We start from the raw sequence: 131,706 nt of genomic DNA, 5'->3' as shown, positions 1-131,706 counted from the left end.
TGATCGACCTCGACCTTGAAGTCCTTCTGTTCACCGACTTTGGGACGTTGTCAAACGACAAACATACAACACTTGAACTAAACACGCTATTAATACGGGGCGCCGTTATCGAGGCGTCACTGCGGTACCGCGACTGGGGGGCCTTATCGTGATTGTTCGCCCATCCTTTATCGGACGAACACAACTCAACTACCTACTTACATACCTCTTCGGCTTGTGTTTGTGCAAGATCGACGACTTGGTAACAGCACAAACACTATGGCTTTCCATCAACCTACTCGGCGGCCTTCGCAGCAGCGTACTGCCTGCCCTGTGCAAGAGGAGGATCGCGACATTCCTCAACTTCACATTCAAGATCCTGCTGCTACCGATGCCTCCCACTCGTGGGTACTCTTCGAACCAGCCGATGACACGACGACAGCTTCTTCCTACCTCAGCGAAGAGGAAGAGTCGCTTCCCACACCGGGTCGATCAAGACTCAGTGACATTGGCAGCCTCAACACGTTCCTACATTCGGCCCGCGACACAGAATCCCGGCAGTCGGGAGTCCTGTCTAGTGCCATCGACGAAGAGTCAGTCGAGGACGATGCTGAACTCGACAGCCTCGACAGCCATCTCCCCGAGTTCAGGACGGTTCCAAGCCTTTACACACATTCTGCCGGTGCTGCTGGGGCGCAAAGTGTCCCCGTACTCCCTACACATGACGGCCTTGGCTCGTTCAGGCTAGACAACCCTGAGGTCCAGGAGCAGCTCTATGCGTTTGAGAGATTCAACCCCAGACATGTGCGAAGGCGTCGCGAGAGCCTTGAGCTAGCCCAGCTTGAGATGGAAATAGAGGAGGAACAGGAGACACACAAGATGCAGAGAATCGAAGCTTGGCGACTGGAGCAGAGTCGCATCTTGTTAGAAGAAATTAGTAGGGAGACCAGACGGCGACGGCAGTCCATGGTCTCAGTCAGGCCAACGGTGACGACAGAAGAAAAGAAGGCAGAGGATGTTGCAAGCTTAAGTGCTATCGGAAATGAAGACGATGCTGACAGCATGGACTGGCACTACGAGTCGACTGACACCCAGGACAATGAGCGGGGCCTGCTCGCCAGGATCACCCACAAGGTTCTCAACGACCTGGGCATCGACGAGAGGTTACTCTCAATCTTGCTTGGAGAGCAACTGCCGTCAGACGATGACTTGTCAACTACTCCCAAGACGGGCGCGGATTTATCCAACACACCCACACAACAATCCAATGACTCATCTTGGCAACTGCGGGCGTTGGATCGTGTCGCAAAAGAGCTTGGACTGATGGTCAATCAGCTTTCGCCGCATAGCCACCCTGGTGCCTTCTCGACTTACACTCGCATGCAGCAAATGCCCATTCCTTACGCAGGCCTGCCAGCTATACCAGAGTCGAGCGCTGATGCGGCAATGGCTCCCGTGGCACGAGAAGCATCGACCAAGATGCCCGAATTCCAGCCAACAATGGTTCAACACGCGCGCCCCATCAATATCCCCGCTACCCGGCCCCAGTTGGATCCTACCGTGCTTTTGACTAGGGATGAGTCAACCCCATTGCCTGCTACTTTTACCCAAGAGGAATGGGAACAAGACTTGGACGTCAACCTCGTCTTCAGGTACTTGCGATCCCGCTTCAGCTCGCGGTCGACGCCTTCATCTACTTTAACAACCGGTACTTCCCACCTTGCCACTTCAAGCACGCCAGACACAGCAGCTAAGGCCGCGCGGGTGCGCCAGCATCACCCGCTCGTCTCCCGGGCCCGACAGGTAGAGCGGAGGACCTTCAAGGCGACGACACCATCTAGCCCCGCCGCCATGAGACACGCCTCCAGCTGTGCGAGCCAAAGTACACGACGATCGGCGAGACGGAGCAGCGTTTCATCAAGGCACTATTGGGATATTGGAGGTTCTATCGGAACGGGATCAGTCATCGCTTCGGTGGGCCCGATGGGCAGCTGGGGCGAAGTCTGAGTAAATAAGGGCATCAACAATAGCTGGGAAGAGTCATTCATCTCATTTCTACTCTCTGCGGCCGGCTGCCACCGGCCATAAACGGGCGTCTGTTTACAATAGATGTATTACTATTCGGGTCAGCGGGAGTTATTGAGAACTGTCGCTTGTTTGACGGATATTGGGCACAGCATTAGCATATCATATCATGACGAGTAAGGGACTTAGAGCTACTAAGCATCTACAGATCATATAAACACTATTGAGTTTGCGTAATTGAAACGTCTTGGCTATTCATCTCAAATTGGTTACTTGCGTGATACCACTGGAGATTAATGGACTTTGTTATCTGATGATATTATCAGTGAATGATGCGTACACTGAGATATGGCCCCAGAATTGACGCTTGCCTGAAACGGTGAGAAAGACGTACCGGGAAAGGAACGAACCAGTCGTCCGGAACTCTGGCCGGTGGACCGGCTAGGCGGCGGCATATGTGGATCCTTGGCCCCGAGCGGGACGGGTCGAGTGACACAATCAAACTTGGCAACTAAGCCAACGAGTAACCTACCAGCCGTGCCAGCCTAGGTAGTCTACTGTCTGAGGCAGACGGAAGATGAAAGTGAGCTTGGGACAAACCATTCGCAATTCACAAAACTTGTCTCGACTCTTCGAAACGAACGATCGACAATGGATTATATCCCTCGAGGCTCGTCACAGTCTCCACCTTTAACCAGTCAGCGATGCAGCTGGACGCCATGCTGTGACTCGCATTTCCCAACGCCATGTTCACAGTTTCCTCTGCTGCGGTACTCCGTACACCTTACCATGTAATATGGAGAAAGGACTCATACTCAGTTGCAGCCAACGACGCACGGCGAGGCTTGACTCTGAGATTTGCACAACCTGACGACCTGGATCTTTTGGACAAGGCTGGCGGGCGATTCCTCACAGGCTGCTTTGCCTGAAAGCCAGTCATTTGATCGGGGCGCCTCGCGTACAGGGCGGGATCGCCGTGCGGGACCCCAGACTGACGCCTCACGGGTTTGCGAATGGATAGCATCATTGAGCGTCAGCCTAGCGTGTGCTTGTGTACTTGGTCTTTCTGGGGCATCAAACGAGTAACACCGGGGTCTTGGAAATCCAGGGTACGCAATACTCCGTACTGTCTGTCCCATCCATCTGTGTTGCTCATGTCCATTACGTTCCTCTATATCTGTCAGGTTTTATCAAGTGTCGCAATCAATTGCACGGAGAACGCGTGCTGCACCTCCTTCTTTGCTGTTTTTTTGCCGCCGTTCCCCAGACTTTGATCTCTGCTGAAATGTTTGGAAAAAAAGGAAGTTTTAGTGTATGGTCGATCCAGTCGCGTGCGTCAAATGAACGATAATGGCTCGGATTCTGTCCTTCCATCTCTGGAATGGAACGGCCATCGTAATCGTTGCTTCTTTGACCTACCCCTCCACAATGGCATACCCCTTGCTCTAAGTGCTCGTCGTGGTCCCCACGCTGTTTGGAACTAAGAAGCAGGACTAGGGGCTGATCTCAAGGTCACGAGAAGAGAAACGACTCCTGGTCGATGGTATCAGAAACGCTGTGAAGATTGGAGTCGCGACTCTCAAAGATACAAAGATCCCCGGTCATGCAGAGTTGCGGTGGGAAAGAGGCTGGCGTGGGAAAGTACCTACTCCGTACTGCGGTATGGGAGGGACAGGAGAGGGGGGGCCGAGTCACTCGAAGTTGGCGTTAAACCAATGGGATGTTTCCGCTGGATGCCAATCGGGGCTCCGAGGACGTGGAGCTTGCAAGGATACGCGGGCGGGGCCACACGCCGAACACTTAAACCCATGACAGGCAAGCAAGACGAAGACGCGTTTCTGGCCTTCGACATCCAATCACTCCTAATCCTTGCACCTTTCTTTTTTCTGCTGTCTCTTCCCCCTGCTTCTTAGTCTGCTGGCCTGCTCTCGCGCCTGCTGTGGGCATCCATTGCCTCCCAGGCAAGTTCTCATGGTGCCATGGAAGCCTGCAACAGGCCTGGCCGGTTAAGAAACTGCGCGGCAGAAGCGCCCAAGCAGCACGGTAGCTTTCCAGGCTCGCTAAGGTAGCTCCAGACTTGCACCAAAGCCCATCACATCACTTACTTTATCGAGAGAGTTGAGAGGCGTCCACTGAGTTATTGTGTAGTGTACGACATGGCGCGCAGCGTGGGATATCCATATGCAAGCGAAATCCTACAACATCAGGCACACCAACACACACACACACATACCTACAATACTTAGTCCGTTAGTCTTATGCCGCATCACAGCTTGAATTGCCGCCATCTCAACGCAATTCACACCGCAGCTTATACGAACACACAAAGCGTTTACCTGATTCCAATAGAGATCAAACGGCAGCCTTAGGACAGCAGTCGAGATATCAGAGACCCTTGCAACCTTTTTCGAGTCATTCCTGCCAACTTGCATAAGCCCACTCGCTTCGCTAATACACTGTGACCTCGAGAAAACGGTACCGTCCAGTAAACCTGAGCGAAGCTTGCCGTGCTGCATTGAACTTGTTTCTCTTCTCCACCTTTTCGCATGCCTCGTTCCTAATTACCCGTCTCCCTCGTTCCCGGTTACTTGTCGCGCATTTCCCTTCCAGCGCTATCTCAGGTTCCCACCTCCTACGCCTCGATTAGCCCATCCGCCCATCAACCAGCGCCCAGGTTCCTCGGTCGTGCTTGTGCTGCCCAATCCAGTAACCGCCTCACTTTCTATCAACAACATCTCCCCCACCACTCAATCGTTCGCCAGTCTCGTCCGCCTGCTGCATCACTTGATCCGCGCAATTCTTCACCAAACCGGCGCATGCAGATATAAATAAGACGAAGCTTCTCGCGAATCCGACTTTTCCTTCCCGACTTGTTATACATATATTCCGTCACGGGTGCGTGTTGCGGCCTGAGGGTTTCCCCAGTCGGCTTGCGAGTGCCAGCTTCAATCCAGGACATAGCTCCCATTATTGGACAGAGGATAGAGGGCTAACTACCACAGCAGCTGCAATGTTCTAGGTCTCTCGGATTGCGACCCAGCTGGGCCCTGGTTTGGGCCGCGCAGGCATTTCCTTCGTCTCGTTTCAATCAACTTCCTCCATCACACCGATACCGACCTACAATACCAACATCGTCGACCTCTCATCCCAGCTCACCGGGACCCAAGCTCCCGCGCCATCCCATCGCCGTCCGAACATCTCTCCGGCCTCCCCGATGAGCATTGCTGCCGCCAATGGCAACAACACCCTTTGACCCCCCTCTGCCGGGCTCCTCATTCTTCGATATCTACAACGATGGCGCTGCCCAGCGCAACACTGTCCAACTTCCTGGAGGAGCATGTAACTACGTGGATTTAACACCTGGCGCCAACGGAGCGAAGTGCGGATGCCGTCGATTCTGGAGTCGCTTCGCCGCCGGGAAGGCGTATACGGATAGCCTGGGATCTGATAACTCCGTCTGGTGCATGTGTTCGCATCACGCCTGCTTCCACGATGATGGACGCGCCGCGAGCGAGGCTCCAGCACCCGCGCCCGTGTCTGCGCCCACCCCCACCCCCATCACCCACGTTCCTCGCCAGGAGAATGAGAGACCAAGGATGTCCAGGGAACCACTTAGCCCGGTACAATTGCCAGATATGTCGTTTCGTATGCCCGCCGGATATCCCCCGACAATGGACTTCATGAACCTGGATACTGCCATGGCTATATCTCCGAGCAAGCCCGAGGAACCCAGGCCGCCCCGTAATATGGACCATGTTAGCCAGCGCCCGGAGTCTACTTTACAAGATACGTTAAGCTGGGGCGATTTTATCCAGTCCCAGCCCGGAAATGGTTCTACTTCGTTACCACCAATACCAGTCCAATGCCTAATGCAGTCTCAGCCCAGCTCGACAACATCTTCCAGCCAGGCTCGTTATCTTCGTCCGTTCTCTGGGAAAGGTCTCCAAACACTTAGTGGTGTTGCTACTTCTAATGTGCAATCTCTACGGAAGGACAGACTCCAGGATGTCATCACTTCTGCCCCACAGGATCAACTTACCAAGGACGACGACGCCAGCGCTATGGTTATCCACAGTGATCATGGTGCAGACACTCCGAGGGCTCTGTCTCCCTGCGTTCGAAAGGACGATGCTGTCTTTGCTGGACCTTCCCGCGATACGTTTCGCCATTTATCGGATACAGTTCAAGGCCACGAGCACCGTCTCGAGAGACTCGAAAATGTTTCATTTTCCGCTGCCGGGCACGATGAGTGTCATGAGAAGCATGATGCCACGGATCTCCGAGTGACTGACCTTGAAGTTCGCTTCGAGGAAGTTGAAAAGCTCATTCATGATAACGGCAGTGTTGTAGGTCGCCTCGCCGATCGACAGACGTTTGACGAATCTACCAACAGCGTTGTTTCTGTCGCTACGAGTACGACTACTGCGCGAGCCGGCCATTCCGGCGAAATCTTTAGCCAGATTCAGACGCTGCAGTCTCAGATCCTCCAGCTTCAGTCACAGCTTCCCACGCTCACTCGGCCATGGGAAATTGAAGTCGTGTATCTGCCTTTTCCACTGAGGAGGGTCTGGGTGGAGCTGCAGGATTTCAAATCCGATGGTCCTTCGAGCTTGGATGAATGGACTCAGATGCCCAACACCATGAGCTCTCACACACTTAGAGCACAGTCACCTTTCTGCGCAGAATGGGCAGATCCTGGAAATGACTACGCGTGGTTGATGGCAAAGGCCTGTAGTCCTACCAGTATCATCAATAGCCGACTCAAAAGCCGCGGCCTAGTGCGCACCATTTCTGTCAGAGGGTCAGACGCACGAAGCGTCCAGGCAGCGATTCATACTGCGTTCGGCATCACCTTCACCGAACTTTCTGGCAGTACTCGTTTAGCCTCACGTCGGCGCAGCCTCGACAATAAGACAAGTCGCTTTTTAGGCCTGCAGCAACCATGGGTACCGCTCCGCAAGATCCACAAAGACTCCCGCCTCCGGTTCTTGACGCCAGCAGAGATGGTTACGCCTGCCCTTTGGGACGTGTCGTTTCTCAACTCTGTAATCATGCGATCCTCTGAGCCGCGGCTGTTCATCACGCAGCCCGAGGCCTATCTCCAAGATCTGCCGTCATATGAGAGTGGTTGGAGTTGGCAACGCCTTCGCGAAATGAGCCGTTTCTACCCCGATTCTCAGGCTACTCAGGAGGTCCCCGAAGCCGACGCGAAAGAGGATCACTGGACATGGAATGATCACCTTGACGAAACCGCGAGCGCGCCATCTTCTATGAGTATGCGTCAAGCTGGTCAGCGAGTTTCGGCATCTCCTTCGCTACATCATATTGCGATTCAGTCTTCGATGCGATCATCCAGTCCCATGGCAGCCCGTGGCCAAACCCCTGTGAGGGACGGAAGGATCACAAAGCCACCGTACATTCGCACCGCCTCGCTGCCTCCCTCAGTCTCGGCCAACATGTCGCCGTCGCAGATCAAGCGCCGTGTATCATCATTTGGCCAGAGGGCAGCTGTTCCAGTCCGACCCAACCCTCCCAACATTTCGACTGCTTACAAGCGGCGCCGCACGACTCGTTCGCCGAGCCGCCCTCTCAACACCCCTCGATGGACAGTGTCGCCAAGCCCGATGCCCGGTGTCATTCCCTCCGATGAGCGTCACCCGTCAACCCGTGGCATCACGCCCCATTACTATGCGACCCCGTACAGTAACGCACCGCTGGGCGAGACCCGTCCGCGGGGTACGGGCGTCGTGGTGGATGATACTCCCGCCGACGATGACGAAAATCTTGATCCGGATTACGGAAGCACCAACCCTTACGATGATGACGACGACAGCGACTACAGCATCGAGATGGTAGCTCACGTGCCACCGGATCGGGAAGGTGACTCATCGTTCTCGCGGCAGGTTCATCTGCCTGAGGATGAGCCTTGGCCCGGCATCGAGGACCAAGAGCACATGTCCGACGGCGAGAATATTGACCCGCTCTTCTCGCCGACGGCCGAGGACGACGTTCACTCGGAGGTGAGCAGCCAGCCGTCCGAGTATCCCAGCACGCAGCGTGGCTGGCAAGTGCCTGGCGCCGATGACGGCGTAGGCTTTCGTATCCACGAAGACGCCGATCGGATGCTGCATGGCTGAAACTAGGCGTTATCTGATGCTACCATGTTTCCATATACGTTGCTATTTGTTTTATTTTGACGAAGATGACGCAGCGAGTTTGGGAGTTCAAGGCTGTTTTTATACAAACAGCGTATGTGTGTGGTGTGTCTATTATTCGGCGTTTACAAGGCAGCTTTGTCTATGGCATGGCGTTCAGATGGCGCTAGGTTGCATGCTTCTTTTGTCCCCCTGTCGTCTGATGACCTATGAGGGCTTGATATGTAGTGAAGGTCGGCGACGGAAGGTGGCTCATCAGATTGGGTTGTCAGGTAGAAAAGATGGGAAAAGCGTCGTGTATTGTGCCATCAAGGACGTGGTTGTCGCCATGCCTAGCGAGCTGGGATAGCTCGCAATCTACACTTTTCTTGTTATTGTACAGCTAGAATAGCAATAACTCCAATACTACAACTATATCATATCACATCAGAATCTCCTAGCCGGGATGAAGAAGCATGGTAGAAAGCCTCAATCTAGAGAGCTGAGAGTGGGTTTAACAATGTTCAATGACTACTACTACGACTACTTGTATATATGTATGCCTTGTAACCCATGCTCTCGTCGCTCTCGAGCCCAGAAGCCCTTTGAAAGGTATCCCTAGTAGTGTATATATATTTAGTTGGAACCAAACGCCATGCCTTTTTCGTCAAGTCAATCAGTCAGTGAGTCCGTCCAGTCACCCCTTTTTGTTTGGTTCATATTCACTGTCTCAATCTCTACTGCTTTCCTGCCACCGCCACTTCTCTACCAGTAACGTCCTTTTCTTTTTCTATATTTATGAGAGAGTTTCACTGCAGCAAAAGCGCTTCCGTGTTGAGCACGCCAAAGAGGTTCTCAATCTCTCTCTGCACGTATTCGAGCTCCTGCGCGACCTGGGCCGTGACCAAGGTGTACGCGTACAACAGAGCAAAGTCCTTCTCTTCCAACACCACGCCATTCTTGGTAATCTGGTTGTTGTTGTTGCTGCTATTGCTGTTGTTATTGCTGCCGACATTGCCATTCCCATTGCCGTTCTCCTCCTGCCGCTGCTCCTCAAAGTCATTCCCAACTATGGGGGAAGGAGGCTGGTGCTCCTTGCGGAACTGGTAAATCTTGCCCAGCAGCCGGTCCTTGTTGCCCACCACTGACGGGATCGCATCGGTGAGCGGGTATTCTAACATCATGGAGCTTGCGAGCACCTGGAACACGTGGCAGATGCGGTCGCAAAGCTGTGCGCGCTCTGGTGCCGTGTACTCGAGCAGAGCTCGTTCGCCGGCGGACAGCTGCCCCCTTCTGGAGGTCACGAGCCGCATGGCGTGAAACCCGTCGAGAATCTTGCTGGTAGACTGCATGATGCGGCCATAGGCGGCATCAGGGAAGGGGCCACGGAGTTCGAACTCGCTCTTTGCGGAATTACGCAAGGCTTCGAGCTTGAAGGCTGTTATCTATGTCAGCGATATCCTTTATTCTGGAGTCAAGGGAGTATAGGTCTCTTACCATAGCGTTGCAGTGCTTGCTCTTCTCCGGCTTTCATGTACGACCTCGTGTTGTCGCTTCGGAGCAGAATAGCCAGCGGTCCTCTCTTCCAGATGAGACCAAGCTGGAGATATAGTACTGATAAACCTTCCTTGAACTTCTTCCTGCCCGAGATGGGCCAGATTGCCCGGCAAACAAAGATACCCCATAGGATACCCAGAGACACCGCAACGAATCTGTGGTAGACAATTTCAAACATCAAAGGGTTGGAACCACCCTCATCGTCATCGTCATCATCCACCTTTTGTGACAACGAATAGGCGTAGAGAACAGTGACGTTCCAGGCTAGAAGCGTAATCCTACCGAAGGGGGCATTGTTCTTGACGAGCATCATGTAGAAACTGAAGAAGCTGACCATCCAACCCAGGAACGCGAGAACGACCCCGTTTCCTTGACTGATGGCCCACGCCGTCAAAGAAAAGGTAGCTCCGGCAATGGTGCCAATGAACCTTGCGGTGCCCGTAGTGTTGGCTGCTCCCACAGTCATAGACGCGACAATCATGAAAGATAGCAAGCCCCACTCGCCTCGCCAGTGCTGATACGTCGGTCTCGTTGCCGGAATGAAAGCACATGCTGCCCAGAGCATCGCTCCAAAGCCTACTTTGACACCAAATCGGACTGCCAAAATCATTAGCTGAGCCTAAGCGCTATCTGTGTACTAATCACTTACTGTCATCGCGAGCCAAAACTCTCAACCCCTTGAGAAGCTGCTGCGAGAAAAATCTCATAATCATACTCGCGTTGGGAGCAGCATCCCAGCTAAAAGTATCTCTGCGCTTTATCATCGTATCGGGAATGCCCCTGGGAAGAGCCGATTTCCTGATGGCACGAACAGGCTGCTCAGGAGGCTCCATAGGTTGATGTAACAGACGCTCAGTATCCAGGTTGCTAGGGTCGGATTCCTTGGGCTGAGCGGGCGAGGAGAAGTACTTCCAAACCTTCAACCAGTTCCAGCTGCGGGAGCCCATCTCACGATTATACTTGAGATCTTCCAAGGCTGTCAGGTATGCATCAATATCCTCTGCCACATGCTGCAGACTGAAACTGAAATGTCCGCAGGCGGCCGCAACTTCCTCAATGTCTGCTTGAATCTTCTCTGACCTCGCTCGACCCAGCTCGATACTAGTGTAGAGCTCTTGCAGGGCATGAGTTCTCGCGTTGCTGTACAGCGCCATCGCGTCCTGTAAGCTATGCTTAAAGTGAGGATTAACTGTGATCTTGGAGTCTGCCCCTTTTGCAAAAGCTTGCTCTCTGAGGATCTCCGAAAGAGTGTACGCCAGAGACTTCATCGAGGGGCCCAGCAGCGCTATGAAAAGCTCAAAGATCTCTGACGGTGAGCGGAAAGTAGGAAGTGGTGCTGGAGGACCGTCTGGGGTTGCCTCGGGGCTTGGGTGGCTATCCAGATCATCGTCGTACTCGTCATCTTCCTCGATCGATGCTAGTGTTGCGAACCGATCCCGAGCACCCTTGAGGTATTGGGACATGGCGCGAGACAGCGTTGGTGAGAACACCGTGCTTCCGGGAGACAGCTGTCCGCCCATGGGATCTTGTGGCATCTCCTTGAGCAAGGCAAACTGCGTGTTCGCCGCACTTCTCAAACCTCCTATGGCTTGCGAGAGTGATTCCAACGACTTGACGAGATTCTTTTCCAGGTTGTAGATTTTCTCCCGTCCAAGAACCCAGTGTTCCAACTTCGACTCCCTAAGATTCTTCGTCATCTTCCCATACGTCGTTTTGTACAGTCTCGCAACCTGACCAAAGTCTCCCGACATAATCTCGTTCTCAGACCCGTTCAGAAAGCCACGAGTGATCATAGAGAGCATGTCTGCAAGTGATACGGCAGCCGAGTTCATCGAGGAACGCAAAAGGGCCCGTGCCGACACCCTCCAGACAAAGAAGTTGACCGTTGCCGTGATTGTAATGCCGATAGCCAACATCTTAAGTACTTGCACAATCTTGGCTTCGGAAAAATGCCCTTCGTGGATTGCTTCCTCTCTAGTGACCACGGCAATGATGGCAATCGAAGAAAGGGTACATCCCACGTTGACCAAGGGATTGTTCAGCCTTTGCTTCACCCACCCGATAAAACCCATGCCGCCGCCGATGCAGAACGTCAAGATGAGAACGTGAGACAGGGGAATGAGCCCAAGCTGCCCTCCTACCACAACAGAAAAGGCCATGGCGAGGCAGGATATGATCTCGGCATACAGGACGGCGATGGTAGCAATGGCTACGGCCTCGACCATGGAACCCCACGTGCGACTGGCGTGGAAATAGACCGTCAAAGTCGCGACGACGTGCTTCCCGTCAGGCTTGCCCAAGAAAGCCGAGATGGGCGAGAGGAACGTCGCCATACTAGCCAACAGATATGCCAAGGTACACTTCAGCACGCCCTTACCCGCCGGAGACATGAGCCAGTCCCAGAGGTGCAGGGCACTGGTCTTGATATTATGCTTGACCACATTGAGAGACTCGCCCGTCGACTCAGCGGCCAAGAGGGATCGGTATCCGTTTACTTCGGGTGGGGGTATCTCGATGCTCGATCCGCGGAGAGAGAACTGGCGGCGGCTGCGTTCGCCGGTGCCTGGGACGATGAAGGTGCCATTTCGGAGCTTCTAGAATCACACCGCGCGGTCAGCTATGAGTTGCGCAACACCAGCCTGCAAGCTTCAACCAAGAGGGACGATGGGCCGATTCAACTCACGCTCCGTTTCGAGGGCCGCCTAGGTGGCCATTGGTTGTTATTCGACGAGCTCATCACGGTTGGGTGTTGCGCATCACCCAAATGTCAGCCGTGTTGGAGCAGTCGGTCTAGTTGCGCTCAACAATGGAGCTCGCAGAAGCTTGTCTAACAAAGGTTCTTTTTCTAGGTTGGAGCAATAGGGATGAACTTGTGGTGCCCTCTGTATGTTTTGTTGTACGTAAGAAAAAACGATAGATAATAGCTGTCAGACACAGACAGACCTACTGCCAACTGCAAAGGCGTCTAAACAAAATTCCCAACGACCGAGCATCCGCGACACACTGGCACTGGTCTAAATTGCTGCAGGTTGGGCGTCGCCACATGGAAAGCTTCTCCCACCAGCAGTACACCAGACCTCTCTTGCCTCGCAGAAGATTCGCGCCGACCATTCACATCCCTAGACCCATGTCATCTGCCCGGCTGGGATCCGGAATTGTGCAACATTTCAGTCAGTCAGCCGGCACTGTGTTCCCACTCCCTGATTCCCCATCCAGCCCAGTGTGGGGTTTTGCGCAATCGCCGCCTACCTATCTCACACTAGTTAAGCCCGCAAGACGCATTCCCGACTCGCTGTCATCGATCTGGTGCGGGTGTGTGTACGTACTCTTCCGTCTTAGTTGAGGGCAAAACGACTCATCGCTACAACTCCTCGATAGAAGGTATCGCAACCACAGTAAACTCAATCTCAAAGTCGGGAAATCCTAACCGTCGTCTTGCAGTTGGTATCAGGTTTCGGCAACACCAGATCTTCTCCCATGAAGAAATTCATCTCCAGAATGGTTACACACGCTCCCCGGCAATTCGCCCCATTGAAGCCAGGCGCTGCAGCAAACTCAACTGCACCTCGACTCCAAGGCATTGTGTTCGATGTTGATGGAACATTATGGTATGTTCTCAGACGTCTTATTACTTGTGGTCTTCGAATTTTCCTCATTTGGTATTTTATTCAAACTCGACTTTGGCGTTTCCGCTAGAGCAGAACTGCTTCAGCCTCAGCGGGTGGTTGTCCCGATAAGAGTCCATGAGTAGGCCAAAAAGATGCTTTACATTTGAAATCCTACAAATTCATTAGATACTCTTACAAGCCGCATCTACTTCCTCAGGAACTTTGCTGACTATCACCAAGTGAACCTCAAACGTACATGTTTGGCGAGATGCGTCAAGCCCTCGGCATCACGAAGAAAGTAGACATTCTCGACCACGTCTACTCTCTCCCCACGAAGGAGGAGCAGGAGACAGCAATGGAGTCCATACGCCACATCGAGCGTACGGCCATGGCCTCTCAGGTTGCCCAGCCGGGCCTCGTGGAGCTCATGTCCTATCTCGACAGCCGCGGCGTCCGCAAGGGCATCTGCACCCGCAACTTCGACGCTCCCGTCGCACACCTTCTCGGAAAGTTCCTCGAGGGGTCACTGTTTGAGCCCATTGTCACCCGCGACTTTCGTCCGCCAAAGCCAGATCCCGCCGGGATCCTGCATATTGCACGAAACTGGGGTCTTGTCAAAGAAGGAAACAACTTGGCTGACGCCAAGGACACGACCGTCGGCGACGGCAGTGAGTTGATCATGGTTGGAGACTCGATTGATGACATGACGGCTGGGCGAAGAGCTGGCGCGGCGACAGTGCTTCTTGCCAACGATGTCAATGCGCATCTGGTCGACCACGAGCACACTGACTTGGTGATCCGTCGATTAGACGAGCTGATTCCTATCCTCGAGGAGGGTTTTAGCAGCAGGGAACCAGTATCATCAACATAAAAGAGACGCAGGAGTAGAGACTAGGCGGCAGCTTGTCTACTGTCACTTTCATGTCTATTTAGAAAAAGTTCAAGAGAGTATAAGACACCATGGTCTAGACAGGCAGGACGATTGCTCAATCATTCGTCTCTCTGTCTCATTGGCACATCAGCCACTGTTGAACCCATCCTCCAAGTTTGCTAGATACATGGTACCCTATGTGAAAGGCCTTTTGTGTCGAAATATCCCTCCTGTCTTGATTGCGATCGATGACGAATGCTCTGTGCAGGCTTTCTAGAAAGACTCAACTAACAGGCCTTCCTAGGGTGCGTGACGCCCTGAGATTCCCGAAGTCTGCAGAAGAACGACATCCATACCTGCGCCGAGTGATGCTGATGAAAAGAGGGTAAGAAGATTCCTTACGACCGAGTCGACACATCTCGCCGCTGGGACTTGATATACGAGGTTTTGCCCCAGCTTTGCTACGCGTCTAGATGAAGGGGTCTTCTAAGCCAGCGACGTTGTCATCGCGACGCGTCCTGCGGTTTCTGTTATCGGGCATGTCCATCTTCTGAGACGAGTAGATCGGAGCTGATGCGATGGCCCGTTGAACCCGTTCGTCAGATGCTGGTCGGAAAGCCATCTGCGTAGAGATATTGCAAGTTCTTGGTCCCTGGCTGAAAGATGGATGTGGCTGTTGTAGCGAAATGGCGCGAGTTGATGCTCTATTATGCAGCGGATGAGCTTGGCGGGGTTGCGGCCCAACGCTATGCGAATAGTCGAAGCCCTCCTGCGACTAGTTGGAGGTGCCGTTGTACACATCACTTGCGTAACTTCTGGGCGCCGGAGGCATGCCAAAGGTAGCTTGTCTCCGGTTCTCTCTTCTCGGATCATCAGGTGTGCCCTTCCGAGGAGGGGCCGGGGGTAGAGGCCCGCCAGGGGCCGGGCGAACAGGCAGGCTAAACGACGCAGCATTGGCGCTCACCGGACCAGCACTGTTTGGATACTCGCCAACCTTGGGTATCGAGTTGGTGGTAACAATCCTCTGTCCCATCCCAGGATGGCCACCCGGCTGTCTACTGCTCATTGTGTTGAGTCCATTCCTAGTGGGAGAGCGGTTGGAGTGACTGGCGGGTTCTCTCGGAGAGATAATGCCAGCGCCGGCGATAGGAATTTCTCCTGAAGTAGGCGTGTCTAGGGATCGGTCGTTTCCAGAACCGCCGTGATATGTTGGGGAATCATTGGAGTTGAGCAGATCGCGTGTTGCTGGAGAAAGCTGGGGCGCCAAGTGAGACTTGCGATTGTCCCTCTCCATCATACCAACCGCCCATTCTCTTAGGTCTACTGGTGTTCTCTTTGCAGCTTGGACGAACGGATCACGGTCCTGATGGGGAAATATGTAAGCGGCACGGTTGATTCATGTTGGGGGGATACACTTACAAAGAGCTCCTGAGGGGTAGGCCGCTCGTCGGGAACCTTGGACAGACACTTTTGAATCATGTCTTCCAAAATCGAAGGGAAGGCATCGCTCTTGGGTAGCCTAGGCGCGGGCTCGTGGACGATTTGCTGCAAAAGATCCAGAATACCGGCGGGTGCGCACTCGCCGTCCGAGAGTTGCTCGCTTGCGTTGAAAGGAAACTTTCCAATGGCCATCTCCATGATGGTCAGACCGAAACTCCACACATCTGACTTGACCGTGTACTTCTCGCCCTGGATTCGCTCGGGTGCCATGTACGTTGAAGTTCCCACAAACGTATCAGCAACAGAGTTAATGAGCTCTCCAGACACGCCAAAATCGCAAAGCTTGATGCTTCCCCTAGAATTTACCAAAATATTGGACGGCTTGATGTCTCTGTGCATGATATGGTGCTTCGAGTAGAGGTAGGTCAAGCCTCCCAAGGTAGCCACGGCAATCTTTCCGAGGACATCCACTCGAACAGGTCCAAAGACCTTGGATACCCGATCCAAAGCACTGCGAGACACGTTAGCCACGGTAGTTGAGGTATACTAGACACTCGCTTACCCAACGTCCATGTACTCCATACACATAATGACGTCGTTGTGGTCGTTGAGAAAGGCTCCGTAAAAGTTGACAATATACTCGGACGAGCAGCCGTGCATAATCTGAAGTTCACGCACAATGCGCTTGCGCATTTCTTTCTTGGCTTCCACGTGGATGACCTGATGTTGGTGAGTACTTGGCCTTCTAAACGGGACAATAGTGATGACCAACTTTTCGTGCCATGACAGTTCCGGTAAGAACATGCTTGACTTTGCTGACGGTGCCTCCGTTTCCTGAACCGAGCTCCTTCAGAATCTCTAGGTCCTCTGGTCGCAGATCCAGCTTGTACTCGATGCCAATCTCCAACTGTGCCGACTGATCACCGCCATCCTTATCGCGGTGACTGCTGGTCTCGGCGGTCGGTGGAGGCTTGGGCGCAGCAGGTGTCAAGGCCAGGCCTTTGACGTTCTTGCGCTTCATAGAGCGAGGCGCGAAGGGGTCAGCCATTTTGGGCTAACAGGTCTCTCGGTTACAGACTCGTAATGCGGAAAACCGAAAGTGAAGCTGGGATACGCCAGCAGTTACAACGACGAACAGGTGTATGTCATGCCCTGTTGACGCTGTAGTAGATTGCCACACCCTCCAATGTGTGTGGTCTCCTGCGCTGCTACTAAAGCTGTGCTTTGCCGTCTCGGATCGTCGGGAATTGTGATTCGCGTGTTGGGTAGTGTTCGTACACGGCTTGGACAGGGTCGAATCGCTAGTGCCGAAGACAGATGACAGAAACCACCGGTCTCGTGTAATCAAATACCAAAGACTGGCCTGTCACTGTAGAGGAATCGCGCAATCGGGGTTGCCTCGGGAAACAGGAGGAGAAAAGGCGAGCTGCTGCGAAGGTTCGTTGATGCTCGGCGGGCAAAGGTTGAGTTTAATATCGCTTTGGCGGAAGAAGCGATGGACGATATCCGAGGTCGACGACTGCGTGTAAGAAAGGAGAAGGAGGAAGAGGGGCGTAGACGACTCGAAATTTATTGGTGTGATTGTTCTCGATGGCGTCCCCGTTTCGGCCAAGGTGGGGTTGGAAGGTAAGGTAGGGAGGCGACTCCGAGAAATGGCGAGGGGGGAGGGGTAAACGAGCAAGAAATAGGCAACGTGCTCCGTGTCGCTGGATAGGAGTAAATGAGAGGGCCTCGTAGAAGTAAATGAGGTTGCTCTCGATAGGTAAACGGGCGGAACGTGGGTCGCGGGTCAGGATGGTTAAAAAGAGGATGACGGGGAGGGGATGAATGGGTGGGTGGAAGAGAAAGTAAAGCAGTAGAATAACGGACCAGTTTCGAGCGCTTGGAGAACAAGACGCAGGTGCAGTAATCGACGTGAGAGGTGAAGAGCAAGTGGTGTCAGATCAAACAAAGGTTCGTTCTGCCACACAAACATCCAAAGCAGAACAGACCTGAGGTGCCCGGGTGCGATGGAGTGGTAGACCCCCAGCTACCTTAGAGCGCAGTGGTGCACCCAGTGGAGGGGGAAAGGTACCTTACCTCCACTTACCCGTGGAAGGAGGACGTCCTGGGAGGTGGCAGGAACAGCCCACAAGAATCACGGTCCAGTCCGGTCCCGTCCAGTCTAGTGTCGAGACGCGGGTCTCCAGCACACCCCAAGTCGACAAATGAGGGCTCAGAAATGGTTTCGGATCACACAGCGCGGCTGTATCTGTTTAAGACCTGAACCTGGGCCAACCGGGGGCGGCATCCCCTCCAGGTTCTAATCCGCGCTCCAGTAGCGAGAGCGACGGTTACTCGTCCGTAAGTCTTCCAGGCCTTTCCCACCTTGGTCTCGGTCCGTTCAGGGCAGGTTTGGTCACTTGTGTCGTTTCTACTGCTTTCCTTGCTGGCCAGCCGACGCTACGCTACATCGTTTCTGCCTCCTTCTCGAGTTGAGACTGGACGTCTCTTTGGCTTCTTGGTTCGTCAGCTTCTTGGTTTCCTAGTGTTGCAGTTCGCGGTTTCCTTTCTCTGCGACAATGGCGGATACGATACAAAAGCGCCCCACCAACATCCACGGTACTGTATCCGAATAAAGCGACGGACACTTCTCCTTACCACTATCTACACTAGTAAAGCCAAGTACCCAAAGTTCCCAACGTGCCTTAGCTAAGGTCAGATGCAGAGTGGCTGGGGTCAGCGACGGAGAACAACAAGAGGACCCAAACGGGCCACAGCCCAGCACTAGCCCGGGCCAGTGTTTTAGAGACGTCGAGACCCAGCTCCGGAGTACGGGATAGAGGTGACTTGACGCACGTTTTAGAGCTACAGTAGCAGCCAAACGTCTGAATCCTCTAGGGGACCTTGCAGTTCCGTGGAGCCATCGACAACCCTGGGTTGGCGACTGAGGGGTCTCTGGACTGGTCCGTCCAGGGAAGGACCTCCTATTTTACCTCACCTCAACGTAAGATATCGGATCCGTGATTCTTCTTCTCCAGCACAGACTCGATCCACCTCACTCTGTGTAGTGTACTCCGTATACGAACCGGGGACCGACGGCTAACCTTTTCTCTACTTAGGCTGCAGCTTCCCATCAATATAGCAGGCTGTCAGGGAGCAAGCCAAACAGACAAGTTCGACTACGACTTGAGAAGAACTGAATACCTTTACTCTCTGGCCTGCCGCTGTACCCGCCTGCATTTTTGACACCGTTGGTCTCAAACCATTGCCACAACATGGCAGAGACAGCGGAGAAGAAAAGAAAAAAAATAAGCAGTACGGGAGTGCAGATCTACACGCCAATCAAAGACAACTGCCCTTTCTCTCATCTAAATTTATCTGCTCCCATTCGTTCCTACAAGCATCCGTACCATCCTTCAGTGATCGTCTTCGATTCCTCCCTTCGCCCTTTATGAAGCAGTCAAGTCCAATTGCGTCGCCGTCTCCTTCACCCTTTCAACCGGTCAGTCAAGTTCATGACAGGGGCTAGGAGTCGTCTGGGCACTTCATATAAGCCGGTGGGCTGCCCTGCTGGGTGTAATGAGGCAACTCGAGCCAACGATGGTGAGGCATTGAAGAAATTCCACTTCGTTCTGTACCAGGGCCTTGAGTCGCAAAACGGTCTGGTGTCTCAGTGTCTTGCCGCCCGCCCTCATTGCCCCTCCCACACCAACCAACAAGCCTCAATTGTCTGTGTGTCTGGTCTGTTCTGCTTCCCGACAGGCTCCTGATGGCTGCCCAAGCGCGGGAATGTGCCATGAAATGCTGCATGACGGGTTCATGGCTTGCTAGTTTGTCGTTGGCTGCAAAATGCGCTTCCCTGCGGCGCCAACGTATGTGTCATGTTGACAGACAAAGATGAAAACTCTTGAAAGGATCCTCCCTCTCGATTTTCTGTTTATGCTGCTGGTGTCAACTGTGAACTCGAAACAGTATCATGGATGTCCTATCGCATAGGGTTGACAGATTCTTTGCACTCCCTCTGCCTCCGCACAATTAGCAAGTCACTGGAGTTTGCTGCGTTCGTGAGGCAACAGCTGGAACGAGTAGGAACACGCTGACTATAGGCAACCCAAAGGCCGGTTAGCTAAACGCTCACAGACCACTACAGGTTGCTGTTTACCCCTAGTATCGATCATTGCAAGAAGCTTCCCGTTGTTCAGGTGAGCTACATGAGCTGGCCGCCGTCCCAAGAAATAGTCACTGAAGCTTCATGATTCTCTGAAGCATGCTCGAGTTGACGCAGTGACCCTTCTCAATGAGACCATATCGGGTACATAGAGTCATGGGCGACGACTTGGAATAGCGGGATGTGGATAAATCAGCCCAGGATAGCTAGTCTTCGGAAATCTGGGATTCACATCAGCGAGCAGGGGACGCAGAATCACTTTGCACGTGGTATCAGAGGTGGCGTAGGTACCTTACGTAGTAAGGTAGGTACGGAATACCTTACCTCACAGGAATATCTTTCGGATAAACCGATAAGATAGACGGTTCTATTCGGAAGTCGGAATAACTATCACCAGCCACAGTGGGTCTTCCGGGTCCGAGGCTGAAGGTCGGGTCAGCGAACGAGGCGCGCTGGGAGAGCCATTGAAGGTCCAAGCTTTCAATTATTCCAAGTGCAGGCGTGCTGGAGAGGCAACTGAAAATTGCCTGGTCAAGGACGCCTTCCTTCAATTCTTGCCCACGTTCTTTCCTCCAAATTTGAGCGAACCCATCTCGACATCGATTCATTAGTCCGGGCACGAAACTTCTTTTTTTTTAATCAAAATCTTGAGCCTAGTCGAGCTCTCTCAGCGATCGCAACGCGCCTACCAGGTACCATCCACCGACAAGGGCGTCACTTTCACCACGCGCTGCGATTTCGATAATAGGCAACCTCAAGATGAGCGCCTCAATGCGTGACTTTGTCGACGGCGAGGCCGAGCTCGATGATGAGGATGAGGAGTCTGTAGATGAGGATGCCGATCCTAGATCTGCGCGCAGAAGAAATGCGGCCCCTGAAGACTCCTCGGAAGAGGAAGAAGACGATGAAGATGAGGAGGAAGCGCGCAAAGTAGGTGATGACCATTCAAATTACATTGACGACTGACTAACTATTTCTCCCACTCAGATTCGCGAGGGATTCATTGTCGACGAAGATGAGGAAGAGGAAGAAGGCGAGGACGAAGATGCTCACGAGCGAAAGCGAAAGCGAGAGCATCGCGACAGAGAAGAAGAAGAGCGGCTGGACGAGGATGACTTGGAACTTATCGGGGAGCAAATTGAGCGCAGAGCACCAACACAGGTACGATGCCCCATGGACTATCGTTACCGGCTGTACTAACGTATCTGTAGCCTAAATTCAAACGTCTCAAACGAGGACATCGGGACGAGGATGAACGTGGCCCCGAGCGACGTGGCTTAGAGGACATGTTCTCCGATGACGACGAGGAAGTCAACGACCAAAAACCCTACGGCCGATCGAACTACCGCCCCCAGGCCGACGAGTTCGAAGACTTCATCGAGGAAGATTACCCGGAGGATGAGGACGAACGAGCGCGTCAGCAGGAAGATGCCGAAGTCGCCCGGCCCCGCGACAGAGGAGTTGGAGGTGTCGTCGACACTTCCGGCCTCGACAAAGACGCCCTGGAGGACATGGAGGCAATCTTCGGTAATGGCGAGGATTACGACTGGGCCCTCCAAATGGAAGAAGAGCAAGAAGACCGCGAACGCGAAGAGCAGGTTATTGAGCTCAAGGACGTGTTTGAGCCTTCACAGTTGAAGGAGAAGCTCTTGACCGACGAGGACAACCAGATCCGATTCACGGATGAGCCTGAAAGATTCCAGCTGGACCGAAAGCCCTTCAAGCACTTGCAAATTAGCGCTGAGCAGTTCAAGGAAGAGGCCCGGTGGATTGCGGGTTTGATGTGGCCCAAAAAACTGCTCCAATCTGAACTACACGGACCCTTCACCAAGGCGATCGGCAAGGTCCTCGAGTTCTTTGTCGTTGACGACGTTGAGGTTCCCTACGTCTTTCAGCATCGCAAGGATTACTTGATCCATGCCAAGAAGACCAAAAATCCCGACCATCGCGACGACCCAGACGCCCCCGAATGGATTGTCAGCGCAGACAAGCTTCTTACTCAGGACGACTTGTGGCGGATTTTGGAGCTTGATATCAAGTTCCGTTCACTGATCGAAAAGCGGAACGCTCTGGAAAAGACGCTCGAGAATCTCAAATCTGCTGCTAGCATCAAGGACGATGTACTCGAGGATATGATTCCCCAAGCTGCGACCATGGAAGAATTGCAAGATTTGCAGGACTACCTCCACTTCCAGTACACGAACGAGCTCAAGGACCTGTCTTTCATGAACGGCAATAGCAATCAGATGAAGCGCCCAGGCTCCAAATCAAATCTTGTCGACAGAGTCAGGAGGAGCAAGGCTATCGGTTTTGTCCGTGCCTACGGCATCACTCCGGATCGGTTCGCTCAAAACACTCTTCGCGAGGGCAACAAGGTTTGGGCCGACGACGACAGTCAGCTTCCCGACGACCTCGCCGACTCCCTTACGGATGAAGAATTCCAAACTGGTGATACTGTGATGTACGCTGCTCGCCAGATGTACGCAGAGGAGCTGTTTGTCAACCCTCGTATGCGGAAGCACTTCAGAGTCAACTTCTACCAGATGGGCGAAATCAGCTGTCGCCGGACAGAGAAGGGCTTGAAGAAGATTGACGAGTCACATCCATTCTACGAGGTCAAGTATCTCATCAACCAGACAATCGCCGACGTTGCTCGCCAGCCAGATCTCTACCTCAAGATGATGAAGGCAGAGGAAGAAGGTCTCATCGAGGTTAAGCTGACGTTGGAGAACGACGAGGGCTTCAAGCGCTCATTGCGTCAAGAGTTCATTTCAGACAACTACAGTGAACTCGCGGATCGATGGAACGATGAACGTCAGAAGGTACTTGATCTCATTGTTCCCCGACTTTCCAAGATCATTGCCAAGGGCGTCAAGGAGTCTCTCCGGACTGCATGCCAAGAAGAAGTTCTCAAAGCCTGCCGCGAAGAATACTCAAAGAGGCTCGATCAAGCACCATATAAGCCCAAGGGTATGATTCTTGGCACACTGCCCCGAATCATCACTCTGTCCAACGGAATGGCCGATCCAGCTCGCGACCCTACACTTTGGGCGTCCGTTGAGGAAGATGGCCGGGTCATTGAGCAGGGAAAACTGGGCAATTTAGCTCGTGACGAGCGAGCTCGCGAAGAATTCGTCGAGATCGTCAACAGGCGTCGCCCGGATGCCATCGGTATTAGCGGATGGTCTGCAGATACTCAGAAGCTAGTGAGAGACTTGGAAAGTCTAATCAGCGAGAAGGGCTTGATGGGGCCTGAGTTTGATGACCCTGAGCTTGGGGAGTACCGCACTGAGCCTCTCGAAGTCATCGTGGTCAATGACGAGGTGGCTCGTCTCTACAAGGACAGCCCCCGAGCAGTCGCTGAGCACCCTACTCTCAGTTCCCTTACAAGGTATTGCATCGCTTTGGCGCACTACATGCAAAACCCTCTCAAGGAGTATGCGGCTCTTGGCAAAGACATTGCATCGTTAGCTTTCCATCCTTGTCAAAACCTGCTACCCCAAGAGAAGCTACTCAAACACCTTGAGTCAGCGATGGTTGACATGGTTAACCTGTGCGGTGTCAACATCAACGAGGCTGTGGGCGATTCTTACACAGCGAACCTCCTACCCTATGTGGCCGGTCTTGGCCCCCGAAAGGCTACAAGCGTCATCAAAGCCATCAACGCGAACGGAGGAGCTGTCGGCAGCAGAGATGAGCTGGTTGGTGACCCCGACAGTGGCAAGCTGCCAGTCGTGGGCCCAAGAGTCTGGAACAATTGTGCCAGTTTCCTCTTCATCGACTACGATGCGACCAACCCCGCCTCAGACCCCCTTGACAACACCCGCGTTCACCCGGAAGACTACGAGCTGGGTCGCAAGATGGCAGCCGACGCCCTTGAACTTGATGAAGAGGACGTCAAAGCGGAGACGGATCACAATGGACCTGGTGCTATTGTTCGAAAACTCTTCAAGGAAGACGAACAAGAGAAGGTTAATGAGCTTATCCTCGAGGAGTATGCAGAACAACTTGAGCGCAATTACAGCCAGCGGAAGCGCGCTACGCTCGAGACAATTCGGGCTGAGCTTCAAGCCCCCTACGAAGAGTTGCGCAGAAACTTCTCAAGCCTTGGTCCGAACGAGATTTTCACAATGTTCACCGGCGAGACCAAGGACACACTCGCCCAGGGCATGATCATCCCCGTCAACATCCGGGTGGTGAAAGATGACTTCGCCATAGTGAAGCTTGACTGCGGCATAGAGGGCCGTATCGAGTCGCACGATGGCCCCGACGGTGTCCGTGTCAGAGGTCTTCTCACAACCGGACAGACGGTGCAAGCCAAGGTTCTTGAGGTAAACTACAAGGACTTCTTGGCCAAGCTCTCTGCAAGAGAAGCCGAAGTCAAGCGCCCGTACAAGCGCCAATTGTACCACGGCCATGGACAGTGGGACGAGAGACTGGAGGCAGCCGATAAGGAAGAACTCCGCGAAAAGGACAAGACCACCGGACGCACTCAAAGAGTCATCAAACACCCGCTTTTCAAGCCGTTCAATGGATTGGAAGCTGAGCAATGGCTTGGTACCCAAGCCGCCGGAGAGGTCATCATTCGACCTTCCTCAAAAGGTAACGACCATCTGGCTATCACCTGGAAGGTCGCCGATGGTGTTTTCCAACATGTCGACGTGCTTGAGCTCCAAAAAGAGACGGAGTTTTCCGTCGGCAAGCTTCTCAAGGTTGGTGGCAAGTTCACCTACAAGGATCTGGATGAGTTGATCCATGAACATATCGAGGCTATGTCTCGCAAGGTGGACGAGATGATGCAGCATGAGAAGTTTGAGAAGCGGTCCAAGACGGATCTCGGTATGTGCCTCCGTAATTTACTCCCAAGATGAGCAACAACTGACCATGCAATATAGAGAAATGGCTCACCACATACATCGATGCCAATCCCAACCGGTCCGCTTATGCGTTCTGTATCGATCCCAAGCATCCCGGCTACTTCTGGCTTTGCTTCAAGGCGAGTCGTGGATCTCGTGTCAACTCGTGGCCTGTTCGTGTTATTCCGGGCGGCTTCGAGCTACTTAAGCAGAGCTACCCTGACATGAGAGCGCTGTGCAACGGCTTCAAGATCCGTTACCAGACCGAAATCACCAAGATGCAGAAGGGCGGTGGTAGATAGGGTCCAGCTGCTCGTAGCACAAGGCCTTCCGCCCCTGTGACTACTAGAGACTACATCACAGCTAGCTCGTCGCTTGGAGGCTGCTACTGAGAGCGGGATGACAAGAATGGACGACACTTGATAATGACGAAGAAGAAAAAGACTACTTCAAACGTGTGGGCGGTTGGACAGAGGCCGGATCCCAGTGAAGTAGTGCGTGGAATTTTCTTATTTGGGAACTCCTCGGTTCCCTAGAATCGGCTTTTGGGGGGTTTCACGGAAGCGAACGGGGGTAACACGCATCATCGTCATTCATGTAGATTAGTAAAAAGGCCCTTGAAGGTCAAAAAGCCAGTAGACAAAAATTGGAATTTCCCAACGACAACAGTCATCACTCAGCTCAATCATGGGACTCTCTCACATGCTTAACATAGGGTACCTACGTCAAGTTCTTCAGAGACCACTCATGGGTGAGATCTCGGTGCACGTCACGAAGCTCGATGCCTTTGAATGGAGAGTTACAAAGCAGCCGGGCAGCTAACTAGGTTTTATACGTCTCTAAGTCTAAGTTGATGTGCCGATCATGTACAAGTATTAACAAAAGGAAGGAGAATGACTGTGATCGATCTCTTTGTACCAAATTACACGTATCTCAACATACATTAAACATTGTTCTAACATCTACACCCATCAACATCGTCAAAAGGAACTAAAGCTTTGTAGTCATTTACAGAGCCAAGGCGGCGACGGCACCGATGGCCATTAGCAGAAAGCTGGCACCCGCTTGGACGGCCGCGTTGACGACGACGGCCGGTTTGGTCGGGTAGCTGGCGCTAGAGTAGCTAGTTGTTGATGCACCGGGGGCCGTTCCCACGGGCTTGGAGGCAGTGAGGGTGGTTGGCTTGGTCACCGGGACGGTGGCGTTGAAGCCAGGAGGAGGCTTGGGGATAGTGCCGTTGCCGTTGCCGGAGCCGGAGCCGTAGTTGTTTCCACCGGGGGCGCTGGGCTTGGGAGGGGTACCAGACGTGGAGACCGAGGAGAGGGTCTTGGTCAGGCCGGGGGCGGAGTTAGGGCCCGATGGGGCCGTGGGGACGACCTTTGTCACGATGGGTACCGAGGTGCCGGCGGAGGGCACCGACGTCGTGACGATCTTGGTGGTGACGCTTCCCACGGGGCAGTTTGTAACGGAGGGCGGGCACTTGGTGATAGTGTAGACGGTAGTGAAGGTGGTGGTTGAGACGCCAGGGGCAGGACCAGGGCCAGGGTTGGGCTTGTCGTTGCCCTTGACTGGCTCGGTGGGCTTGGGAGCAGGGACAGACGAGACGGGGCAGACGGTGGTGTACAGAGCGATAGTCTGCGTCGTGACCTTGCCGAGGTGGGCTGGGCAGTCAGTGACGGTAGGTGGGCATGCGGTGATTGTAGACACCTTGGTGGTGTAAACTGTCGAGGTCGTGAGCTCGACGGGAGGAGTTGTTGTCGAAGCCGCCTGGGTCTGTTTGCTGGTGACGACAGTCTTGGTGCTGATGGCGTCGCTCTCGGTGCAGACATCCTCGTCAGTCATGCTGTTGGACTTGATGGAGATCGAACCGGACGCGCTGGCGGTGACTGGCTTGGTGCCGGTCGCACTTGTGGTAATTGGGCCAGTGGGAGTGATGGAGGCGGAGGCAGACTTGGAGCCGGAGCCAGAAGCAGATACTGAAGCCGAGACTGAGATAGAACCAGATGCAGAGGCTGATCCAGAAAGAGTTCCAGAGGCGGTCTTGGAGTCAGAGGCGGATGCAGTGCTAGAGGCAGACGCGGTTCCAGAAGCAGAGGTAGTGCCAGAGACAGAGGCAGTGCCAGAGACAGAGGCAGTGCCAGAGACAGAGGCAGTGCCAGAGACAGAGGCAGTGCCAGAGACAGAGGTGCTGACAGACGTGTCCTTTGCCGTGACCGAGCCGCTAGCAGAAGCAGAGATGGAGGCGCTCGTCGAGGATGAGGCGGAAGCAGAGGCGGACGCCGAGGCAGATGCCGATGTGGAGATGGTAGTCGATGTGACCGCAGACGATGTCGAAGTGGAAGACGTCGAGGCGGATGATGTGGAGGCGGATGATGTCGAAGCAGACGACGTTGTGGCAGACGTCGAGGTCGAGGTTGAGACGGAAGTCGAGGTAGAGGTAGACGAAGAGGACGCGGAAGTCGTCACGGCCTTGCTGCCCTCCTTGAACACACGAATGTCCTTGATCTTGAAGTAGGTGTCCTTGTAGGCGCTGGGATTCGCCGCGACATACGACGAGCAGACAGCGTGGCCAGTGGACGCGGCGCACTGGTCCTTCCAGATGTACTCATTGCCGGCGAGAACGCCGCAGAAGTCAATGTTCAGAACAAGTCTCTGATCGGCAAAATGGCTGTTGATGTTGCACTTGTCATTGGCGATGAGCATGGAGGGAGTTCCCCAGGAGGAGGTATCGGGCGAGTCTGAGCCAATGTTCTTGGGAGCTGCGGAATGGGTCCAGGCTAGATGTCTTGTTAAAATTATCCGTTGTGTGTACATTCACATTGTAACCGAAGGCGTGGAAAGGTCCTTACCAAAGAACTTGATGTAGTCGTCTGTCCACTCAACGGCATCTATGTTCAGGAATTAGTTGAGGCCATCCTATGACTGATATGCTGGCTTCACTTACAGATACCACCATCGGAAGAGCCCCAAGGATCAGCAGAGGTGGCTGTAGTAGTACAGCCCTCGTTGGTGTATTGGCCAGGAGCCTGTTGATCACAGTTGGCTGTGTTGACCTTGGCCGTCTGCCCGGTCTCACTGATGATACACTGGCCCTGTTCGGATGTGAGGTAAGTGTGGGCAGCAGGCTTGTTGGCAGCCTATCGTAGTTGTTCAGCAAAGCAATTAGGATGCAAACATGCAGACGATAACCTTACCGCGTTGTTCCAGCCTTCGAAGAAGTCAAGCTCGCCCTTCTTAGGCCACGGAGAACCGTAGGACCAGCTTCGATGATGTTAGTATGGGAAGACCCGGGTATTCACTCTTGGACAGAGAACTTACAAAGCAGGCCAGGCACCGCAGACAGGCTTAGGAAGATGAGAAAAGCGGGCGACCATGAGAGACTTGTTGTAAATTGCCTTGCTCTCGAGTCTCACACTTGAACGACCAACACCGGGGAACTCGGTGATGTTGTGGGCATCAGGGCCCACGTAGACCTCGCCGTCGGCATTGTTGATGAGACCTAACTTCTGGGCGTCCACACGGGTGCGATAGTTGATGTAGCCCGAAGTGAGATCGACGTCATTATAGTCTCCCGTGCCATACTTGCTTTCGAAAAAGTCAAACTTGTCGAAGAAGTTCGTGGAGTCGTAGGTGTCATCGAGGACGAACTGCTTAGCGACAGCGTCACCAGCCAAGGCCAGGGCAGCCGTGCCTAGGGTAAAGAGTGAAGGTGCCATTATGGCTGTATTATAATTATCCAAAGAGAGACTTGATTAGGCTGTTTAGAGAGTAACGAATGACTTGACGTGAGATACGTCGTTGGACGAGCAAGAGTGCTCTAGGAGGTGCTGGACGACACGGCTGTTGGCGGATGTGGTGCGTTGAGGTGGACGGGACGAAGCCCATTCTAGGTGGACGAGGTGCCGCTTAAGATGTCCTGCCATCCCATTGAATGCTCGAGCATCTGTCCCGTGCCGCTGGTACGCGGGCCACTTACACGGCCAGAGGCACAGCGGCATCGCGGGCCAGACGTCCTTGAAGGGCTAAGCGAGGTTCTCGTCCTGGAAATATCCTCCTTTAGGGCCCGCTGAACAGAGTCTAAGGTGGCCTGTCTGGCCGTGTTGTACCATTCGCCATTGCAGTCTGTGTGTCTCGGAAGGGTAAGGAGGTTTGCAAAGGAAATCGTTTTCGTATGCACGACTCCCATGATGGCTACCGGAGCCAAGCATCGTGAGGTCCGGGCACCAGCCGGAGAGTCTACCTTGACTACGCCAAATCAGGTGCGGGAAAGGGGCACAGGAAATTACAGAAACGGCAAAGATTGACAGTGATTGGGGGGATCCCACGATGGGTGCCACGGGGGCGTCGAGCGATGCGGCTATGGTATTAGTCTCTTGACTTATGTCGGCCGATGGACTAACTCAAAGGGGATGTTGGTTGGCGACTATTGTTACTTCGAGGAGCGAGGTGCGGCTGGACTTGGTGGCTTTTGCGGCTAATTGGGCTATACGCCGCTCTTTCGGTTTGCACACTCTGTGGGTGGGAATAAGCTGCAGGTACGCACGCACACGATCCTGAGAGAAAACAAGGGTTCCTCCAATTCCCAAAGTACCGTGCATTTTGCTCATAAGAGTAGACTGCGGTGCCGTATGAATCCGCAGCTCCCTACCAGAGACCCTGAGTCGTTTTCTCAATCTTGCGCGGTTCCCGCATGTCATGAATCCTTTAGCTGGCAATCGCGGCCCATCGCGTCAAAGTCCGTGTGACGAGCGGCAGGATTTTGTTCCCCACGCTAGAGACTTCAGGCGAAGATGGAAATGCCATCCTCAACTACGATGCTATTCTCGGGTGTAGCTGAAGACGATAAGCATCGGTGCGTGAGTATGGCAATGCTTGGCAGGGTCTCAGCGCTCAGAAGTGGGTATGTGGGAGACATCACCACCATGGGAAAAGGGCTCAGAGTGACCCCATGATGGATTCGTGGGTGTTGTGGGGCTTCTCTTCCTACTTTGACCTATGCCGAATCGGATACAAACGCCGAGGCAGTAAGCATCATTTAAGCCCTTGTTGAGGTGAGTTCGGCGACGATAGCCGTAAACCCGCATCGTGCCAGGATCTTTTCATGAATTAGACGTCGATGTGCGGCACAGAGTAGGCAGATACGCATAAAATGGATCTTTTGTAAGTCGCCGGGGAGCGTTGTGAGAGAGCGGTGGATAATGTACATATTGGAACCGTGGAACTTTGGTGACCCCCCGTGCCCCCGAAGAAATAACTTTCCTTGTCTACTTCACCTATTCGTCACGATTCATGAGAACCAGCCATGTGGTAGCCCAACACTGGCGCGTCGAGTACTCTTTCACTAGAACTAGTTGAGTAGTATGATACCCCGGCTCTAGCGCTAAATTATCATGGCGGGACTGGAACCAAGACGAGGTGGGAAATAGTAGAGGGGCATAGGGGCAGCAGGTGAAATACAATCAACACCTGAATAGGAGTAGTGTCGAAGAGAACATTGACGCCACGCACTGCACAGAGGAGCGTTTGATTAAACAGTAGGCATCCACTGGTCCAGAACCTGAAAACACGGCGTTGCTCAATCCAGGATTGCGGGAATTGTGATGGGAGAGAAGGCCATGACTGGGAGACGTCGACTTGCCACTCACGTGGCTTTGTATTTGTTCTACCGAGAACGCTGAGCGGCGTGGCGGTCGCGAAAATCAGACCAGTCCGTGATTATCTGCGCCGCGGCGGTTCTATTTTGCGACTCGACTCGGCACAGGTTTCCTCATTCCACCCACTCAACCTCCGTCACTCCCGGGCAAAAGGGCGTGGAGGTGTACGGCAAGTCTCTTCGGCAAAAGACCTCCTATTCCCGCGAACGCGGTTCTATGACCCGCACAGCAGGTCTTTTGCTGCCATGAGAGCCTGTCTGCCTGCTCTCCAAATCTGGTGGTCTAGCGTTGCGTAAGTCTTTGTTTTTCCAAGAGTTATCGTTAATCGAAAAAGAAGACCGCCCCAATCGAAATGTCAGACAAAGTTGAGAAGATATATATAACGCGGTGTTTGTCGGCACTGCACCACTGACTCTGGGACAAGCCCTTCGCCTCCAGGTGCTTCGCTGGCCCCGCGTGCGTCATCATGTAAAGGGGAGTACACTGAGAAAGAGGAGAGACCACTTACACTGAATTTGATGTTGTTTAATGGGTATCTTGTTTGATGTGTTGGAAACTTCCTCTGTAAATTCATGTTTCCGGCCTGAATTTGCCACGCTTCTCCTTCATGGCATCGACCTTCTTCTTGTCCTCGTCGAATCTCTTCAGCATAGCGGCTTGTTCTGCCTTGCGACGCTCGCGCAATTGGAAGCGGTAGAAGTCCGTAGTCTCGTCCTTCTTCTTCGAGGCCCTGTCGATCATCTTCTGTCGGGCTTCTTCGGCCTCGTTCTTGTTGGCCGGAGCAACACGTCCACCGCGGACAACTGTAACAAAGCCGTCCTCGTCTGGCTCGTTGCGCAACCTCTTGGCCATCTCCGCCGCTTCCTTCTCCTTGCGGTTGAAAACGTTGAAGAAGGCGTGGACTGACTTCTGCGTTGCCGCCTTGTCACAGCGCGACAGCTGAATGTGTGCAGATACCCATTCGGATCCAAGCTCGGGCTCATCCTCGGAAACACCTTGTCCCCAGACGGGAAACTTTGTCGTCTTGTTCGCTTTCTTGATAGCCTTGAGCACGAGCTCGACGCTCTTTTCATCGGCGAAGAGAGCAATGGCGCTGCTACCGCTTTTCCGCAATCTTCTCGTCCAAGTTTCGGGCAGTCGCGCGATTTCTTCCTCCCGGGCTCTCTCCTCTGCTTCCTGTTCGCCGCGCTTGCGCTTCTTGCCTAGACCCATAATCTTCGCAGCATTGACTGGGTCGACAGCTGCGACATTCTTCCGATCATCCTCGAACGCAATGCTTTCGAAGCGGCCTGGACCGACCAGAGCGGAGAAAACTTGGCGAAAATGAGCTTCAGTGCTGTCCACGGGGACGTTCTTGAGGAAGAGACTTCGATCATCGATCTCGGTTGGGATCCTGGGCGCATTTCGTCGAACGCGGATCTCGTGAAGAGCGGTGATGGGGCACGATGGAAGTGCTGGGAGCTTCACTGGCAAGAGAACAAAGCCATCCCCCTGGGACTCGGCGGTTGACATGTTGGCGGGAACTCGGCTCAACGCAAAGGAATGTTGTCGTCCTATGGAAGTAAAGATTGAGCGGCCAGAATTCTCGCCGGATGGAAGCCAGCCTAAGAAAAAAGTTAAGGTGGGTCTTTTATCCTTATCAGAAACCACTTTCATTGGCCTGGCTCGACTAGATGGTCCGTGTCTTACAATCCACCACTCTTATCGTCGGTGAGGGTGATCTACACCGAAGTCGGTGAGGTTGGCGGATCTCCCTCCGTCTAGTTATTTAGCTTAAGGTAGGCAAGTCTTTGAAGTCCTTCCTGTGTCATTCTCAGAGTAATTGAAGTACGGTGGCACAAAACGCTCTGGCTTTAAAACTGTCTAGTTTTGAAATCAAATATGATGTGCCATCAACGTGAACCCGAATATATTGGAGTAATCTAGCAACGAGCGGGTTAAGACTGGTGTCCTATTAAATCTCAATAGCTATCCGACCCATACCACGACTCACGCAACTCAGCATTGACTCAAGTTTGTCGTCGCTAGATAGAGCTGTGCCTCTGTGATCAACTCGACCGCTCTTAAGTGCAACTTTGCAAGTTCCACAGTTGCCGACTTCGCAGCTACTTTCCACATCGCCCCCGATCTCCCGCTTGAGTACTTCCAGCAGCGTCTCTTCCTCGCCTACCTTCAGGACCTTTCCGCCTCGGTTCAAAACTTCTGCCTCGAATGGATCTCCCGATGTGTCGGCGGAGAAGGCTTCGTAATGTACGTCGCCCTCATCGAGACCACACTTCTCTGCGGCTATCCTTACAGCCTCGGTCATTCGCGTAGGTCCGCAAACGTAGACGTGGCTGTTCCACTTGAGCGTCTTCATGATGTCGCCGATATCCATCCTCTCGCCTTTGTTACGGTCATAAAATCGAACACTGCTCCCCAAGGCATCCAAGCGGGAACGGAATGGTATGTCGTCGTCTGAGCGAACAGCGTAGTGCATCTCAAAATTGTAGTGGACTTCGTGGTATGCCTCGGCAAGGACCAAAAAGGCGGTTATACCGATACCGCCCACGATGAAGACGTGATTGCTTGAGGCACTGGCAACTTGTACGTCGGTTGTCATTCGCCCAACCTGAAGGACATCGCCTACAGCCATAGAGTTGTGGAGGTAGAGGGATCCTCCACGGCCCTTATCCTCGAGAGCAATGCCGAGCTCGAACTTGTTGCGGTCCCCAGAAACGACGGAGTAAGACCGAAGGAGGCCATTCGGCAGCTTGAGCTTTGCGTGAGCCCCTTCGTTGAGATATTCTGGGTTCTCGATCGGGTTGACGGCTTCGAGAACAAACGATGAGATTCTCGGGGTTTGTCTTGTCTTTTCGATAATCTTAAAGTCTCTCCACTGGTCCCCCTTTTCCCTCTTGACTTGAGCTTTAGCCTTGGCTACTCGTCGCTGGAATGCGCCACGGCTTTCTTTGCCCATATCTTCAATTGATGCAAGCTCCTCATTCATAGCCGCATCAGTCTGGTTCCGGTGCAGGTACTCTTGAATCCTCTCGATGGTCCACTTAGGCCATTTACGCTCGACGAGCCTAATCTCGTCGCCAGCCTTGACTGTTCCTTCTTTTAAAACACGATAATACCAGCCAGTCCTGCTAGACTTGAAAGTCGTAGGCGCAAAGTTCTTCAACTGAAAACGATGGTTGAGCTTGTAACATGGTTGTCGTGGCAGACTGACTTGAAGCACGACTTCGTCACCAACGGCGACAACATCGCCAATGCATACATTGCGCTCATTCATGTGTCTGGTGACAAAGTTTTCGCCAAAAGCTCCCGGTCGGAATCTGTCCGCTGCAATTGGATGCTCTACCTTCCAACCAGAATAGTGAGAGGAGCAATCTAGACTAAACTTTCAGAACTGCGTCATGATGGCAGAATGCCTAAACCAGCATCACAGTGTACTCACAACCGTGTATCGCCTTATCCGGTCCACCATGGAAAGTTGGATCATGCTCGTCCGCATCGAGTCCGAGATATGATACGTGAATGGGGCCATGCCTCAAATCCTTGTCGATTCCGGACGTGACCTCTAGTCCGGGCATCTTCTTCATCACGCTGGTGCGAACTTCCAGCAGAGTGTCGCTGGTGAAGGGTGACCAAAGGTCGACTTCTTCGGTGAGACCCATAGTCGGCGGGTTTCTGAGAAAACTAGGGCTGATTCGTGCGTGTTGAAAAGGGCAAAAGCATGAAAGAGAAAAGTCGGAAACCAGGATGGAAGATCCTACCCAGCTAAGTCTCATTTGGCATGCTACTGTTTTTATGCTCTCCAATGGCCGTGCGGAATATCACCCCGCACAGTAGCAAGCTCTCCAATTGCAGAGTATCGAACAGTGAAGAGGAGGCAAATGTGTTTTGAACATTTTGGGACAGGGGTTATCTACCTCCCACTACGATATAACCAGCAGTGGACATAAAAGTGAACGGAAGGTAATATGCGTGTCCGCAGAATTGTGGAAGGCTCTTGAAACAAGCTCGTCAAGCCTAACCGTCATAAAGACGAAGCGGGAGTTCAGGAGCCAAAGTGTGTACTTCCCGTTTGACGTATCAAAGCAAACAATCCATTGAGCTGTTTGAAGATGACATAACTAAACATGCTTACCATATCATGCATGAAGTGGACCGAGGACTAAAAATGCCCTAATAAGCCTGAATATCTACCAAGGCAATGGCACCAAAGTACCAAAACACCCAAGTCAAGTCGTAAGCGCTAAGGTAGTCAGATAACGGGGTTCACCGGACAAATTCCCGGTGTGGAATACCCACATCTCCGGCCCCAGGAAGCGCAGGGGGGCAACGTAGTACACAGAATGCTAAAGATATTGGCCGAGGTACCGTCCATGTCGACCTCATCGAACTTTAAGGCTGTCAGTCTGTCGGAGATTCGGAGAAGCACCGGCCATGTCTCTACCAGCGGGTCAGGAAATTCTCATTGCGAATTGCTACACATGACCAAAATCTCTTCTGATGATCTGAGTAACTTGATGTAAAATACTTATGCATGGGCTGTTACCTATGTAGAGACTCGATCTTCGTTTACTGTTCTCCAAAGTTGTGACGCGTGACATTTGCAGTAACACATGCACCCCGTCGGGTTTCCAACCAACTTCAGGATCGAGATGATCTCACAAAGAGAGAGAGAGAGAGAGAGGGGCAAGGGTGTGTGATACGCTTGGGGCTTGGTCTGGTCGCCCTCTCTTGTTCTCTCAGTCTTTAAGAGGATAACGTTCAACGAAGAAGACAGGATGGTCTCAAAACGAAGGATATTGGTGTTCCGCGAGGCTAGTGTCTTCCACACAGACGCTGGAAGACTCGGAACATCCAGCCATCACATCGAATTCTTAAGCCTTCAGTCATAAAATCGAGGGGCCGGCGCGGTCGAGCCCAAGTCAGCACCCAAATCTTGGGCATCAACAGAGACCTGGTATCATGCCGCCCATGGCTTTCAAGCCTTTTCCGGATTTTGCACTTCTGTTGCGTGAAAACCCGTCACAGGGAGGGCACAAGCTACCCGACAGTGGAACGTGACCAGTGCCGTAGGAGCTGGCGCTAACACCCTATGATGCGAGACCTCACTGGAATGAGGCATCACTTAGTGACGCCAATTGGTGTCACAATGCCCGGCGAATAAGGCATGGACACATTGTTCGAGCCGACCGTAGTCCAACAATTGTGCCCGCTATTGGCTTGTCAGCTATGTTGAAGCTCTCGAGGCTCGGATGTTGTAGGAAGCAGATCGTGATGTAGGCTCACCACATCTGACATAGTTGCGCCAGTTGATGAGCCCGATTGATGTTCAAATCGAATCGGCCAAGCCATGCTAGCCTCATATTCACTGAACTTAGCAAATTGGGACTCAAGTTTGACGATGAGCAGGATTCCATTCGACACATACTTACGGATAACGGGCGTAAATTGTGATTAGTTTGGAAACTTCTCATGCGGCCGAAGTCGACCTAGTGGGACTGTTTGGCAAGGCGATGGTCCTTGAATGATGATGAACAAGGCACGCCAATAGAAAAGTAGCGTAGTCAGACATTCCACTAAGAATAAGAACATGCTGATGATCCTAAGAGCAAAACTTACGTCAGGGGTGTACACAGATGACGGAAACTGCTAGACCCAAGGTCACTAGGATGATACCTCGTGAGACGGTGACGATGCATCCAGGGAATGCTGAGAGAAAATTTGGCCTTGTGTTGGCCAAGAGCCGCAGAGCCGCAGAGTCGCATTATTAGTAGTCCATCCGTTGGAACAGTTTCGTCTCCGTTAATATGAACAGGCATGGCACCGTAGTTAGGAAAAGGAAGTCTGACCGAAAGGTGTTGACCACCTTCATCTGTAGTGAGGCTCCGGATGGGGCAATAGGTGGATGGGACCAATCATATAGCTAGCGAGGTTCAATTCGAGTTGGCTACTTGCAGGGATCAGGGGGCTTCGGGAACACAAGCTACCTCTTTCGGTGCCTACGTATTAGCGCATCTTCGATCCTTGCCAGACATCTCAGCCGGAACAGAGCCGCATTTCTCATAGTTAGCGGGGCTGCAAGACGAGCGATGGGGTATTCCTGCCTTTGCTGATTGCTCGTCAAACGGCCAGGCAAGCAGACTCAGGTGCTCCCGTGCAGCCTTGTCATACACCGCGTTGGTCCCCCTCCTCCGGAAGCCCAAACACTCTAGGTTGCTGAGCCATTTACATGCTCCAAAACCACCAGACAATGTTCAATGGCCTTTGTCTTAAGCAGACCATCTCGTACTACAGACCGAAGCCTTTGAAAGACACGCTCTGCCGGTCACTGACGCAGGCTGCGGTCGATGTCGCCCCCAGTACAGGCTCAAGAAAGGAATGCTTTGACTTACGATACTAGTGTCGGAAATGAAAGGGGCAGTGTTCCAGTTTCTCGGCGACTCGAGGCTACGGTCTGGAACCGGAGTTTTCTACCTGAGGTAGATGAGGCTCAAGTGATCTACCACCTTCATCCGGTGTCGGGATGAGGGGTGCACAAGGCTCTACCGCCACCTTAAAAGGGGCTACAGTCGTCTGTCTTGAAGGAGAATTCGACCTGCATGCGAAGCGGCCGCCTCGTCAATCAGCTGCCTTAAGGTACATGTGACTTCTAGTTTCCTGCGAAGGAAGTTCCGAACCCCGGCCACCCCTCCTTCGAGCTACATACAACCTTCACAGCGTTTCCAACGTCTTTTCAGCACTTGATCCTTCATCCTATTTTAGCTCTTCAACCGAATGGTCGAGGGACGGGTTCATGGCAGCCGTCAACTTTGCGAGGATGCAAAGGCTGCCTATCGAGATCATGACTTATATCGCAAATTCTTTAAATCTACATGACATATTCAACTTAAGCCTCGCTTGCAAGCAGTTCAGGTATCTCGTGGACAATGATGATATTTGCCGGGCCGCATTGGAGGTGAGCATCGCCTCAACAACAATAACCACTCTTAGGCCGCGCTGACTTGGTGGCTTAGACTCATGCGCCGTACTCAGCTGATTTCCAAGCTGCCCGCTCCTCTAAGCATTATGCTCGCTGCCTGCGGCGACTGGTCAAGCTTCGGAACGCTATCGCCACTGCCAAGCCATACACCACAGCTCTGGTCGCTCATGCAGTTGACTTCATCTACTGCAATGGCACGCTTTGTTATACGGAAAGTTATGAGGTGCTGCGTCTCCTCAACTTGCATGCCTCATCGGACTCAGAGGACATCATCGATACTCGAATGCTGCTTCAGTCTGTTCCGGGGGCGAATCTCGCCAACAACAAGTACAAGTTCCGTCCAATTCACTTCGCCCATGGAGTATTATCTTGTCTTTACAGTCCACCCAAGACCGAAGGTCGAAGTCGCCTCGTTGTCATCGACGTGGAGAATAGGACGCTTCTAACAGCTCAACGTCTCGAATCCACTTCCAAGCTATTTGTGCGCAATAACCAAGAATACCTCTACTACGGCACCCACTCGGTGACTGGGGATGATGGCTTCAAACGATGGGTCCTACGACGATTTGATTTACGGACCAAGCAGTGGATACCTGGTCACTTGGATCTCGAAGACCTAGCTGGTTCAGACATCGGAGCTACCGTTTGTTTCGAAATCATTGATGACTATTTTTATGGCTTGTCTAGCCTGAACAGTTTTGAAGTATACGAGACGGATTCGCTATCATATTATTACGGGTTTCGGTTGCCTGTGGGCAGTACTCAGCCCGGAGACATGCAGCTGGCGTCGAAAGAATCTATGCTGAGACGAGATCACAAAGACGGGCCGATAGATGATCGATGGAGTACTTTGCAGCTCGCGAAAGACTTGGTCACGGGAAACATCATCGTGTCAGAATGTCGAAGGGAATGGCTCGTCAACGAGTCTTCCAGCGCGAGGACGGCCTACACAAAGGAGGTCATTTTTGCGGCCCTTCCCGTTGACCCTGGTGACAGAGATACCGAAGCTGACACACACCAAACCGCATATATATCAACCCCACGCTGCTCATCTACTAAGCTAGTCTCCTCGGAGAAGCAAGGGTACACAACCTACGTTCACAGGGGCGATGACGGCTCAACATCGCCAACTATAACATTAAGTCAATGCTTTATACGTTCATATAATCAGTCTTGCGAGACATTTATCGACCTGGTAAACGATCCTGTCGCTACCGAATCGATGACGCAAAGACCGCAAATACGTTCAATTTCTCGTTCCCCCCAAAGCGGAACCGGCCGGGTTCCGAAAGAGTCACCAGCTGACAATTCTGCTCAGGTCTCCCACCAGACCCATGGGCCTAACGAGATCTCATCGTGGCCACCAGAGGTCGACGTGAGCCAACGAAATGTGCACCTTGACGCACTGGATAATATTCTCTGCCCCCAAGGCCAGAGTCCATTCGGTAGCATCTCGGGGGTCATGGATGAGCGCTCTTTGGTATACGCCATTGGGCAAAGGGGGCCTCAGACCAGACGCCCTTTGGTCTTCATCTGTTTTGACCCTTCCATTAAGCTTACCGGACTCGCTCGGTGGCCTGGCGGCCCAACAAGACCATCTTGCACCCACAAAACGACAGAAGGCGACGATGCGAGGGATTCGGGGCCCTATCCTACGCCGCAGTCCCTTCCGGTGTCTGCTCCTGATTCGAGAAACTCTTCCTTCAGTGAGGGGTCCATTCCTGACCCGTCACAAACATCTGCCAACGTGCAGACGGGCATCGGCAGGCCAGACGCGCCATCCTGGATAAGAAGAGCCTCGGCCGCATATCTGCAAACCATCCATGCCCTTGGGAAACCAGTTGGTTTCAACTTTGCGTTTCGCAAGGATCACTTGGTCCCGTGCCGGTGTTGCTGATGAGAGCCTGCCGCTGGCAGCTCTATCAAACGTTCTAGACGTCTTACTGGCATCCCTCACCGGCAACATCTCATGTTGGTACTTTTTCAATAGGGTTACCAAGATGACGATCCCATGCAAAATTTTGTATTTCGATCCATCCAAAGACGCGAAAAGTTGGGGGACGGAGGTCTTCGGCTGGCGACAACTGCACCTACGCCCTCTTCTATCGTTAGTTACTGCAGGCAGCCCGCTCGAGGTTCACAGTAGCGTCCGCCTGGATTCTTTGCTTTTGTATTTGGACAGGGGGATGGATGTCGGTTGCCTTGTTTTCTGCTCTAAAAAGCCCTTGCTCACCCCGCTCAGGAAGGGCGGATGTGGTTCGCACGATGGGGACTCTAGTGTAGAGTTGCCTACGGAGTACCCCGGTTCCTACCAAGGGCCATAAGCGAGCTAGCCCGACCCCCGTTCTGAAATTTATCTTCATTAATTACTCCGTATCTTACATTCGTTACTTCGAGTTGTATCAGTTAACTAGTGAGACAGGTGAGAAGCCGGCCCTTGACGTGTAGGATTGGAGTAGAAGCTGATCTCCCGTTGGACAATACTACAGCGGGAGCTGATATCCCTTCTGGGATCTCACTCCTCATGTGTCCCTCTCCCGAAAGTTTTGTGTACAGGAAAGAGACAGCTAGCCTGCCTTCGCAATTATTTCCCGCCGATTGCCGATACAAAGACGGGGTTGTTTGTCACTACATACAGACCAATTGGGGGCAGAACCCGTGTATGGTCTGCCCGCCTCGTCCAAGGAGCCTCCCCCCATCGTCCCACGTTGAAGCTGCACTTTGACAAACCAAAGTACGGGTGGATAGAATCGAGCTGCATGTCACCAGGCCCGAGACTGCGTAATGACCAGCCGAAGACGCAATGGTACCCTCGGAGTCAGGGGTCAACGGGCTTAGGTCCTGGACTCCCGGGGAAAGAAAGAGGTCACGCTGGCGGCCTATAGATGCATACGTAAATACAATTCTACCAGACCTCAACAACCTGCATATATCCCAGTGCTTTTTATGCACCTTGCCAATTCCGATAGGGCTCGTGTCTGTCACGTTCAAATTACAGTACAAAGGGCGGCACCCTGGACCATGGCTGAGCTGTTCAACCTTCAAAGACTTGCTGCTTTCACTTCCGCCTGCCGGCACCATACATGAAGCCATATGCAGGCTGAGCCGAACATGTTTATCGAAACTCAAAGAAAAGGGGGTGAAGTGCCAAGAGAGGAGAGAGCCTCATTTTCGGATCTCCCCCGCCCTCCGTACTTCTGATACGAGACAATTGGAAATCATACAAACCAGTAAAAAGCAAATGGACAGCTCTCTCGTGTGGAATCACGCAATACTTACAGCACGTCGATGATGCTTTGCAGAATCAAGAAAGTTCTTGTAATTCTTGACAACACAACAATTGCAGAATCGTTTGAAAAAAGGCTAGTAGGAATGGGATCAGAAGGTCCTCTTTTGCCATGCCGCCGCTCCGACGCCGGTCTCTCTACACCGAAAACCTCCGGGAATAAAAGTGAGGCGACCAACAGACTCGTGTCACATGGACACTTCTCCAAGGGTAAAAGCAGAGCAACGTCTCTCCTCAGCCCTTCTCCCACCCCTCCTCCCTTCCCCTACATCCAAGTTTCCCTCACTTTCTCTCCCTTTGCCTTCGCTCCTCTCCCAACATTTTCCGACTCGAAATGATGGGGCAGTCCCTTCTGCGTACGCCGAAGATTCCAAATGCAAGTATTTCGCGCTTCCCTTTCGATGCCCTAGCAGTTGTTCATTAGTGTGCCTCTGCGGCACAGTGTATTTGGGTGAAGATCACGGGTGTCGATCGTTATTGGTGGGGATGTGAGTCTCTATTATTCGCTCTCACTCAATTCAACTTCACGTAGTTCCCTGCACAGAGGAAGTCAGTGTTTGTCTCTATTTGGTTTGTGCTGACGGGCGACAAAGACTCACCTGGGAATTGCCCAGTCTTTCCATTCAATCTACCTTGCCACCATTCATTCTCGTTCTTTGTTCTGCTGATGATCTCAATGACATCGCCAGTCCTGAAGCTCAGGTCGCCCTCAGCTTGTGCAGCGTAGTCATACAAGGCGGTGACGTGCTCAGCTGCCGGCGCTCCGCTGAGTCGGCTGGGTTTGGGCTTGGGCGGAGGAGGCTTTGACTTTGCTGCCGCGATAGCGGCGAGTCCTCCGCCAGAAGTTCCGTTCGTGGGCGGAGGAGAGTATGGAGGCGGCGGGTTCGAGTCGGCGGCTTCTCCTTGCTTGGTGTAACCGCCGTACTTTGTGGGCGCTGCTGAGGTTGTTGAGGCAGCTGAAGAGGAAGAAGGTCCAGCGGTAAGCAGGTGTTGAGGCTTGCCCTCGATTGCAGGACGGCCGCCGTACTTCGCTGGGCGTCTCTGACCAGTCGTCTTGAACTTCACGATGGATAGCTTCTCCGCCTGCTCTTGAATATCACCTCGCTTCTTGTGGAATGCCTCAAGCACGTCGAGCGTTAAGTCGAAGTAGCCGATGTCGCAGTGTTGCATCTTCTCGTGCAACGTGTAGAAGATGTTGAGTTGCATGTAGTAGAAGGATTGGAAGAGGGGCTGGATGAATTGTTGCTCGAGCGCAAATAGGCGCGGCAGTTCCTCCTTGAGAAGATCATTGAAGTAGTTGAACTCCTGAGTCGCCTGCTCCACGTCGTTCTCCGCTTTCCACAGAGCCTTTTCGTCCTTGGCATTCCGGTCCTTCTTGTCTTGCAGCTTCTTCAGGGTTTGTCTGTGTCTGTCGTAATCGAGCTTCTTGTGTTCGCGCTTCGCTGCTGACTTGCGAATGACCTTGACGACATCGAGGAGTTCGTTGGCTGGGCGAATAACCCTACTTTCTATCATCTCCAACTCTGGCGCAAGAGTCTCCTGCAAATCCTTGACGACGGCCTCGTATTCTTCGCAGGCACGGATACCCTCGGGGTTGCCGCGAACCTCTAAACTGTCAGGATCCGACATGCGACCGGAAATGGGCTTGTAGATCTCGGTCATGGCCTTGCTGAATTCGATCTGATGGCTGAGCATGCCGTTGATGGCGTCGAAGTATTTCTTGGACTCATCGTGCAATCGCTTCGTCTCGGTTTCCAGCTCTTGAAATCTGCGCTCAGAATCGATGTAGACGGCATCCTTTGTGTGCTCGCCGATATTGAAGCGAGACTTGAATTGCTGGGGCGCCTGTTCGTCGTGGAGAAAAGGAGATGAATAGTCAGCCAAATTTTGTGTTCCGTCTTCACGTCACCACGCGGAAGGCACGGGAGGACCCCTCATTAAGTGGACACACGTACCCGAATGACGCTTTTCTGGAAGCCCCGGAAGCTCATGGCGGGGTGCTTTTGTGGTGGTGATGTATCGAATTAGGTATTTGATAAGTTCGTGCCAATAAAGGGCAGAGAAGGTGGTATCGTAGGCTGAACGTTTTGACGAGGGTCTTCGCTGCTTGAAAGTTGAGGGTATTCGACGTCCGACCTTATGAGGTGTGGGCTCTCGCAACCTGATTGTCGCTGGTGACGACGTAGGCGTGGCTGTGTCAGTCAGCTTCTGCGCAGTGTCGCTTGGCTGTGGCGCATGAGGTGCCGAAGGACAGGAGCTAAGGCGCTACTATACAGAAGCTAAGGTACCTAAAGTAGGTGCCTGGCGGGGTCAACGGGAAGAACGGAGCACTGCGACGTGAGAAACAGATGTTTCGCGGTGATGACGATGCGGTTTGTGGATGGGAAAAAGAATTTCAGAAAAGGGTTGGAGGGAACGAAGGGGATGGGCTTGAGGATATTCGGAGCTTCGGTTTGGGAAATTGAACAATGCAAAAGGCAGAAAGGCAAGTGGAATACAGTTGCTCGGTCGCGGCGAAAGCGGTGGAAGAGCAGGGCGACTCCGAGAGCCCGTCTCTGCAAAGATCCTCGTCCCCAGTCGCCTGGCCGCATTCAGCATTTCAGCAAAGACCCAATTCACTTTGTCCAAGTCCTGGGAGGCCTGCCCGTTTACGTTTTGTTTAGCTAATCATCCTTGAGCAAGGGCACGTTAGGTAAGGCACTCTATGGCGTGGGAAGGTTGTGTCCAGGAAGGGACCATCCCTTTGCAAGCTTCGGCTTCCCTGCCGCGCCCGCCTGTGCTTGACCTTACGAGGCGCGGCCCAATCTTGGGCTTCTGCTTTTTTCGGGGGTATCGGTCCTGACAGGTGCCGCAGCCGAAACCGCCTCCCAAAAAGGACTGCAGCTAAATGAGGAACGTCATCAACCGCCAGATCTGGCCAATCACGGCCCGTGTGTTTATCCCCGACCCCGAGGCGGTCTCCGATGCAATTTGTCACGAAAAAAACTATCCCCATAGTTAGTAGGGTAGCTTCTCCTCCTTCTAGAATTTCCCTTTTCCTTTTTCTTCTCCTTGAAGCTCGCGTCCCTTTTCTTCCCTACGCCATCAACACCAAACACATCATGGCTAGCATCACATCATCCGCCCTCAGGCAGGCTGGTCGCCTCTGCCGCTACACCCAGGTGCCGGGTGTCCCCTCACGAGGCATTTCTTCATTATCAAGGGTGGCGGTTGCGCCAACCCACAGATTATCTCAGCAGCGCAGATACGTCTCGGAAACGAAACGTGATAATGCGCAGGTCAACATCGAAACGGCCATCAAGCTTGACAAGAAGGACTTTATCGATGTTGTTCCTCAGTCTCCCGATGCCTCAAATGTCATGGTTAGCCCCATGGCTGAGGTTCTGAAGCAAGTCACTACGATGGAGGAAGGTCAGCGGCCCATCTACCTTGACATGCAAGCCACAACTCCAGTCGACCCTCGTGTCCTCGATGCCATGCTACCGTTCATGACTGGTATCTACGGAAACCCGCATTCGAGAACACACGCATACGGATGGGAAAGTGAGGAAGCGGTTGAGGAGGCCCGAGGGCACATAGCGAAGCTTATCGGTGCGGATCCCAAGGAAATTATCTTCACGAGCGGCGCCACCGAGAGCAACAACATGAGCATCAAGGGAGTCGCAAGGTTCTTTGGCAGATCTGGAAAGAAGAAGCACATTGTCACTTCGCAGACGGAGCACAAGTGCGTTCTCGACAGCTGCCGACATCTACAAGATGAGGGCTTCGAAGTCACATACCTCCCGGTCAAGAACTCTGGCTTGATTGACATGGAAGAGCTAGCTGCAGCAATTCGTCCGGACACTGCTATTGTTAGCATTATGTCCGTGAACAACGAAATCGGAGTTATCCAGCCACTGGAGGCAATTGGAAAGCTTTGCCGCGAGAAGAAGACATTCTTCCACACCGACGCTGCACAGGCTGTCGGAAAGATCCCCATGGACGTCAACAAGATGAACATCGACTTGATGTCCATCTCCTCACACAAGATCTACGGCCCCAAGGGCATTGGAGCTTGCTACGTTCGCCGCCGGCCCAGAGTCAGACTTGACCCTATTATCAGCGGAGGCGGGCAGGAGAGAGGATTGCGAAGCGGTACTCTCGCACCGCCACTGATTGCTGGCTTTGGCGAGGCGTGCCGCATCGCCTATGAGGAAATGGAGGTACGTGAAAGATTTCATTTCTTGCCCTTTCCCTAGCCTATCTACGTGATGATTCGCTCCTACATGCATGGCTTTCTGAATGTCCCGTGACAAGGACGTCCATGTTGAAAAATAGCAACCTGTCTGACCCTACACCGATCAATGTGCTCTCTTTATGGAATCTTGCGATGGTACACAGTAGCTAACAGATTTATCAGTATGACTCGAAGCGTATCAAGTTCTTGTCCGACCGACTCCTCAACGGCTTGTTGTCGCTGGAACACACCACCCAGAACGGCGACCCTGAGCACTTCTACCCTGGATGCGTCAACGTTTCGTTTGCCTACGTTGAGGGCGAGTCTCTCTTGATGGCCCTGAAGGATATTGCGCTGTCTTCCGGCAGTGCCTGCACCTCTGCTTCCCTGGAGCCCAGCTACGTTCTTCGTGCTTTGGGTAACAGCGACGAGAGTGCGCACAGCAGTATCAGATTTGGTATTGGTCGTTTCACCACCGAGCAGGAGATTGACTACGTTCTCAAGGCAGTCAAGGAGAGAGTCGACTTCCTGCGCGAGCTGAGCCCGCTTTGGGAGTTGGTGCAGGAGGGTGTTGACCTCAATACTATCCAGTGGAGCCAGCATTAAGGGCAGTCAGTATGCCCGACATGATGCGCACCTGCGTATCAACACCTGCACTTTTCAGTATTCGACGCTTGCGAGCTCGTTGAGGACTACGCAGGAAGACACCCGAGTCTTTCCAACCCGGAGTAGCTTGTATTAAAACCCACATTTGAGATACCTTAACAGCCAGCCTTTCGTTTTTGCTCAGGGACATTGGAGTTGGGATCGGGGAACACGGAGAGTTGAGATACTGGTTGGACAGACCAGGCGCTGGCAAGAGCCGGCACGGCGGCAATCGGCTGTTTCCATGAAGAATTTGGCCTGTATACTATGGTTGTGAGCGACCTCATCGAAAAAACTTCTCCCAGCATGAATGAAAACAGAGAAGCTTCGAGCTATGAACAAATAAGCAAAGCAGACCTCCATGTGCTAGCCAACCGTATCTCCTGCAAATGACAATCTGAAATCACAGACTATGCTTAAGTCTTGACATGGTTCCTCAGGTGCCATGGGCCGGTCTCTTTAGGAACATCACAGGTATCAAGGGCGTGTTGTCTGAAATCATCAACCAGTGCAAGCAAGCTTGGTAGGGCAAGCGTAATGTCACCGGTTGTCCGGCTTCTTCAGCGGGCTAAGGCAAGGATGAATTTGCCGTACACGACCTGCAGTACGAATGCGATCTTGATACCCTACTTGCCTACCCACGCTGGCATCGACTAGTAGGTAGGCAGGCAGGCAGGCGTTTTCGCTGCGGCATGGTCATGTCTGACAGCCTGCAAGTTGGGGGGATAGCTCTTGCCAAGGCGGGCGGAAGATGTGCATCATCAACCATTCCTCAAATGGCAATGTGTCGGAGAGGGAAGGTCCAGACTGGTCCTCATTACGTCTGTTGTGGGCTCACATGGCCTACCTTAGGCCGTATGCAAGACGTCTCATCTTTCCAGACGAAAAGCGCGAAGCCTGAAGGTGCGTTGGGAACTTGGGGGGATAGGGGCGATGCCGCGACGATGGCGTGGTCGTTAGTTCGGAAGGCGTGAAGTCGCAAAATGACATCATGGAAGGTGCGCAGGGTACGAAGCTGCCCCTCCATCCCGCGTTTGTCCTCCACAATGACCCAAAGTGGCCCCCTCCTCTGCTCTTGCAACCACAAGAACCATCTCAAAAATGACATCACACCTTCAGCTCCGTCTGGCAAATACCATCGCGGTTGCCAGAACAATGGCGATTCACATGCTCCCTGCCTGAGGGAAGTGGAGGAGTCTGGACGTGGTTCTCCCATTCATAAATACCATCCATCCTCCTCAACAGTAACACTCCATTTCCTCTACTTCAACAACTCACGTCATTCATCAAACGCAACCTACAAGAAACTTCACATTATTCCCTCGATCAAACTCATCAGAGCAAACAAATCACACAACCTTCATTATGTCTGCCAACAACGATAACACTTCCACCCTCAAGTCGTACGTCGACTCTGCCTCTGGCGCTGCCCAGAACCTCCTCGGCTCTCTGACCGGCAGCACTGCCGACCAGAACAAGGGAGAGGCCAAGCAGGATAAGGCACAGGTCGAGCACGATGCTTCTCACGCTACCGCTAAGGTTCCCGGCTTCACTGCTACCGCTGGTGGTGTGACCAAGGACGACCCCGATCGTGCTGGCGGCTCCTGGAACCAGACCGTCGGCTCTGCTAAGGAGACTGTTGGTGGTCTCGTCGGCTCCGAGGTAAGCTTACCGACAAATTCCGCTCCCTTCTTAACAGGCGTTCAGTAAGCTGATAGCATGAGTACAGAATTTGAAGCAGCAAGGTCGTGAACAGAACCTCGAGGGTCAGCAGCAGGAGGCTAAGGGCCAGCTCAACGACTATACTTCTGGCATCGGCAACCGTGTCCAAGGCACTATTGGTGGTGCCGTCGCTGGTCTCACCGGTGACAAGGCTGGTCAGGCACACTACGAGGGTCTCCACGACACGGGCAAGACTCAGCAGCGCGGTGCCGAGCACGATATTCAGAAGCAGGCCGAGGCTAAGCAGCACTAAATCCCCTCGCCAACTTGGTGAGGGTGACGGTTGGCAGGATTGAGGACACAGACGAAATTTGATACCCCTTGCACGAAAATGCATATCCCCAAGTAGTCCTGCAGGTAGAGATGAATTGACTCAACAACCTCACTTGATTGTACCCTTTGAACGTGACAATGTGTGGCTTCCAAACCTAACCCAGGCGTGACTTCCCTCGTGGGTATGTAGAACCCGGGATATAGATTGGGAAAGTGGATCTGGGGATGCTGAAATGTCCTCCACTTGTTCCATATCTCCTGCTAGAAATAAGGTAGATTCCATCTTGTCCGATAGTGCCGCAGTTGCACAGCTTACTGATGGCAATCTCGGGGGGCAGGTTGGAGAAAACGCTCGCTCTCACATCAGGTCTCAACGCCATAGTTATTTGGCTTGTCCTCGCGAAATCATCTTGCCGTACCTTATTCTGGCAGCGTCAAGTAGTGAACATGAGCGCCCAGTTCTTATGGCGGCTTGGCTACTTTAGCACCCATCATGCACCTACCGGCGATCCAGAGAGTTAATTTTCCCCCGCTGACCTGAAGTGCAGCACAAACGCAGCGCAAGTGCAAGGGTTAAAAGCGAGTAGGCCACTAAGATGCAAGTGTCCAGCCTCTTACATGGCTGGTGCGTGGAGCCAAACAGAACCCGCAGGTTGCAGTTGTTCGGATGGCACATTATGGCGCTTCCAAACTATGTAAGGTACCTGACTGAAATCAAGGTACTGGAGACAAGCGAACAAACCTGCAGCTGCACACTTTGATTACGCCAGTGGTAATTATGCCTTCTATGCCATCCATCCTCTCTTCATCACTATTTTGGCTAGGCAAATCGCACCAGCACAAGCAGACATGCCCTTCCGCCCTCGCCTCGTCCGAGTCGTCTCATCTTGTCTCGCTCGCTGACCGCCAGACAACCCCTCATCATGGAACTTACCCCTCGCCTATCGCCCACCGCCGTCCGCAATGCTGGGTTCCAGGTTCTAGGTTCTAGCCCTTCCCGTCGCGTCTTCGACCGCCAGAAGTGCTAATCTAATGTGCCCGAGTATTTCTCCCCTTCTTGTCGCCAGTCGGTGGACTTTGCCTACGATATGCAGCACAGTGGATACGCACAAATCCCACCAAACGAAGCCCCGAAGATGAGGGCTGCGATGATGGGTGCTACTGCTGGTCACAAGCTCAGCCCTCGGTGATAGGCCCCCCTTCTCTCTCTTGACTTCCAAGTTCCCACCGTCTAGGGCAGAAGAAGAACACCGGCCCCATCGGATCGGTTCTCGAGCCACGTTCAGGCCACAGTGAAGCCATGCTGGATACAGAAGTTCACCCTCGTCTGTCCAGTGACAGGTGACGCTCCAATATGCAGCTGCAGGGGAGACCACCAACCATGGAAGCGTCGCATCCCACGGTCGACGAACGGGACCCGTCAGGAGCGACCTCGGTGCCATTTATTGGCTCATGCCGCCCAGTGGCTGCACCTCACGAGCAGAAAGATGCAAGGGAGGCCGCATCCAAGAGGGGCAGGAAAAGGCAAGGAAGAGGAGGCATTATTTGATTGCGCTGCATCTGGAACCCGACTTACAGACCCTAACGTCGTACTGGCGCGCACAGCACTGCGCGGAGCGGAACGACCAACTCCTGCCGTCAACGGTCATGACGGGAGTACAGTAATAATACCACCGCGAAGCCCTCCATGCCCTCCTTGCCCTCCCCCCTCCGATTTTGTGTACACACTTCCGTCGTCATCAACGTTGCCTCCTTCTTTCCTTCACATATCGACTGTGCCGTCTCTTTACTTCGAACACTACCTTTGTCCGTCGCGGATCCTGTACCTGTGTAGGCCTACGCATACTTATTGACCAACAACTCTTCCGTCGCATCATGGTGCGATAGTTTCTCGCCAGTTGACCCGCCACTTACACTCTTCTCTTACGTGCTTCGCTCTCCGCCATGGCCGAGACCGAGGTGCGCCAGTGGACGTTCGTCCTAATCCTGACCGCGCTCCTCCTTTCCCTCGTCGTACTCTCCCAGATCCTGACAACATATATCACTGCCTATCGTGTTGCTCCCAACGAGATCACATCTTTTATCGATGCCGTCGACTTTTCGGTCGAGGAGAACGAGAGCTACGACCGGGATGTTGCCAAGGTCCAGCGCCTTGAAGATAAGCTCCGCCTAGGTCGACTATTGCGCGAGATCCAGAAGGGCGGCGACGACCTGCGTGAAGAGATCAACTTGCTACTTCTCTCCGAAGATACCACTTCTCTACGCCTGAGCGCCCGTCTTCTCTGGGCGAGCAAGCGCCGCGATCTCGAGGAGCGTGTGCGCCGGCTGGATCTCGTGAGGATGCGCTTCCTCGTAGTATACATGGGTGTGGTCGCGGACCGGGCGAACGTCACAGCAGAACGTCAAGTGCCCGTCGCAACACCAACGACACCGCAAAGAGACCCAGAAAAGACCCCTGTTTCTCCCTTCACGCCCCCCATGACCAACTTGAACGCCCACTTGACGCGCGCCTTGACGGAGGAGATTCGAGAGCGGCCGCCGCTGCGAAGGCTAACTACCCAAGCTATCGGCCATCGCGAGATTACGCAACCCGGGCACAAGCTGGGGTGGGCGGGTGTGGTTCAGGAACTGCAAAAGAGTCCCCGGATGCACAAGCGACGCTCCTCCATTGAAAGATCCATCGAACAAGAGTTGGCTGATTCCAAGCTCACAATTTGATACGACGATGGATTCGGGGAGTGTGGCTTGCGGCAGACGTGGGAGAGCGTCGAGACTCTATAGACGGCACCTACATATACGCGAACTACGACGAAGAACGATTTACCGGCTTACGACTACAGATTACATGGCACTAACGACGTATGAACACTTGCATATGCATATTGAACAGACGACATATTATCTGGTGGCACTCAGCTTGAGGCCTCGGAAAAGCATCTTGGGGAGGGCCTCGCTGGCAGACCATCTGTCAGCTCTCCCACGCCCGCATAATTTTTTCACTGCGGACACGAACTTTATGAAGAAAACGGAGGGGTCACAGGCGCAAGGCGGACACGAAGGCTCACGGGAGACTCATGGCAGGTTCACAGAGAGGATTGGGGGTGAAGGTAGTTTTTACTTTTTTGGACCGTTTATCGGGAGGATTTACACATCACTTCACTTAGATGAGATACCCCTTTTTTCACAGCATCATTAGCCACATGGCATATTTACACTACACTTGATCAGTTAGTCTTTTCATTTTCCAATCCAATACAAGACCCCCTGGCTTAAGCATACCATTTTGATCCTGTCCCGTGCGTACTTCGGCTTAGTGGGAAGGCAGAGCCACGTCGTCAGGCCCAGTGCTGTTCCTCTCACCGACTGCTTGAATGTCAGAATCGATTCGACTTGAAGACGTGGAAGGTTTCATCTTACCATCGAGAGCCACCAGGAATCTGCTCACACAGTTATAGCACGCAACCTGGATTCATTCGTTAGCTTCTCTCACTTGTCACCCCAAACTCCTTCTCATCCCCATTCCACGGGGGAAAGAAGAACAACTCACCGTCGTCGTAATTTCCACCACCTCCCTCTCGTTAAACAGCTCCTTGAGCTTGGCAAACGTCTCGTCCTTGACCCTGACGTTCCTCGTCATCTCGTCCGAGTAGACGAGCACAGCCCACTGCTTCTCGCTGAGGTACAGCGCGGGGCGGCTCGCCAGCTCGAGCGGGGTCTCGGTCTTGATGGCGTCCATGCCCTCCTGGGAGACACCGGCGGCGACGGCGAGGGGCGCGTGATGGCCCCACTCGTACCAGGCCTTGTTAACGACGGCGACGCGGGAGATTGCCAGCTCGCGGAGGTCGGCGGGGATGGTGGTCTGGGTGCGGACGGCGCCGAGGAAGGAGTTCCAGCCGTCGGCGACGGGGGGCGCGTGCAGGAGGGTCAGGTCCAGGGCCTGAAGGGGGGCGGGGCGCGCGGCGGGCTTGGATACGGGAGACGATGGCTGCGTCTTCGGGGGTTGTGGTTTGGGGAGGGTTGGGGACGTAGGGGAGACGCATTTTGGATGGTATTCGGGGGTTTGTGAAGGGGGAGGAGGAGGAGGAGGGGTTTCTTGGTAGTGATGCTGTTACTTTGGGGGGTATGACTGCTATCTTTTTGGGTTTAAAAAGGTTGAGGAACCTTGAGAATGAGCTCATGTACCTCGATGTGATGGTTTAGATTGGCGAGGTGATATCTTCAAAGTCAGAAAAGTGAGGTTTATGAAATGCCTTCTTTTATTTCATCCGAGGGGTTTACGCGGGGTTGCGTATAAGTCCCGTCTCCACATCCCGAAAATCGGGCGGGCCGAGAGAGCGTTCTTTCCCCCTCTTGCCAAATTTCTGGGTCTTCCGGTTGAATGCTGTCCCGGCGCGATGCCGGTGTCGCTTGGGACACCCGACTGTAACCTGGAAGTCACTCAAGGAACGGTCGGGCAATTCGGTAGGGCACTCTCGGGTACGGATACTTCCTTAGAGTGTCGGTAACAGGTGGGAAACCTTTTTTTTCAGTGGAGAGCCGTCTCGTTTGCTTCCTTGGGGATTGGGGATGACTTGCATGGGGAAAATATGGAGTTGAGTCTCTACCTTACGCATGGAGAGGTTTGATTTATCAGTGTTGTGTACCTGTGTCAATTAGAAGAATCAAGCACTAGATGCTATGAACCCGGTGTTTTTTATCATTGCCGACCGAATTGCCAAGTCTACACTAGACTACAGAATTAGCAAGAGCAAGATACATCTAGAGCTTCTCAAAACTTGGGGGTGACCCGTCCTTCTTCCGTCCCTGCGGATGCCTTCTTGCGAGCACTTGGTCTTCATGAAGTTCGGGATAAGTAGGCTCTTCAGGACTCTGACTTTGAGTCGCTGACGCTCTCAGCAATGATGCTGCTAAGGTAAGGTACCTTAGGGAAGGTAAGCACTGTCCGATCTATCGCATGACGTACTGGACCTGCTCCTTCCCTCTATGGGTCTCTGAGGATTGGCTTTAATTTGCTGTTCTGAGGGGAATTCCATGAAGGACTTTGCAAAGAACTACGGGCAGTTCAAGATGCGGGCCGGGGAGGAAGCTTTGACGTCAACCTACCAGTTGCATCGCAATTACCAACTTACCACTGTCAACAACTAAATAGGTCGCCAAAGCTCCAACTCCTTCAGCACATTTCGCGCTAGCTCGCCGCCTGGACACTGAACAGGCCCAACTCACCTGCTCCGTACCCCCGCCAGCTTCTCCACGCTACCTTACCTCACCTTACTCCACCAACAATCGCGCCGCGACCCCCAGCAACTTGCAGCCAACTGACGTGACTGCCTAAGAACCTTAGGTGGGAAGAAAGTGAAAGCGCGAGGCGGGTCACGTGCAGAGCTCCTACCTCTCCCAATTTACGCGGTGGATTTTTCGGATCTCGCGTCGCCAGCAGCAACCTGGAACCTTTCGTTCTTCAACCCCTTCTCTGCCACCAAATCCGTCACTCACTACGCAGCGACGATGGCGGAGATCAAGATCGACAACAAGGCCTTCCATGAGCGCACTTCGCGCCTCGCCAGCGCCTGGAAGAATGACTTGCGATCCAAGGATGGCAACATCTTCCACGGCGCCTCGTCCATCGTCGTGATGATGGGCAAGGTGGAGGAGGTCCCCGAGCTGCACAAGAACAACGCCATGCACGTTAGTCGCCTCCCTTCCAATCCGCGACGACACGGACATTTCCATTGTGTTTGCCATCATCACCATGTACGGATCGAGAGCTGACTTTTTTTTTTTTGCGCAAATAGTTTTGGCTTCTTGGCTACGAATTTCCGACGACGATGATGCTGCTCACGACCGAGAAGATCTACATCCTCACGACTGCGAAGAAAGGTGAGGAGTTTTCGCCATCACTGCGTTGCACACGCAGCGAGTGTTAGCTAACTCAATCTCAGCGAAACATCTGGAACAGTTGAAGAATGGCCGATTCCCTCTCGAGGTCCTCGTTCGAGGCAAGGACGCCGCTGAGAACGAGAAGCTTTTTGTCAAGCTCGCTGAAGTCATCAAATCTTCGGGCGTAAGTCATTGCTACGCGCGACCAACATCGAACATCACTAACACAATCGTGTCGCAGAGCAAAGTTGGCACTATTGCCAAGGACACCTCCAAGGGTCCCTTCATCGAAGAGTGGAAGAAGGTTTTTGCCGATCAATGCAAAGACATCGAAGAGGTCGACGTTTCCCAAGCCCTGTCACAGCACGCCTTCTCCGTGAAGGACGAAACCGAGCTCCGAGCCATGCGAACCGCTTCCAAGGCCTGCGTCGCCTTGATGACCCCCTTTTTCCTCGAAGAAATGTCGGACATTCTTGATAAGGAGAAGAAGGTCAAGCACAGCGCACTGGCAGACAAGGTCGACAAGAAGCTTGACGATAACAAGTTCTGGAAGACGGTCGAGCTTCCAAACAAGACCAAACTTCCCGCAGACTTGGACCCCGCACAGCTGGACTGGGTTTTGGGCCCTCTTGTGCAGAGCGGTGGGAAATACGACTTGAAGATGAACTCCGAGAGCAACGACGACATTTTGCACCCCGGCACTATTGTTGCTGCTATGGGCTTGCGCTACAAGTCGTACTGCTCGGCCATCGCGCGTACCTATCTTGTAGATCCCAACAAGTCGCAAGAGAGCAACTACAAGCTTCTTTTCAACATCCACAATATGATTCTCAAAGAGGTACGCGATGGCGTCGTTATCAAGGAGGTCTACAACAAGGCTTTGAGCATGATCAAGGCCAAGAAACCCGATTTGGAGAAACACTTCTTGAAAAACGTTGGTTGGGGTGTTGGTTTGGAGAATAGAGACCCGACCTTGATTCTTAACGCCAAGAACTCCCGAGCTCTGAAGGATGGCATGACTCTCGTCATCACAACCGGCTTCAGCGATATTGAGAACCCTCAACCTCAAGACAAGAACAGCAAGATCTACTCCTTGGTCATCACCGACACGATCCGTGTGACATCGAGCGAGGCAGTCGTTTTCACCGGAGATACTCCTATCGACGCGGATTCAAATTCCTTCTTCTTCAAAGACGAGGAGGAGGCCCAGCCTACGCCCAAGAAGGAGAAGAAGGATTCCCGAGTTGGTGCTGTTGCTACTAAAAACATCACTTCTACGAGGTTGAGATCCGAGCGGACGACCACTGTCGATGACGATGCGGATAAAAGACGCCGGGAACATCAGAAGGACTTAGCTTCAAAGAAGCAGAAGGAGGGCCTTGCGCGCTTCTCCGAGTCTACTAGTGGGCAGAACGGCAAGGAGGTGAAGAAGTTCAAGCGCTTTGACTCATATAAGCGCGACAACCAATTCCCTCCCAAGGTTCGCGAACTGCAGATCGTGGTTGATGCGAGAAATGACACAGTGGTGCTTCCCGTCATGGGTCGCCCTGTGCCGTTCCACATCAACACGATCAAGAATGCCAGCAAGAGTGATGAGGGTGACTGGTCGTTCCTCAGAATCAATCTTCTCTCACCTGGTCAGGGTGTCGGTCGCAAAGACGACCAGCCTTTCGAGGATGCGTCAGCCCATTTCGTAAGAAGTCTGACCTTCCGGTCGACGGATGGCGACCGCTACCAAGAAATCGCTACCCAGATTTCCAATATGAAGCGGGATGTGAACAAGAAAGAGCAGGAGAAGAAGGAGCTGGAGGATGTTGTCGAGCAGGACAAGCTCGTCGAAATAAGAAGTAAGCTAGCCCCTTCCTTGATCACCCCGAGAAGCCTACTGACGAATTATACTAGATCGCCGTCCTGCTGTGCTCGACAACGTCTTCATTCGCCCTGCCATGGAAGGAAAGCGAGTTCCTGGTAAGGTGGAGATCCACCAGAATGGTATTCGATACCAGTCGCCGCTTAGCACGCAGCAACGTGTCGACATTTTGTTCTCAAACGTTCGCCACCTATTCTTCCAGCCTTGCCAGCACGAGTTGATCGTCATCATCCACATTCACCTGAAAGACCCAATCATGGTTGCCAACAAGAAGAAGACCAAGGATGTACAGTTTTACCGCGAGGCGACTGATATCCAGTTCGACGAGACAGGCAACCGTAAGAGAAAATACCGTTACGGTGACGAGGACGAGTTCGAGCAGGAGCAGGAGGAGCGTCGTCGCCGTGCCGAGCTTGACCGGCTGTTCCAAGGCTTTGCCCAGAAGATTGCTGAGGCTGGCAAAAACGAGAACATCGAAGTTGATGTCCCCATCAGGGATCTAGGCTTCCACGGTGTGCCATTCCGAAGCAACGTCTTCATCCAACCCACCACGGAGTGCCTGATCCAGGTTGTCGAGCCGCCTTTCATGGTCATCACATTGGACGATATAGAAGTGGCTCATTTGGAACGTGTGCAGTTCGGTCTGAAGAACTTCGATCTGGTGTTCGTCTTCAAAGATTTCACGAGGGCGCCTTACCACGTCAACACTATTCCAGTAGAGTTCCTCGACCACGTCAAGGAGTTCTTGGACTCTTCAGATATTGCATACTCTGAGGGTCCCCTCAACCTGAACTGGCCGACAATTATGAAGACGGTCACTGCCGACACGCACCAGTTCTTCATCGATGGTGGTTGGTCCTTCTTGCAGGCAGAATCCGACGACGAGGGCGAGGAATCTGAGCCTGAGAGTAACTTTGAGATCGAGTCCGACGAGCTTGACGAGGCTTCCGAATCGAGCGAGGAAGACTCCGACTTTGGCTCCAACGTCTCTGACGAGGAGGATGACGCCGAGATGAGTGATGAAGACGAGGGTGAGGACTGGGACGAACTCGAGGCAAAGGCCAAGAAGCGTGATCGTGAGGACGCCCGTGGCGGTGACGATGACGACCGCGGCCGCAAGAAGAGGAAGCACTGAGCATTTTGACTCATTGAGGGCACCATTTGATGAGAAATGGCGAATCGCAGGTACACACGGAAGCAGCGTTTTCCATGCGTGCATTGTTTTTGGTATCAATTGTATTATCAAATTTGTTGTGTAGGCGTCTAGGGTGGAGAGTATGGGGAGGATCTTGGTGAACGCGGGCCGCCTCTTGCGGCCTTCAGGGCGATGGAACAGATAGCTTTCTTATTAATCCACGATGATTCCCGAATGGATATGCTCAGTCTTGTTGGTACCATGTGATTGCATCATGAAAGCGGGCGAGGGCACTCGATAGTCTCCTTGACACTGCTTGTCAATCTCCAGCAACGACGGAGTGTTTTAGACGGAACGGAGTTAATCATGCCTTGAAAAAATAATTTGATGGTCTACCTGACCCTTAATCCTCGAACTCCATATCCCCTCGGTAGGCTAAGGAACGTTTTTGGTTTCTGCTGGTTTCCTACCTCGTCCTCGTTTTTTGAGGAGGGCTGAAAAAAGATCATCATGCAGGGGGGAAACCCAGAAAGTTTATGAAAAGAGAAAGCAGAACAAACAATGCGCGTCGTTGACCAGCCGGTAAAGATTACCATAAACAAAAGTCCCCCTTCCTGATACCTCTCCTCGGCAGCCTGAGACGCTGTGAAGGGCGGAGTTTCCCTCGTTCAGTCGGGGCCCCTGTTACTCGTACAATTTCATGTCATTCCGTGCAAAAAAGCCGCGATGCTGGCCTTCCAAATCAATGCTGCGTCAGCTTGCCCAACGTCACAGATGCGACAGGGGGGAAACGATGCGTTGGCCCCCGACTGACGATGCCGTCACACTGTATGCCAATCTTGTCGATGTCACAGAAGGTTCGGTTGAGTCAGATGCTGCACGCGCACGAAGAGGCCGCAGCGACTCATCGCGGGCCTTCTAGGCTTCGCCGGGTCGTACTTCGCGACCTGAAGCCATCGCCGAGCTAGGACCGGCACCCGGCTTGGAGCCAGGGGCATTGTTCCAGGAGAGGTAGGTGTGGTCACCAAGCTTTCTACGTGGGATATCAGTATCAATATTTTCAAGGGGTTTGGAACAGAAGTAGAAGTGTGGCTTCCTTACCTCGGCTTGATAAGATGAGTGACAGTGAAGATCACACCTAAAAGGATGCACATGCCGCCAACTACTATGTAGGCGATACCCAGGAAAGGGTTTCTGCCACCCATGATCGTTCGTGTGGTGATGACGATGGACTTGCTTCCCTTGTACTCAGTGGTTGGGAAATCTGCGTCTGGGTTAGTACTGAACAGTGAGTCGCGTTATTGAATAAATACTTACTATCGGTGATGTTGACCTCGTATGTGCCGGCCTTCATCGTCTCGTCGTCGTTGCGCTGGTAGAGCTTGCTGAAAGTTGGTAATCCAGCAGTCCTCATCCAAACCTGGAAGGCCTGCCACTCGGCGATGTTGGGTGGAGGGTGCTCAGTAGTGTAGTTGGGATACCGGACTCTCCAGTTTGGCGGCGGCACGACATCAGCTGGGTCGTACTTGGTTTCTCCATAAAGATCAGCGTCGGACGCCCAGGCGATACCCGAGTTGTTCTTCATCGGGTATATCGAGTCCTCCTGAAGCATGCGGGGCGAAGTGAACGTATCATTGAACATGGAGTTCGCAATCAGACCTGTCGCTGTGTAAGTATGTGATCTAATGAACCAGTGGACTGCGTAAAGACTTACCACACGGGTAGTACGGCTTCAGGGCATCCGAATCCCACTCAAGGGGCTCACAGGAAGAGCTGTTCACGTTGCTGGCGGACTCGGCATTTCCCTTAAGCTGCTTGTCGTAGAAGGAAGCGACATAACGTCTGTGGTTCTGGTAGAAGTTCGTCAGGTGGTAGTAGAACAGGACGGGCGGTCCCATATCCTCAGGGATTCTGAATTGAATTCTGCACTGCTTCGCCTCGTATGTAATCGGTCCGTCGGTGACATCGACAGTTGTCACAGCCCACTCGGCATTCTTCGTCTGGTCGTCGCTCTTAAACGCAGTGCTGATATACTTCGAGTCCATTTCACCAAGAGTCGAGGTCGCTTCGGTGAGGCAGTTTGTGTAGTCGATGCGAATTTCCTTGACCTTTGAAACGCGCGTTTTAGTAGTGGCCTTTTCGGTGTATTGAGACTATGTTTACCTTCGCACTCGCATAGAGCAAGAGTCCACCGATCGGAGCAAATATGATTCCGATCGTGAAGAAGAGAGGGAGGACAGTCTTGGGCGTCAAAATTGGCCTGTAGAAGTTAGCCACCGAGATTCCCTTGCGACTAGTTGTCTCTAAAGAGATATTGCCAAACTTACTGCCATGCCTTCAAACGTTGTTGTCTGAATGCCGTGTCTGTTCAGAAACATGTATCAGTATCACGATCTTCATTCTCATCGCTAGCCAGCGATTCCGCGATTGCCGAAGGGAGGTTGGCTTCGTTCCGGGGCTTCCACATACTCGCTGGGCGACGGCTCTTCTTCTTGTCTTCCTTCTTTCCAGTGTCATGTTGCGATTCGATGGAGTCGGCGTGGTTGACGCCAGGTGATGGATCGGGCATCTTGGGCAATCGTGCACTCAGAACGTATGCGCGCGATTGATGTTGGTGATGTTGGCGATCGGTTGCTGTCGAGGAAGTCCAAACTAGAATGCGCTTGACCGGACAGACAGGAGAGCCGGAAGTCAGCGTAATTGTGGCTTGGCGCGTAATGCATGTATTGGGTCTAGCGTTGTGGCTGAGCAATCCACTTCCTCGTTAACACGGAGCACTGGCAGCCGCTGTTCAGTTGTTAACTGGGCCCCTACCGATAGTAAACTGTTACCGTCCTCTGAGAAGCACACACGCAGGCCCGGAACAATGGAAGGAGCCAATCAGTCGAAGGAAATGAAAGACACCAAAGATGTAATAAACATCCACAAGATGCAATGGCGTTACAAGATATGAATGTTCAGTGAAATTATTTGGTGAGTAACTGTCCAATTCAACTCCCCAAAGGTTTCTAAGAATGGGACATTCACAGAAACAGATCCATAGCCCTACCCTGGTGCTTCTCAGTGACATTCAGTGGTCGATTGTGTAGGCACTGCACATCGAGGCATACAGAGGCGCCGCGAACTTGTACCCAGGGAAAAATAGCTAGAGTGATACATGCACGTCAAGAGGTTGCCAGAACTGCTTCTACTCGAATTGCTCACAAGAAAAATTTACAGCGCCGCGCATATATAGATTTTTGCCAACGTTCTGCAGTTGTAGATCCAAAAAGCAAAATGTTCCGAAACCGAGAATCGAACTCGGGGCTATGCCTAACCTCTCACTACCAATGAGAGGGCATCATGTTGGCCACTACACCATATCGGATTTGTGGAATTTGAGAGAAATTAGCTACCTATGACCCTCTATCGAGTCCATCGCCCAGTTGCACAGTTCGGACACTTCGTGTGCTCTTTGTCTTCCTAGCTTCAAATGGCTATGCTGTTGAGAATTCTATTTTGACCCGAAAAGCAATGTTGTCTTCTTCGTGTAACTTTGGTTGACAAATCGTAGAAAACGAGTAATACCGATTCTTTCGCCAGCCCTAGCTAGCACTTTGTCATAATGCAGTTGGACAAAACGATACCTAGCTCTCGTACACTCGTTCTTCACTTTCCATCGATGTCTCAACTTACGGAATATTTTCATCATATGGCCGCCGGGTCGTTTTTAGAACAACTATTTATTAATCATACTCTTCAGCCCTCATGTATCAGGCAATAGCTGGTGTAAAGTGCAGCAGTGGAACGCTTACACTGAAATAAAGTCTGGATTTTTTTATTACCTGCCATCGAGTGTTTAGAAGGGGAGTCTCACCAAGGGACATTTTTTGAATTTTCATGGCTAATGGATTTTGATGAAATATCTGGAAGTAAATGGTCACCATATCATGAAAGGTAGGTGCTTCAGTGTACCTAGTCCCCAGTGTTTCCAGAACAAGTCACCGAACATCCCAAATTGTCTCTGTGTTACATCACATCTAACAGGCCATTGCTTGAAACAATGATTTCGCAAACAAACATGGGCCGTTGTAAAGCATTAAGGATTCGGCTGTACGCGAGACTTGGCTGTCTGAAAAGAACTCGACAATGCGGCCTGGTGAAAGCGGCAGGCCGAGGTGTCGTTTAGAAAGTGCATCCTGAGACCAAGCAGCTCCCACAACTTTGGCTGGGAAAGGGATCGTCCCCCCTTGCCTGTACCCCTAAAAGGGTTGTACCGGCTTTGATCAGCGGGCTATCGAATGAAGGAGCCACTGGCAGGAGAGGTTTGGTGAGGGGCAATTGCGGGCGGACGGGGAAGTCCCACTGAAAGCGCCCTGAAATTCCACGGGAGGCCGTCCCCATGATGACATGGCCGAAACCAGGGGATCCAAGATGCCTCAGTGGGAGAGTACGTACCGGCTGGATATCGTCTGAGGCAAGGAGGCAAGGAGGCAAGGAGGCAATAGAATGAAAGCAGGCAAGGTGTCCTGGGATGCCTGGCAAGCCTGGGTTATTTTGCAAGTTGAGCCAGTCAGAGGCGTCGCTGAGAGCTGCACAGAATCGCAACCGAAGCGGCTTGGAAGGTGAAGCCCGGACACTTCGGGCTGCAGGGAAGGCAAGCGGCAGCCGGCCACAAGTTGATCTGTGCGCCTTCTAGAACTCTTCGACGGTCATGACTGGCCAACCGGGGCAGCAGGGCCCCTCAAAAGCTAGGACCTCACCGTCACCCTGTGGAAGGAGATGGGGACATTGAGGAGCAATGGAAGGTGGGAAGGAGGGGAGCACCTGCTTCTTTGCTGCTGCTGTTTGACTGGAAGCAGCGATGCGTCAAAGGCCCTCCGTGCCTCCTGCTTCTCAACCCCCCCACCTTCTTTCCCCCCATCCCAGAGCAATCCGCGTCCCTAAACCGAACCCAAAAAGCTTCCCTTCCCTTGGCCTTTTCCACTTCTGCCATTCTTCATTTCGTGCTCTCACCTCGTCGCCTCCTTCCGCTTCCCTCGACCTGAACAAACAAGCGAACGCTGTCCTCGTGACCAAACCTCGAACCTGGACGACAGCACCAGAGCAATCGGCCACTTGCTTCGCCCCTCGTCTGTCCTATTTCTTAGCTAGCGGCATTCACAACCTCGACCTTACTGTTCCCTGAGTTACTTCACCGCACGAAGCTAACTAGCGACTCTCTCTTCCTCCTCTCTCCCACGCATTGCTCCCGGGGATCTTCATCCCGCGTCTGAGCTATCGACAAATCTCCTTCTCGGTCCAGCCAGTTCTTCGCTCCAGTATACGGTTGACAGCATCCTCCTAATAGTCGGTGGCCAATATCACGAAAGCTAGCGAGCTCCCCGCCCAGATCATCATCACCCACTAGCTGGCTACTCCCGCTGTGGTAAGTAATAGCTCCCGTCCATTTATTGCCACGCGCAGCCCCAGCCCAATTGTCAAGGTCAAGCCCATCAAACACCGACCTTACCTTCCCTGTCATCTCACTACGACAGCTTCTGCTTTCTTTTCACAACCTTCTTGTTATCTGTACCAGACTCTTGATCTCCAACTTGAGCGTTCCATGACATTCAACTTATCCCGTCTCTCCTCTTGTTATTTGCTTGGTATCTATTTCGAAATCTTGCCACCCTACTACGTCAGAGCCCTTCCAGCCTGTTGTACACGATCCGCTTCATTTCATTTTCCTGCCTCTACCTACCCTACGTAGTCGTTAGCCTGCGGTGTTCAGCTTGATTGGTGCAGCCTGAACGCGGGGACGAAGCATTAGGTGCTTCTTTACTTGCACCCTGCTCAACGACCCCACCAATTTTACAACATTCTTTTGTTCACCATCCACCCTGAAGACCTCAGAGAACCTGGCAACCCTCCAACATTCCTCACGCTACTGTGGACGTTGTGGGCCGAAGCTGATCTGAGCACAAATAGGTCGCACTCAGCTCTCCACCAAACTACTCACCGTCAACGTCCTTAAACGCTGCGCCGATCGAACACCTTCCACCAGGCGAATCGTGACGGTCTATATTCTCGAATCGAAAACATCAATCCTTGTACGAGTAGCTATACTGCAGCCATGTCCGGCATGTTCAAGAGTCCTTTTGGGGCAAACGCCAATCCTTTCGGAGGACCTACCGATGGACCTCCCGCAGGAGGCAATGCCATTCACCGTGTAATCGAAGAGGAAGAGAATGATACTGTTACTTCTCCAACATCACCAAATTTCGGTATGAATACTGGTATGACGTTCAACGGCCCATTCGGTGGTGATGCCGCAGACGACGCTCCGCCTTCTGCGCTGAGGAGCCCACCGAACCCCGAGAGCTACCCTGCCCAGTACAATTTTGGCCGCCGAACCTCGGTTTCTGCTGAGTCTCTCAAGCCTAGTGCCGACACATACGACAATTGGTCGCCTCCTTATCACGAGAAGACCAAAGAGCAGTTGGGTCGTTTGCAAACTGCCATTGAGGGTAATTTCTTGTTCTCCCACCTAGATGAGGAACAGAGCGGCCAAATTCTCGGTGCGCTGAACGAGAAACCCATTCCCGCCAAGGATATCAAGGTAAGTTGAGTCGATAAGATAATGTTCTGGAGCTTCCTAACACTCTGCCACAGGTTATTAGCCAAGGCGACGCGGGCGACTTCTTCTATGTTGTAGAGAAGGGTTCCTTTGACGTATATGTCAACAACAGCGGTACCTTGCAGCCTGGCCCCGAGGGCATGGGTCAGAAAGTCGGAACCATCCAGGCAGGGGGCTCATTTGGTGAACTGGCCTTGATGTACAATGCTCCCCGAGCTGCGACTGTCATCTCTGCCGAATCTGGATGCACCCTTTGGGCGCTCGATCGCCTGACGTTCCGCCGTATTCTCATGGAGTCGACATTCGCTCGGCGACGGATGTACGAGAGTTTCCTCGAAGAGGTTCCTTTGTTACAAAGCCTTACGCCGTACGAGCGGTCCAAGATTGCCGACGCACTGGAGACTCAGAAGTACGCTCCTGGAGAAACCATCATCAAGGAGGGGGACCCAGGTCACGCATTCTTCCTTCTGGAAAGCGGCGAGGCCGATGCCTACAAAGGCGGGGTCAAGGAATCGGTCAAGCATTACAGCAAGGGAGATTTCTTTGGCGAACTGGCGCTTTTGAACGATGCCCCTCGCGCCGCTAGCATTGTCGCGACGACGGATGTCAAGGTTGCGAGTCTCGGCAAGAACGCCTTCCAGAGACTTCTTGGCCCCGTTGAGGGCATCATGAGACGGACAAAGTACGAGGAGGTCAAGACTGGTGTCGAGGAGATGGACCCGCTTCAAGCGGCCTGAGATGAACCTGAAGATATTTGATTTTGCGTATGATCCAAGTTTGGATGGCAGACATTGGGAAGGTTGAAGAGGGTGAATGTCAAGATTCACAACGGCGTTAGGCGGAACCCCCTACCCATCGCTCCCTAAGAGACACGGCAAGTGACGTCCAGATACCTGTTAGTAAAGATTATATTTCTTCCACGGTGCACGAAGACGTGACGTTCGTAAAAATCAGTGTTCCAGGTGGTATCATTGGTTTGGTATCTTCATTGGTACAGCTGCAGCGGGGTGCGGCACTCATGATGCGCTGCCTCGCTACGGTATATGCATAGTGCGGTGCGTCTCAGCCGCCCCTTACCCTCATTTCTTCTAGGACTTCTCGTCTCAGTTGCTCGACTGCAATCTCAGTTTCGAGCGTCCTTCCGACGCCCTTCTTCCAATTCTCCTCGAGCCCCTTCATCTCTGCTGCTACTTCTTCCTGCTGGCGTCTCCGGGCGACGGTCAGCACGTCAATGAGACGCTTCGTTTCGGCGAGGTCACGCTCGAAGCCTTTCAGCTCATTTTCGAGTCCCCAATTGCCGATCAACCACGCATTCTTTCCCCATTTGTCCAACAAGTTCAGATTTTGAGCACGAGTATCGAGGTAGGCGTAGGATATGTAGGCCTTCTGGAGTGAATCGGCGAGGCGAACACGATCTTCTGCTGTAGATGGCGCCACGGAGTCAGGGAAAGGCTCTTGTGTTTGATAACGCTCGAGATCGATGGCTTTGAGGGGCTGCTTGGAGGCGACGCGCTCCAGCTCGAGTTCGACGAGGGGGGAGAAGGAGGGTTCTTTGTAGTTTGGCGCAGGCGCCGGGGCAAAGGTGGATAATTCAGCTCGGATTAGGGACTCGGCAGCTTCGCGCTCTGCTGGCGTGGGCTCGTCATCAATATCTGCGGGCGTTGTTCATTAGTCGGTGGATATGCGCGGCAGATGGTTGGAATAACAAACGTACATGGCAGCGACTCGTGGAAGGCATTCAACGTAGACATTTTGGAGGTGCTCCCAACAAGGACTTCCCAGCCGGAGAATAAAGATAAAGACAAATTCGGGTCTGTCAAGCGGTCCGTATTGCCGGTGGAGGGGTTCGGAGGGGTTGATAGTATGGGCGATTGTTGTAGTGGTAGATGTCTTTGCTGGTGTCAAACGGGCGCGAGGCTGCCGCGATCGTAGTTCAGAAATTTGGAACCGTGGGACGACGCATTGACGCACATTGGATACCCACATACTTTACCTTAGCTGCCCGATAAGAAGATAAAGCCGGCTACAAGGAAGAAGGGCCAGTGCGTACATTTGGCTTTGTGGAATCGGGTGCACAGGCCATCCCGCCGTCGATCATTGGTCCGGGGTGCGAAGCTTGCGAGAGGTCCACTCACACAAACGCAACGCTTGGGCAGCCAGATTGCCTAGGCAGGCAAATCAGCCCTCTTCAGCAGTCGACTAGCGACGCTTCAGCGCTAGCGGGCTGAAAAGGTCCCCTGGCTTTAGGGAACCCCACCCGCCGTCTGCTGCCCCGAGTGCCTGGGCTGGACTCGCTCTACGCAATCCGTCCCGACTTTCCAGTTCTATGACAGGCGAGCACGCAAGACATCGATTAACTTGGCAGATGCATGATGGGACGACGCGGGACCTGACGTGCAGGCATGGCGTTAGTCGACGATGGCTTCTTGCCTTGCCCCACCGGGACCTTTCTTCTTTCTGGCTTTTCTTCAACAGCGCTGGGCTTACTAAAAGGCTGACGCAAGATGCTAAAAATCTGCACTTGCCTGATGAAACTGGTTGTTTTCTTTGACAGAAGCAAGCCTTATATTTATCCGAGAAACATGACAACACCTGAACCACCACAGAGGCGTCGACGATAGCGGAATGGAAGCGTTCATTACGCCTTCATACCTTCTAGACAGCTTCCACGTGGAAGCAGGCGTAACTAAGCTCTCCCAATCTCGTTTTTTTCTCGGAATGAACGTCTTCCAGAGAGTCTATCGCAACGCATTTCCACCGATCGAAGACTATTCAACATTACCAGTAGATTCTCCCATCCACACACAGTACCTAGAAAACCGGGACGAACTATTCAGCTAGAATTGCACCCGCGTCCCAGGTTCGATCCACTCAAAAGTCATCGTCTTGACGCTTGGTTCCTGATCGCTCTTCGTTCGTCGTTGCCGAGGCGCTTTCCCATTCCGTCGCCAGTAAGTCGTACAGGACGGATATGGCGGATGGTGATCCGGAATGTCACCCGGGGGCCTGGAGCAACCCAAGAGGCGACAGTTGCGAGACGTCGTCCGCCCGTCAGTGGTCCGCTACCCCGAGCTATTTGACCTTGGTGTTCCATCCGTGCCTCGCCCCCGTCGGACTATAGAAATGTGGCTGTCACCGGCCTTGCCGGAAGCAGTGGTCCGAGTACGCTCTGTTCGCGATTCCAGCCTGGATCGTCATCTTCTCATCGAGTCTCCACCACGTGAGGGGGCTAAGAGGCGGCCGCCTCTTTGGCTTAGTGTGGCGCGCTCCTGGCTGAACTATCGCATGCGGCACATCATGTTGTTGAAAGGAGGTCAACTCGGGAACTGCGAAGGATGAAGTCGCCTACCCTTAAATGTCGCTGGCAAAGCCAGCGATGAGTGCCCCCTTTTGTGGTTTGTTGTTTTGTTGTGGACGGTGGCTAGAGAAGAAGAAAAAACGTGACAAACGGCCTTGTGATACCAATGCTCCTTCTTTAAGAAGCAGATATCCCCATTGATACGATCCAGGGCCCTAGGAAGGTTTTCTCGAACTTTATTTGTCGACAAAACGGTCTCACCTCGGATATCATGAGGTTTCCACTGTCTTTTGCCTTTTTGGTAGCTGCGCTACTAGTTGTTACGGCCGCAGCTCAGAAAGTCAATAGCATCACGGATGCTGTAGCCCAGCTACCTACATGCGCGGTACGGTTTCTCTTGTCTCTAAGTTCGGTCCGCCCACCTCTAACTTTGCTCTAGGTTACCTGTATTCTATCGGCTGTCAAGGACTCACCGTGCGGGTTGACGAACACGACGTGTATCTGCAACGATGCGAAGTTCGAGTCGGATACGGAGACTTGTATAGTTGGAGCATGTAGTATCAAAGACACACTTCGTCAGTCATGCCTTTCTGCTTCATTCTGAGTGGCATATGCTAATAGCCTTCAGATGCCAAAGCTGTGTTCGAAACCACTTGCGATAAGCCTGTCCGAGATCACAGCGCGGAATATGTCCGACTTACGTGGGTCCTGCTGGGGCTCACCACCTTCGTGGTTGCAGCCCGCTTGATTTACAAATATTTCTCGTCAGCACAGCTCGGGCTCGATGACATGTTCACCTTTCTCGCCTACCTGGCCGTTCTTCCATCGTTTATCATCAACCTCGTTGGAATTCTCCCCGCCGGCCTCGGCAAAGATATATGGACCCTCACACCACATCAGATTGAGAGCTTCGGTTATTGGTTCTACATCCTAGAGCCAATGTACTTCGTACAGATGGGCCTTGTCAAAATGGCGATTCTATGCTTTTACATGCGCATTTTCGACCGCGCTGGACTTGGAAAACTACTCTGGGGCACAGCTGCCTTCAATGCTGTCAACACCTTCGTGTTCCTCATGGTTGGCATTTTCCAATGTACACCTATCCACTACTACTGGACGAGGTGGGACGGCGAGCAACAAGGCACCTGCATCAACATCAATGCAGTTCCGTGGGCGAACGCTATTATCAGCATCTTACTAGACTTGTGGATGCTGTATCTTCCTTTGTCGCGAATCCGAACTCTCAATCTACACTGGTGGAAGAAACTAGCCGTCACACTTATGTTCTGTGTCGGTACCTTGTAAGTTCTTACTGAATTCATGGCTGACAGCGTAGACGTTGTGCTAACATCGCCAAGCGTAACTATAGTCAGTATTTTGAGACTTCAGTCGCTTGTACGGTTCGCGAGTTCATTGAACCCTACATGGGATCAATTCGATATTGCATTCTGGACATGCCTCGAGGTTCCTACCGGCATCATCTGTTGTTGTCTCCCGGCCATCCGTCTCATTCTCATCAAGGCCTTTCCCAAACTCTTTGGAATGCTCACCAAGCGCTACGACACACAAAAGTATGCGGAATCCCCGTCGAGCGCTGCGGATGGGAGCCGAAGCACGAACCGCATGTCTCGTCCTCTCGGCGACTCTTCGACCACGGAGCTGCAATCAGCCCTGCGAGGCGGCAAAGGCATCGTTTGCACCAAGCAATTCGCGCTGGAGACACACGATACATCGAGTCTCTACGCGATGCAAGATCTCGAGTCCGGGAGTGCCAAGAATAGCCTTTCACAAAGCCACCGATCAACGTCGATCTCGCACACTTCAAGCGGTGTCTCGGATTACGGCGCGCCTGGACGGAAACAGTCTGGTCCCTCCGAACACTAAGCAAAACTTAGCATCGGTCTTTGAATAGGGAACGGTACCCGGAAAAGCATAGAATCTAGACGACTGGAATTGATGGTTAGCGGCACTTCAAGAAGCGCGCAAGACTTTTTATTGCATATTCTACCTTGTCTTTTTCCAGATAGAGACAATGCGCAGGCGTTAGGAGTCATTTCGGACTATTTATTTTCATGATTTAATACCCAGTCATACATGTACCATATCGAAATCCACGGGAAAATAAGAGAAGAGCGCTCCATGAGAAGATGACAATCAGCGAATGAGAAGACCGTCATATGACGTTTTGGAGTGAAAGTCCGGAGATGTAAACTCGCAAACACTGTATCTCCGGGCATAGCAGAGAACAAGGAAAAATTAAACATTTGAAATATCCTGGCCACTCTAACCGTTCTTGAATTTGGCTGGGCATTATTTGTGGTGATGCAAACAGCTTACAGCTTACAGCTTACAGCTTACAGCTTACAGCTTACAGCTTACAGCTTACAGCTTACAGCTTACAGCTTACAGCTTACTTCCCCCCTGCTTTGTTCGTACTTAACGATGTCATGACAGCCATCCATTCAATCACAAACATCCCTCAAGGGCTTCTGGACTCTAGTAGCTCGGATTTCCCGTCGCAAGTCATGTTTCTACTTATACGAATACGAACGCGAACATCCGGGTAGGTTGCTGGCGCTATGGGCCTACTTCACATGCCGCTACTTGGAAGCTACGCATATCCGGGGTTCTGGATCTGATGCCTTTGATCTCAATCCCAAATTGCGAGCTTGATCACACCTACTACCTACCTGGTACCCAAAGAAAAACTTGAGCTGCCATTCCCATTTGCGGTTTGAAACGCTGTAAGAACCACGGAAAGCGCGTTGATTGCATCCTTCCTCTTTTCATATCTTAGAGCGGGAGAGGCAGGCGCAGGTCAGGCAGGCGCAAGTCAGGTAGTGGCTCCTTCCTGCGACTGACATGCAAAGGAAGCCCTGCCCTTCTGGAAACCTGTACATAGCAGTCTGAGAAACTTCTGTCATATTCTAAGGTACCGTGAATTGCTTCTCTCACTTGGCCTTCTCCAATGAACCATCACTCCAAGTACCTTCCATGATTGATGCGTATTATACCCTCCCAAAGCAATACGCATGATGTCGGCTCCATCCATCCAGGCATTCTATCAAAGGGAGGTTCCCACTACGCTCCAGGATGCTTCGAGAGATAGGATGGGATTTTCGCGAGTCGATGGCTTCACACAAGCAGAAGTCGAGTCTGGACACAATCCCCTTGGCCGAATCTGGAACCCATCAGAAGAGTACTTGGGGGTGCAAATTGGACAAATTGAACCAGGCCCGAGTCGGATACGTTTCACCGGCCGCGTCGTCAACTACACACCGGCTCTTCTCGACGCCAAGAACAACTACAGCCGTCCGGCACATCAGCTGATTGTCGTTGATGGAACTGGTGCAATAGCAGTATTTACGACCTCCTCTTCTCGCATGCAATTCCTTCAAGAAGAAACATGCTGATTACTTTACATAGGTTAAGGTAGTTCCAATCGGAATTCCAGCATCACTTCTTGTGATAGGACAGCTCGTCACCATATGGGCTACTTGGGTAGGATCCACAGGAGGTTCACATTATGCCAGCATTCCATATGTGACCACATGGACGCCCATCAATCCTACGGACGTTGGAACAAAGCAGTTCATTCAGTTTCTTCCGGGCACTGTTGGAAATCAACAACTCTACAGAACGCCTTTGGAATGCGACCGAGGCAAACATGAACTCAAACCGCTTCCAGGCTTGATGACTCTCTGTCAATACCTCAAAATGGGACACGAAACTTCAGGGGCTCGGATTATTGTCTGCGTCAAGAGCATTGGATCTCGGAAACGTGTGAAGTCGCAAGACAGATTGAGAGAGTGGGAACTTCTCGACATCACTGTTTGGGACGACACCGCCAGCTGCGTATTGACTCTTTGGGAAGACAAAGCCCACTCCGCCAGGTTTTGGAAGCCCAACGAGACCATGCTACTCTTTACCAGTCCGAAGTTTGTACCCCCTTCCGACAACAAATCAGCAACCTTGAGCGCCAGTATCGGTCTTGATCACAATACCTTGATTGAGGTCGATCCGGACTTCCAGGATGCCAACTGGCTTCGAGAGTGGGTGAAGAAGAGAGTCAAGAAGGAGAGTGTCTATGTGCCGTTCCCCAAAGACATATGGAATGCAGAAGAAGCTGTCCATGGGCCAGTCCGGGCGCTCTTTACCCTGGCCGAGGTGGATGACTTCGCTCGCGCCGACCCGGCCAGTGACTTCACCGGCAAGTTGAACCTTATCATACTCGGTATAGACCTTCTGGGTCTTCATCGCAGAAAGATGCTTTGCTGTATAGAGTGGTGAGAATGAACCCTTCCTCTTTGAGTCAAGTCTACTCGTAGAAATGGAGGAGGGCAAAACAGCTGACGGATGTGCCTCCTCTAGTTGTGGAGTTCCCCTATATGCAAACCAAACGTCCGCGACTTGCAAGAACTGCTTGCAGGAGAAGTCTCTCGTTCTTAACCCTCGAATCATGGGTATCCTGGCAGACGAAACAGGTTGCGTTGCACAGGGGAAGCTTGTCTGGAGTGACCAGGCCTGGAGCGAGCTCTTCTTCCCCGCCTTCGAGTCGAGTGACACGGCGAACGCGGAGCCGGAGGTAGCGGGCGAGGCGAAGATACTTCAGTCTTCGCCCCGTCCTGTCGCTTCGTGGGAAGAGCTTACCTTGAAGGATGCCAGTGGACTCCGAATCTTGGAGGAGCAAATGCTGTACGCTCGTTTTACTTTGACATTCGGCTAGTCCCCGTTTGTCGAACGGCTGTGTGTGCTTGGAGTTGAGTGGTGAAGGGTCCGTATTTTCCAAGAGTGGCTCAAAAGCGGGGGTTGCAGTTCTGTTTCGTCATGGTGTTGGTTGTGTAAAGGGGTGCTCAGCTAGCGATGAGGGGCTAGGACGAGGAACTCAGAAGACATAGCCCGCGTGTTCAGAGGGATGTAGAGGAAGGCAGATACGGCAAGGATTTCGCTCTCAGATGGCGCGTATGATGGCAAGCGATGTACATGGTGGCTTGCCAACTGTTGCCTGCTCCTATCACACTGAAATGAAATTGTTCTAGCACGTGTGTGTTATGTGGAAGTGACGGCGTATTGATGCTTTGCTCAGGCTGATGTGATCATGCTCTGTGCTAGGAGGACGTCGCTGCCCAGCAGCTTGGATTGGTCCCAAGTTGCTGGGTGCGTTGAGAAGATTCACGTTTCGATGACCTTTGTTGCTCAAAAGCTCTGAACAATTGGCTTCTGAACCCAGTGATTCCTGACATTCGTTCGTGAGTTGGTGGCTTTCTGTCCGGCGTACGTGTACGGTAAGTAAGGGATCGCTGTAGGTTTTGGGCTACGTCCGTGATTCACGTTGACCTGTCCGCAAATGTGCTTGTTACATTCCCGTGAGCGGTCGTGAGAAGCTATGATGGGAATTTCGAAGCCAGAAGACTGGCGGCCAATCTACCCTCAACAGCGTCACGAAGTAACGGCATCACTTCTTTCGGATGAAGTGTGTCGTAATATCACAGGCACGTGAATCGTCACGAGCAGATATGGCAAATGGATTGGTACAAGGCATGGATCTATTACTTAGACCATTGGCCGTTTGATTTGTGATAATACAAGGGCGATTCTTTCGTCGCCAGGTCATAATAAGTTCGTGATGCATACTGTCATCCGCCACCGAGGCAGTCAATCTTCTGAGCGGAGATCCCCCTAGATCCCCATTCTGTTCCTCGAAATACAAAGCCATATGTCGCCGAATCCGTTTCGAAAAGAGAGATAATTGAAGCAAATAACAGAATGTCCTCCCATGCATATTGTAATGTGTGTTTGTGTTGTAGTGTTTGTTGTTAACATGGTTCGTAGGACGAACAAGAGAAAAGCCGTAAAGTGAACATTGACTGCCTTGCCGGATAGCGGATATGAGAGTGATTGCACCCGAGTAAGAGACATCACGCAGTCGTATAATTAGTGCTTGGTGATCTTCTCATCACCGTAGGCGGAAGAGCGACCACTCTCAGAGGACTCAGTCTTGGTGAGGTCCTCGCCATCTTCCTCGGAGGGGCCGTGTATGGACTCCTCAAAGACGGGCTCGGGTTCGTTGACGTCGAACTTGGTCTTGAAGGCGCCGATGTTATCAGCGAAGCCACTGCTGTTGGTGCGGCGGCGAGCGTTGGTGAAGCGGAAGTCCTCATCAATAACTTCCTCGCCAGCGTTGCCCCTATGAGACATGAGAGTCAGCAATTGGAACATGTTCAGTCAAGCTGACGTGCATTGGCAGGAAACGGCAGAGCTTTGAAGTTGCCAAGAAGGGCGTGTGTAAGTGGGGTAGAGAGGGTCCAAACTTACCAATTGCTTCTACCGCCTCCATTCTTCTTCACCTTCTTGGGATCAACGCCCTCGTGGCCGTGCTTCGCAAAGTAGCGAGGCAAGTGCTCTTGGGGAGAAGCAGTTCCGTCGGCCAAGCCGGCGTGGTCGCGGTCGTTGTACTTGTGAGATCGAGTCACTAACACGAGTATATTAGTCGAAGATGCCAAATGTCATGCTGCTGCGAGAACTGGGACGAAGACACAAAGATTCAAGAGTTGAACGCTGTCTCTCAAGGGGATTGTTGTTCAATTCGAACATGGACCAGCGTAAAGGCAAGTGATGATGAAGAAGAGCATCACAGAAAGGGTGGTGATGCGGGGGAAGTGCCAGCTACACAGTGTTGGGAGGGGGAAGGGGTACTTACTCTTGATGGAATTGGTATTGTTGAAGAGTGGTAGTAAGCGTACAAAGTGCTTGAAAGTGTTCAAGAAGAGCGATGTGAGATTTGGGAGGGCTGTTGTTGGTTGAGGTTGGTCAAAATTGGTCGTCGTTGATGAGTTGATTCGATGGGTTGAGAAACAGCTTGATGGGTTGTTGTGATGTGAGGATGATGGAGGGGAGGAGGGGAAGATATGTAGATGAGGAGAGCTACTCAGGATGCTTTTAAAGAACGAATGCTCGAGAAGAATGGCAGCCTATCACATCACGCGATCATCAGATAGCTTGCCCAATGGGGTGGCATGGCAAGGGGGGAAGTAGCGAGCAGGTCCGGAACGGCTGGGGGTTCCTTTGGGTAAGTTGGATCGCGTGACTTGATGCAACGGACGGAGGGGCTGCTGCAAGGGAAGCACATCAGGACAGCAGGAGCAATCTGGACGAGGAAAGGCAGGCCCAAGGGGAACTGGGTGCCACTGGGGGCACTGGGACACTGGACGGGGACCGGCCGGCATGGACTGGGAGTGGCCGGGAGTGGAGATGGACGTGGACTGACGCCAGACCAAACCTTCATTATGCCACCTTTTTGTTGTCCTTCGCTCGCGGCATTGAGGAATTGGAGACTAGGGAAGCTGTTGTCTTTGCTGGCCGGCCGGTCCCCAACATCACATAGCTCCACGCTTCACGTACCTTTTCTTTGCTATTCTATCCCTAACCCCTCCCTCTCATCCAGCTGCTTGGGGTTCTTGGTACCTAGGGCTTCAGTTGCTCGATCATCCAACATTGACCACTTTCCTTCTAGGACAACTGTTTCCAATTGTTCCTTCCTCAAAGAAATCTCGTTCCTTCTTCTGACAGATGTCCAGCCATGACTGATTGACCACGGGAGCACAGTGACGCAAAGGGGCCCACTCGGATCCGGGGTCTCAGGTACGAGCCCGCAGCTGGGACGGGTGGCCAGATTGCGGGGTAGTGGATACCTCAGTACCAACCGCCGCTAACCCGGTACATCGTCCAAGCCACTGCGCCCCAGCGCCCACCCAAGTACCGGAGCAGCACGAGACCAGTACCTACGAACCCTTGCCATCGAGCCATTTCAGGGCCGCAACTGATCCAAAACTGCCCATCGTCAGTCTCGTCTCACCCCCGTTGGTTCCTTTTTTGTCTCTCCATCAGTCGTCGTTATTGTCGCCATCGTTTGCTCAACCGCTTCATTTTCGTTTGTTTACATACATTCCTGCAAGGTAACGCCGCAAAGGCCTCAATTGTGCCATTCTGCTGCTTGGTTCCGAGGTCGGGGGGCCCAAGCTGGCACGTGTGGCTGAGGCAACTTCTTTCGTGCTTCGTTTGGGCCAATGTGGTAGCTTCACTATTCTGGCCTGAGCATGGCGCCTTACAACGACTCCATCACGGCAAGCTGCATCAACGGGGCACATGATCATGCTCATGCTCGGTGACTGCCGTCTCCCTTGCGTTTTCCACTTTCCAGGCTCCACGTCTCCTTACTACCCTTTGATTTGTTACCTAACGCATACTGCCTAACGGAGACCTCTTGAAGCTCCAGGAGAAACTGCTCAGCTTCCAGCTCAATGGGGAATGGGGATCCCCAATGCGTACTCCAAACCGTCAGCTGCCACAAACTCGCTTCCGTACCTTGGACCCCCAAGCCTCAAGGAATCCCGTCCCAACAAGCCTGAGATGCCGCTGCATCTCGCGGAGAATTGGCCGTATGACCTGGAATTCCGCGTTTCAATCTCGGTCCCCGAAACCCCTGGACCGGCCAAGCTTGTCAGGTCCGAGTCAATTGACCAATGGCCCCCACCCGGCTCACGCGGAGAGCTTTCTAGAGCTATCTCGAACCCAACTTCGCCTCCCCCGATCTCGCAATACATCCCATGCTGAAGCCTGCTTCGACTGCTCAATCGCCTTCCAACTTCAGACAAGATTGGATTCACGGCTTCGATTCGGAGCTTGGATCGGAGAGTTCACGAGCAGTAAGGAGATCCTCTCTTTCTCGGCCCTGTCCATAAACAGCTTGCACGTACACAACTCGTTAGCCCCCCCTGACTCGCACGAATCGGTTCCCCGCCGTCTGTGCACTTGGCAACACTCCTCTGATCTACCCTGCAGCTGGTTGTCTCGACGGCGTGCTTGACGTGTCTCCCATCTACCTGCCGCATTCCCATCAAGGCTGTCATCCCATTCGTCAGTTGGCAAACCGGCCGATGGGGGCCGGGTCCATCTTCTTACGATCTCCGGCTCCGTTTGCCAGGCTTTACTACGTCTCGGCCCTATTGACTTTATCTGGTCCGGATCTACTGTCGTATCTATCTGAAGCTTTATCTTCTGCGGGCCAGATAATGCTATCAGTGTGTGTGGATTATATGGCCATACCGACGATTGCGGAATGAATGTTTCCAACATTCTACCCATAGAGTCACGAAGGCAGAATTGGCAGGTAAGTGGCAGGCGATTTCGGAGTGCTCATCAGCCCCAACTGCCTCATTTACAGCGGGGTTCGGTTACTATCGATGGAGCTCGACGCAAGCGGCCACGCCTCAGCGTCCCCACGGGTCCCGTGACAATTGTGCCGTGATTGTTCCACTTCTACCCTCGCATCGAACAGTCTCGACCTGGTATCACTGAAGATTGTGTGAGTCAAGTCTGTTATCACGACAACTTGCCGTGAGGCCTCAAACTTTCTCTGTACAGCAAAGAAACCTGATCGGCGTCGTCGTGATTGAGTCATCGAATCTTCGCCAACGTTCCACGTCACAACTGTCGACTCAGGACTTCGCCCTCTACTTGCGGGAGCTCATCCTCACGCACTCCCAACCCGCCAATCTAGCAGCATCATTCCCCTCATCACGAATTGCTCGTCGCACTGTCGTGACAACGTCGTGATGTAGAACTTTGTAGATATGTTGCAATTTATTCGCTCGCAGAGACGTCGCTCGGGCTTGGCCACATAATCGGGTCAATTTTGCAACGATGACTCTTGCATGCCTTGCCAATCCGAAGATAGCATCCGAGGCCTTGAAGACACGTTACCTTTGACCTTCTGCAAAGGGATACTCTGATATGATCACCCGTCACTTGCCTTGATATTTTGCTGTACCCCCAGATCAGCCGACTCAAGGCCAGGCGAGGTCTAGGCAACTCGCCTTGAAATCTACCTCACCACGCTCGTCCTTCTCCTGGTTCCAACCCCGACAGCTAAGATTCAAATCACCAGTTTGGGCTTCGAGAGTTACCGCCTAAGTGGACCCAACATTAGGTTGAGAGATGATTGTCACGTCTGGTGGTCCAATGGCTCCTGAAGATTGATCTGATGAGACTCGCCTCATCCTACAAATGAGCTGAGCGTTGATTCATCTCACTATAGTTATCAAGATATCATCATTTGCCTCAATTAAGGAAAGATAGGTTTACCCTATTAGTCCTGTAGCCTAAGTTGTCTTCTGTCAAGACTACGGCAATCTTTGCTTCCTTGATACTGTGGACTTATCAGGAGAAATACGTTGTCACGCACCCCTGTCCACTAAAGGATCATTACACATTTTGAGAGCAAGAAAATGATCGTTCCGATGCGAGCTTATCTGGTTCATTTCTGGCAGACTTCAATGTCCTTTTCCCGCAGCTGGTCACAGTATATTCACTGAGGTGTGAGCTCAAGCTAAGCTTGAGACTTGGAGGAAGATAGCCGTAGCTGTACGTCGCAAGCTAGTGCCAGTGGCCTCTCGAGTCCTTGGCCTTGTTCGGTCAAAGTGGACAAAGCGTATAACATATTTCTACAAGCTCGAAGCCTTACATGGCTATAGGTTCAACAGACGAAGGCATTTCCTTCGGTGATTTGATATGAGATGATGTTGCGCCAGTCAGTGGCCGGATGCGTTATGACGAGAACTTGCAGTATTCCCGTGGCAGGTATGAGTCTCTTTCCACCACGGCGCTATTTACTACTTGGTCAAGATCACCGCTTCACGCTGCGATTACGTTTAAAGAAATACAGTACCCATCCCACCACCTTGGAGATACCTGATAATGACAAGCGTGGATAGGAAGGTTGGATTTAGCGAACGAGGGGTTTTGACAATAATGAATGATACAGGCTTGATAGACAGCGCCAGAATTCATTGCTAGACCATATGACAAGATACGTCAATGACGACGAAGACATGCTCTTGGATATCAAGCGGATGATGATGACATACTATTCCAAAACAGCATTGATTCATTCGGCTTTCCTACAAATCATGTAAAGACATCATCAACGACTGTCATCACGATGACGGCGATAGGGATCTTTCGACCCGGCACATTAGATGTCAGCGTGACAAAGAGTCGTCAAGTCAGGTTCGGAGTTCCCGAGACATCGAGATAGCTCAAGGCCAGTGAGGAGCAACGTAACATCCCGTGCTCCAAATTACTTACCTATCATACTATATGAGAGTGAATCAATCAATACTCATACTTTTGCAGAGATATACAGCAATCCGATGAGTCTGCCACCACTGACGTCGGCACATCAGCCGAATGGCATTGGCTGCCAACGCGGCATGTAAGTCTTCTTGTCAGTAGAAGCAAAAGATTGATTACTTATCAAACACTGTCTGTACTATAACGAGTTCTGAGTCTAGTTTGAGTCAACAACGTGTCGGCAGCTTCCGAAGATCAACACCTTCATACACAACAACGAGCCCAAAAGAACCTATACCCCTGTCACAGGAAGTTTTGAAGAGCCAGAACTACCATTCATCCCATGTTGAGATCCAAGCACGGCCATTAAAACGCCACTCTATATAATTGATGACCGTTCGTGTAAGATGTCAACGTAAGCCGCACACAAAAACCCAAAATTCTGGAGTCCACAAAGCTGCTATCTCGGATCATTTCAAACAATTCGCCACGAGCTGAACAACCACGAGTTCACGGCGCTTCGCGCACATACCCAAGGATAAACGCAGAAGCCCAAGATAACAGCAGATCTAGCCGCGTCCTGTTCACAGCCACACACGTTTCAACGCAGGCGCGCTCCTTAAACTTGCTCAAGCTTCAGGTTCATCAAGAAAAGCTTCACTGTTTACGCATGAAAGGGGAGGCTTAGATATCTCCAGGTTACATGTACGAACGTCCCAAACAGAGCTGGTCTTCAAAGCTTAACATGATGAAGGAAATAGCATCAACCAGGAGGGCTAGGTAACGGAACCGGCTCTGGGGAGCCAGTAATATTTGCTTGCTCATCAACATAACTTTGGACCCCCAAAGAGGAACAAGGCTAAAAATGTCGTTGTCGTCGAACAGGGTGCTGACGTGAGTCGATGATGAGTAACATCCTGCTTTGAAAGATCTCCCTCCTCCATCCACACACGGGTTTAACAGGGCTGAGGCCAGGTGTATGCATATGCAAACCAACGGCTTGCACCACCGGCAAGGTGAGGGTATAGACAAGGGGACCAACAAGCCTTTCCCCTTCTCCTTTAGCTTTACTGCTTTTTTATTATTTTCTGACTTGCCGGCCGTTCTTGCTCAACGGTTGACGGATTTGATCCCGGTGAGCCAATGAAAGAAGCCCCCAAAAGCTTGGGCGGTTCAAACCTCCGCCCGGAGCTGGGTTCTTCCCACGAGGATGTCGGCAAAGCCACGCACACCACACACACCTTGAGCCGTCCTCTCCAAACTCGGACCCAGGTAAAGGGAAATCACCTGGTATCTGCTCAACCATCTAACCCATTCCAGAACTGCATGTATGTATCTCACCTAGAAAGCTCACTTCCGTCCTGCATTGAGGGATTGATCTGCATCCCACCCTCTCTCTCGGATGGCTGTACCTTAGCAAGGTGATATTTATAAACGCAAAACCCCCATCTTCCAGCTGAACAAGGTTATCGAGAACTCGGCAGAGACCGAACCCACGCCCGTGGTCCTCTCCGCCACCTCTCCCTCGGCCATGCAGACCGAGAGGTTCTCTCTAGACCGAGGAAGAAAGCCCCAAGGAGGGAAGGAAAAATAAGGTGTCTGACCGAGAAACTTCATAGACCGGGGGAATCTTGTACGATTCTATCGTCATTGAGTTGCGGGGTTGCCTATACTAGACCCAAACTCTGAGAATCCCACAACAAGGTAATTTGGAAATGCGCAGTTTTGGAAAGGATGGGAATCTCACGTGTCATTTCATATTCTGCTCTCGACTAAACTTCCCTAAAGTTTGTTTTTCCCATTGCCCTCATCCGAGCCTCCCCTCTTCTTGAACGAGTGTGTAAAAGACTAATTGTGCGCATCGTGACATTCGAATGCGGGGAAAGACTACCTCTCGGAATGGTCTCCCATCGTCATCATCATCAAGAGGACTGTGAACCAGACTCCGATATTCCCAAGAAACGCCAGGTGAATCAGAACACAAGCAGAATGAAGTCCGATGCCTGCCTGCCCATGTTTGCCATCTAATAATAGAGCCAGAAATCTCAAGCACGCCGGGACCCGAAACAAGTAACAAGCAACCAGAGAAGAAAAAACCTGATGAGAAAAGAGTGTGATGGAAAGAAAAATCAGGCGAACCTCCACATTTGTCAAGCCAGTCGGTCGTATTCCATCCGTATGTTTTTGACAGTCATGTCATTCGATTGCGCGTCCATATTTTGAGCATCCGATCTTTTGTTCCTTTCTCGAAAAGGAGTGGGATATTTTCGCGGCCCCTTGTTTTTGCGTTCTCCTTGCCGCTCACTCAATTACCCATTATCCGACCCCTCTCTCGAGGCAGCTTTCCCACTCTTTAGAGGGTGTAAGTCTGCATATCCTGAAACATGAACATGTTGTCCGCGAATTCCATTGCGTTGGGGTGTGACGACATGCCCATGTGGGCGGTGGCCGTCGGGTCGAAAGTCATTGCCGGCGCGGCTGGGTGTCGCGGCATGTGTTGATGTTGCTGTTGTTGTGCCGCCCTCGCTTGCGCTCCCCCGAATCTTGAGGAACTCGGCGTGGAGGGCAGAGTAGGCTTGGCTGAGGGAATCGTTCTTCAGCTTCTGGTCCGAGAGCATGACCTCGAGATCCTTTATGCGTTGATCTTTGCGCTCGCGGTACGCTCTTTGGGAGGCTCTGTTTTGTGCTCGGCGACGCTGTTGAATATTTGGGTTAGTCCACTGTTACAACTGACTTGACGTCAGGTCTGAAACTTACAGAGAGCACCGAAGGAGGCGCATTCTTGTAACGATTTTCACGCTTTCTCTTAGCTGGGACCTTGATTGTTCCAGCTTTGTCGTCCATGGTAGGCTGAGGTGATGCTGTATCGCGGGAGGAGCTCATTGGGCTGGGATAAATGCCTTGGTCGGTGCCATTGAAGTCGTTTACAAAGGTCATGTCAAACTATGACACGCATTGGTCAATTTAAAATCTTTTTCTTTTGCGAATGAGGCGCCAACTCACGGTTGAGATAATTGGGCTTGTGGACTCGGATGAGCTGGCAGTGTCCAGGTACTGCTCTGTTTCGTCATAGACGTACGGTGCTTCCATATCCAAGAAGGCGTCCATGTCGTCGTACATGTTGAGTGGCAGTGAGTGGTCCATGTGTAATGATTGGGTGGCAGTGGGGCGAGGCATGGAAAGTTATATGGTGTATGCGTTGGAAAACAGGTCGATTAGATGTCGTCTCGTGGTCCAAGAGCTGTGAAGTCTGGGCGGAGAATGGGATGATATATACGTGGAAGTGAATGGACAACGCGTCGTCTGGAAAGGTGTGTCTAGAAGGTGATGTGTAATGCGAACTAAGCTACACTATGATGCTTTGCAACCGGGCTGGGAGGAAATATATACGGCGCGACGCATACAAGAAGAGACGCAGCAGACAAAGCTAGGCCTCGGACAGGGTGCCGGTATGTCAAGAATCGGGGAAACTAGTTAGTAGGGCAGAAGCCACATGCACATATGTGAAAGCAGTATCCTCTGGTTCGTAAGTGGGTAGGTAAGCAACATTTGGACAGACATTGTCAGGACCACAACGTACATACCGGCAACGCAACAGTCCAATGGAGCCCAGGGTCGTCGATGGGACCCCAGATAGCGCACCAGCTCGTGGGCTGCTTAGACGCATAGAAGTCCCTCTCGCACCCTCCCTGTTCCTGGTCCCTGTTGTAGTGTTCTGGGTAGCGTAATGGAGAAGCCAAGAGCGAAAGAAGAATCGCCGCCGCCGCCGCCATTCTGGGCCTGGTCGAAGAGCTTGAACCGGGTGGAGGGGTGGTGATGGTGCGGGCAGGGATGGGAATGGAGACCGCTGCTGTCTTTTTTGCATCTGCCAAGGACCCGCTTCGAACGGGATGCGATGTTGCAAGGGGTCCCAGCAAGACGGAACCAGATTTGAACGGGTTGACGGGGCAGGACGGGAGACGGTGCGCAAAGACGGAGGTGAGGGGTCGAGTAAGCCGATGCGGTGCCGTTTAGCTTTGGCCCTGCCGCCGTTGCATGATGCTGAGCCTTCTCGACCACGACGCTGTGTGTAGGCCAGTTGGGATAGCTCTGCGTCTTCAGGTTCTCATTCTGACGAGTCGAAAATTCAGACGACAGGTTTACGAAAGCATCGCCGCAGCCAGATCTAGCCTCTTCGTCTGGTCTGTTAGATTCTTCATGATCCTAGCCTAGGGGAGAAGAAAATTAGAAAACTTGGAAAGGCAAACGTCTTTGGCCTCGCCTCTTCGGTCTCCTCTTCGGTGAAGACGACGCCAAACTTATCTTGGACTCGCTCCTTCGCTGCCCAAAATTCATGCTAGCTGCGAGTCAACAGCAACAATGCATTGTCAACGGTTTTGAGAGTCTTTTCTATAAGCCTATCCATGGCTTACTGAGTCGACCAATCCATCCGGCATGCAAAAGGTGTTAGTGACTGACGCTGGAACCACGAAAGCAGTCTCTGAATTCGTCGACGTCGCCCAAGACTGAGGAGGCAGGGGAGGGGTGTGTGGCAAGTCGGTGGGCTGCTGCCGAGCGTAGGAATCACAATCCCGCCTTTTGAGATCCGTTTCCCAGCAGCAAAGCTTTATTTTGGATAGACTTCTTGTTCTAAAGGGCGGAGCCCAATTTGGAACTGAGCTGTGGGGGGGCAGCACAGTAAGGGTGTATGCATAACGCGGCAGCAGCTTGGTGCATGCCGTTCTGTCGCCGTTCTCCGGGGGATCTCGAAGATGAGATGCCCAGTGCGTCAAACACCCTTATTGGGTCGCCTTCTGGGGCGAAGAACAGGACGATATACTCCGAGATTGGATGGAGCGTTGTGATGTCTGTTGATGACATGTAAAGTTGCTTGACGGTGGTAGCTGTTACACGCTTCGACTTGCCCTGTTGCCCATGCCAAAGGTCCTTCTGGGCGTTCGTCTCAGTCGCAACCGGCGCAGGCTCGGAGCTGCGGTCTCTTGTCGGCTTCCAGCAAGAAGAAGTGCCCAAGCAATATGACGAAAGTGATGACTACGTCGCACAGGCTTCGCGTGCTTCCGAATCCCACGAACTTGGGTAAGAGTTGCCAATGCTACTCAACCCCAAAAGAAGCTGTCTGCCTTTGCTGTTCTTTCCGTATGTATTTCGTTACGGACCACACCTGCAACTAATGGTATGCAGGATAGTGGCACATTCACCGCGTGAGTGCAGCTTTGGCAGGGGGTCGTTGCCTTGCCAGGCTTGCCCGGTTCCAGGACCAAAGCTAAGGTGCTCCGCAGTGCCAACAATAGAAGCCTCCACGAGTCTTGCTTGCGAAAAAACGGGCACCTTACGTCAAAACTGGTGTGACGGGTCTGTCAGCTGTCAATGGTGGTTGGACGTCTTCTGGATAGACTTTAACTCGGTCGTCGGCCGGAGCTAGGGCGAGGCAGCTAGACATCCTACACTAGGACTTAAGAGATGCTGGTGGGATCCTGTACGCACTTCCCAACCTAATTTCCGCCAGAATGGCCAATCCCTCCCGTCGCTCTTGATAGACGGCATAGTTTACCGATATGTATCGAGGAACCTTGCGTCGGTTTTGCGATGCTCTGCTTTGGTCTATGGCGCATTCAGCTAGCCGGGATGGGGAGTGGTGTGGAACAATATGCGAGAAAAGGAGAGAAAGAGGGAGGGGGAGTAACATGGGATTTGTCGTCTTCTCCAATTTTCCCCAAATCTTGTGATGGTGGACTCTCAATCTGGGGTGGGATGTCGCGGACAAGTATCCGATGAGAGATGGTGTTGGTCTAGGCCGTGGGGTCTGATTCTGCAACATTGGCATAGTGGAACACATGGGAACTTTGTGTCTTCTCGTCCGCCCATGTCTAGTGAACTTCGCAAAGACCGACGGTTGAATACCTTATTGCTCCTTGCTCTTGCAGGATCCGTACATTGCACGGATCTTCATCTGATAAGCGGTGGCCCTGCCAGTCTGTCAAATGTCTTTCGCCCCCACCACAGCCACGACTCAAACATTTGAGGCTTGGATATTTTGCATTGTATCTAGTAAGCGATTAACCTCATTGAAAAGAAGAGAAACGTTGCCTCATTCCTGGAAGGACCCATTGACCAAATTGCGAGGAAAGTAGGATACTGAGAATGAGTAAAGAGCTTGTCCATTGGCGTTCAACGGGACAACATGAGTGTGATGTGACCTTTGTAGTGGAGTTCCGCCGCACTAGCGGCTGTCATTTTCTGGTTGCAACGTTTTGCCGGCTTTCCCTACCAAGACAACTTCCTTTGGACCTGATGCGCCGTTTCGAATTGCTCATCACCGTTATCATAGCCTCGGTATTCTGTTCTGCGAGTCGGAAGTAAGAGGCTTGAGTGAGTCGGCAAACGCCGCGTCCATCTTTTTGCTGCAATATGGACTGATCTGCCGCTTCTCGCAAGCCGTGAGGTGACCTCGTGGTGTCGATCTCATCGTTGTCACCTCCAAATAACCTTAAGGTGAGGCGCCCGAAGATCAGCATTCCTGTTCCTCCCCGGATCCGAATCCTATCGCTCGCAGCCCGTGCTCCCGGGTGGAACTCCACAACGGAACTCCCGAAAACGGTCTCTTATGCTTCGCCTTTGGTTGAAGTCCGCTTCCCAACCGGAAATAGCAGGCCATTGTGACGATTATGGCAGCGGGAGGATGCCAATAGTTTGCCGCTCGTCGCATGATTTCTGCGAGATTTGAAGGGTCAGTTTCGCCGCGGGCCGTTCGCTATTCTCGAGATCAGGCAGCCATATATTGTCCCTGTTGAAGTCTTCTCGACCCCATTCTCCGCTTCCGAGTTCAGCGGAAGGGCGGGGTTCTGATGCATGGCTGTATTATTCTTGGTGTATTTTCGAACCCTAGACTTCCACGACTGTACGAACATGCCAATCACATGCCCAGCTTTGTTTTGCCATGTTGCAGCCGTTAGCGTTACCCGCGGCCCCATGTCCCTTGGAACCATACTTACGGGGATTCAGGCGTTGTCAGGGCGTTCGAAGGGTAGTAGCCCCCATAATGCGAAGGAGACTGGCTTGAGAATTCAGGGTCTCTGTTGCCTTAGTATTGGTGAGTGACGACAGTCGTAGACTGGTTTGTCTGGTCTCGAGAAAGGGCAGAGTAATCCATGCTCGAGAAGATGAGACTCAATCCTTAGAGCTGGATTGATGACGGACGGATGAGGCTATAGCTCGGCAGAGTCAAGTCTATTTTAAAAGCTGCCGGCCCACCTTTCGCGACAGAGCTAAGTAAATTACGGACAGCTGAGCGAAGATTCACGAACGCAGGCCTCGGTATACAATTGCCGCAGCACTCTGCTACAGACCCCGGGCGAGAAGCAGAACGATAGAGTCGAATGAGATACCAAGGTCTCGTCCGTCGATATATCCATGGCGGTGCCTCTTAACTCGGCGTTCGCCCGCAACATGTGAGTTGGTGTTTCCAATGCGACGGGGGAATACTAGCTTAGCGGAATTCCGTGAGAAACTTTGGGTCCAATCTCCGTCAATTCTTTGATGGGTAGGTGTAGGCGCGCTGTCGGCTGTAGCAAAAGAAAATTCTCTGGAAAAAACAAAGGCCAGTTCCCTTCATTGTATTTCTGCTAATAAAGTGATTGCTTGCCCAGGCAAGAGCTAGACAAGATGGTGCCATCAATTGTTACCACGGAGGGAAATACTCGGTTGACTTGATGAAAGATGTTCTGTCCCTGAGATTCGCGGAGCATGAGAGGCAGACATATCTTCTTGTCCAGGTACATAAGCCTTCGCTCTTCATGGCGTGCATAAGCCAGGTGTCACGAAAGGCCAGGGAAGGAGGGTAAGAAAAACATGAGCTTGAGATATGGCAGAATGTATTTCATCCACAAAGATAAGGGCTGCTTCTCAAGATCATGGTTTGACGGATGCCGGCATGCTATCCCGAAATGCCGCAAGCTGCAAAGGGCTGTCACACTTTGTGCCGGCGGCCACATGGTCATTGAGCTGTGCCTGCCCTGGAAAGTGAGGACCATGAAATGACGGAGAAACTCGCAAAGTTCTGCAAGGCTCTGTCCTTGAGGCCATGGTTCGTTGTTGGCGACCGTATGTTGTTTTTTGTTGTATCTGAAGGTCAGAACTGGCAGTCGCAATGACCACACCAGCAGAATCATAGGTGGAAATCGCTTCTCGAAGACGAACCGACCTATGCTGTCTTCAGATGATCTCAAAACATTAGGCCTGTACGGAGTACATGTTATGGTCGATTGCGCGCCTTACGCTGCCAGTATCCTGAGTATCGATGAAAAAATGCGAACGGTCTTGATTTACCAGAGCTCAAGTTCTGAATGTTCGGTGCTCTTCAAAATTCCGAGGATGCAATGCGACGTTAAACAGTTGACATGATGTGGGATTCCCGCATCTTTGCTGCATGGTATAGCAGCATGAACGGTGGCTTAACGAGCACCGTTTTGCGTCGAGACTTTGAAGTTTGACGATTTGTCTCGGGGTCTGCTGGGGCAAGCCACATGGTGGTTTCCCACTATAGATTAGGCAGAAGGAATCTTTGCAAGTTAGTGTCAGATTCCGCTCTGCGGCGCTCAGGCTGTTGAACCGCTGGTAGGTGGCTGGCAGCGTTTTCTTCGTCCACGAAGACCGTCTCTCAGCCCAACTATTTTCCGAAAAGGGTAATTTTTATTTGCCCCAGTACTGGAGTTGCTTGGATGAACATGCAGGGGGCACTGGACCCATCGAACTGCACCCGCCCACCCGCCTTTACGCTAAGCCGTTGTCATTCGCCCATACGATTGGTGAGAGCACATTTCGGTCCCATGCAGGTTTCTGGGTATGGCCCCAATCTCGACGATGAGGTCTCTCGGACCATCAGAATCATGGCCTTAGGGCTTGGGAGTATGTAACCGTTCATAGCAGTTCTGTGTTTGATCAAAAAGTCGTCTTACATCATAAGAGAGACCGACTGTGTGAGACTATGTGAGACTTTGGCGGCTGCGTTTCAAGTGCTCATTCAACGGCTTGAATCAAATTCTGTTGTTTGCACTTTCGTCGCTATTGGTGTAATGGAACTGCCAATACCGAAGCGAGCTTGGATGGATCCGTTGCTGGCTTCCAAGCAACTCGCTCCGTTTGCCATCTTTCTAGATGGGCGGTGGCTCTAACAATTATGACAGTCGGGACTTCCTGCACCGGATGCAATGATGCTGCTGAATCCGACCTAGTCGTGGTCCAGTGGCCCCTGGCTACCATCGTGGTATTTCTCCGTCCTCATATGCGCCCCAGTCAAGAATCCTTTGGTACGGCGTAGGAAGGCACAAAGGCCCCATCGTCTACCTATTTTCGGTTCACATCTGCGGACCCATGCTAATCGATTTGAAAAAGGTCCATGTCGTAGAAGGATGCAGCAGAAGCGGCTTCGGGACTCTGTTGGCCAAGTCCTAGCCCTATGCAGGGTCTTTGCGGGCGCGAGGGGACCATCACTCTCGTCTTTTTAATATGTTCATATGCTCGCCGACATGGGATCCTGATGCCCTGTTTTGCCCCGGCAATACCTCAAGCGAGGCGAGAAAGACATCCCCGGGGCGATTCAGCAGTCTGAATGGCCGTATCTCCATCATATGATCATCCTAGAGTTTTTGAAGTCCCGCTTCGGCCTGAGAGATGCCAGGACCGAAGCCAATCTTCCTGCTCATGTCGATTGCCTGCTGAAAACGCTTTCTTGCGTCCTCCTTCTTTCCCAGTAGGGCAGCGATGTCACCCATGTTTGTTAATGCTACGGCGCAAGCTTCATCACACTCTTCAGTTCGGTCTTCTCCCTTGACATCCTTTGAATGTGAGTAGGCATTGCTAGCCCAGTTCTTCGCAGCCTCCAAGAGCCCGGCTCGGTCTGTCGGCATGTCGGGACTGACTATTGCGTCGGAAGTGGCAGGCGCGTTGGGAATGGCGTCCAGCGGAGTCTGGAGGGGATGCTGAGCAAACGCTGCGGCCAGATTGTTCACTAGACAGTGTGTCAGTATGACCTATAAAACATACTTGAACTTTAAGCCCAGGGGCCTGAGAACATACTGATAGTTACTCGGTGACAAGGGCTAGCACAAAGTCGTAATGCCTGGAATAAGAGAGGTACTGCCAGATGAAACTGGGATTTAACCTCGTAGTGCTGGGCGAGGGCTATTCAACTATGTCAGCAACTTGAAAGCGGATACGATATAGGGGGCTTCATGGGAGACCAACACTCCATGGCACCGCCAATTTCTTCTGGGCTCATCCAAGAACCTTCATCCTTCTTGATACCTTCCTTGTGGCGTCGTTTTGACTCTGTCAGTGCCGTTTCGACGGCCCACGTCAGTCGGGCCAGAGAGTTTTCTGGCTCCATCACATGCTCGTCCGAGTAAAGGGCACCAAGCTTGGTGCTAGTTCCGACGGCTTTGGCTAGAAGGCGAGTGCGCTTATGCCACAGGTTTTCGACAGCCTTCTCCTCGCCATTCTCCGGAACTGCGAGTCGTTGATTTTCCGACGTAGGCTTCGCAGCAGGCGGCTTTCCTGACTTGTCTACTGTTCCATCTGCAATGGAGTTCTCCATCCATTCCACCCACTTGAGGCAGTCTCTGAGCACAGAATCCAAAACGGTAATGGCTCCTTGGTAGTTTTCGATCTTTTCGAGCCATGCCGCGGTCTGAATCCTAATGCCCAAAACATCATCCGAGAACGGGTCTAGCTGGAGCTCATTGCACTGCTCCAGTGCTTGCTTGTAGTATTTCCTCGCGAGGTTCGGATCGGGGCTGATATTTGTGTAATAAAGAGCTCGACGAAGAGACTTGGCGACGGGCTTGGGATACTTGGTGAACTGACGGGCCATGAAGTAGTCGAAGTACAACTTGATGATGTAGATGGAAACACCTGCCAAGCCAGCAAGACTAAGAACTTCGGATTAGCTACTTAACCTAGTAACAGCGACGGCTTTAGATATCTCACATTGCTAGTGCTAGCACAAGCTCTTCTGGACTTTCTCTGAACATCCTCTTGATGCCTCTCGGCGTCAGGGAAGTTAAAAGCGAGCGAAAGGATATTGCCCTCAAAAGCTGACTTGCGGAAGGTGGCGGCGGTGGCGGCGGCGGAGGAGGAGAGACATTGTTCTTTTTAGAGCCATTATACGAAGGGTTTGAAGTGCTCTGGTGTCTCAATTGGGTATATCTGCACACATTTGCGGCATTCCGAGGTGTGCTTGCTCCTAAAGCTGCTGCGGACGTTCCGGGCGACCTTGCGATCTGGCGAAGCACCAGGCCATTGATTGCGCGACATGCCGCAATGCGCGACACGGCCATCGTCGTCATCAATTGAGAAGGAGATGCAGTATCGATTGCCTGAGCTCGGTTAAGCTGTGCGGTATGGGCCAATCTCGTGGGTCGGAGCGTGGTGGTTGATTGTAATCGGGCGGCTGTCAAGTGACGTATCGATCAAAAATCAATGAGAGTTTCGCCTGCATTGTTCGGCAGGTCTGGAGCTCTTGCTCTGGTGGGTCCATACTGATCAATGCGCAGCCAATTAGACGAAGGCAGTTACTCCGAGGCTCAGCCAGCAATGTCGCAAGTGTCCCCCCACCTTGATCGTGGGGAAGAGCTCCGGCCTCAGAGGGGCAAATACCGAGCTTCTCTCTCCCCGCCATCATCTACTTTGTGTGTAAGAACTCGACGTCTTCCTAACCATCGCACTCCATATTCAACATCAAATTGCTAGCTCAATAGCGCAAAGCTTCAAAATAGCTCAAAACACAGCAAAGATCAGCAAAATGTCTGGAAAATTTGAGCCCAAGAACCCCGTCACCCTGGCCCCTCCTAAGGATGACCCCATCACCCTCGAGGAGTTGGCTAAGGCCGATGGTAAGTCGAGTTTTGCCTTTCTTTTTCCACTATGAGACTCCCTGGCAGTATTTTCCTATCGCAATCGCCTTGAGGGACCGTGTTCGTTGTTAAAGCGAGCGGGGCTCAGGATCTCGCTCGCATATCTTGCACCACTCGTAGTTCATGAACCCATGTTTGCGAACGATGAACGGATTGCTACTTTGGGCCTTCTTTCATCAAGCGGTCTCGAACGTGGCTAGATGTATTTGGCCTCACATGCGACTGTCTTGTCATCATATAGAATCCACGCCACCAATCCTAACAATATCACAGGCTCAGACCCCAATGGAAAGACATACGTTGCGATCAAGGTAATGAAACACGCCGGCCTTTTACTTTTAGGGATTTCTCATGTTTGATAATACAGGGAATCGTATACGATGTAACGGGTAACAAGGCATACCAAGCAGGAGGATCCTACAACGGTAAGGAAATCACCCATCGCAATCCAGAGGCTATCATGATTGACAATCCTTCAGTTTTTGCTGGGAAGGACGCCTCTCGCGCTCTCGGGAAGACTTCAACAAAGGCTGAGGATGTCAGCGCCGACTGGCAGGATCTTCCTGACAAGGAGAAAGGGTGTTCTCAACGACTGGATCACCTTCTTCTCCAAGCGCTACAACATTGTTGGCCGCGTCGCCGGCGCTACCAACTTTGAGTGAAGGTTACTAAAAGCTCGGTTTTGAAGCTCGAGTGAAGGTTGTGGGAGAAGTGGGAGGCCACGGATATCCGTCATTTGGGCGTGAGACGTTACCATGAGCGAGTGTAAACGTAAACCATAGACTGAATACCTTGCGCGAATGACCCTACGCCGAGAAATGAGAAGAGGGGGCATCTTAGGTGACTCTTGTTACTCTCATGTTGGGTAGCTCTATACAATCAGTGATTTCTAACTCATCTACAGCTGAAAATATATTCCAATGTCACCATGAGTTCGAGCCTTCATCGCAAATTACAAGGCTTCGATGTAAAGCTGCCTTATACTCAAGGAAGTGTGCGATGAAAATTCCCAATCCATCCATACACATGTGTTGGAATGAGTACTGCATACGTCGTTCATATGCGATGCCACTGTACTTGCACGACGTCGCGACACAGTCCCGGGCGTAAGTAGTTACCCCTCTATCGACGATCGGTGTAAGTTCGCCCAATCGCTCACGATAAATACTTACGTCAACTTGAGAGACAGCCATATTTCGGGCACCATTTTATATTGAATACGAGGACCATGTGGGTGAGCAGAGAATTCCCAAAGAATCAAGTCGTTAAACAAATGACAAATGACGTGTCCTGGAGTCACTGCAGGCTCCCAGCCATTAACATCATCTTGCGTTTCAGCTCTTGATCCCCTTTCCCGTGACTTGAATTGCAGAGAAGTGACCGCGTTAATAGTATCCCAAGGTCCGATTCATAGGAGCAGCTTAATCTCTGTTGTACCGTTGTACGACATACCTTGCAGAAGTACTTGTTCGTCGTGCTTACACCCTCAACTTGAGCCCGACAGCGTATGGTACCGTACCTGAGAACGGGTTGTTCCAAAGCGATTCATGATGAAAATTATGTTCTTTCACGACATGGAGTATGCTTCTCTCACATCTTGATGAGACGTAGAATGGACGGCGCAAGCCCTGAGACTGGATGAGCTAGTTGAGAAGGTGTCGAAGTACGGGACTCTACACTCTAGCAAACGACCTTTTAGAACTGATTTGATTCTTTCTGGCCTGAAAAGTAGCCAGTAACGCAGTTTGGCGGGTTATCGTTACGAAGTACAAACCTTATGGGACCTCAGTCTTCAGCGAAATGTGTAGATTGACAGCCTCTATAATAGGCAAAGCTTCTTCTCTTCGTTTCAGAGTCCAATCCGAGGTCATGAATACTGTCAACCAATGTGCCTACTCTTGAAAGATAGATGTGTAACGAATGCTTGCAGGATCACACGGGAGTGATTCTTGGTATCTTACCCTAGGCACTCCGGACTCAGACACTCCAGAAACATCAGACTAATGCCAATCCTCAAGTCACTCCGTGTTAACATCTTAACATGCATAAGCCCGCGTAAGATTTAGGTCGTTCCTACAAATATCTAGATTCATGTAACACAGCCTCTCAGGCTACTCATCATCCTGCTAAAACAGGGAAACGCTGTCATCCTACCAACTTCTTGTAAGAAATGAGAAAAGAGGACAACTACACTGAGCGTGACAACCAGATACTTTTCATTTTACCATCTTCCCCACAAATCAATTAAACCTAACATTCTGCGCGGAACTGAAACCCTTGCGGTCTCTACCTGTTAAAACATCTTCGAAAATCACAGTTTCTTTATAAACAGTCTGGCGTACATATGAAGGCACCGTCTCCACGATTTTCGCACTTAACCCAAGAAACACACTCCTTGCCACAGTCCACTGATGCACACGGGTACTGTCAAAAAATTGGAAGTGACTGGACTGACTTAATGACGACGCTGTTGCTGGCCGCCAATAAACTCTTGCTGGCGGTGCTGTCCGGCGGCGAAATGCGGGTGCCCCTGATCCTGCCAGGCCAAGATGCAATTATCGCAGGGGACGCTCTGCTGCCACGAGTTGCGAAGAACCTTGACGCCGAAGCATTGGTGGCCGGGATCGTTGCGGGCAAAGTGGCAATATGACTTGAGCCGTAGAACGGAATGGTTGCAGGTAAAGAGGAACTCCTCCCAATCGCACATCTTGAGACGGGGGTTTTCGGTGGGCAAGTGTTTTGCACTCGTTATTGTTCCAAACAAGCTTTTAAGAGCAGCTGAGATCTTTGTAAGCTCCCTGAAAACGTTGTGGTTACAAGGGATCGTTCACATACGCACAGTTTGGCCGTCCAGGTCCGTTTGGAGGGATGTCCTACGGCTGAGACTATTCGAATACAGCCTGATCTTCTGGAGGCGTAAAGGTTTGAGAAGCGAGGCCCAAGTAGTCTCGATCTGAACGAAGTCGACGATATAAGTGAAAGTAAATCTGATGGGGAACTCAGTGATTATTCTCTGGCGCGTTCGCCCAGTCTTATATACATCTCATACCCGAGCTTCAAGGTATCGGCCGCAACGACGTCTGTCATGTTTATCTGAGAACCGATCTACATATGGACGTAAAGGGCCTCGCTGAAGGACGTTGGGGAAGCCTGGGTACATGACACACTGTGCGTGTGTTGCTGACATATTGGTGGTATGCCATGTCGAGATGCCTGTTCGCGAGGAGGACCAGGTTTAACGTGGAGTGGTGGGGGCGAGACCACCCATTATTTACTCCTTCCGAGCTCCAAAAGCTATCTGAGGGAGACTAGCCTTTGACCATAGAGACGATGGATCATGCAGGCCGGAAGAGAAGACTGCATCCGCTGGCCGGGTAGATGACGAGAATGCAGGAACTACTTCGTTTCCCGGCACGAGGCGCTTCGAAGCCTGCCTCGGGCCTTCAGGTGGCAGAATGAAGTCACCAGTGGGCCAGACATACTGATGAAATGTCTGGATATTCCTTTCACGTACACGTCGCAAAATAGATTAGAGTTGAGACATCTTTAGTTGACGTGATGGCTTAGTAGTAGATGTTCATCAAGACGTCTTTAATAGCATCGATTTCACGATATTGAGCGGCATCCCGGAACCTCACTGGGCCATGCCGTCAAAACGCAGGGTTTTTGAGTATAACAGCAGATGTTTGCTATTCTCAACCGGACAGCGACTACCGTTGCTATTACCTTGTCAGTTGCCAGTGGTCGACACTCTTGGTTATTTCCTCTCATATCGCATCAAGTTCGTCTCGCATGTGGAAGTAGTGTGACATGATCAACGTCAAGACTTTGACGGCCGAGAGGGTGGTACCTGTGTCACCCAATCAGTCTGGGCCGTCAGGTTGGGATCTCAGTCGCTTGCATCTTGCGGAGCGGCCCGATAGGCGGGTTTAAGTAAGCTGAGAGGGACGTTCGCTCCTTGGCAAATAGCAAACATCGAATATCCGTCTGCGAGACGGGCGAGCCACCAGGCGAATCCGAAGATACGGCCGAATGATCCTTTTAAAAGTAGAACTTATGAATGAAATCATACTTGAGACGCAAGAAAGCAATGGAGCCGCGCGGCGTAAAAGTAAAAGCTCATGTGGTGGGGAGTAAATGTCGTGGCCAACATGTTGCACTCGTGATACTGTGCAACAAGGGACAAGGCCCCGCTCAGCAAGCGTGTAGTAGTCGCATACATATGTAGCCATCCATGCCCACAGATCTTCGAGAGAACAGCAGGTCATCGGAAGTAAATATGCAAGCTCCGAAGACTCTGTACGCGGTGAAGTTTTGTACCATCGGAGAACGACATCAATAATGACATATCATATCTTTTCCGAAGCACACACTCGTTTCCTGTGATGCTCATCCAGTCTGGGTCTTGCTCCCCCATACAAGCGATCACGCTCCAGGAGATGTGCAGTTTGCCCAACGAAAATGAGGGGACAGATAGACAAGGACGGCTGTGAGAGAGGAGGTTCGGCGAAACCGTGAAAATGGGCGTTGCGGTGCTCACGGCCGTCAATGTGGTGCGATGAAGACATTGCTGCTGCGTCATAGATGAGAGAGTGCACACTTGCGTAAAGCTTCTCGACAAGCTTGGTCAGCTTCTATGCTAGGGACAGGAGCGAGCACTGGTGGGCGGACAACCTCGAGCGACTGATGGTTGGCCGAGAATGAGATGCGATAATGCCCAAGGATGGCGGCTCAGGCTCGAGGATATCGCCAACTTACCTCCATTATTTTCAAAGCTACCTTATACAGGTGGTCGCGGCCCGGCTCAATCACAAAGACTGACACTGTCGAGGCCATGGAAATACGAACAGATGGTACCTTAGCCCATGATCTAGCGATTGCCATCTAAGCCTTTGTACTCTACATTGGAGTAAGGGCTGCTGATAACAGAAGTGGTATTGAGCGCCCCAACCAAAACTGGTTATGTCAGCCGAGAGAGACAAGAGTCGAACTCTCGTGTAGATATGCCCCCAGACAGCAGGTTCAGGGTAAAGTTTCCGTGGCTGGCAGAGGTGTTGAATATGAGTTGGACAGAGAATGTGCTCTCAGGTTAGGTACCTCGGTTTACGTTCACTCGCAATCGCGTTTGTTCAGATATTTCGTTTTACCTCCGGATTCTAGACAATTTGAAAGAAGAGAATGTTCCGGCATTCGAAAAAACGATCGTAGACCTCGTTTAAGGTCTTAATCGAAACCGTTATCTGTCTTTCTATTCTTTTTCTTTTCTTTTTTCCTGAACGGTTGAGCTTCGGCTTGCTTTTTCTTCAATGTTCGGTCGGCTCGGGTTGTGGCGGTGGTGGAAGTGGAAAAATGGCGAACCATCTTTGGGACGCCTGTAAGGTGCGGCGGTGGTTGCCTTGCTGGCTGCCTCGTGTGGTTGCCTACATTTTTCTGCCCGCTGATTGGATGGAACGAGGCGACGGCGTGCTCTGCTCACCGAGAATTCCCCAAAAAGCAGGGCGGACAAGCGAATGACTGCGCCCGCGGTTGCCTCATTGGCTCAGTTCCCCCAATCTGTTCCCCCAAGCCGCACCGTCCTCAACATCTGTCACGCCCTTCATCCTCTTCCTCATTCCTGCCCGCCGACTGACTGCCTTTCCTCTTGCCTGAATGACTACAAGTCCTGCCCGTGCCCATATCGCCTGAACAAACCTTCGCGTTTCTTCCACTTTATCGTCTTTCACTCAGCGATTTGCGTCCCGCGATACTTCGCCCACTCGGTCGCCCAGCTACCCATGTCTTGCTAGTCCGGCAATCTACTATCCTCTCCCGGCTCCGACCGACCCACTACGGACCGGTAATTGAACTGCATCAACCTTGCCCCCTTCGCTTGGTCCCGGGTTCCTCTTCGTCCGAAATCATCAATCCAGAGGCCATCGCCCCTATCCGCGTCGGCCTGAGGCTCATTCGGTCGAGGAACGGCTCATTCTTGGTGGACTTGGACTCGGGTCGAGTCAAGTACCTCTTCGCCACGCATTGAACGTTACAAAGGTGGTTGGGTATCAAGTTTAGGTGACCTTGGTTCCGTCTTGAGTTGGTTGCCCTTTTCTCTTTATCCATCAAACAAACCCCTCAGCACTACAAAGTTATAATGCCAGTTCAGGCCAGTGCCTGTTGACTTGATACTGTACACATACGTTCCTCTGGTCAATACAACATGTGCCTAACGCCATGCGAATAGTTCCCAGCTGGAGTCATCAGGTCCAGTCGGCTCCTTTCCAATTCTTGCCGACCTCTGGTCGATGAAAGCCTGCCTCAGACTACAATCATGGATCCTACGAAGCATAATCAGATGGCTTCTATGCATGGCTCAGAGACGCGAGCCAATATGGAAAAGTCGACAAATCAAGGCTTTCCTTCCCAGAAGACGACACCAGTGCCATGGGCATTGATGAACTTCTACGGAAATGACACTTCACAACCATGGGTTCCTCCCGGAATCTTTCCCGACTCTCATCAAGGTCAACAGTTGAATGTCTCAGGCGATCCCCGGTGCCGCAATCAGACTCACTTCTCGGGCGCATGGAGGAGCCCTCTTCCTTCAGATTGCGGTACTGTACCACAATACTTGCCTTCAGACTCTGGTTATGAGAGTAGGACCAAGCATAGCGTTGATAACGCATCTGTATTCAACGATGTGGACCGGAGCCAAGACACTCACAGTATCTCGGGCCAACTGTTGGACTTTCAACTGGGCCCAACACCTGCAGAGTCTCACTGGAACCTAGGAGCTACTCCCATGTCAGTAACTCATCATGGTGCGGCCGATAACAAGCTGGTTTGTGACCACTGCCGTGCTCTCTGCAAGACCAAGTCAGAATTGAAGTGAGTATCGAAATCATATGCTACTCAATTTTAGAAGCATATCGCTAACATCAATTGCGTAGCAAACATCACCAACGTCACCAGAAAGCCTTCAAGTGTGATGTTCAAGGATGTACCCGTGCAGAGGGTTTTGGCACCCAAAATGACCTTGAGAGACACAAAGGAAGTGTACACCCCGAGTTCTTCAACTCGGGTCCGCGATATCGCTGCTACAGAGGAACATGCTCAACGAAGAGCAAGATATGGCCGAGAGCCGACAATTTCAGGCAACACCTGAAGCGGGTGCATTCTATTGTTCACAATCCCGAGGATGATCTTAGCGAATATGTTGTCCAGTGAGTCAAGAAACATAAATCAAGAAACATATGTAGCTGTCCAAGGCGCCTAACAGGATATAGAACCACCCAGAGGCCGTTGGGAGAAACGTATCACCAAAGTACACAAGACGTTCTTGAAGGTGTGGGCGTGGGCCCGGAGGTGTACTACCAGGCTCCTTCTATGACCTGGGGCGATGGCCCTTCGCCAATGTACGACGATGTTCAACTCTCCCCTCAGGATCCAGTACATGGCACGGAGATCAACCTCATCGACCCGTCCTTGACGCAGATTGGCGGCTTAGCACCCGACGCCTGTCTTGAATCATCTATCGCGGACAAGGCCATTTCCAACTCCCCATTGCACGACAGTGATGGCCAATCGGTTTGCGAAAGCCCTCATTCCCACCAGCAATATGTGCAGCCTGGAGAAGTTTCGAAAGCGCCATCTCCAAGGGCCACGATTGGAGACCGGAGGAGCCAAAGATCCAGTTTCACTCGTGAAGACAATTCCGCGAGCGTTCCTGCCGCCTTGAAATTGAATATCAACCTCAATACCAATGGATCAAGCAGAGCCCACAACGGGATTTTCAAGACCCCTGCAACAGACCCTTTGGACCCCGAGGTCATAAGCACCAACTCGATCCCTTGCGCTTCGGACGAGACTATTCTTAGGAGTCAACCTGCCAACAAGGACTCAGCTCAGGAGGAGCTGATCTTCAACCAGCCTCTTCCCGCATCTCCAAACAAGAGTCTGAGTGAGCAAGCCATGTTTGACTTTCTCTCAAAAATGCCTAAGAATGTCATCGAGACATTCATGAAGTCTCAAATAGAGACGCCTCTTCAGAGATCTACATCGACGACAAATGGCAGTGCTGACGGCCAGCATCGGTGTTCGGACCCCGGCTGTGGCAAAGTGTTCAACCGCAAGTGTGAACTCAAGTACGTATTAATCCTGTTATCCCGCATGTCTAAGTCGTTAACCAAGGAATAGAAAGCATATGAAACGTCACGAAAAGCCGTATGGATGCACATTTGCCGGCTGCAAGAAGAAGTTTGGCAGCAAAAATGACTGGAAACGTCACGAGAACAGCCAACATTTCCAGCTTGAGGTATGGAAATGTTCCGAAAAACGGTCTGAAGATGACAATCAGAGTTGTGGCAAGGTTTGCCACCGCCGGGAAACTTTCCGAAGTCATCTTCAAAAAGAACACAAGATGAACGACTCGTCCAATATTGAGAAGGTCCTCGAGAAATGTCGCGTCGGGCGAAACGGGGAACCCAAGTTCTGGTGTGGCTTCTGTGTCGAGATCTTCGAAATCCCAGAGAAGGGCGTTAACGCCTGGGCCGAAAGATTTGATCATATTGACAACCACTACGCCGGACGTGGCGGCTTTACCAAGAAGGACCACTCTCAGTGGGTAGCTGTCGATCCCGAGTTGCCAAACGTCGACCTCACCGGATCTTCGGATGACTTGAGCGATGCAGACTCAGCTGATGACATTCTAATCTCCGGCTCACGAAAGTCGACGACCAATGGCAGGAGAATCAATCGTCAGTCAAGAAAGAGAGGCCTGGACGATGGCGCCGAACAACATGGCCATAAGAGGATGAAGACATATATGTGGGAATGCGTGAGTAATCCTGGAATTCCTTCCCTCTGGCCTGTCAAGATATGCTAATATGACATCTAGTGCTCGTGTACATGGGATGCAGACTATAAAGTGCATTCAGCTTGTGTGAACTGCTCTCACGTGCGTTGTGATCAATGCAGTGGGAAGTGGGTTCAGATTCAGGAAGACAGGGACGCCAACAGCACCGGCGACAACTCGAATCAGGTGTAGAGGCATTGGTTTGACAGGAACACGACAGCCAAAAGTGACCCTTGAGAGGCATGCGCTGACATAATATTTTGTAATGGATGACATGGAGTTATGATGGATGGCGAAAGGATGACATGCGATGGAAGTGCTCCACGATGGACAGTGATTCCCCCTTCTTTGCTTGGATCTGGCCAGGCTCCAAACTTTTGGACTGATGCTTGGCTGTGTTGGATTTTCAATTTACCTCGTTATAGTAGAGATGAGAGGATGACCGAAAATGGCGTCTCGGGTAGCGCCTGTCAACAAGCAACGATTTCCTACCTTCAATGTCACCGTAAGCAACTTATCAAACGTTGCACTCTTCACCCGTGCCGAGTGTTCCGTTCATCGCCAGCCCTTTATTTTGTATTCAGGGAGTTGTCTACCACTTGACCACACGAAATCCGTTCTTATGACAACGGCATATGTTTATCTGTCAGTCTACATGTGTACATGACAAGAACTAATAATCATGTAAGTAAGCAGAACCCCTGGAACCAGGAATTAGCTCCCTTCCTAGATGTCCTCCTCCTCTTCCTCCTTGGGCCTTGTCCAAACACTGGATCGCAGGACGGGGTAAACCGGAGGTACAAACAAACTCCAAAAGGTCCCGCAGCGGCCGACGCCGAAGAACGTTCAGGGGTATGACCCAAGAAGTCAGTAGAAGCAGACATACCGTAGAGGGACGTCGGGCCTTTCTTCGACGGCAAGCGGTTCTCAGGACCTGGGCTTTGGGTACGGAGTAAATTTGATGTTTGCCTTCTCCTCTCCTGACCCTGACTAGATTCCGGGTCAAAAGAAAAAGGTCTGCGCGCCCGATGGCATTGAATAGGTATGCGGCGCTTCTCGTTCCTACGGATTCCCGTCCGGGACCCCTTGCTCACTCACACTTACACGTTGCTCCGATTCCGTAGGACTGGTTGACCACCACCATCATTACCGCTGGAAACAAAGTTCACAGACACCCCCTCCATCTCCTGTAGATCTTACGATTCTTCATCTCTGACATCCACTATACGACTTCTTCGGCACGGTCTCATTTTGCGCCTCCCCTCTCCCCTCCCTCCATCATCCAAATATGCCAGGCACACCTTGTAAAGATAACCTACCCGTCATCCGTGCTGCCCTCCCCGGGCCTCCATATATTTGGGGGGCCGCAAGACAGGCTAGCCCAGCCTCAGCGGAAGCAAACAGCCCGGTATTGGCCCGTAATCCAAAAGTCGAACCATTGCCCTGTAATGGCTCTGGAGGAGTGACCCACGTTGTGTAACAACCAGAAGGCGGGGGTGAGAGAGAAGGGGGGCGCCAGCCGCCGAAAGCATGGCGAAGGGAGGGCAGGGTAAGGCAGGGTAAGGGCAGGGCAAGGTTGAAGATTGAAGAGGCGCAGACAAGTCCGAAGCAGCAAGCAAACCCTCAGGGCAAGGGGGAGGGGGGGGACGGCAATGATGTACTTGCAACACGCCTCGTGGAAGATAGAAAGACGTGGCTGTGCATACTTGCTTTCTCCCAAAGTCTTCTCAGCCCTGGGCTTGAATCTAGTAGGGATGTGCGCGTGTGTGTCTCTTCTGATGGGCGTGTGTCGTCCCAATGCTTCATGCTTAGGGGTGACTCGCTGGCCGTTTGGGGAAAGGGAGCCGAGGAACTTGAGTCGATGGAGAACGTTGGATGTAGGAAAGAGTTCGCTTTCTGTACCATAGCGGCTACCTTGATTCGACTGTTCACATCTCAGTCGCGCGGTAGACCTCCTGAGAACCTGGGTAGAACTAACGGCCGTACGCTCTGATATTGGTCAAATGTGGTCGCAGGATCGTTTCTGACAACCAGACAACAACTGAGAATAAGTGAGCACAATACTCGCAGTAACTACGGACGGTAGACGATACCACCGTCCAATCAGTACAATTATAAACGGATATGTTGGTCGACCTGGGCCTGGACCAACAGTATGCAGTCCTGAGACAATAAGCGATCACCGTATTGGGTACTATGCGAGAGTTAGTACTGACCTGCCACCCTGCTATTACTGCTGTTCTAAAGCTAGTCTAGAGAAAGACCAGTCTCTAGACCATCAATAGCAAGCCCCGATATGTCAGCTCTTGTCATGGATCTCGCCGATCCGAATCCAACAAACTCACGCAATGACGGTGGGTATATTCTTGTTAATGTGCCACCGTGAGCAGGGCCAACTTCGCATGCCATCATCTATTGATCGTTTGTCGACGGCCGTAAAAAAGGCCCAGGCACATCGCGACCCCGGAAGAAGCCCGAATTTTGGATGTCACGGGGGTCCTACTTTGTAATGGGCCTTGAGAGAAACCCTACAGGGCCAACTTTGGTCAGGCCATATGCAGGGGGCCACTATGAAGAGAAGCAAGAGACGATGGGATACCCTTGAGAGCGTCAACGTAAAGTTGACACGAAGGCCTTGATTTGGATCATCTGTCGAAACTGTACTGGACTCCTGGACCAACAAGCTGGTACCACCACGGGCGTGTTGTCTCCTTTGGGAGAATCCTTCCCCGTAGATGCTTGCAGATCGTTTCATACCATACTATTTGACCACCAACAAGACTCCGCCTTGCCGAGTAAAGATTAGAGCTGCCCAAGATCTATCTCGTTTCTGATCTGCCGATTTAAGAGGCAAGGGGTTGGTGAATCGAAGAAGCAAGTCTCAGAATCCCGATGCCTAATTAGCGAGCAGGGCCCCAGAAGAGGGCTTTGGCGTTATTGGCGTGGATTGGTGTAAAGCACGCAGTCTTGTGTACAGGAATAGAATTGCCGCGCACTCCGCGCCAGTTTAACATCACTTGTCTCTGCGCGAGTTGCGCCAGTCCTCTAAACTCACGCGTGCAACTCACGCGTGCAATGCTGCAAGACCCGCGGGTATCGAGGACTCAAGACATGACTTCATGATAGACCTGCGAAGGCGCGATCTGCTTGGACTGTAAGCCCTCCGATAGTTGTTGATGTAACAACCGCGAATCTGACAGACAGGGCTCATTGCCTCCTCTTGGGAGCGTCGAGGCCGAGGAATGGGCGAGCTCATTTTTTGAGATTTGTCTGCGGAGACTTGTGTAACGATGCGGAAACAAGGATCCAGCGGAGCTGGCTCCTGTTGCGACTTGACATGGTTGCTATCTGGGGAGGATTTCAGTGGTTTAGTGATTTCGTGTTCAGCTTTGGCTTGGCTAGCCAATGAAGTCTGTGCCGTGTCATCCTTGTTCTAGATGTTGGGGTCTGGAGACAGTGGAGAGGAGCCTATGAGCCCTGAGATGAGAGATCAAGTCACCTCACTGAGTTCACGTAGGGTATCCGTACAAACTCAGGAACCCCTTACCTAGTATTTTCCTGTTGCCGCCCCGGCAGGCAAGTAATTTTGACCGTGTTTAGGACCACACCTACGAGAAATCTCCGAGCAAGTGGTCGCCTGGTAGGCCTGGAATAGAATTCGCGCAACGCTGGAAACCGGCGAGGAATCGATTTGAACGAAAGTCAAATTACTCGGCTACTACTGTTGGTGAGACAGCAGGTCTGGGCTAAGGAACAAGGATGAAGCGGGCAACGGCGCGCTACCATACGGTCAAATCCACGAGCAAGCGCTCTGATTTCTGGTGCGCTTTAAACTCCTCCCAGGTACTGCGTACGAAGTACTGATACTCGATTTCGGCGATGTCAGTCGAGTCCCCACGAGAGATCGACAGGTAAGTCCGAAAGAGCCAGGGTTCTCGATCCCCCAACGCTTCGCAAGTTCGCACATTGCCCAGTCGGGTGCTGGTGTATGCTCCTCACGTCCAGGGCTGCCAGTCTCGTAGTGTGTGTGAGTGTCCACACTCCGTATACGTGTAGACGGATCATCTTCAGATAATCAGCGTCCACTGCAGAGCATAAAGTGCGCAATTGTGCGTGTACTGTACCCATAAACGGTAATCGTACTGGTGGCATACCAGTGGACTGGGAGAAGAGGACGGGTCAAGGACGGGAACAGGAGCGAAGGAACGATCGTTAAGAGGACCCTGGAGCCCTGTGAGGTGCCAAGGCTCGCTCTTTCTGAAAGGAGCAGAGGCGTGCTGATGTGGAAGTGGATTCACGCCATTATTGCAGTGAAAGGGTGTACATATGGAGGCTTCCATTCCCCAAAAGGGGTGAAATCCGTGGTGGATGTGACGCGTTGGGCGAGTGAAGCCGGGAGGTAGACACGGCCAACCACGTTCTCCCACTGAGTCGTAATGACTTGTTGGCAGTGAGGAGCGGGAGCCAAAGACCCCCAGGGGTGTCATCCGTAAGGTAGTTGAGGTTCCATTTCTGTAATTTGGATTTTGGAGACCATCCAGTGATAGAGAAGTGTGTTTCAAGGTGTAGCGATGATGGAATCCATCAGCCAGCGAGCGGGCAGGGTTGTTGGCAATATCAATAACGTTCGGGGGTTGTCGGTGTTTGTGGGGCACAAAGACAGTCCGAATATCTGCGTCTAGTGTCCGTTTTAGCGTGGCGCCGTCCATCCGTCAGTTCGTCCGGTTTGCTATATCCGGGCAGATAGCTGGACCTCGTGGGACGTGGAGACTGCTTCAAGGTTTAAGCCAGGAGCACCGGGCTACTGGTGGTAGCGTGGACTGGGATCGGACCCAGACTTCCCAGTCGTGCCAGTGTATGTAAGCCCGTTGGCCGAATGGCTTGCCTTAAAAGGCGCTGGGCAGGGTAGATGTGGGATGGAGCTTGCTGCGGGACGGTCCCGTCCTCAATGATAACGAAGTCAAAGAGGGAGGGAGTGGGTGCTAGATGGGAGGCGTGGACCGCGTGGTAATGACAGGATGGGCTTCCATGTGAGGTTACACAAAAAAACCCACTCTTGGCGGGATGTCGGATTTGCGTTGCGTTGCTTTGCGTTGCGTTGCGTTGTGAGGACGGGAAGAAGTGAGGGGATGTACTGTGTAGTGTCGGGATACGTTTTTTTCTGCCCAGTGGCTGACGGCAAGCATTGAGGTCCAGGGCAGGTAAGGTGAGGTCCGTGGATACCGTAGTGAAGGAAGCTGTCACGCTGCGTAGCATTTGCTTAGCTCACCTTCCTTGCCTTACGTAAAGCTTGCCCATCATTTTCGCAGGTAATGAGTACCTACACTCACTACTCCGTACCTACTAAGTAAATACGGATACCTTCTTACCTCAGGGTAGTACCCAATACTCCAGGCAACGAACAAGTTGCATCGATGAAGGCGCCATCCATCTACTGCGTACCCTACACTACATCAACAGGCCTCCATGAAGGGAGGAAGGAACAGATGCATCGTCACGGACTCATGGAGCCATCGACGGTAAGGTGGGGTCCGGATCTGGAATTTTGCTTGACTGTCTTCTCTTGAGTCTCTCGATCCTCTTCCCGTCTGGCTCAGTGGTTCCCCCACCTTCACCACTCATACCTTACGCAGTATGCCCAGTCCTTTTGCGACTTGCGCTAGTCAGCCTGCGGCCGCCTTATTCGGGATCGGGAGTATGCCTCATGGGTCGATGGGACCAATGGCCAGGACACGTCGAGCGGAACTCTCGCGCAGCTGCGCGATGCGATACCTTGCGTCCAGTTGCTGTCAACTCTTCATGCTCAACCCGTGCACTCGCTACCTCACCATACGTCTGCGCCTGTACTGCGTAGGTGTGTGAATACCTTCCGGTGGCTACTATCGACTAGGCCTACCTAGGTATTGATACGTATTCTGGGCTGTCTTTCCTTCCGTCTGTCTCTCCTGAGTCTTGGGGTCTCCGAATGTCTCTCTCTCTCTCTCTTTCTCTTCATCACTCACAACCAAGCTCCGTCCGTTCCACTCTCCGTCTCCGTCTTGCCCCATCCCTCCTCCACCCGCCAACTTACCAAGGCTCCTCTTACTTAGAGTGGTACTACAGTAGAGTCCTGTCCGCTCCTCTCCACCGCGATGGGCCCCCAGATACCACCCTGCACTGCACTACCTACTAGTATCCGTCACTTTTGACCATGGACCACCTCAAGGCAAACCGTCTACCGTATCACAGCAGCTTTACATTCTGACATCCTGACATCCTCCGATCCGAGACATGACCTGGCCAAGCGCTGTCTAGAATCTCTCATTCCAACTTCACTCCCCTGTTGCTTCTCTCCTGCGCGAGTGCGCGCTCCCTGCTACCTTCTTCGCCCATCATCTCTACCCTGGACCATCATTTTTGCTTTTGTCAATCCCCGTACGGAGTACCTTTATCACTTCCAAGGGAAATAGGGTCATGACAACCTGACGCGTTGCCTCTATGCCTTCCTGAGACCTTTTCATCTCGCCGTCTAGCCAGCCAGGGATGTCTTCGATTACCCGGTAAAGGTGTTGCGGAGAAGCCAAGTATCTCGACCGACTCCTCATTCCTCATTCCTCAACGGAACACCCGGCACACACCTTCTTCCCACGTCTTCCCTATTGAACCCCTTTGACGCCATCCAAGCAAGCCAAGCAGCCTCTCGACCTGGATCACCATCCATGAAATTGAGAGGGTCCGACACTCGCAGTACGTCGTACAGATGGATGTCTCGCTCGACACAATTCAAGAATCCTGGCCCAGTCTTGCTGAAATAGATCAACTACCTGGACTGTGGAGGACCGACTTATCACGCCCGAGTGCCAATATCACAGAAACACAGCTGACCGGCCATCCCCAACAAGGATCATCAGTGACGTCCGCAGTGCTCTCTTGACAGACACAACCTCTCTGTGGCGGCGGCTGAGGCAGTCAAAATAAGGGTTGGGATAGACAGTGTGTCTCGCAACTGTTGACCCATCAGTCGATGATTGCGTTGTCAACTTCGGTCGACTCGCAGACACTGACCCTGCAATTCGCTGACGAGCTTCGGTGATGGCTCTTTGAGGTGATTCCCCATTCGCCAGAAACAAGGCGACTCGAGTAAGGCAACCCAGTGGTATCTGCCTGGAGGCAACGGATGCCATGGCTAAATCAACCCATCAGAGGCAAGCTCAGAAGCTATCCGTCTCATCGGCCGTGGGTTCGTCTTCCGAACCAGGCGCAGCCGCAGTCCTGGCGGCTGCCCTCGTCCACCCTCTTTCAACACCACCCTCCATCTGCCCCCCTTGACAGGAAAGTGGTTCGCGAACCGGCCCCCAAAGAGGAGCTGGACCAGCCAGAACAGAACTGTATAATTTTATACAGAAAAATACATACATCTGCTGCAGCCACTAGAGACTAGTCCCTGATGGTGTGCCAGCCCGCAACCACACATATTCCCTGCCACAAAGTACTGGCTCCAGGGGTGTGCATATGCGCTCTGCAGCACCTGATGATGATGGCCATCCACCGCAAATCCTTGCCTCTTCCTCCTCGTCTCTCTCAATCTGCCCTCACAGGCTCGCACTCCTGCTGGCCCTCAGTAGGTACCCACATGAGGCTCTGCAAAAATACGTACTTTTTGCCAATGGGGTCTTTGGCTGTCCCCGGATGTCTCCCAGACCTTTCTGCTGCTGGGTACGCCTAGGCGACTGCCCTGGCGCATCCCCTGTGCTACCGATATGCCAACCCGCCTCATGGACTTATATACATCACGCTCCGCCACGCTGGTCCGTCTCCGATGACATTATCGTGTCTCTTGCTGTTCAGACCAAGCACGGAAACAGCAACCCTCTATAATCCTACACTTGTTGCATTGTTCACTCTCTTATAACTGCCTCGTCCTTGCATTTTAGTCCGCGGCACATCCTTCAACTTTTCAACATCAACAGCCCTTTGGTCTAGTCTTGGATAAATTACCTACTTCGATCGGATCAACACTACGACGTCTTTCCATTGGGAAATTCCCTATCATTTGCCCTTCCAAGGAGGCTTATACCCAGGGTTCTGTCCTGAACCGTTGGAGTTACTCCCACTGTAACCTCGGATTTTCCCTACTGAGCAAGCACGCAAAATGGCCTATTACTATGACAATGTCCAAGGAGGACATTTCACCCAGGACCAGGTACCTTACTACGAAGAGCACAGTTACAGCCAGATGCCTATGGCTTACCTTGGAAGCTCAACAACCTCGAACTCCCCGGCACCAATCGATCCTAGCCTTGGATCTTTCTCCCATTCGCAATGCCAAACTCCATGGCCGACACACCAAACCCACCAGATTCAGCAATACATGGATGGTCCACGCACGGCCTTCTTCATTCCGGACCATGCCCAAGTTTTGCTCGGTGTAAGCCAACCTACCAAGGAGTCAAACCCTCTACCCCCAGCTTCACAAAGGAGACACGGTTCCCCGTGTTCTCAGCAGACGCTGTCCAGCAGTGATTCCCATAGCCCACCCACGGAGAGTGACATTCTACCCGCAACTCCCCCGGACCACTCAGCCACTTCTCCTTTCTTACAGCAAAAGCAATTCATTGGAAGCTGGGAAACCCAACTGCAGACCCAGACGCTGTTTGGAATGGACGTAGGGAACACCTGTGTTAATCCTTACGAAGTGAACCACATGTTCGAGGAGGAGGAGATAGTCCCCATGAGCTTTGAGAGTACCGCAACCTTCAGCTTCTGCTGCTCAGAGTCTGATGAGGCCAGTGTTGCCCAGCACTCGACTTTCTCGTCGCGGCAAATCACCCCAGAGCCCATCATCAAGCAGGAGGCACCCATGGTCGAGCTACCACTCCGTCAAAACTACCCTGATCCTGAATCAAACGATACAAACATCTTTGAACCAGAGATCAAGGCCGAGCCTCTTGCCGCTGACGACGATAAGGACCTGGACTACAAGCCCAAGCTCTCGAGAAAACGTGCCCGTAACACCACGGCCAGATCTCAGGCTCGCCCCTCCGGCTTGTCTCATGAACGAAAGCGGTCAAAGGTCAACAACGACATCAATAGTCTATCTTCAACGAGACTAAACGCAACACTTTCGTCGATGAGAAACCCCAAAATACTTTGCAAAGAGTGCAAAACCCCCTTTTCCGACGAGAGCACCCACCAGAAGCACATGAAGCAACATCACACCCGACCCTTTGTGTGCGTCTTCAACTACGCCGGCTGCCCATCCACTTTTGCCAGCAAGAACGAATGGAAGCGTCACGTAAGCTCGCAACACTTGGCGCTCCAGTACTGGCTCTGCGAGCAAGACGGCTGCTCCAAAACCACGAATCCTCCGACTAGCCGACGTTCCTCTTCCTCTTCCTCTTGCTCTGTCACACCGACACCACCCGCCCTACCAAACGGTGCCATCTTCAACCGCAAAGATCTCTACACACAACACGTTCGCCGCATGCATGTGCCGCCCCATGTACGGAAGGCCCAGAAGCAGAAGAAGCCCACTCCCGAGTGGGACGAGCATCTCAAGAGTCTTCAAACGGACGCGGAGAAGATTCGCTGCGATCTCCCGAAATACATGCGCTGTCCCGCTGCCGACTGCGGACATGACTTCAACGGACCCCAGGCTTGGGATGAACGTATGGAGCACGTCGCGCGACACCTCGAGCGCGCCGCCGAGGGAAAGGAACCCATGGTCCACTTTGGTGGAGAGCACGACCTGACACTCACACAATGGGCCTCCAGCGCTGATGTCTACGTTGTCCGGCGGACACGAAACATGACAGCTGAGTGGGAACTCATTAACCCGCTCAAAGGAGAGGTTGGTCCCTCTGCTGGCAACGGTAAGGGGGGCAGCACCACCACTACCAACTCGACTGTTCACAAGGAAATTGTTGTTGCAGTCTGCTCCGATGAGGATGCTGAGGGTGAGGACGAAGAATAATTTACACTTCGTCAATCAGTCTTCATGGTTGTTGATGATCATCTATACGTTACTTGCTACTTTAGAGTCGTCCATACTGGCATCTCGGTAGTTCAAGGCTTGTTTGTGTTTTTATTGAAGTTTCTCTTTTTTTAGATACCTTTTCTTCTACATTCTCTTTGCTTGACTTGTTGGGGCGCCTCCCATGGCTGGAGTTTTCATGCTTCTACAACTAGGAAGATCGCGAAGGAGTAATGCGACTTGGGGAAAAAGACTTTCATTTTTAGTGGATATACAATTGGCTGGAATGCTGGAGCGGCAATGAGAACAGGATATAATCCATAGTCATGATCTGGCACTTTTTGATAGTTTCTGCATTGATACCAATTTGCTATACCTCTGTTCCAATTCAAATGCTTAGTTACCTTAGAGTGCAATACCTAGCCACCTACCTTATACCATTATCGGCGAAGAGAAGGATGTCAGTCTCACAGGATAATCACCAAGACCGAAGTAAACCACCAGAACCGCATCTGGAGGAATGAAGCAAGCCTGAACAGGAGAGAAACGGCGACCTTCTTCCCCTGTAGCCCATGGAACGGGATGCCATGCTGGTCCACTACTCATTGCCGCGCTGCGACTCTCCGTCGCAGAGTCCTTCCCACGATGCGGCCAAGGAAGCATACTCAAGCGCGCTTCTAGACCAACGCAGCCGCCAGTCTCCAGTACCTCCCCGTCTACGCGCCTGTGGTTGTTTCAACCATGGGATCCGGTAGGCGTGTGTTGGAACAAACCCCCAGCCTTACCAGCGGCTGCTCGAGGAGACGGCAGCGGCAGCGGCAGCGGCAGCAAGTAACCGTGAGGCTCTATCTTTCTCGCTCACTCGACATACACGACACGACGACCACTTACACACACGATTACACGGGTTCACACGTCCCGTAAGAGAATTCCACAACAAGTCAACCACACTTTCCTACACCAACAGCGTGCGACCTGTGCGTTCACTGGAGAGGGAGAACCGGAGTTGGGTGGGCAGCCAGCGAAACCCCGAGGAATGCGGCTCAAGTTGGGTATTTCCCAGCCCAGCCCAGCCCAGCCCAGCCCAGCTTTCCGCCCTGGGCGCTAATCGACACGTCCGACGTAAGGGATGGGGACGGGGGGCGGGGAGGAAAGGGTGGACGGGAACGACTCAAGCCTCTGAGTGTACGGTAGAATGCTGACCTCTTCTTCTGTTTGGCTGTTGGACTAGACTGTAGCTACCTTACGCTCGCCCTCCTCCTGCATGAGGACAGTGTTCCAGGTTCTTCTCTCGTTCCGATGATTGGACTTGAACCTGTAAAACGAAGCGGTAGGTAGGTAAGGTAGGTGTACGTAGAGGTAACGTAGGCAAGGAAGTAGCCGTACCCGCCGCGCGTGTTGGGCTGCCCATCGCCCATCGCCCATCGATCTAAGTTCTGACACGAATTCCTTCGCTTCCCTTCATCCCATATCCCGTAGGGCTCGCGAAGGGCGAAGGAACATCCGTAGGAATAGGGAAGACCGGGGGGAAGAGAGAAGAGGAGGGAGGAGGAGGAGGGGGTGTGAGCTGTGTAAGACTTAGATGCAAGACAAAGTACATGCGGTTGCCTTCCCCGCGGCCCCCAATGTGTCGAAACTCGGAGTTACAATCTGAAAAACCGGATTTATTCCCTTTTCTTCTTCTCTCTGCCGTTTCTGCATTTTTCCCCCCACCAGACACCCATAGGGTGGTGGTGCAGTGGTGTTGTTGGTTGTTGGCCGCAGCGGCGCGGCCCAGATAGAACACAAGGTACTAGCTAGTAGGGGACAAAGAAGACGAGACACGGAGTGAAAAAAAAAGGGACAAGACACGGATCGAGAGACAGAGACCGAGAGGGCTAAGACGGGACGGGGAGAGGGAAGCATGGGAAGCTCTTCTCCCAAGGCGGAACCGAAGAAGGCGTCAGCACTAGTACGCGTTGGACACACCGGCCGGCCGGTCTATGCAAAAGCTGAACTCCATCGAACACATCAGCACCCAGAAAATGGAACAGAGTGATTACCTACCTTACCATGCGTGCCTTGCTATCCCACCCACGCCGTGTGCCGTATGCGCAGACGGAGATGGTTGGGGGCTTAGCCACGCAACGCAGTTCTTTCGCATGCCGCCAACGGTTCTCCGGCTTTGGGGCGGCTGGGCTGGGCTGGACTGGACTGGTCTGCCAGCACTGAACAGACACATCTACGGTGTCAGTCTCTGCCCACCCCCCGTCCATCCCACGCGCGACCGCGCGAAGTGAAACGAGCACCTGGCTGGCAACTTGCGACTGCTACTCATCTCTTTTTTCCTTTTTCACTTCTAGTGACTGCGCCGCGGCGGCTGCTACGGTGGGTACGTTAGCCGACCGATGCAAGCACGGCGCTCTAGAATGGATGGCTCTGCGCCTGCAGCGTGTATCTAGATGGGCTCTTTTTCTTCCTTCCATGCGTGGGTAGTGCCGCGGATGTGTTTCTTCTTGGGGGGGTTGCTTTGCGCACGATGGATGGTACGTTGCAAATCGGGGTGTGTGTATATGTGTGTGATCAAGGCAGCATGGCATGGCGGCATGGCCCCCAAAAATAAAGGTACAACCAACAGGGCTGGGGATCTATGACGACGATGGTGGGAAGCGTTGGCGGCGCGAGGCGGCCATCTTACTGCTTTTGGGCTTTGGAGAGTGGGAATGTAATGGAAAGGTCTACTGCCTGGCAGGTAAGTACGGTACCTTAGGTAGGGTGCCTCTTCGCGGCTGAGGCTCTCTGTGTCGGCATTTATACTCTTTTCTGTTGCGCTACTGTACGCCGCCTCGTGTTCCAGCGTAGGAAGCAGCCTTCCAAGTCTTACTTTTCCCCCTTGGCTACTACTGATGACGATTTTCTTCAGAGCTATTTTCAATGTAAGGGGCTTCCGGTCTCAGATTCTATCTCGAATGATAGTCTGATAGTATTATGCATGTGTGGTTCGTATTCCTCCATAGCTGAGTGCTAGCCTGAACGTCCAACACGCCGTAGCCCTAACGAGATCGCGGCTGATGAAAGGTAGGATCGCGGATCTAGAAGCTGAATCATGGCTCTGGAACGAGCTCTAAGTTTGGGAAGGCAGATGTCAGGATTGCACTTACAAGCTGTCACGCGTCGTTGAGGACAGCAGGGGGTGGAATCCAGCGGGAATCCTTTCCGGAGGAACAACGCCACGGTAAGCAGCTACGTAAGCCGGTTCTCTCAGGCCAGCGGGTGGATGTTGATGCTTGCTTCCTGTAGCGGTACGTTCCACGTTGTCGCGGCGCGGTGCCAGCTTTGTAATCTGTCTAATCCGGGACCCGGACGGCTCTGGGTTGCGGGACCGGAGTCGGTATGGGTCAATCGAGCGGCGGGACCGGGTGGTGGCTATCGTGGCGGGGCCGATGTCCCCCCCGACCGGAAAGCCGACGGGAAGGCATACTTCAGGTACTTACTTACCTGACCTTAGGTACCTTATGGAAGTCGCTGAGGCAAAACGATGCCTATTTGCCTACCTTTTTTGTTTACCTTAGCTATCGCGAGAAAAAGGCACCCAGTCGTCAAACGGCCAAACCTCCAGATCCCTCCTCTGTCAAGAATTACCTTGGAGCTCCCTAAAGAGCGAACGCTAAGATGTTGACTAGATGCTGCTGACGGGAGAGAAACAAAGCGATAGAAATGACCTGGGCCTGATGGTTCGGCGGCTTCCGTGTACAGGGGCCCGCAAATCTCAAAAGCGAATGCAAGGAACTAACAATACGAGGGATTTCTATCTGCTAGTTACGGATGACCTGTAAGGTCTTCTATTGTTTGTCGATGGGATGAGCTCGTGATTGGGCATTGCCGTCTCCAATATACAGCTATTGAGGGGCCAAGGTGGGATCATGCTGAGTCGTGTCTAGAGGGGGGATGCTGTGGCACCATTGGTGTTCTCCCAGTTGGGCTGCCGTGAGCCTGGCGATCAACAAGATGATGCCCTGGGCTATATCCGTAAAGTTTGCGAAACATGTTTTGATGAGCGTGTTTCCCCGGCGATGAAAGCCAAGGATCGCTGCCCGGGTCGAAACAGGTTGGCTGTTGGCTGACTGTACACTTCCGTTCAGTCCTATTTCCACCTTGGTTTTCCGAGGAACACCTAGAATCAGGGTCTCTTCCTACCAGTGAACCCCCAAAAACGGGAGGTCCCCTGCTAAGAATCCGGCGACGAAACCCCACCAGCAGCACTGCCGACCACTAGGTGCCTGGCTCCGTCCGCTAAGATACACCGCAGGCATGCGTTTGGCATCCCTGATAGGATGAACTGGACGGGTAGCTCTTGGAAGCCTGCGCCCGCACCCCGCTTCCCTCTGCAAGCTGAGCCATCCTCCATCGCACGAAGCCCGCGCCGCTGGCAACAAGCGCCTGTGTGATACGAGAGAACGAGATGGCAACCTGCCTTACCTTGGATAGTTTGGAAAGGGGGAAACTCTTTTTGCCAATTATCTATTTCCCATATCATCTGTTGGACCAGCCTATACCCCACTCTCCATTGCCTTCGTTGCTCCCTCCCTCTTTCACCCATTCATCGCCGTTTGATCCGCATCCGGAGCTTGTTTACACTGCTCGCTTACTACCCACCAAAAAAGAGACACCCTGAGCTGAGCTGAGTAGAGCACCGCTTCGCTACGTCATATCATTAAGGCCAATCCCCGAACATCACATCAGCAAACGCAGTCAGCATACAAACCCGACTTCATCTGAACCCAATTCCACCCACTCTTTTCTCTCTTTACTCTCTATCACCTGGCATACGATATCCCATACCCTGAAGCAGCGCCAAACAGCAATCATGGAGTCTTTCGGAGCTCTCAAGCGGCGGACGACCGAGATCCTCCAATCTCTCCCGCAGAACCTACCCAATATGCCCAATGTCAAGAGGCCGTCTCTGTCCAGCGGCACTAGTCCCAAGCCCATGAAGGGCACATGGGAACGAATCGACGTCCCGCCTCTCGCCCGCTCCTCTCACACCGTCAACGTCGTTAACGGCTCCGCCTACGTCTTTGGCGGCGAGGTGAACCCCCGCGAACCAGTCGACAACGACGTCCACGTTATTAGGCTTCCCTATAACAGCGCCGGTGCCGACTACTACAAGATCAAGTCTGCTCCTGCAAAGCAGTATACCCCGCCCGCCGACACCGAGCCCGCCGCGGCGCAGACAGAGAAGATTGACGATGAGAAGCCCGAGGCGTCCGGCGACGACGTCGAGGAGAAGGCCGCACTGAAGGAACAGCTCCTCGATGAGGTATCTCTCGCCTCACCAGGCGTCACAGGAGAAGAAGGAGAAGAATATTCGTCCCTCGGAGCCGGGGAGCAAACCACAAGCGTGCCGCCCACTGCGGCAGACAAAGGCAAAGGCCCCGCCCTACCCGAACCCCCCGTCCTCGGCGACGTCCCGGGCCCCCGCGTCGGCCATGCCACCGCCGTCATCGGCAGCCGCATCTTCCTCTACGGCGGCCGCGGCGGGCCAGACATGACGCCCCTCGAGGAGGCCGGCCGCGTCTGGGTCTTTGACACCCGCACAAACTCTTGGTCCTTCCTCGACCCTGTACCGCCCGCCCCCGGCGTGACCAACCTCCCCATGCCCTCTCCGCGCAGCTACCACTCCGCCGCCGCCACCGACCGCCCGCGCGACTTCGCTCCCAAGCACGCCCGCGCAAAGCAGACCTGGAAGGCCTGGGCCCAGGGCGACAGCGCCGACGTCGGCATCCCTCAGGCGCCCATCGTGGGCCACGCCGCGGTCAACGCCACGGACGAGGAGGATGACGGCTACGGCACCTTCTTCGTCCACGCCGGCTGCCTCGCCAACGGGGAACGCACAAACGACCTCTGGGCCTTTGATGTGCGGAGCCGGGTGTGGAGCCAGCTGCCCTCGGCGCCCGGTCCCGCGCGCGGCGGCGCCGCCATCACCGTCAGCAAGAGCCGACTGTTCCGTTTCGGCGGGTACGATGGCAAGGGCGAAATCGGCGGCCAGCTCGACTTTATCCACCTCGAGATGGACACCTTTGACGACGGCGTCTCCAAGGGCGAGATCGCCGTCCACGGCCGCGGCGGCTGGCAGAGCATCGCCCAGGGCGCGGGCGCAACCCCCGGAGCCACCGGTGCCGGTGAGCAGGAGATCCACCTCGTCCCGGGCCAAACGTGGCCCGGTCACCGCAGCGTAGCGGGTCTCGAGGCCGTCACCGTCGGTGCCGGCCGAGAGTACCTCCTCCTCATCATGGGCGAGCGCGAGCCCAGCGCGGACGGCCACGCCGGCGCCGGCGCAATGTGGGACGACGTGTGGGCGTTCCAGGTCCCGCCGCTCGGCATGACGGCCGCCAGCGTGCGCGACGCCATGTTGCAGGCCATTGGCCGCACCACGGGCGAGGGCAAGTGGACGAGGCTGTCGATGGAGCCGTACGACGACGATAACGACGACGGCGAGCCCGCGCCGCGCGGATGGTTTGCGGCGGCGGCGATGGGCGATGTGGAGGAAGCTGGCGTCGCTGTCTGGGGAGGGTTGAGTTCTGAAAACAAGAGATTGCGAGACGGCTGGATCCTGAGGATTCCCGAGTGAGATGGCTAAGTCTCAGATTGCATAAAAATTGCATACAGTAGATGGATGTTTTTTGTTGTTTCCAAGGTTCATATATCAAACAGGGCAGTTTACGAGCGGCAACTCAATAGCAAATGATGAATGAAGAGAATTCATCACGTTTAACAAGATAAAAAAAATGGGAAATTAGACAGATATTCGCCGTCTCCGGGGGGCAAAGGAACAGAAGACAAATGAATCTCTAAACCGATCCCATGCATTCCGAATACAGCACATTTGTGTTTATATACAAGCCGGACTCCCACCGGCTCTATTCCATTTCGCATTGGGCTCCATTTCGTGGGCTTGCCCCGAACCTCCGCGCGTGCGTCGAGGTTGTTCTCCTCGCATTTCTCCCGTTCGTCCGCTGCTCTTTCTCTCTCTCGTCACAAAAGTTTTCTTACAAATCGCTCCGCGTCACCTCGGGGCCCCACGGCTCGGAGGTGAGGTTCGTCAGGCCCTTTGAGTTTTCGCAGGTTTGGCGACCGCTCTTGATGGGGCCGGGCTTGGGAACCTGGGCGGCGGCGGAACCACCGGTGGCGGCGGCGGTGGCCTTGAGGGCGTCGAGGAGCTGGACGGTCGTCTCGGGGGTGAGGTCCTCGTAGTAGTCGTCGTTGATCTGGACCATGGGGGCGTTGACGCAGGCGCCGAGGCACTCGACCTCGAGGAGGGTGAAGAGGCCGTCCTTTGTGGTCTCGCCCTGCTTAATGCCGAGGTGATCGATGATGGCCTTGACGATTACGTCGGAGCCGACGCCGCCAAGTTGACAGGGGGTCTGGTTTTCTGAATGTCAGCGACAATGCCCTTTTCTACTCTAAAGATGTGATATTGGTCTGGATGTTCCGCAGACACTTGGTATATCAAATATGTCGCTTTCCCGCTATAGTCTGGCCGCGGGACCTTCGGAGAGTGCCAGTTGCACAGATTGGACGGACGTATCGCAGAAGAATGGCGGACTCACAGTTGTGCAGGCCTGAATGAAGTACTTTCCGACGGGGGTGCGATTGTACATGGTGTAGAAGGATGCGACTTCGTAGACGCGCTGGGGGGGCATCTCCAGCATGCGGGCGACCTCGTTCATGACGCTGATGCTGGTGAAGCCGTGCTGACGCTGGCCAAGGTCGAGGATAGGCATGACGGCGGCCTTCTTGTATTGCGGCGGGTAGCGCTTCAGGATCTCGTCGATGACGGCCTCATTCTCCTTGGTGAACTTGAAGGGGACATCGGCGTTGTTTTTCGGGGAGTCGCGGTGCTGTTCGGACAGGAGAGCGTTAGCGATTGACTCGGAAGACAAGGTCTAGAAGTAGCGATTTCTGAATATCGGAGAGCCCTCGCAGCATCGCTACAAGGACAATTGACGTCGGAAAGCGAGGCGGCTTACCACTTGGAGGGTGTCGCTGGGGCGGACGGCTGTGAGGGAGAAGGCGCGGAACTGGGGCCTCGCCGCCCGACACGTTGCCGAGCGGAGGGCTGATCTGAAGAGGAGAGGTGAGAGTCTGGAGGCCATGACGAGGGACGGTGGGTGGCTGCTCAATTGGCGATGGCGGCGAGAGGGCGAGGGGGACAGGCGACGCTGGGCTTTGGGATATTGCGGATATGTGCTGTTCGTTTAGATTCGGGAGGTTCAAAAGTCGTGAGCTCTGCTTGGATAATGGATTGCTGTGATTGGTCGAGCCGGCTACTGTGTGCTTAGGTAATGTTCTGGGTCGGTGGAGGCATAAGAGGCAAAAGCTCGACGAGTAAGCGTCATTGAGACTTGCACAACTCGCGCATAATTGGGATTATGCAGGCCCCCGTTGAATCCGTGGCGTTGGGCCCGTCTGGCCAATGCTTGTTCAACCCTTGTGATGCAGCCAAACAGCTTATCGGCGTCTCTCTCTCTACGGATACATAAATTGGACCAGCAACCTGTCACCTGTATACGAGTTTCCGCAACAAGCAACAATGCGATGGACACCAACCTCAGAGGCCTTTGCAGCAAATTGAGCAGCCTTCAAGCGGACTAGAAGTTATACAAATGTGACCGACCGCCTTGACAAGCTAACCCATCTATGACGTGGCTCCCAATGCCACTGGCACAGTCAGACATCTCAGCTTTTGCAGGTATTCATTTGCAAGCCTGGCCTGGGCAATCGACCAAAGAACTCAGCAAAACGGCGATGAAGCAAGCTAATTGAAGCCGACAGAAGGCTAGCATACTACTAAAGAAACAATAAGCACCTAAAACCTACCCCATTTCTTGCAGACGTTGCTAATCGATCACAACCGAGTCTCTACCTCGGAGAGAGGCGGCTCCAAAGCGAGACGTCGGCCGTCTCTGGATTAGTCTGCTTACAAAGATTGAGGACCTAGCTTGTCAAAATCACCCAGAATATCGGTTGGAATGGCAGCGATTGGCCAATGCAAGGTTGACTCAAGCCTCAAACCTCGTGCGACCATAATCTTGGGGTACTCGTAGATCCAATGATTCAATTGCGAAGATTCCCATTTGACGAGACGTCTAGTTTAAGCTTGCCAAGAGTACACATAAGAGAGGTGAGGAGGCACAATGGTCTCCGCTTCTGTCCGCTTACAAGGTCACTGGATGACATCAAGTGGAACACCTGTTCTGGCAGTGGATTACCCAATTGTGGCTCTATCCCAGCGTCTGAGACAGCTCGCGGCAGAACTGAGAGCTCTCGTCTCGTCAGAGACCTCAAAGGACGACTCGCTGTATCTCGGTGTTTTAAACAAGCGAGTCTCCAGATCTACATTGCCTGGGATCGGTTGGTACCCTCCCGTCCAGAGTCTTCGGCCGCGATTCGTCCTAGACCTTTATCAGACAAGAGTGAGTGGGTGTGGCACCCAATCGCGAAGTTGAACGAAATGGAAACCCTTTCAGGAAATAAGACGTGCCGTTGTCCGTCCGGTCTTTACGTCGTGCTTTACTCCTCAACCCCCAACTTTTCCGGTAGCTCGTACTACGGATTACCCGCCATGCCTCGGTTCTTCTCCCATCTTCCCCAGCTTTGCCCAGACGCATAGCTCAGAACCCCCGCATCGACAGGGGTCTGATGCGGAGATCTAGCGTCACGAAGCCTGGAGGTGCTTCCCCCCCAGGTTTAGATGCATCACTTGTAAGCCATGGTCTCGCCGGAAAGGACACGGCCATTGGCCGATAGGGGCGCGGGGGGTTAATAATCTGGGGTTTCGTCTGGAGCTCCTTCGCCTGGAAGAGTATCCGTAGGCGTGCAGTGATAATGGGACTAGAGAGAAATCCACTTTGGAATTGCCGTCTTCCCCGTCTCCTCATAGCACCGGTGGTATTTATTTCAGCTGAGCGTCTGCCGGCTGCTACCTGTCTCGGTGCCTCTTTCCCTGTAGACAAGAAAAAGACGAAGACAGATTCTCTCTGTGATAAGACAAACTGTAAGTTGCGGATCCTGCTCATTCTCTCACAGAGACGCCCCTCACAGTCGCTGACTCAATCAAGTTCAGTAATATTATATTCTTCTTTCCAATCCAACGAGCCGCGGTCAAGACACGGACTGGGATCGCCAGAGAAGCTCAGAACTTTATTACAGCAGATCTCTTCAAACAACGGCGTCCGTTCGCCTTCCGTCCCGCCTCCGGGGAGAGCTTCATATCGCGCTCCAATCTCCAAAAAAAAAAGACAGACCTACCTCACAAACGCCAAACGCTTCACTTGAAATCGTACCCTCATCTTCTTCTTGGGTAACAATATCCTTTTGAACCGCCCGACGGCAAGCTATCGTTTGAACAAAACCACACATCCATAGTCCAACATGCCTATCGAATCACGGTGGTCGGAGCCCATTCCGAATTGCTCGCTGCAGACATGGATCTTCGGTTCCTCCAAAGCTCCCCTCTCCGATCGCAAAGCATTCTATGACGCCGACAGACCAGACACCCACTTCCTGACCTTCTCCGACTACCGCCTCGTGGCGAAGCAAATCGCCCTCGGCCTACAAGCGGCGGGCCTCAAGCCCGGCGAACGCGTCCTCCTCTTCTCGGGCAACAACCTCTTCTTCCCCGTCGTATTCCTCGGCGTCCTCATGGCCGGCGGCATCTTCACTGGCGCCAACCCGACCTTTGTGCCCCGCGAGTTGGCCTACCAGCTCAAGGACAGCGGCGCAACCTTCATGGTCGCCGCCGAAGGCAGCCTCGACACCGCCCTCGAAGCGGCCAAGGAGGTCTCCATGCCCGCCAGCAACGTCTTCGTCTTCGACACCACGGTGCCCGGCTCTAGCGCGCCCGAGAAGCCCGCGCGGGGCGGCGCCCGCCACTGGACGGAGCTCATCGCCCCGAGGGCGCAGGCCGAGACATTCGAGTGGGTCGAGCCGGCTGACGCGCGCACGACGACGTGCTGCCTCAACTACAGCTCCGGCACGACGGGCGTGCCCAAGGGCGTCGAGATCTCCCACTACAGCTACGTCGCCAACGGCACCGGCGTAGTGAAAGTGGCGGCGCTGGAACCGGACCACGAGGCCTCCGTCGCCCGCTCCGTCGGCCTCTGCTTCCTGCCCCTCTACCACGCCTACGCGCAGACGTACTTTGTCGCCAACTTTGCCAAGCAAGGGATCCCCGTCTACATCATGACCGGCTTCGATTTTGTCAAGATGCTCACCTACATCCAAAAGTACCGCGTGACGCAGCTCGTCAGCGTGCCCCCGATCCTCGTCGCCCTCACAAAACACCCAATCACCGCCAAATTCGACCTCAGCAGTCTCGAGACCGTCGGCTCCGGCGCCGCGCCCCTCGCGGCGGACGTGGCCCGCCAGACGGAGCGTATCCTAAAGAAGCAGGATCTCATCGTCCGCCAGGGCTGGGGCATGACCGAGGTCACCTGCACGGCCATGACGTGGGACCCGAACCGCCTGATCCGCAGCGCCTCTGTCGGCGAGCTCATGCCCAACTGCCAGGGCAAGCTCGTCGACCCCGAGACGGGCAAGGAGGTTACCGAGGCCAAGGTTCCCGGCGAGCTCCTGATCACGGGCCCGACTGTCATGCGCGGCTACTGGCGTAACCCCAAGGCCACCAACGAGACCATCGTTACCGACGCTCAAGGCAACCGCTGGCTGCGGACCGGTGACATTGCCTACATCGAAGAGTATAACACGGGCGGCCTCTTCCACATCGTCGACCGTATGAAGGAGCTCATCAAAGTAAAGGGCAACCAGGTGGCCCCAGCTGAGCTGGAAGCGTTGCTTCTTGAGCGTCAAGACGTGGCCGATGTAGCCGTCATCGGTGTTACCATTGACGGAGAGGAGTTGCCGAGGGCATACATCGTCCGGTCAGCCGATACCAATGCTTCTGGGGAGGAGATTGCAGAGTGGTTGGCAGGTCGGGTCGCCAAAGCACAAGCGCCTCAAGGGCGGTGTGTCGTTTACCGATGTGATTCCCAAGAACCCTGTAAGTCTTGCTCCGTTTTTGCTTGTATGATGATAAGGCTAACAGTGAAAACTAGTCCGGTAAGATCTTGCGAAAGATTCTTAGAGAAAAGGCCAAGAAAGAAGTTCGCGACTCGGTTGCAAAGCTATAGAAATGGGGTCGTTGACAAGAGATGTTGTACCTATTATTGAAGGGCACTCAAAGGTGGAAAGGGTTTACATAGCTTCAAAGTAACATAACAACTTAGGAAGAACAAAGTCACCAACCTCAAGAGTGGCTCCCAGTTGGGAACTTCCGATAATGTTACATAAATTCGTCTATAACGTTCCACTGACTAGAGCTACCTTTCGCCCACCTTCCAAATATGTGGCTCACTTGAAGTGAGCAATAGGGTATCGTCCATACTGTACAGAACCCTTCCGTTGCTAAACCACCATGAACTCCCTGCCCCCTTGTTACTTTGATGATAGCGTGCACAAATCATGCCGCCCTCCTCTATCCCTCAATGCAGGATAAAGAACGACGAAAAAAAGAAAAAAAAAAAAGCCCCGACCAAACTTGCCAAACGGCGAAAAACCCAATGACGCCTTGCCTGATGCCAATGCTTATGAAGCTCGATGCTGGAAACCATGATCTTCGATGGTGTCAAGATAACACCTCGATCAACCCTTTCGGCTTCGACGTGGCCGAAGTGACCTTTTATTCCAGCCCCACAAGCGCCCCAATCTTTGTAGATAGGACCGATACCCTTGAGAAAGCGCTTGGCGTAGACCTTGTCTCTCTTAGCAACCCATGACCGTGCTGGTGGTTGTCCGTACTATGATCCAACTGCCAGACACGAATCGAGAACAGAGTCAAGGGAGCTCATGTCTTGAGGCTCTGCGCCTTCCCACCAGGGCTCCGAGTCAATTTCCATTGCATCGACATGACCGTTGGGTAGCTGCTCTGTGATGACCGGTTTGATATCAGAGGCTTCCTTCTTGGCTCCAGGAGGTTCGAGGCCTGGTAGCCAGGTGTAGTCGTGCCAATTCTCGAGCTCTCCTTCACGGTAGCCATACGATATGGCTGTATTGATGATGGGGAACTGCGCCAAGCCACTATCGGCCATCTCCAAGGCAATCCGTACGTCCGCCATACCAAGGGGTCCACGCTCGCTTGCTGCCTTCGACTCAATAGGTAGAAGGCCGCTTTTATCGCGTGTGAGGTCACCCCGCAGGGCCGCATCCTCCTCCTTGACGAGCTGGTGTCGGTACTTATGGGTCTGGATCCATTGGGTTCCTGCTCCGAATCCAGCAGTGGCGCCTTCTCCTGGGCCATTGCTCTTCGTCTTGGCAAATATGGCAGCCAGTGATTCCTTGATGAATGTTTCGGTCGCGACTGTCATGAAATGTGGCGCATCCTGGACGTGACCGCTAGTAAGTCCTGCCTCGTAGCAGAACGGCAGCATTCTGCCTTCAACTACAGGGGCATCGGGAAACTCGCCAGACTCCCCAGCCAAGGGTTGCGCAAAGCGCTTGCGAATCTCCAAATCAAAATCTATCACTCAGTCAGCACTCGGCCTTTTCCAGTAGGCCGAGGTTCCACTCACTCATCTTATTTATACCACCAATGCCTCCTGCGCTTGGTGGTACATCGGCCGGTTTGGGCTGTCGTCTGTGGTGGTCCAGGAACACATTGGAGAGGCTCTCGTAGGGGTCGAACTGATGAACCTTGAGGTTAGCATATTGAACTTCAACGAGCTTAAGACGTGTACTAACGTCATTTCCAACCAAATCCTTGATACGCCGACGGTCTTTGGTGGGCAACTGCATCACATCGCCCTTAAGACGACGCTCCGCCGCATCTCCCGATACAGGCTTACTGCCGACGGGAGCGGTGGGCTTGTCGTTGGCGCTGACCCAAGGGGCGAGCCCCTGGTCGGGCATCTCCCTTGTGACATTGCCGTATATTGCAGCAATTAGCTGATTATGAAGGTGTTCCTTTTCGCCATTGGGAGATGTGAGGATGGGATCGATTCGTTCAGAGTACTCGGTTTGATTCAATCGACCTAGGAGCAGATGTTAGCTTCCGAATGATGATTGCGCGGATATCCGAAGTTGCTTACCGATGAGAAACTCTGTGGTTGACTCCTTGTAGATGACCCATGCTTCCGGGCCGATGGCCTGCTTCAAGGCGGTATAAAGCGGCTCTAGGTCAATGCGGGCGGGTATGATCTGACTTGTTTTGGCGGCCTTGAGAGAGCCGGGAGGCTGGACAGTGATGGATTTGGTGGAAAGGGTCGGCGTGGAAAGATTTACTGATGGGCGGCTGCTCAAGGCCGCGGGGTCGATGTCGGGCATTGCGACACGGGATGCCAGACAGGCAGATCACGTCGTCGAGCGTATTAGTGGAGCTGAGCGACAGTCGCGTGCAGCAGCAACGGCGGCGGGCAGGACTCGGCGCAGGGCGGAAAAGATGTTCATGAGTAGCATAAAACGAAAGAGGACGACAATGCGATCGCGAATTCGGTACTATCTCGATGGACCGGGCATGTTGTGGGCGCAGGCGTGATGACGAAGGTCGGAGGTGATGTCCAGTGGTTGGGTCCGGCTCCGTCTCGTACAGTGGAGGAAGACGGGATGCGATTGAGAGGTGCTGTACTGCTTTGTCGATGGAAATTTTGCCGAACTGTCTGACGACGAAAGCCAGGGGAGGGCCGAGCCTGGGGAAGAAGTAGCGTGGACCACAATTTAGTATGTGAGCTGGCAGGCTGCAAGGGTTCAGAATACATCCGCAGGCGCTCTGACCACTACGCCGTGAGCCCCTGTAGGCTGCTTGCAATTGGCATCAGCAACACTGTGAGCCTGTGAGGTCGCGTCCGGCGCGTCTCTCTCAGCGGGCTGCAATGCTGCGAGTACAACAACGAAATCAATGCGATTTATGACAACGACCAGCGCATGTTCTGCTCTTCACCTCGATCTTAAACTCTTTATCTCCACTCGCCGTGGCAGCCCATCCAAGAAGGCTTCACCTTGTCTTTGAACCTCGAGGTGGCCAGTGTTCGGCAATGCCATCATGTCCGCCAACCGCGAGCATCGCATTGCCGGTGCCGTCGATAGCCTAATCGCACACTTGGTACCCAACGACCCTCATGAGGACGATGCTGCCGCCCAGGAAAGACATGACAACTGTTTCGAGCTGGTCAAGTCAATTTTGGATGCGTAAGCCTTAAACACAATTGCGAATTTGAGCAATGTCCGACCACTTGTATGCCATCTTGCTGACCGGTCAACCTCTAGCCCCGCGTCCCCCGCCATTTCCTCCGATGTCAACCACGCCTCCGATCTGATCAAGCGGAAGCTCATACAGAGCAACCCAAGCCAAGCGCTGCGCTTCTCAAACCTCTATACCCGTCTTCTCTCCTTACCAGTCTTGGGCCAGAAATGGGCTATTCTCTACCTCCTCTATCAGCTCGGCGACTCACCCGATCCAAGCGAACCGCTGCCCCTCGTCCCACCGAAACCTCCACAAACGCAGCGCGACCCGTTTAGGAAACATGAACGAGAACGGTCGTCCAAGAACTCTACACCGATATCGAGGCAAGAAGAAGAGCAGTTCGACGATGCTTTTGCGCCAGAGGGATTGAAGAACTTTCCCCCAAATCACAACAAGAACAGCAAGTCTATTGACGAAAGAGACAAGGACTCAGAAAAGGAAAAAGAGAAGGAGGCAGATGGCGCTGAAACGGACAAGCGACAAGTGAACTTGAAGTCCACCTTGCTGGCCGATAATTACGTTGAGATCGATCCTTCCGAGACGGTGCTCCTACGAGATCTTCCCTTTACTCTCCAAGGATTATCTTCGACTACATTACCCTTCTCGCGACCTGACACCATCACCTTACCCCCGACGTTACCATCTCCGATCATCTCTCTCCTCCACACAGTAGCAGAGCCGTCTTTGTTATACCGACGTCTCGATATCTTTGTCAAGTCCCCCGCACAGGGCTTGCTAAGACAAAGTATTCGAGCCGCCATAGGCGGAGAGTTGCGGTCTTATCTCAGCCTCGTCGCTACTCTGGAGGGTCAAATCCGCAAAGCCTTGTCTTCCCTGGATGATTTCGCTCCAAGAGGTGGCATAGGAAAGGCAGGCGTCACATTGAAGAGATGTGTAGTATGGACGCGGGAAGCTACCATGGGGCTGCGTCTTATGAGCCTTATTGCCGAAGAGTCAGAAAGTAAAAGAGGTGGACAACTCATCTCCCTAGTGCACGGATTCTCCTCTTCGCATGGTGATCCCATGGTTGCAGCGTTTGCCGAACGTCTACTCGTACATGTCACACGCCCCTTTTACGATATCTTGCGTCGGTGGATATACGATGGCGAGCTACTCGACCCATTCTGCGAGTTCTTTGTCAAAGAACAGAAGCAAACGGACGAGCCAAAGACGGGCGGAAACAGTGTATGGGAAGATAAGTACGAAATCGACAAGGATATGGTCCCAAGTATTATCACTCAAGACTTTGCTCAAAAGGTCTTCCTCATTGGCAAATCTCTCAACTTTATCAGACACAGCTGCGGCGACTCTCAGTGGGTCGAAGACTACTCCAAGGCGGCCTCGAAGGAGTTGCGCTATGGCGATACGGCAACTCTCGAGGCCTGGATTGATGAGGCATACAAGACGACCATGAAGCGTCTCATAGACCTTATGGCCAACAAATTCCACCTATTCGAGCATCTTCAGGCGCTGAAGAATTACATTTTGCTGGGACAAGGCGACTTTATCGCTCTTCTGATGGAATCTCTCGCTGCGAACCTCGATCGTCCTGCCGGCGCACAGTACCGACATACTTTAACAGCTCAGTTGGAACACGCTATTCGCGGGTCCAACGCGCAGTATGACTCGCCTGAAGTACTCCGTCGCCTTGATGCCCGGATGCTCCAGCTATCCCATGGCGATATCGGCTGGGATTGTTTTACGCTGGAGTACAAGGTCGATGCTCCGGTCGACGTTGTCGTGACCGACTGGGGCAACCGCCAATATCTCAAGGTATTCAACTTTCTATGGCGCATCAAGCGTGTCGAGTTTGCCCTCGCCTCTACTTGGCGCAAGTGTATGACAGGTTCACGCGGGGTGCTCCAAAATTCCGACCCCGTCGTTGTGCAAACGTGGAAATCAACGCGCGGCATTCTTGCAGAGATGATTCACTTCATTGGCCAACTACAATACTACATCTTATTCGAAGTCATTGAGTCGTCCTGGAACGAGCTTCAGAAACGGGTACATCGCGAGGGCTGTACCCTCGACGACCTCATCAAAGCACATACTCGATACCTCAACGATATTACCCACAAGGGCCTCCTAGGCGCGCGGCGTAGCGTCCGACACGCTGATATAGCCACTGGCGAAGACGACCGCACCTCATACCTGTCTCAGCTTGGTGACCTCCTGCGCGCCATGCTCAGCTACCGAGACTCCGTCGACGGCCTCTACAGCTGGAGCGTGTCCGACTTTACGCGCCGGCAGGAGGCCGATGTGATGCGTATCTCCACCCGCGGGCCGCGCCACCAGAAGAAGGAATCCATGCCGGGAGGAGACGGCGAGGACGAGAACCCAGCCGTCGCGTCAGAGTTCCCTGTCCTCCAGGACCGTCTGCGCCAGCTCGGCGCCACGTTCCGCACCCGCCTCCAGATCCTGCTGGGCGACCTCGCGTACCAGCCGGACGTTGACATGCGTTTCCTCGGTGTCGCCATGAATTTCAATGATGTCTATCAGCCCTCGAGGAGGAAGACAAAGACCACGTCTACGGCTTCTGCAAACACTTCAAGGGCTTGAAGAGTGGAATTGTGAGACGAGACATGGGAAAGCTGAATCGAAAAGCTTTGGGACCAAAAGGAACTGGTATTGGAGTCGAATTAGAGCTGAAGTTTGGGATACGGTATAGATGGAATGGAACGAACGCCCAAAGCAAGCGCCATTTGACGGACCCCACACGCGCAACGTGATCTCGATCGCGTGGAAGACGTTGCATTCCTGGCTCCAATCCTAGAGTCAGTAGTGATTCCCAGAGAGGAGAAGCCTTGGGGGGCCAAGCGAGGCATTCGGGGGGCGCTCTAGGGGCTTAAGACAAAAATGGCCACGCGATTTCGCGGAAGCTCCGCGGGAAGGAAGTTGTCCTGTACCTTTCTCGCAGGTGGAAAGGAGAGGAGGGGTGGCACAACCGGTGGGCGGGGAGAAAATCACGTTCCCGTCCGCGATGGTAGAGAGACATTTAGAATTAGGGCGTTTGCAACTTTTGCATACCTGGGTAGGCGGATGGGAAAGGCGGAGAAACCCAAACACTTGATTGGAGCTTTTACGTAGAAAAAAACTACAGAAGAAGCCTCTCATGAATGACGAACTATCTTACCTGCCAATCCTCACAAACGAAATTGTCAGCTTGTAATGAACCTGCCTTTCTGTGGCGGTTCTTCTACCCTGTGATGTACGCCGAGGGCCAGCCACAGCGACGTCTATGGGATAATTCACAAACAGTATAGGTTGGTTGAAACACAGGCAAACGGCATTCGCACTTCAACATTTGGGATCTTGAGTGAATTTTTAATGAAAAGTTCATAACTATCATGCCATTTCGTCATGGAATCATGAGCCAAAAAAAAAAGATTGCAACCTTCCCAATGACAAAGGGAACAAGCGCAGTCTGGCCAGGAGATGATCTATCTGATCCTTGGGGGAACACGTATGATACGGTTACCATGCAGAATTTCCTCACAAGAGAAGAAACATGTAAAAAAGACAACAACCATACCCAGGGCGATGAATGCGCTCGAAGGCACAGAACAAAAGAGAAGCCCGTTGCCATTCCTCCTCTCCCAATCGCCAGCCGATACTCTGACAAAATTACTCATATGTACATGTTGCGATGCACGCGCAATACAGCCCGGAGCCTCCGTTTCCCATCGAAGCCTTTTTGGTACCGTCATTGTCCTATGGTGCTGTGAACCAGGGACCCATAGGGATCCGCGTGTTTCGAGTCTCTCTAAAGCCCGGTGTTTTCCTGGTTCCCGTTTTTGATTTTTCGTACTCGACGCCAAGGTTATTGCCGAGACGGTGCCTTCTCAGGCACGTCTCCCAGAATCCAGATCTAGTCTATACACGAAAGTCTCGTGGCGGCCATAGCCATGGCAGAAGAACAAGCTCAACAGTTGATGAGCCACGCCACCGGGCCGCCAGACTTTCCAACTTTCTTTTTCGAAACAAATATCTCTGGCGATGCTTTGCAAGCGAGTGCATACGTATAGGCATGCCGAGAGGATTGACGCCAAAACTCGTTCGCGAAATCGAACAGTTTGAAATCGTGATATGCCGCTAAGCGTACAACCAAAGAGGAAGACTATCATAACCTTCACAGCAGATAGTGCTGAACTCGCCACAAGGCTGAACCGTAGCATCGTGATTTCGTAAGGTGTACGCCGCCGCAATAAAGTAAATTCCGATAGCCGTCACAGACTGCGAGACACGAGCTCGCTTTCGAACGCCATCTTCCAGAATTCCAATTCGAAATCGCCGTATCCACTGCAAGAGAGATCCAGCCAGGAGTGATCAATCCAGACAATGCGTTCAAGAGCTCTACGCGCTCTGCATATCGAGAGCCGTGAGTGAAATTCCAAGCCGACAAAGGCGGCATCTGTATGTGACGGACGTGTCTAGACGTCCATCATTTCTGTGTCTTCGTCCACCAAGGTGGGAAGGGCGGTTGACTCGCTAGGTCCCCAGACACCTTCGAAGACAGTCGCAGCTGATCTGCGACGTTCCGCGACCCACGACATCGCCGTGGTGGTCAGTAATTGTTGAATGGTGGGTCGCTCACCAGGCTCGGGCCTGACCATCCAGCGGACGATTTGGTCCAGTGAACTAGGGTGGAAAGGGTCGCTCATGAAGTCCGGAGGGGACCTGAGCTCGGTGCGCTTGCGTGTAATGAAAGGGCTGCTCTCGTCGTCCATGACCACATTCACCCGAGTAGGGGCGATTCCCGAATGCAGGCTGATATCCGGAGCACTGGTCTGACCGAGGAGCGGGTCATCCAGCGATTGCATAGTAGGAACACCAGCGGCATCTCGGTATGAACTTGTCGCAGTGGTGGCGCTGAAGGTCAAGCTAGGAACCTCGGATAAGTCACCAGAGCGAAGAGCAATCCAAGTGGGGCCGTTGTCGGGGAGAACGACGTTGGCAGCCATCTCAATCAGAATGAGACCAAGTGAGAAGATATCCGCAGGCTTGTTGAAATCGCCGCGGAGGATTTCAGGACCAATGTACTCTCTGTCTCCCTCGGCGTCGACGCCCTTGGCAGCAGGCCACTCAGTAGCCAGGCCAAAGTCACCAATCTTGAGGATACCCTCAAACGTGATGAGAATGTTCGCCGGCTTCAGGTCGAGATGAATGAAACCAGCTTCGTGAATGCTTTGAAGACCCTATCTCAAAGTCAGCCATCAGTCGTCACAGACACAAGGTAATCTTTACTCACCAAGCCAATGTCGTGGATGACCTTCCAAATACGGAAGTCATCCAGTCGGCCTTTGCGACCAACATTGCTCAAGAACTTGTCCAAGGTACCTTCGTCGCAGTATTCGGTCTGGATGTAAAGGTATTGGTTGTATTCCCAGCTGTCGACATAGTGGATAACGTGGTCTGCGTGTGTCAAAGCCTGGAGGGCGTGCACCTCTCTGAGCTTGGCCAGGCGATCCTTGGGTCCAGTGAATTGACGGCGTGCCTTCTTGACCGCGTAAATGCGATCGGGCTCGGGACTCTCGCGGGGGTTCTTCGTCGGAGTTCCACTAAAAACAGAGAGGAACGAGGCGCGGGAGTATCCGTTCTTGACCACGCGGTAGACGGAAGAGAACTCTCCCTTGCCAATCATCTCGACCTTGTCGAAGCGGGAATAGAGTGAGTCTTCGACATCGCCACCACCACGAGCGGCATTCACGGGGGTCATGAGATGTGTCGAAGTGCTTTGGAAGGACTCTCGCCCAGATGGGGTGACCGGGGTAGTCGTGCTCCGCGTTGACTCGGCCGGGTTCGAGATCGACAGGCAGCTGGCGTCGGGAAGAACAACATGAGATGAGGGAGTTCTCGGGGAGCGCTGTTCCACGGGGCTAGCTATATGGTGAGGAGTAATCTTAGCCAACATGTCCATTTGATGGTCACAATCCGCTGTGCTGGTACAAAGTCGGGTCCGCAATGGCGAAGGGGCACTAAACCCCCTTCCAGACCTCGATCGACCAAAAGACGGCAAAGAAAGACGCTGCGTAGGAGACAGTCCATCGATAAGGGAGCTAGTTGAACCGAGCGGAGAACTCGGGAGGGGGCAACTGGCACTCTTGTCGTCGGACCGCTCCTGAGCGGTATACATACCAGTAGATTCTCTAGAGATCATCGGCCGCACAGCTGACATGGGAGGTGGAAGTGACCTCTTGGCGCTGGGGCTTTCAATGCTCTGCTCGCTCAAGTTGCTCAAGCTGGGAGTGAGGCCCTTGCTCGGTGTGAGCCCATGTTTCGTAGGAGTAGGAGGGGCGTCGATGTCAGCTCCAAGGCCGATATTGAAGTTGGTATCGAAGGAGAATTTCTTATCATCATCCAGACTCAAGACACTTCCTCGGCGTGCGTGACGCGATCCAAGCCGTTGGAAGATGCCGAGACCCTTTCCAGGATTGCCACCAAAGGTGCTGCGTGACGGGGCACCGGGAGCCACGAATGGAGTCGAGGGCATACCGCCAAAAGAGTAACGGTTGTTCTTCTTGATGGCGCTTCCAGGCGGAGGCGGAAAGGTGGCAAAGCCGTTGGTTGGCTTCTTGCAGGGCGTATCAGGCATCGTGAGCTTGTTGTCTTCTTCGGGGTTGCGGTTGACCTTTGAAACGAGGCCTGTAGACATGAAAGCTCCCGCCCATGGCTTGGGCCGCCTTGAAAGGTGTGACAGTCTCATTTTCCTCATGCATGAAGAGTGGCCGAGAAGAGCCGTAAGGCATCGACTTGGCGAAGTTGAGCGGAGCTCGTGGCTTTTCAAAGACATAGGGAGGCGGCATGCTGTTGTTCTGCTCCTCGAGGCTGTTGCCAGATGTCGAGGTCACCAGCGTCTTTGACAGTGGATGAGGCTGATGAGAAGACCGCTCAACGGGATGAGCAGAGGGGTTGGGCAAAGGCCCGTTCGAATTGAAAGGGCTGTCCCGAGGAAGTTGAGGAGGGAGAAACTGATCCATCGATAGGCGGGGTCGGTTCTTGACGTTGGGAGTTGAGAAATCTCCGCTCATCTGAGCCAAGTGGCTCGCGCCAGACTTACGTCCCCACGAACTCCGATCATGCTGTCTCTGCTGCAACGTTGAACGTCGTAGAGAGCCGGTTCTTCTCGGAATCTGAGGCGGGGTAGGCGATGGCAGTGGCTCTCTGGGGGCAGGAACGCTTGGCGAGCCAAAGAGCTCGTACTCTCGCTCACGGTTCGCCTCGTCGTGTATGTCAAAGTTGGTCTTGCTCGGCGTGTTACTGGTGTTGTCGAAAATGGTGAAATCAGATGTGTTTTGACCAAAGCTTGAGATACCGTGCAAACTTCTTCGCTTCGCGACGGGGCTACCCAGCGACGCCTGATCCAGATTCATGATCGCGTCGCTACGCTTGAGAGCGCCCGATCCCGGTGCTCCTTGCGAATCGCCCTGACCTTCCAGGTGCTTGAAAATATTCGACTGCTGAGCGTGGCCGGACACGTCGAGATGAAGGCTATGGCGTGATGATTTTTGGAGGGACGATCGGGAACGAGGGCTCTGTTGTGCAGAAGACTGGTTATTTTCCTGGCCCGAGGCCTCCGAGCTTGAAGATGAGGAAGGAGTGGAATTTACCCCCGAATCTGTTGTAGCGTTGAGCGCGCGTTTGAGGGGGGATTTAGGCGATGTCCTTAATCGAGTCGCTGGCCTTGAGGGGCTGCCGGTTGCTTTTGCTGATTTTGCCGAGCGTAGAGAGAGCCGAACACTAGGGCGAAAGGGTGTGGCGAGAGTTGGTGGAGAGCTAAAGGGCGTTGTCGAGGTCATGGAAGGAGGGAGCCCGGCTGGTGTGTGGCTCTGGAAATCCCCAAAGTTGATGTTGTTGTGGCTGCTGCTAGGAGGCGTAGGGGTAGGAGTGTATCGTCGGCAGGGCGATTGTTCTTGCACAGGCGTATGGGAACCACTGTGTGAGCTCTCTGAGCTGGGGGAACTCGTACGCGCCAGGCTGAACTTTGAAGGTGATCGGGAAAGGGACCTTCGCAGGCTCCGGACTGAGGATGCGAGCACATCTACATGATGGACGTGTGTGGGGCTGGGAACAGTGAGTGTTCCGCCACTGCTATTGGAGAACGACATGGTGAAGGTGTTCTTGGTGTCGTAATGATTGATTGTCTTTCTTCTGGTGTTGTTGTTGTCGTTGTTGTTGGTCGCTGTCGAAATACAAAGAGCAAATTCACTTGTAGGAAGTGATGTGATTGTGTAGGTAGGCAGTAGGTGTGCTCGGCAAGCAATGAATCAATCCTTGTTCCAAACAATCTGTCGCTAGTATTCGTCGTCGTATACTGTTCCGCTGATGAACCTATGGTGTTGGTAGGTGGTAGAGCAAAGCGCGGTCGATGGTGATATGCCGTAGGTGTTGAGGCGAGGGCTAGGTAGAGCGCGTGGTGTTCTGCCGTTCCGTGGACGATC

At 52.8% G+C, this 131,706-nt stretch overlaps 33 protein-coding genes and 1 non-coding gene across 34 annotated transcripts; 18 read left to right on the top strand and 16 right to left on the bottom strand.

Annotated features, from left to right (window-relative positions):
• Positions 1-258: 258 nt before the first annotated feature.
• N0V96_005153 (uncharacterized protein) lies at positions 259-1,986 on the top strand (the record flags this gene model as incomplete). Its single annotated transcript, XM_053191317.1, has 1 exon — positions 259-1,986. The coding sequence occupies one exon, from the start codon at positions 259-261 to the stop codon at positions 1,984-1,986; it is 1,728 nt and encodes a 575-aa protein (XP_053051300.1).
• A 3,665-nt stretch (positions 1,987-5,651) lies between these two features.
• On the top strand, positions 5,652-8,141 carry N0V96_005152 (uncharacterized protein; the record flags this gene model as incomplete). Its single annotated transcript, XM_053191316.1, has 2 exons — positions 5,652-5,759; positions 5,880-8,141. The coding sequence occupies 2 exons, from the start codon at positions 5,652-5,654 to the stop codon at positions 8,139-8,141; spliced, it is 2,370 nt and encodes a 789-aa protein (XP_053051299.1).
• An 806-nt stretch (positions 8,142-8,947) lies between these two features.
• Positions 8,948-12,432, bottom strand: N0V96_005151 (uncharacterized protein; the record flags this gene model as incomplete). Its single annotated transcript, XM_053191315.1, has 4 exons — positions 8,948-9,576; positions 9,636-10,292; positions 10,345-12,289; positions 12,379-12,432. 4 exons carry the CDS (start codon positions 12,430-12,432, stop codon positions 8,948-8,950), a joined length of 3,285 nt encoding a protein of 1,094 aa, XP_053051298.1.
• A 1,127-nt stretch (positions 12,433-13,559) lies between these two features.
• On the top strand, positions 13,560-14,174 carry N0V96_005150 (uncharacterized protein; the record flags this gene model as incomplete). The annotated part of the gene is made up of 1 exon (XM_053191314.1): positions 13,560-14,174. The coding sequence occupies one exon, from the start codon at positions 13,560-13,562 to the stop codon at positions 14,172-14,174; it is 615 nt and encodes a 204-aa protein (XP_053051297.1).
• A 775-nt stretch (positions 14,175-14,949) lies between these two features.
• On the bottom strand, positions 14,950-16,662 carry STE7 (MAP kinase kinase (MEK); the record flags this gene model as incomplete). Its single annotated transcript, XM_053191313.1, has 4 exons — positions 14,950-15,537; positions 15,594-16,125; positions 16,177-16,334; positions 16,387-16,662. The coding sequence occupies 4 exons, from the start codon at positions 16,660-16,662 to the stop codon at positions 14,950-14,952; spliced, it is 1,554 nt and encodes a 517-aa protein (XP_053051296.1).
• Positions 16,663-20,523: 3,861 nt separating this feature from the next.
• On the top strand, positions 20,524-24,922 carry SPT6 (Transcription elongation factor spt6; the record flags this gene model as incomplete). Its single annotated transcript, XM_053191312.1, has 4 exons — positions 20,524-20,694; positions 20,752-20,925; positions 20,976-24,603; positions 24,660-24,922. The coding sequence occupies 4 exons, from the start codon at positions 20,524-20,526 to the stop codon at positions 24,920-24,922; spliced, it is 4,236 nt and encodes a 1,411-aa protein (XP_053051295.1).
• A 706-nt stretch (positions 24,923-25,628) lies between these two features.
• Positions 25,629-28,336, bottom strand: N0V96_005147 (uncharacterized protein; the record flags this gene model as incomplete). Its single annotated transcript, XM_053191311.2, has 5 exons — positions 25,629-27,397; positions 27,470-27,508; positions 27,565-27,757; positions 27,815-27,881; positions 27,939-28,336. 5 exons carry the CDS (start codon positions 28,334-28,336, stop codon positions 25,629-25,631), a joined length of 2,466 nt encoding a protein of 821 aa, XP_053051294.2.
• Positions 28,337-30,844: 2,508 nt separating this feature from the next.
• On the bottom strand, positions 30,845-31,786 carry N0V96_005146 (uncharacterized protein; the record flags this gene model as incomplete). Its single annotated transcript, XM_053191310.1, has 1 exon — positions 30,845-31,786. One exon carries the CDS (start codon positions 31,784-31,786, stop codon positions 30,845-30,847), a length of 942 nt encoding a protein of 313 aa, XP_053051293.1.
• A 442-nt stretch (positions 31,787-32,228) lies between these two features.
• On the bottom strand, positions 32,229-33,936 carry N0V96_005145 (uncharacterized protein; the record flags this gene model as incomplete). Its single annotated transcript, XM_065757315.1, has 2 exons — positions 32,229-33,594; positions 33,713-33,936. 2 exons carry the CDS (start codon positions 33,934-33,936, stop codon positions 32,229-32,231), a joined length of 1,590 nt encoding a protein of 529 aa, XP_065614084.1.
• Positions 33,937-41,052: 7,116 nt separating this feature from the next.
• Positions 41,053-42,530, bottom strand: hob1 (BAR adaptor protein Hob1; the record flags this gene model as incomplete). The annotated part of the gene is made up of 3 exons (XM_053191308.1): positions 41,053-41,075; positions 41,139-42,384; positions 42,495-42,530. The coding sequence occupies 3 exons, from the start codon at positions 42,528-42,530 to the stop codon at positions 41,053-41,055; spliced, it is 1,305 nt and encodes a 434-aa protein (XP_053051291.1).
• A 1,110-nt stretch (positions 42,531-43,640) lies between these two features.
• NFS1 (cysteine desulfurase) lies at positions 43,641-45,361 on the top strand (the record flags this gene model as incomplete). Its single annotated transcript, XM_053191307.1, has 2 exons — positions 43,641-44,741; positions 44,939-45,361. 2 exons carry the CDS (start codon positions 43,641-43,643, stop codon positions 45,359-45,361), a joined length of 1,524 nt encoding a protein of 507 aa, XP_053051290.1.
• Positions 45,362-46,765: 1,404 nt separating this feature from the next.
• N0V96_005142 (uncharacterized protein) lies at positions 46,766-47,375 on the top strand (the record flags this gene model as incomplete). Its single annotated transcript, XM_053191306.1, has 2 exons — positions 46,766-47,062; positions 47,130-47,375. 2 exons carry the CDS (start codon positions 46,766-46,768, stop codon positions 47,373-47,375), a joined length of 543 nt encoding a protein of 180 aa, XP_053051289.1.
• A 1,964-nt stretch (positions 47,376-49,339) lies between these two features.
• On the top strand, positions 49,340-50,113 carry N0V96_005141 (uncharacterized protein; the record flags this gene model as incomplete). Its single annotated transcript, XM_053191305.1, has 1 exon — positions 49,340-50,113. The coding sequence occupies one exon, from the start codon at positions 49,340-49,342 to the stop codon at positions 50,111-50,113; it is 774 nt and encodes a 257-aa protein (XP_053051288.1).
• A 592-nt stretch (positions 50,114-50,705) lies between these two features.
• N0V96_005140 (uncharacterized protein) lies at positions 50,706-52,008 on the bottom strand (the record flags this gene model as incomplete). Its single annotated transcript, XM_053191304.2, has 4 exons — positions 50,706-50,758; positions 50,813-50,858; positions 50,943-51,386; positions 52,000-52,008. 4 exons carry the CDS (start codon positions 52,006-52,008, stop codon positions 50,706-50,708), a joined length of 552 nt encoding a protein of 183 aa, XP_053051287.2.
• Positions 52,009-52,900: 892 nt separating this feature from the next.
• Positions 52,901-56,277, top strand: SPT16 (FACT complex subunit spt16; the record flags this gene model as incomplete). The annotated part of the gene is made up of 5 exons (XM_053191303.1): positions 52,901-53,080; positions 53,188-53,272; positions 53,335-53,456; positions 53,514-55,119; positions 55,175-56,277. 5 exons carry the CDS (start codon positions 52,901-52,903, stop codon positions 56,275-56,277), a joined length of 3,096 nt encoding a protein of 1,031 aa, XP_053051286.1.
• A 918-nt stretch (positions 56,278-57,195) lies between these two features.
• LEM3 (alkylphosphocholine resistance protein lem3) lies at positions 57,196-58,846 on the bottom strand (the record flags this gene model as incomplete). The annotated part of the gene is made up of 7 exons (XM_065757314.1): positions 57,196-57,310; positions 57,379-57,541; positions 57,595-57,936; positions 57,992-58,385; positions 58,441-58,537; positions 58,605-58,641; positions 58,747-58,846. 7 exons carry the CDS (start codon positions 58,844-58,846, stop codon positions 57,196-57,198), a joined length of 1,248 nt encoding a protein of 415 aa, XP_065614083.1.
• Positions 58,847-59,556: 710 nt separating this feature from the next.
• N0V96_005137 lies at positions 59,557-59,644 on the bottom strand. Its single transcript has one exon. It is a non-coding gene; the product is annotated as a tRNA-Glu (tRNA).
• Positions 59,645-62,371: 2,727 nt separating this feature from the next.
• N0V96_005136 (uncharacterized protein) lies at positions 62,372-63,612 on the top strand (the record flags this gene model as incomplete). The annotated part of the gene is made up of 2 exons (XM_053191301.1): positions 62,372-62,857; positions 62,911-63,612. The coding sequence occupies 2 exons, from the start codon at positions 62,372-62,374 to the stop codon at positions 63,610-63,612; spliced, it is 1,188 nt and encodes a 395-aa protein (XP_053051284.1).
• Positions 63,613-63,937: 325 nt separating this feature from the next.
• Positions 63,938-64,626, bottom strand: N0V96_005135 (uncharacterized protein; the record flags this gene model as incomplete). Its single annotated transcript, XM_053191300.1, has 2 exons — positions 63,938-64,527; positions 64,590-64,626. The coding sequence occupies 2 exons, from the start codon at positions 64,624-64,626 to the stop codon at positions 63,938-63,940; spliced, it is 627 nt and encodes a 208-aa protein (XP_053051283.1).
• Positions 64,627-66,551: 1,925 nt separating this feature from the next.
• On the top strand, positions 66,552-68,057 carry N0V96_005134 (uncharacterized protein; the record flags this gene model as incomplete). Its single annotated transcript, XM_053191299.2, has 3 exons — positions 66,552-66,558; positions 66,802-67,474; positions 67,532-68,057. 3 exons carry the CDS (start codon positions 66,552-66,554, stop codon positions 68,055-68,057), a joined length of 1,206 nt encoding a protein of 401 aa, XP_053051282.2.
• A 1,833-nt stretch (positions 68,058-69,890) lies between these two features.
• Positions 69,891-70,899, top strand: N0V96_005133 (uncharacterized protein; the record flags this gene model as incomplete). The annotated part of the gene is made up of 2 exons (XM_053191298.1): positions 69,891-70,407; positions 70,553-70,899. The coding sequence occupies 2 exons, from the start codon at positions 69,891-69,893 to the stop codon at positions 70,897-70,899; spliced, it is 864 nt and encodes a 287-aa protein (XP_053051281.1).
• Positions 70,900-72,107: 1,208 nt separating this feature from the next.
• N0V96_005132 (uncharacterized protein) lies at positions 72,108-72,371 on the bottom strand (the record flags this gene model as incomplete). The annotated part of the gene is made up of 1 exon (XM_053191297.2): positions 72,108-72,371. The coding sequence occupies one exon, from the start codon at positions 72,369-72,371 to the stop codon at positions 72,108-72,110; it is 264 nt and encodes an 87-aa protein (XP_053051280.2).
• A 7,241-nt stretch (positions 72,372-79,612) lies between these two features.
• N0V96_005131 (uncharacterized protein) lies at positions 79,613-80,447 on the bottom strand (the record flags this gene model as incomplete). The annotated part of the gene is made up of 3 exons (XM_053191296.2): positions 79,613-79,999; positions 80,061-80,246; positions 80,307-80,447. The coding sequence occupies 3 exons, from the start codon at positions 80,445-80,447 to the stop codon at positions 79,613-79,615; spliced, it is 714 nt and encodes a 237-aa protein (XP_053051279.2).
• A 6,491-nt stretch (positions 80,448-86,938) lies between these two features.
• N0V96_005130 (uncharacterized protein) lies at positions 86,939-88,330 on the bottom strand (the record flags this gene model as incomplete). Its single annotated transcript, XM_065757313.1, has 3 exons — positions 86,939-87,309; positions 87,588-88,228; positions 88,287-88,330. 3 exons carry the CDS (start codon positions 88,328-88,330, stop codon positions 86,939-86,941), a joined length of 1,056 nt encoding a protein of 351 aa, XP_065614082.1.
• A 770-nt stretch (positions 88,331-89,100) lies between these two features.
• Positions 89,101-89,874, top strand: N0V96_005129 (uncharacterized protein; the record flags this gene model as incomplete). Its single annotated transcript, XM_065757312.1, has 4 exons — positions 89,101-89,191; positions 89,486-89,523; positions 89,623-89,637; positions 89,692-89,874. The coding sequence occupies 4 exons, from the start codon at positions 89,101-89,103 to the stop codon at positions 89,872-89,874; spliced, it is 327 nt and encodes a 108-aa protein (XP_065614081.1).
• Positions 89,875-96,574: 6,700 nt separating this feature from the next.
• N0V96_005128 (uncharacterized protein) lies at positions 96,575-97,384 on the top strand (the record flags this gene model as incomplete). Its single annotated transcript, XM_053191293.2, has 1 exon — positions 96,575-97,384. One exon carries the CDS (start codon positions 96,575-96,577, stop codon positions 97,382-97,384), a length of 810 nt encoding a protein of 269 aa, XP_053051276.2.
• Positions 97,385-97,607: 223 nt separating this feature from the next.
• N0V96_005127 (uncharacterized protein) lies at positions 97,608-98,234 on the top strand (the record flags this gene model as incomplete). The annotated part of the gene is made up of 3 exons (XM_065757311.1): positions 97,608-98,024; positions 98,085-98,114; positions 98,181-98,234. The coding sequence occupies 3 exons, from the start codon at positions 97,608-97,610 to the stop codon at positions 98,232-98,234; spliced, it is 501 nt and encodes a 166-aa protein (XP_065614080.1).
• Positions 98,235-106,680: 8,446 nt separating this feature from the next.
• N0V96_005126 (uncharacterized protein) lies at positions 106,681-107,994 on the top strand (the record flags this gene model as incomplete). Its single annotated transcript, XM_053191291.2, has 1 exon — positions 106,681-107,994. One exon carries the CDS (start codon positions 106,681-106,683, stop codon positions 107,992-107,994), a length of 1,314 nt encoding a protein of 437 aa, XP_053051274.2.
• A 4,846-nt stretch (positions 107,995-112,840) lies between these two features.
• On the top strand, positions 112,841-114,604 carry N0V96_005125 (uncharacterized protein; the record flags this gene model as incomplete). The annotated part of the gene is made up of 1 exon (XM_053191290.1): positions 112,841-114,604. The coding sequence occupies one exon, from the start codon at positions 112,841-112,843 to the stop codon at positions 114,602-114,604; it is 1,764 nt and encodes a 587-aa protein (XP_053051273.1).
• A 418-nt stretch (positions 114,605-115,022) lies between these two features.
• Positions 115,023-116,129, bottom strand: NUO24 (NADH:ubiquinone oxidoreductase 24; the record flags this gene model as incomplete). The annotated part of the gene is made up of 3 exons (XM_053191289.1): positions 115,023-115,397; positions 115,584-115,919; positions 116,004-116,129. 3 exons carry the CDS (start codon positions 116,127-116,129, stop codon positions 115,023-115,025), a joined length of 837 nt encoding a protein of 278 aa, XP_053051272.1.
• A 2,278-nt stretch (positions 116,130-118,407) lies between these two features.
• N0V96_005123 (uncharacterized protein) lies at positions 118,408-120,164 on the top strand (the record flags this gene model as incomplete). Its single annotated transcript, XM_065757310.1, has 3 exons — positions 118,408-119,910; positions 119,966-120,034; positions 120,090-120,164. The coding sequence occupies 3 exons, from the start codon at positions 118,408-118,410 to the stop codon at positions 120,162-120,164; spliced, it is 1,647 nt and encodes a 548-aa protein (XP_065614079.1).
• A 666-nt stretch (positions 120,165-120,830) lies between these two features.
• Positions 120,831-122,352, bottom strand: N0V96_005122 (uncharacterized protein; the record flags this gene model as incomplete). Its single annotated transcript, XM_065757309.1, has 4 exons — positions 120,831-121,549; positions 121,602-121,713; positions 121,771-122,060; positions 122,118-122,352. The coding sequence occupies 4 exons, from the start codon at positions 122,350-122,352 to the stop codon at positions 120,831-120,833; spliced, it is 1,356 nt and encodes a 451-aa protein (XP_065614078.1).
• A 715-nt stretch (positions 122,353-123,067) lies between these two features.
• SPC98 (Microtubule-nucleating Tub4p (gamma-tubulin) complex component) lies at positions 123,068-125,827 on the top strand (the record flags this gene model as incomplete). Its single annotated transcript, XM_053191286.1, has 2 exons — positions 123,068-123,213; positions 123,292-125,827. 2 exons carry the CDS (start codon positions 123,068-123,070, stop codon positions 125,825-125,827), a joined length of 2,682 nt encoding a protein of 893 aa, XP_053051269.1.
• A 1,871-nt stretch (positions 125,828-127,698) lies between these two features.
• On the bottom strand, positions 127,699-131,373 carry SWE1 (mitosis inhibitor protein kinase swe1; the record flags this gene model as incomplete). Its single annotated transcript, XM_065757308.1, has 4 exons — positions 127,699-128,463; positions 128,517-129,148; positions 129,404-129,948; positions 130,019-131,373. The coding sequence occupies 4 exons, from the start codon at positions 131,371-131,373 to the stop codon at positions 127,699-127,701; spliced, it is 3,297 nt and encodes a 1,098-aa protein (XP_065614077.1).
• Positions 131,374-131,706: the final 333 nt, after the last annotated feature.

This window comes from Colletotrichum fioriniae (assembly GCF_027942845.1).
Source record: "Colletotrichum fioriniae strain IMI 355084 chromosome Unknown scaffold_5, whole genome shotgun sequence".
NCBI lineage: Eukaryota > Fungi > Ascomycota > Sordariomycetes > Glomerellales > Glomerellaceae > Colletotrichum > Colletotrichum fioriniae.
Note: the sequence above shows the minus strand (reverse complement) of the source record. Positions and strands in the feature narration are given on the sequence as shown.